Genomic DNA, 144179 nt, shown 5'->3' with positions numbered 1-144179 from the left:
CCCCAAAGCATTGTGGCTGTTGGTGGATCCTGCCTACTGGTCCCATGTAGATTTGAGATCCCTGCTGAGTTTGATGCTGACTTGAAAAACTGCACACCCACTGGGCTTTGGAAAAAAAATCAAATTTGGGGAAATATAGTATTGAGCTCAGCCAAAACAGATGCCCAAAACATCATTAAGGGAGAGATGGTGGGAAATCTGTTGAACAAGAACTGCACCACCATTTTCAACAGTTTCCCTGCAGGATATGATGACACATATTTCTTCAGGCTGGAATGTGCTGGAACAAATCGCCTCAAGTATACTTTCTCCTCAGGAGTAAATATCAGTCATGCAGGTACACTGAATTTGACCTTACCTAAGAGATTTATGATTTCCAATTAAACAAACATTGAGGGCTAAACATTCTAACAAAAGGACTACATTGAACTCTTGTGAATACTAACAGCAAACACAGGTTTAAATGCTTAACATCAGGGCCGGCTCTAGCCCTAAGCGAGATTTGGTTGAGGGGCCCCCTCACCAAGCAGTTCTACACATTGTTGCCATGGGGCAAAGAGCAAGTTTAGCAATTTTATAACTAATCTTGCCATAACCTATGCAATGCTAATGATATCTGAGTTAGAGTGACTAACAAAATCAATGGGGGCCCCCTGGAGGTCAGGTCCACTGAGCACCTGCTTGCTCGGCTAAGATTACTACAATTTTAGATAATTGGCTAGACTAACTTACCAATCTAAAAAATTGTTAGCTGAGATGGCTAATTGAGTGATTGTCAGTGACTGACAAAACAAGAGAAAAACTGCTAATGCACAACCAAATTTCAACCTTGCACATTGTGTATTCTACTATTCTAACTCTCAACAGTAAGTTGAGACCCTGACTGAGTTCCTAATTATATTGCTTATGCCTGGAGCCGGCCCTACTTAACATGAAAAAAAAAGTGATGTTCTAAGCAGAGTTGGTTTCAACCTGGTTGCCCCATACAGTATGCCATTGGGCTATATCCAGGCCTCTTTCTGTCTTGTTATTGATTCTATATCTCTCTCTCTCCCACATATCTTTATTACCCCCAGACACCCCACCCAAACCCCAACTAACCCCTATGGGCAACATCACAGTGGGGGAGCGGGTTAGACTGAGCTGCTCTGCCCCCGCCCCCTGCCCTACGTTGCCGCCCTCTCTGACCTGGACCTCTGGGCTAGGTGGCATTGTTGAGAGCCAGCTACAGGAGGGTTTAGATGGGCTCATGACCATGACCTCCACCCTGACCTTTACTGCCTCCCTCCCCCATCACGGGATGATGATCAAATGTTCTGCCTGCTACACACTGCAGCCAGGGGCCACCACAAAGACGACTCAGGGGAACCTGACCTTCAATGTTCTGTGTGAGAGACCACAATCATATGACCATACTGCAACCATATGACCTCAATTATAAACAGTGGCGTAGTTATACAATGAAACGAAGGAATCTCCTTATTAATTGATCGATAATTGATACTGTTAAGTGCTAAACACTATCAAAGAGCACAGGGCATAAAAAACAAACTGGTTAAACATGAATTAGCAGGTAATAAGCAGCCAGTTAGCTATTCATACCTATGCAATGATTCTTCCCATCCTCATACACTGTATGCGTATCTTCTCAATAGTGCTTTCTAGATCATGTTCTCAATACTATGGCAACCTTCCAGCTCACTTGTGAGACTTCAAAATGACACTAATCATCATAATTTATTTTCTGTTTTCTCTCATTCACATCAATACATTCTATTTCTATCATTCGCACATTCGTTGACACTCACATGACGAACGTTCCCATGTGGGAATTGGTCTTTAATCTTACGGATCAAAATGAGCTCACGTACCTCACAGGAAGTTGATTTAACTGTGTGGATTCTGTCTTCCAGATCCGCCTAAAAACACTGTAGCCCTGTCCAGCCCATCTGGGCCTGTGCCCGAGGGGAGGGCAGTGACCCTGACCTGCCAGAGTGATGCCAACCCACCGGTGGAGCGCTACTCCTGGTACAAAGACATCAGTGGGCAGGTGATCTGGAAGGCCAATGGGCAGACACTGGTCCTCCTGGTCAGTAAGGCAGACAGCGGGCTGTACCTCTGTGAGGCCCACAACCAGAAGGGATCACAGAGGTCAAAGGTCATGCCTCTGGAGTTCGAAAGTAAGTAATTTTGTTCACTTTATGACTAATGCACTACATTTGACCTAATAGTGTACTATATGAAATAGGGTGCCATTTAATTTGTTGAAAAGTGCTGTTGTTGAAAAGTGAACATTGTATCTATATTTTAAATGGTTAACACTCAAGGCAAATGGACAACAAATGAATAGTCAACTTTAAAAAGCCATGTTCTATTCCCATTGTTTTCAGCTGGCCAATGTTCCATGATGGCCCCCTACATCATCTGTGGAGTGATTGTGTTGCTCTATGTTCTGACCGTCACCGTGGATGTGTATAAATACAAAAGGTATCATTATTTACATGTTCATGCCCATCGAGTTTAGGAATACATTTATAGAAAACATTTATAGAAGGACTGTTCCGATCCTCTTTGTTCTAACCCAAGTTCCCCCTTTTTCCTTCCCTAAGTCTGTCCAGAAGACTGAAAGTAAGAGGGACATTTTCATTTTCAGAATATTCTGTTTAACAGAGCAATTTTAAGGCATTGGCAGTAGATGACGCAGTTTGATACTCAGAGTTTGATATGATACAGAGGCAAAGTGTTTCTACGTCAAAGATTCTACGTCAAAGATTCTACGTCAAAGCGTTGACAATTCTTAGTTTGACTATTACACATGTTGAATCTTTGACCAAATTCACTGTGGTTTTGTATAAAACGTGCAACACTAATGCTCCTATTTCAAATGACATTTGATATAGTATTGATACCTCTGATACTGATAGTCTGTTGGAGAAGATATAACTTCTCCATTTAAATACAATTATTTCTCCTCAATATTCCAGCAGCAGCTACAGCTGTCAGAGAAAGGAGACAACACATACACTAACCTAACGATCGCCAGCATCAGCGCTGACTATGACCAACTCCAGGTAATTATAATGAACAATTTCAAATATAAACTCACAACAACATACAATGTTGTAGTTTGTAGGTATTTAAGCTAACTGTTTTATGTGTGAGTATTAATTTGCATGAAGTAAAGTCAAACATCATCAGTGTGCATGTGTGTGCACGCGTGTGTGTGTGTCCATTTACAATGTGTTCCTCTGACAGATGACCAGGGCTGCCCCAGGTGAAAGAGCAGCTCCTTGAAACCACATGGCAAAACAGATCCAGATTTGACCTTTGCATTTTACCTTTGTTGTATGGAAAATGCAAATATCTTTTCATTTTTCTTTCTTTCATATTGTATATTTAGATCGCAAAATACATTATATTATATATTTTAACCTGAATGTCATCACCTCTGCTAGTGTATTTTATCCTGAAAGAGTTCAAAATGACCCAGAGGCGACGTGCAACAGATCTTTTTTAAAGGGGGCACTGATGGCCAAATTGGATGTCTTTGGATTGATATGTAAAATAAACCATATCTTCTGTATTTTCAGTGTACAAATGGATAAACTGAGGAGGTGCCTGCCCCCAGTTTCAATTCTTACACCTCAATGTGTAAGAATATATATCTGGATTAATGCAATGGTTTATGCACTGATATATGTATTTCCTAGCACAAACCATGAAAAACAGCCCCAGACAATTATTGCTCCCGGACGTTTCCACTTCACAATAACTGACCGGGGCAGCTCTAGCAGGGCAGAAATTCGACAAACTGACTTGTTGGAAAGGTGCCACGTTGAAAGTCACTGAGCTCTTCAGTACAGGCCATTCTGCTTCCAATGTTTGTCTATGGAGATTGCATGGCAGTGTGCACGATTTTATACACCTGTCAGCAACAGGTGTGGCTGAAATAGCCGAATCCACTAATTTGAAGGGGTGTCCACATACTTTTGGCCATAGTACTAAAGTGTAGTACTAAATTGTAGTTTAATGTTTTTGGTTTGTGCTTCAGCATCATCAGTGTATTTCTGTCTTCTTCTCTGTATATTATGTTAAACCATGCAGGGGGTTGTGGGTTGTGTCAGTCAGGATTATAATGGGGATAATCAGTCGAATAAATCTCTTAATGCCATTCTACCGTGTTTTCTCTCTTGAAATTCCACACATTCCATTGGCTCCATCAATGAACAGGAAAGAAAGTAGAGGATCGGGTGGGCGGTGGAGGGGAAATGACAAAGCGGGGTGTGATCTGACATCACTTTTCTGCCCCCCCCCCCCCCCCCCCCCCCCCACGTTCTCTGAAGGTTACAAAGTTGGGAACACACACACACACTGGATTATACAATTAAATATGAACAATTGACACAATTATATAATTTCAGTTATCAATTTGTTTTATAAAACTGGTTCGGAAAAATCTGCAATCTGATTGGCACACACACCTTTACATCCTCGGACCGAGGCCCGAACTCAGCGGTCCTCACTGCAGGAACTTCATCCACACTCTCATCAGGTTCCATCTCTGAGCTACTGGAACACATATCCCTCTTTTTGCACTTGATGCCAACCTTCCTCGCCACACTGCTTCCCTCTACACTCAACTTCTTCTCAACAGTCATCACTGCACCTGCCACCACATCTAATTCATCCTCAATCTTGTCACTCTCAATTTCCTCAAATTCTTCCAAAAGTTCTGCAAAATCCCTCATTCTATATTCCCTCATAACCATTTCCACTGTTCTCCTTTTTTTCTCGTCCATCATCTTCTCCTTCACCAGATCTTTCAGAAGGCCTGTGGAATCCCCCACTAACTTTCTTCCTTATTTCCTTTTCCGCCATCTTCTCCAATCGCTCCCGTTCTCCAAAACATTTCTCCCTGTGCAACCTCTCCAACGCCATCTGCCATCTTGACAACAGCTCAAGGTGTCACATGACCGTTTGTCTTGTAAATTAATTGTAAAGGAGAGTTCAAAATGGGGTCCTCTGTAGCTCAGCTGGTAGAGCATGGCGCTTGTAACGCCAAGGTAGTGGGTTCGATCCCCGGCACCACCCATACACAAAAATGTATGCACGCATGACTGTAAGTCGCTTTGGATAAAAGCGTCTGCTAAATGGCATATTATTATTATTATTTAAAAAAAAAAATTGGGGGGGGGGGGGGGGGAATAAAAAACAACTGAACAAAAATATAAATGCAATATGCAACAATTTCAACTATTTTACTGAGTTACATTTCATATGAGGAAATCAGTCAATTAAAATAAATTCATTAGGCCCTAATCTATGGATTTCACATGACTGGGCATGGGCACAGACACATGGGAGCCAGGCCCAGCCAATCAGAATTAGTTTTTCCCCACAAAGGGCTTTATTACAGACAGAAATACTCCTCAGTTTCATCAGCTTTCCGGGTGGCTGGTCTCAGACGATCCCGCAGGGGAAGAATATAGATGTGGAGGTCCTGGGCTAGCGTGGTTACACGTGGTCTGTGGTTGTGAGACCGGTTGGTTGTACTGCCAAATTCTCAAAAACGACGTTGGAGGCTTATGGTGAAGAAATTAACATTAAATTCTCTGACAACAGCTCTGATGGACATTCCTGTAGTCAGCATGCCAATTGCACACTCCCTCAAAACTTGAGACATCTGTGGCATTGTGTTGTGTGACAAAACTGCATATTTTAGAGCAGCCTTTTATTGTCCCCAGCACAAGGTGCACCTGTGTAATGATCATGCTGTTTAATCAGCTCCTTGATATGCCACACCTGTCAGGTGGATGGATTATCTTGGCAGATGAGAAATGCTCACTAACAGGGATGTAAACAAATGTGTGCACAAAATTGGAGAGAAATAAGCTTTTTGTACATATGGAACATTTCTGGGATCTTTTATTTCAGCTCATGAAACATGGGACCAACACTTGTTGCGTTTATATTTTTGTTCAGTATAGTTAGCTATTTACAAAATGATGTGCACTCACCTCCACACACAATTTCCCTTAGCTATGCAACGTTCCCAGAACATTTTTTCTTCCAAGATCCAAACGGGAACCACAGGAGGACATTAAGTAAAAGTTTTAATTCACTAAAAAATTACGTTATTTTACAAGGTTATTTGAACGTTCTCAGAACAATGTGTTTCTATCTTACCAAAATAGCAACATTCTCTAAAGGTTCTCCTTTGGTTCTTAGAAAAATGTCTTTACCACAACGTTCCCAGAACGTTCTGTGAAAGTTATTTTTCTAAGAACTGAAGGAGAACCTTTAGAGAACGTTACAGGAACGTTCTGTGCTAGCTGGACCCCTCCCTGCCCCCCATTTCCCACCAGGGAGGAAGTGACAGATCTTTGATGACATCATGGCGCACTCATCTCCTTTGTCTGCTCTGTCTGAGTCTCTTTGCATATGTGTCCATCCATGAAACAACAACAGGCAGAATGCTAGCGGGGAGATCTGACAGTACCTGCTACAGAGAGGGTTGGGTGGGGTGTGTGTCGGGTGCAGAGTGGGGACATAGGGTCAGTGCCACTTACTCACTAAAGGAGGATGAATTATATAAAACTCAGATAAAAAGGAATCACCACTTAGCAACCATTTCAAACATCAAACATATCTGATAAATATTAGTTTTGAATCATCTCTTTTAGATGAGTCTCATTGCAACTTACGGAGTGGGACAGTTTTTTTACAAACCAGTATGGCAACCCCCTAGGGGTCTTTATACTGGTTGGGGTCTTTTATAGGGGCCCTACCAGAACTGAACCAGTATAAAGAACCCAACCAACCAGAATAAAAAAAACAACCAGTATAAAGAACCCAACCAACAAGTGTAAAGAACCCAACCAGAATAAAAAACCCAACCAGTATAAAGAACCCAACCAGTTTAAAGACCCCAACCAACCAGTGTAAAGAACCCAACCAGTACAAAGAAACCAACTGGTATAAAGAACCCATGCAGTACCCAACTAATGAACCCAATCAGCATAAAGAACCCAACCAGTATAAAGAACCCAACCGGTATGATGGAAAACAAAGAAAGAAAGTGAACAGCCATGTTTTGGGAGGGGGAGAGGGAGAGAGGGGGCTTGCGGGGGAGGTATTCTATGAATGGAGAGGGTGACTCAGGTGATGTGTCATCGTACACATTCTATAAAAGAGAACGTTTGGATTTGTGAACTCATTTAGGGGGATGAAAGATTGGGGCTGCTGACAGTTTATTTACAACTTTTGGATTTTGGGGTGACAATGAAATGTAAGTATTTCTGATACTACACTATTGACTGGGGATGTAATGTGTCTATGTGTATGTGTGTGGGTGTGTGTGTGTGTGGGGGGGGGGGGGGGGGGGGGGTGTATACATTTTGCAACCTGCCAACAATGGTGCAAATGACAAATTAAAGGTATAATTCTGGTATTTTGCATATTTAGATATTTGTTTCCTTACCTTGAAAGCAGTCTATGGACAAGGAGTGACTTCAATCCACACTAGCACTTTTGGACCAATTCCTCATGTAAATCAATCTCCACCGTTTAGCACCAAAATGTTTGAAACAAAAATAGTCAAAATAGTTTGAAACCAACACAATCAATTTAAGAGATGATTTGGGCAAACAAAGTGGAAACAAATAAACAAATAACTAAATATATAAAACCACCGACTAGTCAACTAGTCACGCTGCATCGTTGGCTCATAAGCAAGCGTTTCATGGTAAAGTCTACCAGTTGTATTCGGTGCATGTGACAAATAAAATATGAATCAGCTGTACAGTATAAAAACTGGGTCAGGAATAGCTTTTTGACAGTGCAAAAGTGACATACATTTTTCAAAGAAATGACTGCACAGGAAATGGTTACCTCTAAGGTAACTCTCTTTAACGCTATGGCTAAATTCAATAAATGTAACATATGAATATAAGTAGAGTATGTTGTTTCTAGTGTTCAAAGTATAATTGATTTTTGTCTGCTTCAGACTGTGGGGGTTGGGGGGGGGGGGGGGGGGTTCTAATCTAACATATGGATAATTTAGCAATTTCATAAAAATTCTTAGGACCCCTTTAGTTTTTAAGTTTTTTACAATTATTTGATAAAATATTGAATTGGCCTTTACTACTATAGCCCATAGAAACGCATTGAATAACACATTTATAAATGGCAAAAATAGACTACAAAATAATCATAAGGAATAAGGTTTTGAAGTGTCTGTCCTGATATAAGAAAGCTGAGGGGAAAAAATGTACTTTCTTTTATTATGCCAATTAGATTGACTCACATGTGCGTCAATAGACTCTTAAAGATGAATCAGGTAATGAAATAACAAATACATTTTTCTATTAAATGAAATGACTGCACAGGAAATGGTGACCTCCTTATAAATTGGCTAAGTTGACATTAGTAAGTTGTCCTGTTTCCCTGTTTCTCAAGCATTGATTAGTTGAATCAGATTTGTTAGTAATGCCCCCCCCCCCAGGTATGCTTTGAATAACATTGCCTGTGTGGTATAGGGGTAAATTTACTAATGGTTAAAGAAGCCCTTTGATAATGGCTTATAAGAATTGTATAGGGGATCTATATGCTACTGTATTATTCTACTGGCAATGTACTGGTCATCAACATGTAGTTCAGACAGATTCCATCTCACTCCTGGTAAAATGTCTACCACAACATATTCAGCATTCTTGATCAATGACTTGGCTTGAACTGCAATACCTTGTTTAGTTCTGGTTGGTGATTTATATGAAGGGTTGGTTACAGTCTGCGGGCTAGGAAAACAGTTGACATCAATGCTTGTAATTTCATGATTTGATAGCATCAAATGAATCACTAGGCTACTGTACAGACTCAGAGCCATAATGCTTGCTAGGAATAACCACATAGTCTAGAAAAGGTTATTTGAAGTTGTCGGCTTGATGAGTCAATGATGAAACAGTGGGACTCCATGCTGATTGGAGGACCCCTTTTTCAAACGCAACCTCTTTTTCAAATGGAAGCTATCATGTGTATGTATTTCCCGCTCATGGTAGCATATGGCATCTCATGATAAAGGCATGTTGCACCAAAGTGAAGGGGGGAGTGGCCAAGTTAAAATAAATATCTGTTTCCATAATGGCTTCTTGCTCTCTGGGAAGACAAAAACCTGTAAGGTGGTAAACGATCAGCGTGTCCACTCACTCTAATGTAGGCCTACCATGTGGTCTGGTACCAGGCTATTGAATCACCACTTAGCAATTGTTTAATAATGTTGCATGGCATTGTAAACGGTGACAATTTAACCTATTGTTCAAAACAAACCTATATTGAGACGTTGATGAATGCTGTGATCTTGAATGTAACCCTGATCCAATGATTTCTTATCTCTGCAGTGTGCCTGGACTCCACACAGTCTATCCTCCTGTTGCTGCTATTGGCCCAGCTGCTTGTCCTTTCATGGTCACGCCCCACCATCAAGTGCCCCCTCTGTGCCCATCTGACAATGATGGTCCAGCAAATGAGAAGCCTGCAGATGCTGACAAGTAATCTACAGGTGAGTGAGTTGACCATAGTTTAGTAGGCACAGCACAGTTATTGCTAGTCAACATACTCTCAATCTGTGACCATCCAATATAACTCTTATCTATGTCCTCTTAATTTAGAGTGAAAGGGATTTCAGCGGTATAGAGCTTATGGAGTACAACCTAGACTCTCTTCCAGAGATGGAGCACACCGCAAATCACCTCAGTTCACTAAAGGTATGTATCAGTCTTCTCAAGTCCAGTCCTTATTGCATGCTTTTATCTGTCTCTCTCTAAATAACTACAGTGCCTTCAGAAAGTATTCACATCCCTTGACTTTTTCCACATTTTGTTGTGTTACTAAGTGGGATTAAAATGGATTTAATTGTCATTTTTTTTGTCAATGATCGACACAAAATACTCTGCAATGTCTAAGTGGAAGATTTTTATTTTTTTATTTTTTATGGAAAATAAAACACTAATATATTTTGATTAGATAAGTATTCAACCCCCTGAGTCCCCCTGTTAGAATCACCTTTGGCAGCGATTACAGCTGTGAGTCTTTCTGGTTAAGTCTCTAAGAGCTATGCAAACCTGGATTGTACCATATTTGCCCATTATTCTTTAAAAAATTATTCAAGCTCTGTCAAGTTGGTTAATGATCATTGTTAGACAGCCATTTTCAAGTCTTGCCATAGATTTTCAAGCCAATTTCAAGTCAAAACGGTAACTAGGCCACTCAGGAACATTCAATGTTGTCTTGGTAAGCAACTTTAGTATATATTTGGCCTTGCCTTTCAAGTTGTTGGACTGCTGAAAGGTGAATTTGTCTCCCAGTGTCTGTTGGAAAGCAGACTGAACCAGGTTTTCCTCTAGGACTTTGCCTGGGCTTAGCTCTATTCCTTTTCTTTTTATCCTAAAAAACTCCCTAGTCCTTGCTGATGACAAGCATACCCATAACACGATGCAGCCTCCACCATTATTGAAAATATGAAGAGTGGTACTCAGTAATGTGTTGTGTTGGATTTGCTCCAAACATAATGCTTTGTATTCAGGACAAAAAAGTTAATTTCTTTGCCACATTTTTTGCAGTATTACTTTAGTGCCTTGTTGCAAACAGGATGCATGTTCTGGAATATTTGTATTCCTTACAGACTTCCTTCTTTTCACTCAGTCATTTAGGTTAGTATTGTGGAGTAACTACAATGTTGTTGATCCATCCTCAGTTTTCTGCTATAACAGCCATTTAACTCTGGAACTGGTTTAGAATGGGAAGAAATTAAGAAAATGTACGCACTCACTACTGTAAATCGCTCTGCATAAGAGCGTCTGCTAAATGACTAAAATGTAAATGTAAAATGTTTAAAATCACCATTGGACTCATGGTGAAATCCCTGAGCGGTTTCCTTCCTCTACGTTAACTGAGTTAGGAAAGACGGCTGTATCTTTGTAGAGACTGGGTGTATTGATACACCATCCAAAGTGTAATTAATAACTTCACCATGCTCAAAGGGATATTCAATGTATGCTTTTTTTTTGCCAATAGGTGTCCTTATTTGCGAGGCATTGTAAAACCTCCCAGGTCTTTGTCATTGAATCTGTGCTTGAGATTCACTGCTCGACTGAGAGACCTTACAGATAATTGTATGTGTGGGGTACAGAGATGGGGTAGTCATTAACAAATCATGTTAAACACCATTATTGCACATTGAGTTAGCCCATACAACTTATTATCTGACTTGCTAAGAACATTTTTACTGCTGAAGTTATTTAGACCAGCCATAACACAGGGGTTTAATACCAATGTCTCAAGACATTTCAGCTTTTAATTTTGAATTAATTTCAAAACATTTCCTTTACCGCAATTGTAAATGTCCCTCAGTCAAGTATTGAATTTCAAGCACAGATTCAACTGCAAAGACCAGGGAGCTTTTCGAAAGCCTCATAAAGAAGGGCAGTGATTGGTAGATGGGTAACAATAACAAATCAGACATTGAATATATCTTTAAGCATGGTCAAGTTAATAATTATGCTGAGGTTGATGTATTAAACCACCTAGACACATCAAATATGCAGTTTTCCTTCTGAACTGAGCTGCAGGACAGGAAGGAAACTGCTTAGGGATGTCACCATGATTCCATTGATCAACAACATTTTAGTGACTCCACAATAATGACGTAAATGACATAGTGAAAAGATCATAGAAAATAACATGCATCTTGTATGCAACAAGGCACTAAATTATTACTGCAAAAAAACACGGTAAAAGAGTAAACTTTTTGGCCTAAATTAAAAGCATTATGTTTGGGGCAAATCCAACACAAATCACTGAGTAACTGCCTCCTTATTTTCAAGCATGGTGGTGGCTGCATCATGGTATGGGTATGCTTGACATCGACAAAGACTGGGGAGTTTTTCAGGATGAAAAGAAACGGGAATTTGAAAAGAATAATGGGCAAATATTGCACAATACAGGTGTGCAAAGCTCTTATGAGACTTGCCCAAGAAGAATCACAGCTGTAATCTATGTCAAAGGTGTTTCTAACATGTTGAATACTTGTGCAACAACTATATTCTAGTTATTTAATTTGTATTCATCTTTGTTTTTTAGTTATAATTTTTCTTCCATTTTGACATTATATAGTATTTCGTGTAGGTTGTTGACAACAAATGACAATTACATACTTTTTAATCCCACTTTGTGAGACAACAAAATGTGAAGAAATCCAAGGTGTCTGAATACTTTTGCAAGGAGCAGTATACAGTACCAGTTATCTGAAAGTGACATAAAGTTCTATAAATGTAGTGACTTAAAGCAACATAAATGTATTCCATAATTCATCACTGCTCAGTTTATTTAATCTATTGTGAGGAATGCTTCAGGGGTGCTTTATAAATTCACCAGGAACACTTTTCAGAAGATTTTTTGACGTTGTACTAAAAATGCGTTTAAAACACAGTGTCAAGTCCCCAGTCTTTGGAATTCACAACTTGTCGCCCTCTCTTCCCTTTTCCAGCTAAACAACTCCCTCTCACAACTTTACACCGATCTCTGCTCCTTTAAACTGCACGTTGACTGGCTGATTGATGTCCGAGTCAATATGAGCCTGCCAGTCTCTCCCAAGACAGTAGAGGTCACTAAAGGCCTGCATAATCTCTCAAGCCTCTGTTCGACTGCACTAAAGCAGGTAGGTAGCGCAATATACTCTGGGTACAGTTCTAGGATCCACTTACGCGCTCAAATTCCTAACCTTATCCATAAGTGAGGGAAAATGTAACCAACCTTAGGTCAGAGTATATGGGCAATGTCATTGTACTCCACTCAGATCAATGTGATACAAAGCTGAAGTGGTACAAAAAGAGCTGACTAATGTCAATGGTAGAAAGCTTAATGTACCCAAGCATCTTAGCTTAGTCACTGTGTGGAAAGAACATCTATATAATATAACAAATATGGAAAAGCTGTTTGGATTTTGATAATTCACTGTGGTATGTTCAGATGTTATATTTGACAGTAACATAAGATTCTTAGTTCGCAACATTCTAACTTTTCCCACACCCTTTCTTCCCCCATTATAGATTGCATGCACACTACCCCAGATTTCCATTCCCTGCTTCCCAACACAACTCACAACCTGGGATGTGGCTCTCCTCTCCTACAAGATTCCTGAACAGTTAAGATTCTACTGTCAATGGTCTACCAGAGTGCTGCTCTTCCTTAGGTCACAGGTTCAGGGCCTTTGACATAAAGTTTCCCGTCATCTAGGTTCCTACTCTGTGCAACAACAAATGCCTTTCTCCAAAGCACTGTTAACTTATTCAATTTAACTAGAGGTTTTACTTTTCTAAGTACGCTTACTTACTGTGAATGCGAATTGTGTTCAACTTGAGTATCTAAGATTCAGCTTACTGTAACATGTCATTCTTTCAAACATAATGCACTCTATAAGGTCAATTGCTTTTTACCTCACCCTTTAGTCTTAGCTCATTTAAATGTTGAAATGCAAATTCTATTTCTTTAATATACAGTCATTTATAATATCCTTATTACAGTGCTGTTACTGAATAATGTGATTGAGTTAGGGTTAACCCTAACCCTAAATCTGAACGAGCCTATGACCCTGTTTTGTATTGTGTTTACTGAATGTACAGTTATTTATTAACCAAGTGTCTCATATCTGAGCCTATTATATTTGTGATGCTGGCATCACATATTTTTATAAAAATACATGATAATATCCATGGGATTTACCCATTTAAAATAAAAGACAGTGATATATGACCATGTTGTCCTGCATTTCTATACACAAACTGACATACTATTTGCGTAACTTAATTGAATGGTATCTACATAATGACTTCACAACACATTTATAATGCTTTCATAGCAGTACTACCGACCCGTAGAACTCACTTTCGTCATCATGAAGTGCTTCGAGAGGCTGGTCAAAGACCATATCACCTCCTCCCTCCTCGACACACTCAACCCACTCCAATTCGTCTACCACCCCAACAGATCCACGGACGACGCAATCGCCCTTGCACTGCACACTGCCCTTACCCACCTGGACAAAAGGAATGTATATGTGAGGATGCTGTTCATCGACTACAGCTCGGCCTTCAATACCATAGTGCCCTCTAAGCTCACTGCAAAACTCACGGCCCTGGGACTGAACTCCTCCCTATGCAACTGGGTCCTGGACTTCCTGACGGGCTGCCCCCAGGTGGTGAAGGTAGGCAACATTATCTCCTTGACACTGATCCTCAACACGGGGGCCCCACAAGGGTGTGTCCTCAGTCCCCTCCTGTATTCCCTGTATACCCATGACTGCGTGGCCTCACACAGTTCCAACTCTAACATCAAGTTCACTGATGACAAAACAGTACTAGGCCTGATTACCAACAACTACGTGACAGTCTACAGGGAGGAGGTAGGCACTCTGACGGTGTGGTGCCAGGTAAACAACCTCTCACTCAACGTCAGCAAAACAAAGGAGCTGATTGTGGACTTCAGGAGAAACCAGGCTGGGCACGCCCCCATCCTCATCAACAGGGCCGCCGTGGAGACGGTCAAAAACGTCAAGTTCCTTGGCGTACACATCTCAGAGCAGCTGAAATGGTCAAATCATGCGGACACCGTGGTGAAGAAGACACGACAACCTCAACCTCTTCAACCTCAGGCCGTCCCCGATGGCCCTCACAGTGTTCTAAGGCTAAGAAGATCATCAGGGACCCCAGCCACCTGAGCCACGGACTGTTCTCCCCGCTTCCATCACTCAGACACGGGCAGTATAGGAGCATCATGGCAAAAACTGAAAGACTGGCCAATAGCTTCTACACCCAGACCATCAGACTGCTGAACAGCCACCACTAACCAGCTACCTACTCCCCCTGTCCCCCCTCCTGCCCCCACCCACAGACCAGCTAACTGCTCCCCCCGCAGTAGTGCTTATGACCTGCTTATGAATGCATTATGTATAGGTTATGATTGTGTTATGAAGTCCTTATGTAGGTACCCTTTAAATGAAGTGCCACCCAGAACTTTGCTACACATGAACATGTAACACTGATGACATATTGCTAACACAGCTAAAGTGACAGTACAGTTGTAAGTTGCGTGGTAATGCTAGTCGCAGAGAAATGTATCCCCCAAGGGGGGCTGGAGGGGTTAGAAAAGATGTTGGGCAGGATAGCTGGTGGTCCGATGGGTGGCGGTGGGGGAGATAGTTAGATAGTTGGCAAGCTGGAGGAAATAGAGTTGGCAGGCACTCAAGATACGAGAGGATCGCACTATAAAGCTGTTTTGGTGTGTGACCCCCTTCAGCTGTTCGGTTTGTCAAATGAGGGGAGAGAGGGAGTTGGAGAGAGAGACAGAAAGAAAGAATGAATGAAAGAAAGAAAGACAGACAGACAGACAGACAGACAGACAGACAGAAAGACAGAAAGACAGAAAGAAAGAGGCACAAAACAAGTGGAAAAGTTGAGGAAAAGAGGTAGTAATTGGAAAGCCTGTGATGGAGTGTGTGCCGCTTGTTAAGCACAGGTCACACACAGATGGTTATCCAAGCACAGGTTTGTCAGAGTGGCATGCCCTCTCTCGCTCCTCTTCAAAGGGGAAATGCTGCAAGCGTGGAGGGAGAGAGATAGAGAGATAGAGAGAGCGAGAGCGAGAGCGAGAGCGAGAGCGAGAGCGAGAGCGAGAGAGAAAGCGAGAGCGAGAGAGAAAGCGAGAGAGAAAGCGAGAGAGAAAGCGAGAGAGAGAGAATGTGTGTGTCCACTATCTATGAGAGAGAGAGTGGAAAAAGAGAGAGTGTCTAGACAAGTGTTTGGATAGACACAGGCGTTAATTTGTTGATTGACAGAAAATATTGACTGGCCTCCACAACAGGCAGGGATACAGATTCACTGCAACCTGTCTGTGAGGAACATCACAATATCACTGTGAAAGGGACTGAAGTCAACCACAGAGCCAAAATGACAGTAAGTAAGCCATCCTCTCACCCCATTTTCCTCTGAAACCAAGAAAGAATTAGGAGCAATGTGTTTCTTTCAGCCAAGATTCATCAAGGTTTAGGTAGACATTGATAGAAGTTTTCTAAGATGCTGACTTGTTCTGAAATGGATTTAATCCAGTTTTACTTCATACATTTCTTCTAAATGTATTAATAAAAAGTACTATTTTATTGCACTGTTATATAAGGGGGGGGGGGGTAACACTTTATAATAATTTTCATGCATAAGCCATTGTAAATGCTTATACATGTTTTTAAATGCTTTATTAAATGATTATAAATGCTATAAAAGCTTATGAATTGGAATCCTTGTAATGCGTATGAATGCTTATAAATGTTTTTAAATAATGAAATACCTATTTATTAACAGTTTACTAATGCTTGTTCATGATAGGTTTTATAAAGCATTTACCCGTTATATTGATTCATATTCATATCAATCCAGACTGTTTATGCTTACACTGTTGATACAGAATGTTCCACTATTGTAATCCATATTGAGTAGTAGACAGAAGTGGGGTACAGGACAGGACAAGTTTAATCCCAAACCACACGACTCTCTTTCACCCAACACAAAGCTACAATAACAATAATAATAACAAGCCATTTAGCAGACGCTTTTATCCAAAGCGACTTACAGTCATGTGTGCATACATAACCAAGGTGTTAAGTCCATGTCCCTACAGGCTATTCAGGTAATGCCGTGTTGGCAGGGGTCTGTGCTGGGTTTACCCCTGTGGAGCTAGCTATGCCACAGAGACATATATATCCTTGGTTGGATATCCATGGCTCTCTATGTACTAATGGGGTGTCTTGGGGTCAATCCGGTCGGCTAATACAGAAAAATCCCACAATCGCCCTCCTGGTGCCAATCAATGGAAAAGACAACAACCAATCAGAATAAATCAAAGGCTTTGTTGAAATGGGAGGTGTCCAAAAACTGTCCATCAAGCTGTTCATTGTGCTATAAAGGGATGTGTTTACATCTGGTTTAGTGCTGCCAAAATCGTCATGACGACAAGCATCATGACAGATATCTGTTATGTTCCCATCTCCGCAGGCTGCCACGAGACTATTGGACGAGATGTGCCATCTCACAGCCCAGTCGCTTACATCACTGGAGACCTCGGACCACTTCCAGGTGGTCAAGATGTTAGGGGAGGGGTCGTACGGGAAGGTCATGTTGGCTGTACATAGAAAAAGAGGTAAACTATGGGTCTGTTTTAATCCTAAACCCAGTTTACCTGGCCTCATATCTCCAGAATTTCTTTCTTTCTTTTGTTCTGATCACTTTTCTCTCTCTTCCTTCCCTCAAGGAACTCCAATGGCCCTGAAGTTCTTTCCTCGTGATTCTACAAATCTCTTTTCCTTTTTGCGAGAGTATAACCTCTCCCTCTCCTTCTGCACCCACCCGTCCCTGACCAAGTCCCTGGGCATTGCCTTCTCCACCCCCTCACATTACGTTTTCGCCCAGCAAGCCAGCCTCTTCGGTGATCTATACGACGTCATTGTCCCTGAGGTATAATATACAGTATGTGTGAAGAACTTCCACTCCCATGAGACATTTGTCAGTATTCTCTTATGAAATTTTGGTAACTAACAGAATGGGAAATGTAGTTCAACTGTGCCTCTCTATGTCTCAGGTGGGTATGGAGGAGGACTGTGTCCAGAGGGTGGTTTCCCAGCTGTGTGGTGCCCTAACGCACCTCCACTCCCTGGGCTTCGTCCACCGTGACGTCAAGCCCGAGAACATCTTCCTGGTCGACGCTGCCTGCCGCTGGGTCAAACTGGGCGACTTTGGCATGGCCAAGGCCACAGGAACCAAGATACCTGGTGTGTGGTACAGCTCTGCTTACTGTACGCCCGAGGCAGAGATAGCGAAGGAGTTGGAGGATAGTAGCCATAATACTGCTTCAAAACCTGATGGAGGAAATGGGTTGGACAACAAGATCAAGAGGGTGTGGGTGTCGGTGGAGGCCAGTACAGACTGCTGGGCCTTGGGGATCCTCATCTACGCCATGCTGACTGGCAGTCTACCCTGGATGCAGACCGCATCCAACGACCGCTCCTACATCAAGTACAAAGAGTGGTTTGACCAGCAGAAAGATCAAGATGGTCAGGACGATGAACGAGACATATGGGGGGAAGGAAAAGACGAGGACATCATGATGAGTTTGGATGAAGACAAGCGGAATCTGAACGAGAGAAAATCCCATCCGGTCGCCCCCCAGTTTACCTGTTTCACCCCACTAGCCTGCTCCCTTTTCCAGGCACTACTCCACCCGCAGCCTGGGCTTCGCGGTAGGCCCAACGATGTGCTGGGCTACCTCGGAGGAGACTGGTTGCAGGAGAAGGAGAAGATACGGTTGGAGGAGGAGAGGAAGAAAATGAGAGGGCGAGAGGTAATCAGGAACGAGAAAGAGAGGGAGGGAAGGGGAGAGGGATAAAGGAGTGGCGACACACGATCATGAACTCACAAACTCAGAGGTGAAAGAGACAATATTTTTGACCTCCCAGAAGACTATACATATCCTCTAATGTGTCACATTGGTGCTTAAAAAGACATTGTACAATATACAGTGCCTTGGGAAAGTATTCAGATCCCTTGACTTTTTACACATTTTGTTACTTTACAACCTTATTCTAAAATGTATTTTTTTTTTTTATCCTCAGCAATCTACACACAATACCCAATAAGGACAAAGCGAAGACAGGTTTTTTGAAAATGTTGCAAATGTATTAAAAATAAAAATAAACAGAAATACCTTTACAAGTATTCAGCCTTTTTGCTACGAGACTCGAAATTGAGCTCAGGTGCATCCTGTTTCCATTGATCATCCTTGAGATGTTTCTACAACTTGATTGGAGTCCACCTGTGGTACATTCAATTGATTAGACATGCTTTGGAAAGGCACACACCTGTCTATATAAGGTCCCACAGTTGACAGCGCATGTCAGAGCAAATGAGCCATGAGGTCGAAGGAATTGTCCGTAGAGCTCCGAGACAGGATTGTATGGAGGCACAGATCTGGGGAAGGGTACCAAAAACATTCTGCAGCATTGAAGGTCCCCAAGAACACAGTGGTCTCCATCATTCTTAAATGGAAGATGTTTGGAACCACCAAGAATCTTTCTAGAGCTGGCCGCCTGGCCAAACTGAGCAATCGGGAGAGAAGGGCCTTGGTCAGGGAGGTGACCAAGAACCTGATGGTCACTCTGACAGAGCTCTAGAGTTACTCTGTGGAGATGGAAGTAACTTCCAGAAGGACAACAATCTCTGCAGCACTCCACCAATCAGTACTTTATGGTAGAGTGGCCAGACGGAAGCCACTCCTCAGTAAAAGGCACATGACAGCCCACTTGGAGTTTGCCAAAAGGCACCTAAAAACACTCAGACCATGAGAAACAAGATTATCTGGTCTGATGAAACCAAGATTGAACTATTTGGCCTGAATGCCAAGCGTCACGTCTGGAGGAATCCTGGCACCATCCCTACGGTGAAGCATGGTGGTGGCAGCATCATGCTGTGGGGATGTTTTTCAGCGGCAGGGACTGGGAGACTAGTCAGGATCGAGGAAAAGATGAACGGAGCAAAGTAGAGAGAGATCCTTCATGAAAACCTGCTCCAGAGCACTCAGGACCTCAGACTGGGGCGAAGGTTCACCTTCCAACAGGACAATGACCCTAAGCACACAGCCAAAACAATGCAGGAGTGGCTTCGGGACAAGTCTCTGAATGTCCTTGAGTGGCCCAGCCAGAGCCCGGACTTGAACCCGATCGAACATCTCTGGGGAGACCTGAAAATTGCTGTGCAGCAACGCTCCCCGTCCAACCTGACAGAACTTGAGAGGATCTGCAAAGAATAATCTGAGAAACTCCCCAAATACAGGTGTGCCAAGCTTGTAGCGACATACTCAAGAAGACTCAATGCTGTAATCGCTGCCAAAGGTGCTTCAACAAAGTACTGAGTAAAGGGTCTAAATACTTATGTAAATGTGATATTTCCGTTTTTTTAGTTTTTTATACATTAGCAAAAGATTATAAAAACCTGTTTTTGCTTTGTCATTATGGGGTATTGTGTGTAGATTGATGAGGGGGAAAAAACTATTTAATCAATTTTAGAATACGGCTGGAACGTAACAAAATGTGGAAAAAGTCAAGGGGTCTGAACACTTTCCGAAGGCACTGTATAATACCACTACAGTTGCACTTATTGTAAGATAAAGAGCCATCAAGTCATTGTTGATACTGGATAGCATTTGGGGATAGACACAGCTGCAATTGGCTACTATAGGGACTTTTAATTAGCATTTTGATGTGTTCAATCTAGTAAATTCTAAGTGTGACTTGATGATGGTGTTTCTGCATTCTAAATAAATAAGGTAAACATCATCTGTATGTCTTAGAATTTATTTGAGTCTAATAAACATTTTATTATGAGTTACCATTTGGATTAAAGTCATAAATTCAAAGTTTTCCTGGACCTATCTCTCTAGATTGCTCTGATATTTACACATTTTAAAGTCTTCTGCATTTGTATTGATTCTATAGTAGGTTATCTAGCTACTCTACTGTCTTACGTTAACCAGGAAAATTGACAAGATTTCAGATTTAAAAAAATAATTGGACTTGGAAAGTAGAATAACAACTGAAACTGCAAGCACAAAAAACTGTTGAATCAACGTTGTTTCCATGTCACTTCAACAAAAAATGTAATGTGATGACATTGAATCAATGTGGAAAACTGATTGGATTTGCAAAAAGTCATCAACGTAAGGGAATTCAGTCTTTTTCACCGAACTTTTAACCTAAATCCAATGACATGGTGAAATGTTTTGTTGGTTTTACGTTGAAGTCACGTTAACTCAACCAAATGTAAATCCAAACAAGACGTTGAACTGATGTCTGTTCCTAGTGGGACATGACTATCACTCCATAATGTGAACCGCATGCACTAGGCAGTTGGCCTTCAACAAGTAGCCATACTCCTTGCCATAGAAGGACCTGGTATGAAGATACAACATAAATCTGCTTGTCTGCACAACAGGGTGCTCCCCAAAAAATCCCATAATAATGCACGATGTCAGCAGAATGTCATTGTCCCCATTGCAAATGTACGGAAATATGGAGGCCATTTTATGTATTTGGACCATTTCACTCCACAAGAGGACACAGTGACTGTCATTCACTTATCCTGACAAACAAGATCCAGGGAAGATTGGAAAAAAATGGCTGATTTATTATTACACATTTTAATTGTGGTGTGCGAGTAACTGAACACTATTTAATTACCATAATATGACACCCTGGCATGCATAGGCCTACATACAAACACACGCCCTCACATGCAGACACAAACACACAGAGTACCAAACACACACAGAGCGATCTTCCCAGGGTGCCACCACAGACATATTTAAAAATAGACCAGCCATGACGACCCATCATCATCCCCTGTCTACCCCAACCCCCTGTTCTGCCCCTTTCTCACATGTGGGCCTACAAAGTCCTCAAACAGTTCACACACAGCATTCACTTAACCCCTCACGCACACATTCAGTCAACATGATCACAAACAATGGATGAATTCCTTGAACAGACCACACATGAACACGTGGTCCTGTCAGGTCTCTTTCTCATAACATCAATGCACATACGTGAACAATAAACACACCATGTGCATATATCACACTAACTCCATGTACAATAAGTCTGTAAATAAAATAGTTATTCTTTAGGACTATTGTAATATATTTGTTTACGACCCTAAATGGATCAGTTCTGCAGACTATGGTCGGCTAGTGAATTTATTAGCTTGAATATATTTGCTCTCCGACACTCAGAACTTCTTGGAAATGACAACTAGGTCAGTGGCTAGATATCTACAGTATGTTGAACCATTACCCAGTGCCCAGTCAAATAAAAACATTATAGAACCGTAACTCAACCAATACAAGACAACTGGAAAAGTTGTGGTTGTGTCAATCTCACCTATACGATTTGAGCCAATTTCTTCTATCTCTTTGGTAACAATTTACATTACAACCTGGTCTCATAGACGTAAATCTGGGACACTCAAAATAGTATGATATGTTACGTTTGGTATGGTTACAGAAGACAATATTTACCACTTTCTCCAATTAGAAACAAACAGTACAAGAATTCAACATCTATGGGTTTGAGTAATATTGACCCATAGACTACATTAGATCCCAAAGACCACCAGCCGGTCCTTACAAACAACTGATTCCATGTTGAGTGCTGGGCGACAACACCTGATCCCCTTGTAAAACACGGAGGTTGAAGCCCCCAATGCAAGATACAGTAGTTGTCCTAAATCACCACAGTGCAACCCAGCTGGGTAAACTTACATGGAAAATTAATGCTGTGTAGGTCACACTACAATGGGTTGTCATTTGCGTAATATCAAAGCGCAAAAACCCTGGTGTTATGAGCTAAACCAGGGGCAGACAATGGCGGCAGAAAAGGGGCACTAGCCAGTAATAAATGTATATGGATGGATAAAATACAGTTATCATCTGCCAGGCTAACAACACCAGGTTATAACCCACATGGCCAAAACTCGTTAAACTCGTTAATTATGGCTCGTTAACGGCTGGACAGTTTAACTAGGGTATTACACATGAGAAGGAGAGGGGCTGGGTTGGAGGGGGGTGAGAAGGATCGCTGCACAGCTCCAATAAATTATTACAACCGCGGCTCACTCCTGACATTTCACCTGATATGAGTCATTAATGGTGTGTGCTTGTATAAGTATGCCAAAGTTTGTGTGTGAGAGTGAGAGAGGAGGGCAAGGGTGGGGGTGGGGGGTGGGAGGGGGGGGGGGGGGGGGGGGGGGCAAGAAAGATCGAGAGAAATGCAAGAAAGTACATTTTAGGTATATTTAAAATGTATTTTCTCATGGCCAAAACATCAGATCCCATGCTAACTAAATTCAAACCGACATTTTAGGTATATTTAAAATGTATTTTCTCATGGCCACAACATCAGATCCCATGCTAACTAAATTCAAACCGATCTGTCTCGTGTATTTTGGCTCAGAGTTTCATTGATAGATATGTATTAAATGTTGACATACAATTTTAAAAGACACATAAGTCGCCAGTCTCTGATGGTTAAGTTAATATTAGCATCCAGTAGCCACAAGCCTGTTAATGGACCTAGCACAAGACTAGTGCAGTCAGGCACTCCGTGGTCTGATACCTGAACCTGCACACTGCCTTCGATCAGACCTGTGTTTGTGAGGCAACTTAAAAAATGATGGATGTAGGATATGAGAGCATTGGAATCAGAAATAGAATCTCATGTGCTTGTATAAAAATGTCAAAACTCTCAAATATCATTTGAAATACATGGTAAAGGATAACATGACACAACATAATAAAGTGACTTAGCAAAAATGCTATGCAGTCACGTCCTCCTGAAAGGGATACTTTTATAATATGAGTTGGATTGAAGTGTTTGAAAGGTGTTTCAGAGATATTTTCAGAATTAACGAGGCTCTATAGTAATACTGAAAATACCTAAATCAAATACCTAAAGCGAAATACAGCACATTTATCCAAAAACTGTTTTTCGGAATCGATTGCAACCTAGGTAAGTGGAAACATTGTGTTAAATTGTGTTTTGAGAGCAACATCCCTTCCTATGCCAGAACTAACCACTGCCATCAACCACTAATATTAGCATTTTCTAATGTAGGTCAATGTATGTCCCCTAGATAGCGTGTTTCAAATATCATGTCCAAATAATCTCTGAAAGGGATTGTGTAGTTCAAATGAAGTTTATTTTGGATGATTTTGGCATGAAATTTAAAGCATTCTAATGGGGGACATTTACTTACATGGGTTTTGGTTAGAAAATACAAATATTAGCAGTTGGTGGCAGTGGTTAGTTGAACATAACTAAAGTGTGGATTGCAGTATTTTCTTGTGCATACAGACAGTGGACTAAGGAAACAAATATGCTAATTTCCAATTTGGTTGAATTATCCCTTGAATGTGAAGAATTGATGGATATCTGACACTGAGCTTGGTCCAGACCCTCTTGGTATTTTCACAGTATGTCATCTTAAAGCATTGACAGACTAATAGCATTACAAGTCTCATTCCTCAGAACTATGAGTACATGTGTATGAGTCACGTGTTGCCAATTGATCAGTTGAACGATATCCTGGGACGGATGGAGACAGATGGTGGAATGGAGAGCGATAGATGAGGCTCAGTGGAAGTCATTGACACTGTACCTCCTGTCCTTTTTCCATCTCTCTCATTACTCTCGCTATCCATCCATCTCTTTCTATCGTTTTCTCTGTCAGCAATGCTAAAAGCGACCAGCCACGAAGAGATCATGCACTGACCCCCTGTTCCCCACCTCTCTCTTTCATTCTTCCTTCTCGTCTGTCTGGGTCATGTCAACAGCAACCAGTCATGGAGTCACGCTAACCCCCCCCCCCCCCCCCCCCACATCTTCATTTACTTCCAGCCTCTGCCTGGCTTGTGTCACAGTCTTATTAATCTGTCTGTCCACTGTGTTCTTTGCGTGATGTTCCCTGTACCCATGTCCCCCTGACCCTGTTGTGTCAACTTGGTATTTGTGACGAATGTGTCAGGTCTATTAAAAGGTCCAATGCAGCTGTTTTATCTCAATATCAAATCATTTTTGGGTAACAATTAATAAAATAAAATAGATTTTTATTTACTTGTATTTATTCAGGGGAACCCAATTGAGACCAGTGTCTCATTTACAACGGGGCCCTGAGGACAAAATTACATCAATAAAAATATTAAAAACTACCAGACAGCTATAAATACATTACATCAGGTTATTATATTACAAATTATAATAATATATTGAAACAATTGCACACTTCAGTAAACTCATTTAACAACAGAGTTTTAAACTGCCTTATCGGCACTAGGGAATCCAGGTGAAATTTGTTTTGTAAGGTGCATAAAACTAAAGGCAGATTTACCAAACTTTGTGGAGACAAGCGGGACCTCAAGAGTTAACCAAACCTGCAAACGGGTTTGGTATCTCATATTTTTATATTTCAACAGGGAAGTGAGGTATTTTGGAAGCTTGTGGAGCAGAGCTTTGTAAACAAGAAGGGAGTAATGAAGTGATCTACGGGACTTTAGTGGGGTCCAGCCGACCTTCTGATACAGGATGCAGTGATGAGTATTAAAACTGTGATAAAGCGAAGGGCGCTATGGTAGATGGCATCCAAAGGTTTAAGAGTAGTGGCTGCTGCATTCTGGTAAATGGAGTCACCATAGTCAAGAACTAGCAGGAAAGTTGACTGTACAATCTGCTTGCTTCCTGCTGTTCGTGGAGAGGTAAGAAATGTTTCTAAAAAAGAAGCCCACCTTAAATCTTAGCTTTTTAACTAGCTCATCTGTATTTGTTTTAACGTTAGATCTTTATCAATCCAAACGGCCAGATGAGTGCATATTTAGAATAGAGTGAGAAGTTAAAAAACTTCTTAGCTGGGAGTTGGTCAAAATCTTTCAAAATCTTAGGCATAACACCAGTAACAATTGTCAGGTAAAAATTACAGGTTAAAGGTTCAACAACGAGTGGGGGAGAGAGCTGTAGTAAGAAGAGGTCAAGTGAATCATCCCCTGTGGACTTCTTTACATCGATCTTTAGCAAGGCATAGACATTACATCATAGACATCAAATGGTTGAAATGAAAATAAAGTATGTGAGTCTGCCTCATTCTCTGCAATCTGTTCTGAGGTGACTAAAGGACCCCCTCTAGTGGAATGAGATACATTTTCATAGACTATCCTTTCAAACAGATGGCCAGCTGAAATGGTAATTTAAAGCACTACAAATTTCAATTTTGTCTAGTATGGGACCAGAGGCAGTTAAAACCTGCCGGGGCAACGAGGGGGTGGAGTTTTGTTTAAAAGATTTGACCACTTTCCAGAAGTTTGCTGGATTACCACCACTCTCTGATACACAATTCAAGAAATATGTTGATTTTGCTTTTCTTTGAGATAGACATCTATTTCTCAAATGTCTGAAGGACAATAATAGCTTCTTAGCAAAGAGCAATTTCTCAAGCAAGTATTTTCAAGGACTGTCTGGAAGTGGTTTGAGTGGGGAACTGAAAATGAGCTGTTATTGGCATTGAGGTTTGGAACTCTTTCTTATTGGTCTATTAACTAATTTACCACATGGTGATGTCACCATGGAGGGCCAAAACTCTCTCCCACCAAAACAGTGTGGAAATATATATATAAAACCCAGAAAAGTCATGTTGACTACACTGGGCCTTTAACTTCTCAACCTCTCCTGCTTTAGATAATGTCAGGTAGTCTTATGTGGGTATCGGCCTGTGTTTACCTTCATGTCCCGTGTACATGGAGGCTGTGGTGGCAGGTCAAAAGCAGAGCATGTACAAAGCAGTTCAAAGTGGCTCTGTGGTGGTCAGCGTTGGGCTGTCCCCCTAGTGGTAAAGGTTGAGAGTTACACAAACTATTTGACACTTTTTCTCTGTCAATGGATATAAGAATGTAAACGTACAACTTCAAATATTAATATCCCCATTTTTGGAATGTCTTTTGTATTTTGGGAAGCCATGTTTTCTAACACCTTTGACATACATACCTTGAAGGCAAAAAACACCCTTTGTCTACATTCTCATGAAATAATAACAAAGTACAAATCTAACTTTCAAACGTCATATTGAGATTAAAACATGACAAACTAAAAACCTAATTACTTTCGTTTTTTACTCTCATAAAGCTTCATTAACATCTAACCTTTTCTACCATGCATCATCCATAAGATGCACAAAGACACACGACTCCCTTTGAAGGTCTTTATTGCCACTTTCACATGTCATGATGAGTAATGACAACCCAAGGCAATAAATCATAAGTACGCATCCAGTGACATTACAGTAACCGTGGAATGACAGAGCCATGTGAAACCATGTTCTGGGCAGTGGATGCTGCTGTGGAGAAAACAGCTCCTAATAATGTCTGGAGCTGCACGAATGGAATGGCACAAAACACATGGAAACGATGTGTTTGATGTTGTTGATACCTTTCCACTGATTCTGCTCCAGCCATTACCAAGTGCCCATCCTCCCCAATTAAGGTGCCACTAACCATCTGTGGTTCTGGGGAAGGTAAACAAACACTATTGACATGAGGCGACTTAGTATTTCAATCCCAGCAACATCCAACAGCACATCCTCCACAACAACAGTTGTAGTTGTTACACAATCATCATATTACACTATGTTAGACAATCATCATATTTCACAGCCTGGTTGCCAGATTGGTTTTTGCATTGGCTATTGATAAAGGAGTAGGCAGACACAGATCTGGCATCCCAGGCTACTTATTTCATAATCAAACAAATGAAACATTGAATGGCACTTTTGCGCATATAATTAGTTTTATACCGATTTACTTGTCATTCTTTTCATTACAAGTATGCATTTTCACCCATTCTCATCCAATGTACACTACTACATCACAACTCCCTACCTACAAATGGACTGTAGAGTGCTGTGTCATGTCCTCAGCATCAAAGTAAACACAGGCAGTCAGTACAATGGAAACAGATATGTTCATCAATATGAGCCCTATTTCGTTTATCCCCCTTATCCCAAAAATAGCCTATAGTTTGCATGCAATCATAAGGAATATCGTAGATTCCCTCCAGCCAATGCATACACCAATCCAATGCTTTTAAGTGAACAATTGCACACTGAGGAGAATGGGGGAGAAACGGAATTGAGCTACTGTCTGAGCAATTACAATTCATTACTACAAATCATTTCCCCTATTATGATCAGAAGAAAACCATATGGGAAAGGATGTCTCCCTATGGGTTCCCCTATCTAAATCAAGCATGCCGTGATGATTAGGTGAACATTAACAAGAGGGCGCTGTTGCCGGGTAAAAAGCAGTACTGTAAAATTGCTGCTACTCTTGTGATAACAGGAAATTGAAGATCTTATCATCATAGCCCATAGGCGGTATTGAAGACCTCCTACCATAAAACTCAATTGACCAAATACTGAACATTTGCATACATTTGCATTATTATCCCAAATATGACTTTTTTTTAATTTAATTTATTTTTTACTTTGGGAGGAGATTATAGCCTACATTCATTTATAGTTTTGATAAAGACTTTCGACAAGTGCATGGTGTTCTTTGTCTCTTGGACAGTTTGCTGTTGTATTGTAGCGACAGAGGGAGGAGGTGCCTTCAGCGATGGAGTCAAATGAAAAATGCGATGACGTGGACTCAAAACTGTCCCCAATTCGGAGTGTGCTGTTGTCGTGATGTTGGAGGGAGAGAACTGAAGATAAAGAGACGATTTTTACAGGCTGATTGACTCATAGCAATACCGGTGTTACAGTACATCAAGCATGTATATCAGTATATCATAGCATAACAAGAAAAAGGGCTAAAATAAGCTCCGTCACAGACAGTTCTAACAAGTTACCTTGCAGGAGAGGAGAAGTCTCCCCAAAGATCAGTGCTGGGGTTGGATGATTGGACCACAGTGTTGGAGTTACTATTGTCCAGATCTAGCAAACAGCCTACAGAGAGAAAGAGAGAAACTTGTGTGTTCAATGTTAACTGTTCATTTGTGATTGTTTATTTCACTTGCTTTGTCAATGTTAACATATGTTTCCCATGCCAATTAAGCCCCTTTGAATTGAATTGAGAGAATGAGAGAGAGAGAGAGAGAGAGAATAAACAATCAAAGCTACCAAATAAAAGCTTTATTTAGCTATAGAGAAAAGTTTATCAAGGCTTTATTGAGAGTTTTAACTGCTGTACCCATCACTGAGCCTCCTGTTTGAGGCACTGTGTTGTGATTGGAGAAGGTAGAGGAAGGAGGAGGAGCTATCTTTCCTTTCGGTGGTGGCGGTAGAAGACCAAACCCACCTGCCCCCTGTGGGCGTGGCTTACCCCTTTTTTTGCCTTGCTGGAAGAGAGAAAGATTGATAGAGAAAACATTTCAATTGGAATGCTGAAGAAACATTGGGTGTTGGGGAAAAATCTAATGGCCAATCCCAAACAGACCCCAGGGGCATGGGCTATGATTTTGTAATAACATTTCTATAAGAATTATCTAGTTTAATTGTGCCAGGTCTTTACCCCAATATTAAGGGTGATGGTTTGTCCTTCTTTAAATCCCAAGTCCAGCTTTGGTCCCGAAGCTGCCCCCTGAGGGTTTTTGCTGATCTCATTCTCTTGTTTCACCCACCTGTCACACACACACACACACACACACAAACACACACAATATCAACTTAATATGCACTGACACTGGAAAAAGCAATGTCACATCAGTTGTTTTGGAAACTGCAATATCTGGAACAAGCTTACTCAATGACACTTAGTTTTGGCTGGCAGTTTATGCTGCAGACAGACCAAAGTAGGTGTGTTTGTTATTAGTGGGAACTGGTGAAGCACCCGTGTTTGAGTGCCTTAACAGTCACACTGTTCCTGGTGTGACCCCTTCCATCACTTACTTAAAGTGGTCCTGCAAAGACACGTTGAAGTCAAAAGAGTCCCCTCTGTCCCCGAATCCAACACCAATGAACGCACTGCGGCCTGCGAGAGTAGGTTGACATAGCTGTATGAGTGCATTGGCATGTCAGTGTATTGTGAGTTGACATTTAAGGAGAGCTGACAAATTCTATTGGGACCCGAGACAGGATGTTGACATAGACTGATGAAAGTACTATAACCTGCTAAAGGAAGCTGACATAACACTATATGACCAGTGTAAAAGTCTGAAAGCTATGGACATACAGGGAGGGGCTTTCACTCATATATACACACCATTGCCATCCTGTATTCGCAGGACAAAGTAGCGACTGGAGTCGCTTACGGTTTCAACTGCGATGCCGGGATACTCTGTGACAGGGGCCTGGGCGAACAGCTCCCCTGCAGGATGGGAGGAGAAAAACACATATCATCATAATAATAAACCACATAGATAAGCTGTATAAATTCATTTTACTGGCTACATTGAAAGGGTCCTTGATGAGCAATGCTGGGACAAAGGGGCACCTGTGCAACACACACACACAGTTTCATGACTCTCTCACCTGAGACTTTGTCTTCCAGTTTGATGTAGGCCACTTTCCCCTTGGCCGTGATCCGCATGCGCCCTGACCAATCGGGCACATCCAGCTTCCAGTCTGCTGCCCTACAGGAAATACCCAGGTCAGAAGTAGCCAATAATATAATAATGATAATAATAATAATATGCCATTTCGCAGACGCTTTTATCCAAAGCGACTTACAGTCATGTGTGCATACATTTTTACGTATGGGTGGTCCCGGGGATCGAACCCACTACCCTGGCGTTACAAGCGCCATGCTCTACCAATTGAGCTACAGAGCTACAGAGGACCAGAAAGTACAGCAAAACAGAAAGTACATCATAAGGTTAGTAAACAGTGCCTATTTAAACTGTTCACAGACCAGCTTTTGTAACAAATAGTACTGTATAATATGGAGATAATCTGAATTGACCCAATTGTCTTGTTCTTATAATGCCTGAAGGCTGTCTTAAGACTATTATTAAGATCACAAACCCCAATTAATAACACATCAGCTAATATATGGTCTTAGAGAATCTCAATTAAAACCATTTAGCCTACAGTTAACTGGGCCACACACATATAGGCCAGACTGAAAACAGTAATCTGATTAAACTACTTTTATTTCCCCCTGGCAGCTGGCACTGCTTGTTTCAGCTGTCGTTAATAGACAATGGTTTCATTATTTGAGCAATTCTGTAATACATGTTACTATCATAATAACACTGGCGTAGAATGATCGGTAGCCTTGGCCAGTATTATACGCCAAAGGACATAGGGCAATTTATCACTTATAACATTTTCTGTCAATGCATTATGCCAATACATTTTCTGGGTAAACTATGCTGATGAACAACACACGCAAATAGACATATCATGCCATTCACTGTCGATTCATCCGTACTGATAGTGCCAGCTTTGCGAGTGTAACATCAATATTGCCAATAGGGCAGAATAATGAATGACTCATAGGCCTAAACAAAACAAATATTGGACACACATCGACCGCTGTAAACATCCTCTGAGCGAACATAGATATAGGCACACGCACACACATTACGCAGCACTATGACCACAGATAGAACCACCCGCACCGCGCTTTTTGTCCAACACCCCCAAAACGGGCCAACCCCTTGCATTTACCTGTATCCACGATTTGTAGCCCTCGGTGGTATGCGATAAACATTGATGTCGGGTTTAACGCATAGGATCGACTCATATTCGCCTTCGGTCGCCATTTATGTAAATTGTATTGATGACGTGTGGCGTATTTATCGGTCCTTTCGGTTTTTGCGAGTGGCCTATACACTCACAAGCCACGAGACGGCGATGATGTGACGGGGATTCCAGAGCAGAGTTTGTACAGTCTTGGTCAAAAGTTTTGAGAATGACCCAAATACTAATTTTCACAAAGTCTGCTGCCTCAGTTTTGATGATGGCATTTTGCATATACTCCAGAATGTCATGAAGAGTGATCAGATGAATTGAAAATAATTGCAAAGTCCCTCTTTGCCATGAAAATGAACTTAATCCCCAAAAAACATTTCCACTGCATTTCAGCCCTGCCACAAAAGGACCAGCTGCCATCATGTCAGTGATTCTCTCATTAACACAGGTGATAGTGTTGACGAGGACAAGGCTGGAGATCACTCTGTCATGCTGATTGAGTTAGAATAACAGACTGGAAGCTTTAAAAGGAGGGTGGTGCTTGAAATCATTGTTCTTCCTCTGTTAACCATGGTTACTTGCAAGGAAACATGTGCCGTCATCATTGCTTTGTACAAAAAGGGCTTCACAGGCAAGGATATTGCTGCTAGTAAGATTGCACCTAAATCAACCATTTATCGGATCATCAAGAACTTCAAGGAGAGAGGTTCAATTGTTGTGAAGAAGGCGTCAGGGCGCCCAAGAAAGTCCAGGAAGCGCCAGGACCGTCTCCTAAAGTTGATTCAACTGCGGGATCGGGGCACCACCAGTGCAGAGCTTGCTCAGGAATGGCAGCAGGCAGGTGTGAGTGCATCTGCACGTACAGTGAGGCAAAGACTTTTGGAGGATGGCCTGGTGTCAAGAAGGGCAGCAAAGAAGACACTTCTCTCCAGGAAAAACATCAGGGACATACTGATATTCTGCAAAAGGTACAGGGATTAGACTGCTGAGGACTGGGGTAAAGTCATTTTCTCTGATGAATCCCCTTTCCGATTGTTTGGGACATCCGGAAAACACCTTGTCCGGAGAACACAAGGTGAGCGCTACCATCAGTCCTGTGTCATGCCAACAGTAAAGCATCCTGAGACCATTCATGTGTGGGGTTGCTTCTCAGCCAAGGGAGTGGGCTCACTCACAATTTTGCCTAAGAACACAGCCATGAGTAAAGAATGGTACCAACACATCCTCCGAGAGCAACTTCTCCCAACCATCCAAGAACAGTTTGGTGACGACCAATGCCTTTTCCAGCATGATGGAGCACCTTGCCATAAGGAAAAAGTGATAACTAAGTGACTTGGGGAACAAAACATCGACATTTTGGGTCCATTTACATTTTTACATTTTAGTCATTTAGCAGACGCTCTTATCCAGAGCGACTTACAGTTAGTGAGTGCATACATTTTCATACTGGTCCATGGCCAGGAAACTCCCCAGACCTTAATCCCATTGAGAACTTGTGGTCAATCCTCGAGGCGGGTGGACAAACAAAAACCCACAAATTCTGACAAACTCCAAGCATTGATTATGCAAGAATGGGCTGCCATCAGTCAGGATGTGGCCCAGAAGTTAATTGACAGCATGCCAGGGCGGATTGCAAAGGTCTTGAAAAAGAAGGGTCAACACTGCAAATATTGACTCTTTGCATAAACTTAATGTAATTGTCAATAAAAGCCTTTGACACTTATGGAATGCTTGTAATTATACTTCAGTATACCATAGTAACATCTGACAAAAAATATCTCATAACACTGAAGCAGCGAACTTTGTGAAGACCAATACTTGTGTCATTCTCAAAACTTTTGACCACGACTGTACTCCAGGATGCATTGACCCTGAGCACATCCCCCAATGTTACAAGGCAGCATACCCCTTCCAATAATATCTATAGTATACTTAGATGTGTAACTCTAGATGGCATTGGTAACCAAGGCAAACAGCTGTTTATGTATACGTTTGAGACCCCGAAAATGCTCTGTAAACACATAGCCTACCTTATGAGAAACAGGCAAGACTGCTCCCAAGAATAAGCAGTTAATTTGTTGAAAAACAAAGAAACAAACAGAGTCCTTTGTTTCCCTCTTAATAAAGACACTGTTACATTTTTACTGTTACATAATTTTATTGACAACAATGTAGCCTAACATCCACGTGATTATTAAGTAGGGGGAGTGGTCTTTTAGACAGGTCAGGTGCGGATTGCAGAAGGAAGCAGAAATTGTAGTTCTTTGCAGATCTCTGAAAGCATCTGGAAGGTTCGTATTCCTTTGAAATACATGCAGAATCATATGAATAAATGGGTGCTCAATGGAAGTATGTTATTTTAAAGGTGTCAGTTGTCCTTAGAAGTAGACCAAAGCTATATTTTCAAAGCTGTCATCAGACGGCTGTCATTGATAACTAACTGCTAAAGCTTGCTTGAAAACAACATTCGACAGCCATGAAGATGCACTGACGTTGGCTAGCTACGGTCGCTGTCCATGGTGCTGAATCGTGATGCAGCTAGTAGCTGGATTTGTACTGTATATCGCAACTAGCGTTCTTGACAAGACGAAAATGGCCAAATAACATGCCAAATCGACAATAGCCTACTCAGGTGCATAGCTAATCCGTAGCACTGCAGAGCCTCGATTTATCGCCATAGCATTGGCATTGCAGGATGCTAGCTAGCTAGCCACAGAGCTAGCTTAGCTTTTTGCTAACATGAATGGTGTTGATTTGGTCGCAATCATGACGAGGTCTAGTTTCTAGGCTGCCTTCGGCATTTTCTGTTTGGCATTTACATTAGAAAAAGACAAACAATTTGTTGCCCAATGGCATGCCAATGTGAAGTAGCTTCTTCACTAGCCTAGCTATGTCATTGCTTTGCTCCCTTTTAGGATAATTTTTCCAGATCTGTGTGTGCTGGGACCCAATGTCATTGTGGAGAGAGAGACTAACAGAATGAGCATCCAGTGAGCCAGTGAGACCAGATCGAAAGATAGACTCACTTCTTTGACATCACCCACAATCAGTTTTATTTCAATAGGTAAGGAGATGTAGCTATAAGCAGCCTGATTTGGGCTAAGTGCCAAGCAGCTTCTCCTGTGTTGATACCTGCCATTATGTGAGGCGAGACAGAAGCATAATTAATATACGAGTGAAAGCTCAGTGTGTTTCCGTTGACTGTGTGTGTGTGTGTGTACATGCTCTTACTAGTCTTTATACTCACTAGGTCCTTGTGGTTTGAGACACCCCATTAGACATCATGACATCCTCTATGCTACGCCGACAATTGAAGAACCTCGTTCAGAACTTCTCTGAGGCTGAGGTCAAGGTAAAGGAGATGATTTACTTTACCCCCTCACCCATCTTGTCTTTGACCCCTCTCCTTTTCCCCCTTTCCTTTTCCCTTCACTCTCACTCACTCCTTCTCCTGTTCCCTCTTTTCTTGCTCTCTGTCCTGTGTTCTCTTTTTTCTCTCTTGATTTGTCTCATCTTCCCCTCACTCTCTGCCACTCTACATGCTTCCCTTCATCTTGACTCTATCCCCGTCTTTCTCCCCTTCTTGATGTTGTACCCAGGTTGGACAATTTTACCTTGCAATTTTACACCGGCCCGGTGTGGGTTCAGGCTTTTGTGCCAGCCAATTAGTTGCACAACTGATTTAACTGATCACAGTCTTGGATCAAGGCTTTCATTTAGTAGAATCAAGCTAGTACTGCTTGGCTGGGGCAAAAGCCCGCATCCACACTGGCCCTTGCAGGGTAAGATTGGTCACCCCTGCTGTTCAGTTGACACAGTCAGCATTCCAAACACCGTTGCAGCATCCTTCTAAAATAAGACACACTGTCTGTAGCAGAGCATGAGTCAGTACTCCATCTGATACCTCTTTCTGTAATACGAGTGACTCTATCACCAGTATTTCCCCTACAATTATATACAGTAGTACAAGTTTGGTGCCAGAAGGCGTGGATGCTTTGGGAGCCTTTGTTCTCCGTCTGGAAAGTAAGCCGTGTTAACACTGCTGTATGTCTGTCAGGTGAGGGAGGCCACCTCCAACGACCCATGGGGCCCCTCCAGCTCGCAGATGGCCGACATCTCGGACCTCACTTACAATGTGGTGGCCTGCAATGAGATCATGACCATGCTGTGGAAACGGCTCAAAGACGACAAGAACTGGAGGCACATCTACAAGGTGAGGCCAAAGGGAAATAATCACGAATATATTTATAGTTCTAAAGATTTAGATAGATTGTGTATAAAATAATCTATACAGATGTACATCTACTCATCATAAGATCAAAGTTGTTCTTACTGTATGGATCAGTGGCTGTATGCATTCTTTATTCTGAAACTTTATTATAGTTGATGAGCGAGCACAAGTTGCTTGAATAGCCTGCTGAACAGCTCAGTTCATCAACCAGTGCTGGATGGAACAATACCTCTCTCGTTTTCCATCACATCAAATCATTTATCTGGTCTTTGGGGGAACAATACCTCTCTCTTATTCCGTTATAAAGTTAAGTTAGTGGTATCACTCACTCGAGTGTGGGTACCTTTCAGAGATGTCAGTGTCGATATCAAGCCTTTTGTATATGAATGGTGCTTTTTTATTTCTGTTTAGTCCATGCTTCCTGTACTATTATTTTCTGTTATTCAGGTTGGTTGGTGGTTTTTTAAAGAGGTTTGTAAAACTGTAGCCCATACAGTGCATTCGGAAAGTATTCGGACCTCTTGACTTTATCCACATTTTGGTATTTTACAGCCTTATTCTAAAATTGAATACATTGTTTCTTTTCCTCATCAATCTACACACAATACCCCATAATGACAAAGCAAAAACAGGTTTTTAGAAATGTTTGCAAATGTATTAAAAATAAAAAACTGAAATAACACATTTTACATAAGTATTCAGACCCTTTACTCCAGGGTTCCCCAACTGGCGTCCCTGGTTTTATTTGGTTTTATTTTGTTTCATTGTAGGACAAAAGACTGTAAAAACAGCAGGAAATCAGCTCCAAGTGATTTCAATTTAAGAAATCTGTTCCCAAGTATTCCCACGCATAACACGTGATTGTATACAAATGTAAGCAAGGTTTGAAATGATTGTTTTATGCTGACATTATACTGTATCTGTTTGGGCTTCTTGCGGTCAATTTGCAGTCTATAAATTATTTGTAATTGTGTTCCGGCCCCCTCACCATCCGCTCAAGAACAAATCGGCCCGCGGCTGTATCTAGTTGATGATCCCTGCTTTACTCAGTACTTTGTTGAAGCACCTTTGGTAGCGATTACAGCCTCGAGTCTTCTTGGGTATGACGCTACAAGCTTGGCACACCTGTATTTGGGGAGTTTCTCCCATTCTTCTCTGCAGATCCTCTCAAGCTCTATCAGGTTGGATGGGGAGCATCGCTGCACAACTATTTTCAGGTATCTCCAGAGATGTTCGATCTAAAGGACATTCAGAGACTTGTCTTGGCTGTGTGCTTAGGGTCGTTGTCCTTTTGGAAGGTGAACCTTCGCCCCAGTCTGAGGTCCTAAGCGCTCTGGAGCAGGTTTTCATCAAGGATTTCTCTGTACTTTGCTCTGTTCATCTTTCCCTCGATCCTGACTAGTCTCCCAGTCCCTGCCGCTGAAAAACATCCCCACAGCATCATGATGCTGCCACCACCATGCTTCACCGTAGGGATGGTGCCAGGTTTCCTCCAGATGTTACGCTTGGCATTCAGGCCAAATAGTTCATTCTTGGTTTCATCAGACCAGAGAATCTTGTTTCTCATGGTCTGAGAGTCCTTTAGGTGCCTCTTGGCAAACTCCAAGCGGGCTGTCATGTGCCTTTTACTGGGGAGTGACTTCCATCTGGCCACACTACTATAAAGGCCTGATTGGTGGAGTGCTGCAGAGATGGTTGTCCTTCTGGAAGGTTCTCCCATCTCCACAGAGGAACTCTGGAGCTCTGTCAGAGTGACCATCAGGTTCTTGGTCACCTCCCTGACCAAGGCCCTTCTCCCCCGATTGCTCAGTTTGGCCGGGCGGCCAGCTCTAGGAAGAGTCTTGGTGGTTCCAAACTTCTTCCATTTAAGTATGATAGATGCCACTGTGTTCCTTCAATGCGACAGACATTTTTTGGTAACCCTCCCCAGATCTGTGCCTCGACACAATCCTGTCTCGGAGCTCTACGGACAATTCCTTCGACCTCATGGCTTGGTTTTTGCTCTGACATGCACTGTCAACTGTGGACCTTATATAGACATTTACCACAGGTGGACTCCAATGAAAGTGTAGAAACTTCTCAAGGATGATCAATGGAAACAGGATGTACCTGAGCTCAATTTCGAGTCTCGTAGCAAAGGGTCTGAAAATTTATGTAAATAAGGTATTTCAGTTTTTTATTTGTAATAAATTAGCAAACATTTAATTATGGGTTATTGTAGATTGATGAGGAAATGTTTTTAGTTAATCCGTTTTAGAATAAGGCTGTAACGTAACAGAATGTGGAAAAAGGGAAGGGGTCTGAATACTTTCTGAATGCACTGTATATTTTAAAAACCATTATTCCTCTTACTGTGAAAAGATTATCTTTATATTATTTGACACTTTCTTCTTCGTGTTGTTTCTATTGCCACAAATCAAAAATACAAATAAATGTCCTCCACAGGATTTACAGTGGGGAAAAAAAGTATTTAGTCAGCCACCAATTGTGCAAGTTCTCCCACTTAAAAAGATGAGAGAGGCCTGTAATTTTCATCATAGGTACACGTCAACTATGACAGACAAAATGAGAGAAAAAATTCCAGAAAATCACATTGTAGGATTTGTAATGAATTTATTTGCAAATTATGGTGGAAAATAAGTATTTGGTCACCTACAAACAAGCAAGATTTCTGGCTCTCACAGACCTCTAACTTCTTCTTTAAGAGGCTCCTCTGTCCTCCACTCGTTACCTGTATTAATGGCACCTGTTTGAACTTGTTATCAGTATAAAAGACACCTGTCCACAACCTCAAACAGTCACACTCCAAACTCCACTATGGCCAAGACCAAAGAGCTGTCAAAGGACACCAGAAACAAAATTGTAGACCTGCACCAGGCTGGGAAGACTGAATCTGCAATAGGTAAGCAGCTTGGTTTGAAGAAATCAACTGTGGGAGCAATTATTAGGAAATGGAAGACATACAAGACCACTGATAATCTCCCTCGATCTGGGGCTCCACGCAAGATCTCACCCCGTGGGGTCAAAATGATCACAAGAACGGTGAGCAAAAATCCCAGAACCACACGGGGGGACCTAGTGAATGACCTGCAGAGAGCTGGGACCAAAGTAACAAAGCCTACCATCAGTAACACACTACGCCGCCAGGGACTCAAATCCTGCAGTGCCAGACGTGTCCCCCTGCTTAAGCCAGTACATGTCCAGGCCCGTCTGAAGTTTGCTAGAGTGCATTTGGATGATCCAGAAGAGGATTGGGAGAATGTCATATGGTCAGATGAAACCAAAATAGAACTTTTTGGTAAAAACTCAACTCGTCGTGTTTGGAGGACAAAGAATGCTGAGTTGCATCCAAAGAACACCATACCTACTGTGAAGCATGGGGGTGGAAATATCATGCTTTGGGGCTGTTTTTCTGCAAAGGGACCAGGACGACTGATCCGTGTAAAGGAAAGAATGAATGGGGCCATGTATCGTGAGATTTTGAGTGAAAACCTCCTTCCATCAGCAAGGGCATTGAAGATAAAACGTGGCTGGGTCTTTCAGCATGACAATGATCCCAAACACACCGCCCGGGCAACGAAGGAGTGGCTTCGTAAGAAGCATTTCAAGGTCCTGGAGTGGCCTAGCCAGTCTCCAGATCTCAACCCCATAGAAAATCTTTGGAGGGAGTTGAAAGTCCGTGTTGCCCAGCGAGAGCCCCAAAACATCACTGCTCTAGAGGAGATCTGCATGGAGGAATGGGCCAAAATACCAGCAACAGTGTGTGAAAACCTTGTGAAGACTTACAGAAAACGTTTGACCTGTGTCATTGCCAACAAAGGGTATATAACAAAGTATTGAGAAACTTTTGTTATTGACCAAATACTTATTTTCCACCATAATTTGCAAATAAATTCATAAAAAATCCTACAATGTGATTTTCTGGATTTCTTTTCTCAATTTGTCTGTCATAGTTGACGTGTACCTATGATGAAAATTACAGGCCTCTCTCATCTTTTTAAGTGGGAGAACTTGCACAATTGGTGGCTGACTAAATACTTTTTTTCCCCACTGTTTATTGGCATGGAAAATATATACAGTATGTATGGTAATCTTTCTCAACTTTTACAATCTGCTTGTAATTTCATAACAACCCTCCCATCTTCACCATATTTTTCTGGCATACTTTGGATTTCACTATGGTGTCATCTTAACTTTTTATGAATTATGTATTTGTCTGCTGATCATTGCTCCATGCAGTGATTAAGTTGCAGAGTGTTTTTAAGGAGCAGGTGATGCTCATCTGGATCCCCCATTTTGTTTTTCTCCCATCCCCCAACTGCAGTCATTGACTCTGCTGGAGAACCTATTAAAGACAGGCTCAGACCGCGTTCTGAATACAATGAAGGACAACATCTACATTGTGAAAGCGCTAACAGAGTTCCGTTTCCAGGACAAGGATGGGAAAGATCAGGTACTAAATGCATGTTTGTCCCACCAACTCCTCTGATATGCAGGAACCATCTCCAAAGTACTATCTTTGAAGCCTCCCCACTTGAGAAGTTCACTGTGAGCTAATTTACGTATGAATAATTAACATTAGCATAACTGTATGATTAGTACATTCAGAAAATCTCCAGTGAAAGGGCTTTGTAGAACAGGAATAGGCTTAAACTGGGCCGGGAAACCAGTCCAATAAGTCATTGAGGCTTGAGATATCTGGCTGTACTAACAACTAAGCTAACACATTGCTTTGCTTTGCCATGCATACACTGATCACTTGAGCTTTACCTTGCTAATTCTTCACAGTTACATTTAGGGAGCACCATGCTTCAGAGAGAGAGAGCTGCCTAGCAGTACTAATGATGTCTGCTTATGCTATCCTTCACAGGGGGTGAACGTGAGGGAGAAGGCCAAGGTAGTACTGGTTCTTATGGAGGACGACGATAAACTAAAGGAAGAGCGAGAGTTTGCACTCAAGACCAGAGACAAGATCTCAAAGAACGCCACTGGTGAGCATTAGAGAGAACACCAAACATTTGAGAGACTTTTAAAAATGTCATTTGACCATTTCCCTTAAAACATTATTGGAAAATCCCCACAGTAAAGAATAAGCCATTTCCTGAATTGAAAACTGAATTGACCCCAACTCTGCTTGCCATAATAATGTATCTCATCATGCTATACCATATCTTATCGTGCTCTTTCCACAGCCTCCTCAGACAGCCCCAACGACCCCAAGGACCCCAACTACAAGCCAGTGTATGTCCCAGGAGCCACCGGGCTCCCCTCCCTGGCCAACATCCCGTCTGTGGCTGACCTTGCAGCCAGCTTTGAGGCCAAGAAGCAAGAAAAACTGAGACTAGAGGCCCAGAAAAAAGAGGAGGAACGAAGGGTAAGTATTACACCTCAATAGTCCGATTTCTCCCTTTTATTTAGACTTTCAAAGGCGCCTTCAGTAAATGATTGTACCCTTAGGACATTTTGGATCATCTACCAAATATCATGTCTGGCATCATGATTGGCCAATCTCTTATGTAATTGCAGTCAAAGATGACCAAGGAAGAGCTTGAATGGGAGGATGCCGCCAAAGCAGGAAAGCCTAAGGTTGTTGACGCATTTGGCGGGGCAGATGAACCATCAGAGGAGGATGCATGGGGTGCAGCAGCCAAAGCACCCGCTCCTGATCCTTGGGGGGGTGCATCTAAAGCTCCATCCGAGGATGCATGGGGTGGATCATCCAAAGCTCCATCCGAGGATGCATGGGGCGGATCATCCAAAGCTCCATCCGAGGATGCATGGGGCGGATCATCCAAAGCTCCATCCGAGGATGCATGGGGTGCACCATCTAATGCTACAACAGAAGAAGCAGATCCTTTTGCGGCGCCAGCCAGAGCCCCAACAGATGGTTCAGATCCTTTTGCGGCTCCAAAAGATGGTTCCGATCCATTTTCGGCACCATCCAATGTACCATCTAAAGTTGAAGCTGATCCGTTTGGGGCACCAAAAGATGATCCTTTTTCAGCACCATCCAATACGCTAAAAGGTGGTTCTGATCTGTTTGGGCCACCAAAAGATGATCCATTTTCATCACCATCCAATAAACCAAAAGGTGGTTCTGATCTGTTTAGGGCACCAAAAGATGATCCATTTTCAGCACCATCCAATACACCAAAAGATGGAGCCGATCCGTTTGGGTCACCAAAAGAGGATCCATTTTCGGCACCATCCAATATGCCAAAAGATTGTTCAGATCTCTTTGGGGCACCAAAAGACGATTCCGGTCATTTTGGTGCCCCATTGAATGTCCCAACGAAGGGTGATGATCCTTTTAGGGCACCAGCCGGCCCACCAACCGAGGCTTCAGACGCGTGGGGTGCTCCATCCAAACCAGTGTCCGAAAAGAAGGCTGATCCCTGGGGAGATGAGGGGACCACAGCTGCCTCTCCCCCCACAGATCCATTTGACGATGGCTCGAAGGCTGATGATGACGCATGGGGACCAACAGGTAAGCAGTGATAGTTATAATCTTGTGACATCATCACATTTGCTCTTAATTCAGATTTTTGACTCAATCCTTAGGTTAAATACATGATAGAAAATGTATATACGGTCATTTTAAGATGTAGAGCACAATTTCGATATTCAACATTTTCGTTGGAGTTCCCCTTTAAATCGGTTTAACCCCACCGCCTTTACTCCAGCATCGACCCCGCCCACCGCCAGTGACCCTTGGGGTGCACCCGCAGCTCCCACAGACACAGCATCCACAGACGACCCTTGGGGAGATGGAGGGGCTTCCACCACTGCAGACGCTATGAACTCTGACCCATGGGGAGCTCCATGTAATGGCACAGGTAATGTAGTAATGTATGCTTCCTCAAGGCTGTTGCCTCCAAGCTCTGAGGAAGGCGTCTGACACGCCTCAATGTAAGCCTGTCTGTTTGTCCCGTCAATAAACCTTAAACATCTTTGCATGCAGACATCTGAGTGTTCCTTTTTCTTTTTCTGGGATAGTCGGCAATTGAAGTGCCCTGGGGTAAGATGTTTTTTTGGATTCCTAAGTCCCTTTGTTGAGCACCGTATTCCATTTTTTCAGTCAAGTTGGGCTAAAGAGCGTCAGGGTACGCTCACAGATTCCAGTAATGTGTTTGTTTGTGTGTTAGCACTCCACCTGTCTTCCCTCTATGTCTGTGTCTCCAACACTATACTTAACACATCCTCGTCTTCATATATCTTCATGATATACAATAATATTGTAATATCGTGATAATGTTGTAATATTGCACAGGCCTAATTTCCTCTCTCTCTACAGACAATGGAGCCACAGTGGACGAAGACAACAAATCGCCAGCTTCATTCCTTGGTGCCGGAGATTCGCTCGTGGACGTGGACTCACTCCTCTCCCCCAAACCCAAACAACCCCCCCTCGCCAAGTAATAAAGTAAGGACGGGTAAACAAAAGAGAGACCAGACCGTGAGAGAGATAGACAGAGAGAACCAGAGAGTGAATATGAGAAGTATATTTATCCGTTCATTTAAAGCAGTGTTTGTGATTCAGTGTTTTGACTAGACCTTCCTCCCCCTATAGTGCATAACTGTTGTGTGGGTCAGCATCGGTAGTTGTAGCCATGCATAGAATTTAGAGATGTAACCTTTTCACTCGTCTCTCTGTTCTACACTCTCTCTTGGAATGCTCTGTACTGTATATCCCTCCTCCTTCCTTTGCCCCATTTATTTAGCTTTTCCTAATTTCCCAGGCGTTCTACAAGGCCCAGGCATGGCTGGCCCTATGGGCAGAGTCACATCCATTGCTGGGGTGTCTCGTACTACAATCCCTCCAAACTCCAGCCTTTTTGGTTCCACCCCTATGTCCTAAGGTGTTACCCGCCCCAGGTTTGGGTCCCCCAACCCCCTGCTGGGGCCTCATTTATCCCAACTATCATCCCATTCCCTGGGAATGCCTCATCCTGGCATGGCTATGCCTGCAATGGGACCTCAGATGGCACCCCCCTGTTTTGGAGCTGGGATGGTACAACCCAATTATCTGGGAGGGATTCATGCAGGACACTCTGCAGTGGCCCACTTGGGAGCTTCCACTCCTCCAATTGGAAGGGGGGTCCCTTTGCAGCCACACATGGTTTTGGACACCGGGATGGGAGAGCCTCCTCAACGGAACAACAATCCTTTCCTTTTTTGAAAAGCTACAACCTGTCCAGCTCCCCTTCCTCAACCCCAATATCTACAATGGTTAATATAATGTACATGTCCAATTTAAGTGTATGTAAGAAATGAAACAAGACAACATATAAGTATTTCAAAATTATTTTTCTTGGAAAAACATTCAATTTTGGTTGATTCGATGTTCATTTAGGTTCTTTCAAGAGTGGGAAGCTGAGAGGGGGCCATAGGAGTTAGTTCCATTTAGTCCTTGTGTGATTTTGTTCTTGTGCTGTTCTTTTTCAATTAGACTGGTTATTATCAATGCTCTCCTTCTCTATGTTTGACTCATAAGGCTCTGAGAAAGGTGGATGGAGGGTTAAGAAGACCTGATTAATCATTACAGTAGCCTACAATGGAACATGTACCCATAAAGAACAGAATGGAAGTAGAGCCGCTATCAGGAGGTGTGTGTGTGTGTGTGTGTGTGTGTGTGTGTGTGTGTGTGTGTGTGTGTGTGTGTGTGTGTGTGTGTGTGTGTGTGTGTGTGTGTGTGTGTGTGTGTGTGTGTGTGTGTGTGAAGATGAGGTGAGATCCTTGAGCAAAAGTAACCATAGCACAACAGTAACTTTGTAGTGATTTTTTAAAAGTATGATTATATTTATTTATTCATTTACTTATTAGCCTATTTACTGTATTTATTAATTATATTATTTGCTTATTTCTTGAACACTTGCCCTCCAACAGATACTTTCGAAACAAACTAGAGCCATATTCAAATTCACTCATATCACATTACTGACAGCAAGCATCAAAGTTGTCATTGTCCTGTGGGTTTCTTGAGTTGAACAGTGTTGGAAACGGTCATATCCAATTGGATAGAACCCTAATCATCCACATTATCATCCAATAACCAATAGTGGCTTTATTTCCCTTTTATCATTTTATACACATTTATGTCTACTGGGTGGCAGGTAGCTTAGTGGGTAAGAGCGTTGTGCCAGTAACTGAAAGGTCGCTGGTTCTAATCCCCGAGCTGACTAGGTGAAAAATCTGTCTGTGCCCTTAAGCAAGGCACTTAACCCTAATTGCTCTGGATAAGAGTGTCTGCTAAATGACTAAAATGTACTCATTTACCTATGTTCAGGAACGAACACATTGTATACAAATCAAAGCTGAATTTATCACATCCCTTTTTTCTGTCCTGTGTATGTTGTTGAAAGGCTTTTTGTCAAATATTTGTATTGAAAGACAGCATTCCATGCATACAGTATTGTTATGTTTATCTATTCAGTGAGTTTTCATCATCAGGCCTATGAATCCTATGGGATGCATGTCATATTATTATTCTGTATTTTGCATTTTGTCTTTGGCCTCAAACAAAACAGTTGAAATACAACAAGACAGTGCACAAAATGTGAAGCGAAATGAAAAATGGACTGGAAGTCACAACATTAATTTATCTGAATCGTAGTTTAAAAGGATTAGTATTGTTACGATAGTACATTTTGTCGTAGCTACTATTATAATTTAATTTTGTATGATAAATACTTTTTTATTTATGTCAAGGCTGTGGTGTAAACTGTGACAGTACACATTTGAGAAATAAAATTATTCAATACTTGAGATCTCAGATCTGACTACCATATGGACAAATTCTCTCTTTTTGTTGGCATTTCTTATTTTAGGTGTCTATATCAATGCCTGTTATCTCTTTGAATGAGGCACATTGTCTATGCTCACTCAACATGTGTCTCAATCAACATCATAGTGATGGTCCCTATTACAAATGGCCACATGAGGGCTGGTGAAACATCGGTCACTACAGTCACTCCAGATCAGTGTTATATCTCCCTTTTTTAGTTTGCACATACATGCATGTGCACCACTATACTAAAACCAAATGTCAATAATTTTTCATTCAGGTGCTCACTTCACTCTTTCAACTCCTCTCCAAAATCGTGATGATTCAAACTAATTTGTGGACATAATTTGAGGAACAGCTGTTTGACGGGGAGTGAATCTAAACGGAGTGGTGATTGCTTGGTCGAAGGAAAATTGGGTGGATCAGAGCTGATGAGTGTACTACATAACTTGAACCCTCCAAATGACCGGATGAAAGTGAGGCTCGGCGCGCATACTGTACATTATCTAATTCCACTCCTCATTCTGAGTATGGAATGACCTTTGGAAAGAGGGGCGGTGACTCATCATCCGGGTCAAAATGGGGATTCCCCGGAGACAAACAGATACATAGTATAGTACAACACATGACCCTTAATCAATATGTAGGGAACTACAACGTAGGATCATGGATTTGCCTAAAGTGGAGCGTAAGAAAGGGTGGGAGAGAGAGAGGGAGAGAGAATGTGACGATGAATGGATAGATATAGGGAGCAAAGGGAGAGACAGTAACAGATGGGTTTGTGAGGATTAAGTGAAATCTGGGTGGGTTTGTGATAGAAACTCACCCAAGAAATGCAGGATAGTGAGGGAGAGAGAGGGAGAAAAGGTGAAGAAAGTTAATCTGGTAGAGAGGACGGTGTGTAGAGGGTCGATGTCTCTGAAGGGCTTGTATGGTATGTTTTTTTGCTTCTTTAATTTCAGTGTCATTTTTGAGCTTCATTCATTCACAAACATCCGTTCGGTAACTTTAATGCATGTATAGTACAACCGTATGAGTGGACAAGGACTCAATGGAAAGCCCAGCGATATGCAGCGCATAGAGAAAATACAACTGGTATGGCAATTTGAACTCATATCTAGGAAATGAAACTGCGTGTGCAATTGTGTGGCTGTGTCATATTTAATCATATTGCTGGACAATGGGGATAGGATATTTTATTTGGTTTACCCCTTAAATGGATGCGGTTCCTCGACTGCCGCAAATATTTTCCGGTTTCGAGTGTAGAATTTTTTTTTTTATATATATATATTTTTAAAGAGTGCCGGAGTAGCTGGAGTTTATGTATGATACTCTTAGGAAGGAGAGATTGATTGACAGTTTGAAACCAACATTTTGTTGAAATGCTTAAAGATTTAAATAATTAGAAAATTGAAGCGCTTGTAATTTAATATTTTTTGGGAAATTTACAAAGTTTGAAGGATATTCCAAATGTTGGAATATTTTGGTATTATGCTGGGATAAATTAAATACCTGAGTCTGATTAGCTCCTGGTCTTACTGTAATGAGGAATCATCGCAGTCATTATTTTGCGCCGCAATTGACACACCAATCTGACAACACAGCATTACTCTCTTAGAAAAAAGGCTTCCAAAAAGGTTATTTGGCTGTCGTCTTTTTGATTACATTTGTATATTTTAGTCATTTAGCATAAGATCTTATCCATAGTCCAGGGTCCTACATGGAACCCAAAAAGGTTATTCAAAGGGGTTCTCCTATGGGCAGTGGTGTAAAGTACTTACGTAAAAATACTTCAAAGTACTACTTAAGGAGTTTTTTGGGGTTATCTGTACTTTACTTTACTATTTATGTTTTTGACAACTTTTACTTTTACTTCACTACATTCCTAAAGAAAATTATGTAATTTTTACTCCAAACATTTTCCCTGACACCCAAATGTACTCGTTACATTTTGAATGCTTAGCAGGACAGGAAAATGGTCCAATTCACGCACTTATCAAGAGAACACCTGGTCATCCCTACTGCCTCTGATCTGGCGGACTCACTAAACACAAATGCATCATTTGTAAATTATGTCTGAGCGTTGGAGTGTGCCCCAGGATATCTGTACATTTTTAAAGAATGGAAATGGTGCCATCTACTTTGCTTAAAATAAGGAATTTGAAATTATTTTTACTTTTACTTTTGATACTTATGTATATTTAGAACCAAATACTTTTAGACTTTTACTCAAGAAGTATTTTACTGGGAGACTTTAACTTTTATTGAGTAACTTTCTATTAAGGTATCTATACTTTTACTGAAGTATCACACTTGGGTACTTTTTCCACCAATGCCTACGAGGACAGCCGAATAACCATTTTAGGTTCTAGATATCACCTTTTTTTCTAAGAGTGTATAGTGGTAATGTATGCAGATAGTCTGATGCAGATGTTGCCAGATTAAATAAAAATACACAAACATTACATCTGTGATTCTGCTATCTTTGTCAGATTGCTATTTTACATAAAGACCATAACAACATAGATGGATTGATATTTCAATGATTATTCTCTAAAGCAGGGTTCCCCAAGTTTTCTGAGCAAAAAAAATAATAATAAAAAAAAATAAAGAATATATATATACTACCAGTCAAAAGTTTGGACACAGCTACTCATTCAAGGTTTTTTTACATTGTAGAATAATAGTGAAGACATCAAAACTATGAAATAACATATATGGAATCATGTAGTAACCAAAAAAGTGTTAAACATATCAAAATATATTTTATATTTGAGATTCTTCAAATAGCCACCCTTTGCCTTGATGACAGCTTTGCACACTCTTTTTTGCATTCTCTCAACCAGCTTCATGAGGTAGTCACCTGGAATGCATTTCAATTAACAAGTGTGCCTTGTTAAAAGTTCATTTGTGGAATTTCTTTCCTTCTTAATGCGTTTGAGCCAATCAATTGTGTTGTGACAAGGTAGGGGTGGTATACAGAAGATAGCCCTATTTGGTAAAATACCAAGTCCATATTATGTCAAGAACAGCTCAAATAAGCAAAGCGAAATGACAGTCCATCATTACTTTAAGACATGACGGTCAGTCAATACGGAACATTTCAAGAACTTTGAAAGTTTCTTCAAGTGCATTTGCAAAATCCATCAAGCGCTATGATGAAACTGGCTCTCATGAGGACCACCACAGGAATGGAAGACCTGGAGTCAGCTCTGCTGCAGAGGATAAGTTCATTAGAGTTACCAGCCTCAGAAATTGCAGCCCAAATAAATGCTTCAGAGTTCAAGTCACAGACACATCTCAACATCAACTGTTCAGAGGGGACTGTGTGAATCAGAAATTGATGCTCGAATTGCTGCAAAGAAACCACTACTAAAGGACACCAATAAGAAGAAGAGACCTGCTTGGGTCAAAAACACGAGCAATGGACATTAAACCGGTGGAAATGTGTCCTTTGGTCTGGAGTCCAAATTGGAGATTTTTGGTTCCAACTGCTGTGTCTTTGTGAGACGCGATGTGGGTGAACGGATGATCTCCGCATGTGTAGTTCCCACCGTAAAAAATAGAGGAGGAGGTGTTATTGTGTGGGGGTGTTTTGCTGGTGACACTGATTTATTTAGAATTCAAGGCACACTTAACCAGCATGGCTACCACAGCATTCTGCAGCGATACGCCATCCCATCTGGTTTGGGCTCAACAGGACAATGACCCAACACACCTCCAGGCTGTGTAAGGGCTATTTTACCAAGAAGGAGAGTGATTGAGTGCTGCATCAGATAACCTGGCCTCCACAATCCCCCGACCTCAACCCAATTGAGATGGTTTGTGATGAGTCGGACGGCAGAGTGAAGGAAAAGCAGCCAACAAGTGCTAAGCGTATGTGGGAACTCCTTCAAGACTGTTGCAAAAGCATTCCAGGTGAAGCTGGTTGAGAGAATGCCAAGAGTGTGCAAAGCTGTCATCAAGGCAAAGGTTGGCTATTTGAAGAATCTCAAATATAAAATATATTTAGATATGTTTAACACTTTTTTGGTTACTACATGATTCCATATGTGTTATTTCATAGTTTTGATGTCTTCACTATTATTCTACAATGTAGAAAATAGTAAAAATAAAGAAAAACCCTTGAATGAGTAGGTGTGTCCAAACTTTTGACTGGTACTGTATATACTTTTTGGTTTCGTTGTAGGACATAAAAGACTGTAAAAACACCAGGAAATCAGCTCCAAGTGATTTTCATTTAAGAAATCTGTTCCTAAGTATTCCCACGCATAATAGAGAGACACGTGATTGTAAACAAATGTCAGCAAGGTTTGAAAATATTTTTTTTTTGCAAACATTATACTGTATCTGTTTGGGCTTCTTGTGGTGAATTTGCAGTCTACACATGATTTGTAATTGTGTTCCAGCCCCCCGACAATCCGCTCAAGAACAAATCGGCCCGCGGCTGAATCTAGTTGATGATTCTTGCTCTAAAGTATCCAAAAATCAATCGTGGAAACGAGACAGACATCAGAGGTGCGTTCAGTTCGCTTGAACGTTTGCTATGTTGCTGAACGGTTTTATACTGAACAACACATTTCCCCAAAACGTCCTTGAACAGAGTTTGAGGTATGTTTGCTCCCGTTTGGTGGGTGTGGCGAGGTGTGGCTTGAAGCAATGTGTGACGTATTTAAAGGGCAGTGGTCATGCTGACAGCGTTCCCCAACTCACAACCCAACCCCTCCCTGTTTTTAAACTAGGTCGTTCAGTACAGCACCGTTTATGTTCAATTGAATGATCCAGAATGTAAAAACGTACTGAACGCAGCCCAGACCAGTACACTAAACCATCCGTATAGCATGATGATGATGATGAGTGTGATGATGCGGAAGATTGTGATTATGAAGTTTGTGACAATGATAAAGATTGTGACGATGATATGATGATGACAATGATGACGATGATAGGACGACGATCGTGTGGATGATTGTGATTGTGATGATGCAAAATATTGTGATGATGATGCTAAAGATTGTTGTGACGATGTTGATGATGACGATGATGATCGTCATCGTTGATGATAATGGTCTGTTTACGAAGTCCACATAGTCCAATGTATACAGTGGGGAGAACAAGTATTTGATACACTGCCGATTTTGCAGGTATTCCTACTTACAAAGCATGTAGAGGTCTGTAATTTTTATCATAGGTACACTTCAACCACGAGAGACGGAATCTAAAACAAAAATCCAGAAAATCACATTGTATGATTTTTAAGTAATTCATTTGCATTCTATTGCATGACATAAGTATTTGATCACCTACCAACCAGTAACATTTCCGGCTCTCACAGACCTGTTCGTTTTTCTTTAAGAAGCCCTCCTGTTCTCCACTCATTACCTGTATTAACTGCACCTGTTTGAACTCGTTACCTGTATAAAAGACACCTGTCCACACACTCAATCAAACAGACTCCAACCTCTCCACAATGGCCAAGACCAGAGAGCTGTGCAAGGACATCAGGGATACAATTGTAGACCTGCACAAGGCTGGGATGGGCTACAGGACAATAGGCAAGAAGCTTGGTGAGAAGGCAACAACTGTTGGCGCAATTATTAGAAAATTGAAGAAATTCAAGATGACGGTCAATCACCCTCTGTCTGGGGCTCCATTCAAGATCTCACCTCGTGGGGCATCAATGATCATGAGGAAGGTGAGGGATCAGCCCAGAACTACACGACAGGACCTGGTCAATGACCTGAAGAGAGCTGGGACCACAGTTTCAAAGAAAACCAATAGTAACACACTACGCCGTCATGGATTAAAATCCTGCAACGCACGCAAGGTCCCCCTGCTCAAGCCAGCGCATGTCCAGGCCCGTCTGAAGTTTGCCAATGACCATCTGGATGATCCAGAGGAGGAATGGGAGAAGGTCATGTGGTCTGATGAGACAAAAATATAGCTTTTTGGTCTAAACTCCACTCGCCGTGTTTGGAGGAAGAAGATGGATGAGTACAACCCCAAGAACACCATCCCAACCGTGAAGCATGGAGGTGGAAACATCATTCTTTGGGGATGCTTTTCTGCAAAGGGGTCAGGACGACTGCACCGTATTGAGGGGAGGATGGATGGGGCCATGTATCGCGAGATCTTGGCCAACAATCTCCTTCCCTCAGTAAGAGCATTGAAGATGGGTCGTGGTTGGGTCTTCCAGCATGACAACGACCCAAAACACACAGCCAGAGAAACTAAGGAGTGGCTCCGTAAGAAGCATCTCAAGGTCCTGGAGTGGCCTAGCCAGTCTCCAGACCTGAACCCAATAGAAAATCTTTGGAGGGAGCTGAAAGTCTGTATTGCCCAGCGACAGCCCCGAAACCTGAAGGATCTGGAGAAGGTCTGTATGGAGGAGTGGGCCAAAATCCCTGCTGCAGTGTGTGCAAACCTGGTCAAGACCTACAGGAAACGTATGATCTCTGTATTTGCAAACAAAGGTTTCTGTACCAAATATTAAGTTCTGCTTTTCTGATGTATCAAATACTTATGTCATGCAATAAAATGCTGGGCCAATTGTGCGCCGCCCCCATGGGTCTCCCGGTCGCGGGACAGAGCCTCCATCATTTCTACATGTTAACACACATAATATATTTTATGCAATGTCTATGTAATGTCTTAATATGTCCTTATTTTTCTATTGCCCATTCTTAACAAGTAAAGTACAAACAACATTAAACAATGAAATTGGGAGAAGCTCCTTCCCTCAGTAAGAGCATTGAAGATGGGTCGTGGCTGGGTCTTCCAGCATGACAATGACCCGAAACACACAGCCAGGGCAACTAAGGAGTGACTCCGTTACAAGCATCTCAAGGTCCTGGAGTGGCCTAGCCAGTCTCCAGACCTGAACCCAATAGAAAATCTTTGGATGGAGCTGAAAGTCCGTATTGCCCTGAAAACTGAAGGATCTGGAGAAGGTCTGTATGGAGGAGTGGGCCAAAATCCCTGCTGCAGTGTGTGCAAACCTGGTCAAGACCTACAGGAAACGTATGATCTCTGTAATTGCAAACAAAGGTTTCTGTACCAAATATTAAGTTCTGCTTTTCTGATGTATCAAATATTTATGTCATGCAATAAAATGCAAATTAATTACTTAAAAATCATACAATGTGATTTTCTGGATTTTTGTTTTAGATTCCGTCTCTCACAGTTGAAGTGTACCTATGATAAAAATTACAGACCTCTACACGCTTTGTAAGTAGGAAAACCTGCAAAATCGGCAGTGTATCAAATACTTGTTCTCCCCACTGTATACAATATGTAATCTCAAACTTTGCTGACTATATGGATTCCATTGTCTAAACCTATTGCCATGTAATATGAAATGTTTCTACATAAAGGAGATTACATCAAGAACAGTGATTTCTGACAAATATTACTGTAGATTGTTGCCCCTTAATTACTCCTTCCGATACTAATCCAAGTGATTTGTCTTGCTCTATAGGTGGTTGGACAGACGTTACGAGCGTGGGATTAAACAGATTTACCTAGTACAGGGAGATTAACACAGATTAATGAGGATTACGGGTCAACTGTGAGATAGATTGAGAGATTGGACTAATCATTAAATCAAATCATAATCTTCCTAAGAAAGCCAGGAAGAACTGAATGTTTCCTGAGAAAAAGAAAGAAGACAGGAGAAAAGGATTAGTGGTTGTATAAAACGTGGTAAAATTGAAGCGTTTATCTTCCAGGACACAACTGTATACCTGTAAACACATGCCAAATCCATGTCATGATACTGGAAACATGGGATGTAGCATACGGACGAAACATTTAAAATGTAAGAGAAATTAATTTATTATATATTTTCTTCCCAAATCTAAAGCTGAAAAGCTGTTTGTCTGATTGCCTCAGTTCAATGACTGCTTTGATTTGCAAATTAATCATCACAAGTCATTATTGAGGGACCACATCTGGATCAGCGTGTAAAGGGTGGAGGAATATCGAAAGGGCTAGTTGAAGAAGAGAGTGACAGAGGCTAGCCCTCATCCAATCCATCGGTCTCGGCCAGTAAATCCTCTAAATTCATTTTACTCTGCTCCATTTCCCCCCGACCCCGTGTTGTTGTTGTTGTTGTTTCTTCTTCTTCTTCTTCTTCTTCTTCTTCTTCTTCTTCTTCTTCTTCTTCTTCTTCTTCTTCTTCTTCTTCTTCTTCTTCTTCTTCTTCTTCTTCTTCTTCTTCTTCTTCTTCTTCTTCTTCTTCTTCTTCTTCTTCTTCTTCTTCTTCTTCTTCTTCTTCTTCTTCTTCTTCTTCTTCTTCTTCTTCTTCACTCCCATTTCTCTACATCGCTCCATTCCATTTCCCTCATTCTGCCTTGTCATTGAGTCTGCCCACAGTTGCCTCCTCATCATTGTCACTGCCCTCACTCTAGCTGATCTCTCGTCAGTCCTCTGTCATCCCTGTACCCATCCTCTAACCAGCCCCATCACCCTGTTTCACCATCATTCGTCTCAAACTCCTCTTGAGACACCCTATCTCTCGCTTCTTCTTTCCCCCGACCTGTCTCCCACCTCTCTGTCTGTCCATCGGAGGGCCACTATTTCTCCTAGAAGTGGCCTTCGCCCCACACCCATAAGCCACCATGCTGGAGAACATGTCACGATGCAAACGCTCCCTGCTCTCCCTATCCCTGACCTCGCTGGCCCTGGCACTGTCCATCCTGGCATTCTGTACCTCGTACTGGTGCGAGGGGACCCACAAGGTTGCCAAGCCCCTCTGCCTCTCCCCGGTCAAGTTGAAGAACTGCGGGCAGAACAACAGCCAGCCATACACCACAGGTAGGGAAATTATTCACCTATTCATCTGTGCAAGAACGAATGTGGAGCTCGGTACCTAAATAATGATTTGTTTCCCTCGCTCTGTACTTGTGGACTCAACCATGTTGAACCAACACCTGAACATGAATCCTGACACTGATAATTCTTGCTGTTTAGATTTGTCAGGGGAACCCTAAACCCCTTGACATAAAGTCCACCTTTCCCTTTTTTGCAATCCTTCTCTGAACAATCTACTGTATATCAACAGAAAGCACACAGAGCTCTGTTGACATAGTCTAATGTATGTCATCTCAAACTTTGTTGAATATTGTTGTCTAAGCCTATTGCCATGTAATATGCAATTTTCTACATAAGGGAGATTGTCAAAAACAGAGATTTCAGACAGATTTTGCTGTAGATTGTTGCCCATTCATTCCATTGACACGAGGGGGCGGTTTATGGACTCATGGGGACTTTTGACCTCTGTCCCTGAAGAATATTAAATTATGGTCTTGTTATGCCTTTGAAGAACATGGTTGAAAGATGTGTGTTTCTGGAGTTTATTGTAGAAAAACATTACAGTAATACGGTATGTAGACTAGAAGCATATATATCTTGCCTAAAACTGTCCAACCGTTCCTGTCCCAATTACCCTCTTACCCTCTCTTTTCCTCAGAGAGTCCCACTCTGGACCCTAAGAAGCCGTCAAACAACATCACCTTGTCGGAAAAGGAAGAGCAGGCGAGGCTTCAGAAAAAGGCCCTTGCCAATGCAGTGCACTACATCTGGGAGACAGGCGAGGATAAGTACATGCTACGCTACTTCCACACAGGTTTCTGGTTGTCCTGCGAGGCACACAACGAGGGTGAGTATTGGGTAACAAGGCCGAAACATTGGGTCTTTATCCAGGCCATTGTTTGAATAAGCTTGAACTTTATAGAAAGGGGGGTTAAGTAGCCTTCATCCCAAGAACCTAATGATGCTTGGTTCTTGTACTGTAAGATCCAATCTCCTCAATGAATGTACTTGCTATGACTGTGATATGTGATATGTGGTTGTCTCACCTAGCTATAATGAATGAATGCACTAAGTAAGTCGCTCTGGATAAGAGCATCTCCTAAATGACTAAAATGTAAATGTAAATGAATCCCTAGCCTTAGCTAGTAATTGCTTGACACAGAGAACTTAATTGGAACAGTGAATAAAACAGGAGACAGCTCTTGTTTTAGGCTGTTGATCTACAGAACCTTGATTGAGTCCAATCTTACAATAGAGTCGGACCTAGGACTTTGCCTTGTGGAACCCCAATAATGACTGGACACTAGTAATTAGAATGCACTATAATGTCGATACATATATCAGCAATTGCCATTGTGTCTTTGAATGTGGCTGTTTTGCTGTTCCACTGTCAATCTATCTCTGCAAGACTGGTTGCTTTAACACCGTACGCATCCACTGATCTGGGATAGTCCCTAATCAACCGAGGCTATTTAGAAGTAAATTATCACAAGCGGGTGCACTGTTAATAATTTAATCATCTTTAATGTTGACAATGTATACTCAAGAGTCAGTGAAGGCAAACTCAAAGGAATTTCTTCCAATGTCGCCTTAGGACTAATTTGCTAAATCACTGTAGAGAGGGGAGAGTTAGAGCTCTTGTCTTGAGCCTAGATAGAGAACATCTGGTGGATTTCTCCCTCTTCTCAATGTGGCTTATTCTACTTTAGAAAGTGTCCCCTTCCGATTGCCCATGCCAATTTTAAGATCTCACAACAGACACTCAAGGGATCTAAAATTAAATCAGTATGTAAATCTTCTTGACAAGGCCCTAAAAGATACAGTACATGTGAATATACTGACTTAAGTTTTATTTGTTGCTAATCACATTATATTTGTCTTACAGAGGAGAAGTGCCGGAGCTTCATTGAATTGACTCCAGGGGAGACACAAGGTTTGTGCTCATTGAAAGTACATATAGGTGATGCTAATACGTCACCATTAAATTGCGGGTCGTCAAGTCAAATAAGCACTGTATGCCAACTTTTTCTCTCTCTACCTCTCTCCAATCTTAATTGTCCCATTTTCTCTCTTTCTATCGCTCTCTTCCTCAATCTATCGCTCTCTCTCTCTGACAGGGGTGCTATGGCTGTCAGTAGTATCAGAGTTTGCGTACATAGGCCTTTTGGCCATGGGCTTTCTCCTCATGTGGGTGGAGGTGCTGTGTCTCTGTGCCCGTAAGGAGATGTACGCTCTCAAGATCAATGCCTTTGCCGCTATATGCACTGTCCTTTCAGGTGAGACAGCCATGACTAACAGAACTTTCTCTTATCACCAATGTTAACAAGGTAAAGCATTGATTATTCGATGTTGGTCAAATAAATAAGGAGATTGTCCGCAAATAAATCACCCTTTCTCACTCTTCCTCCCCCTCTCTCTCACAGGTCTGATGGGGATGGTGGCTCATATGATGTACACCACAGTGTTCCAGATGACTGTGAGCATTGGGCCAAAAGATTGGAGACCACAGACCTGGGACTACGGCTGGTCATTTGTGTAAGTATCCCTTTAGGCATAGTTCACCCAAATTACAAAATTGCTTATTTGTTCCCTTACCCTGAAAGCAGTCTTTGGAAATGGAGATACTACAATCCATGATTTGGTTTGTTTACCTAGGCACTGTCTCCAACCGTTAACTTAAGCATTTTCTAACCACAATCCAATGGAAAACAGTGGAGTCTGGAATTATTGGATCCCTTTATAAAGATGAGCAAAAAACCCTGTATAAAATTAATAATACAATACTGAGCTATATTGTATGCACATTTTTTTTTTTTTAGAATTGTATTATTTTAAACAAATACAATTTCTCAGAGAAAGAGATTGTGTTTATCAACTAGTACAAATCTCAAAAAGATAGGGGTCAAAATGATTGGATCCCATGTTTTCAATACTCCAGCATCCTCTCCTTGCAAGGATAATGACACTGAGAATTGTTCTAAAATGTTTTATGAGATTGGAGAACACATTGGGAAAGATCTTAGACCATTCCGCAATACAGAATCTTTCCAATTCCTTGATATCCTTAGTCTGTGCTTATGGACTGCCTTCTTCAATTCAAACCACAGGTTTTCAATGGGATTCAAATCCAGAGACAGAGATGGCCATTGCAAAATGTTGATGTTGTGGTCAATTAACAATTTCTTTGTGGATTTTGATGTGTGCGTGGCCAAAGACCTCTATGTTGGTGTCATTTGACCATTGCACCAGTTCCAATCCAAGTGCTAATGCCATATAGCAAACTCCAGGCGGTGTTATGGTCAGATGACATGAAAATAGAGCTCTTTGGCCATGCACACCAACGGTGGGTTTGGCCTTCGAAAGAACAATGCCTATGCAGAAAATACCTAATCCCTACTGTATAATAAGTATCAGGACATTTTAGCCAAAAACCTGGTTGCCTCTGCCAGGAGGCTGAAACTTGGCAACAAGTGAATCTTCCAGCAAGACAATAATCCTAAACACACGTCAAAATCCACAAATAAATAGTTAATTGATCACAAAATCAATATTTTGCAATGGCCATCTCAGTCTCAGGACTTGAACCCCATCGAAAACCAGTGGTTTGAATTGAAGAGGGCAGTCCATAAGAGCAGACTAAGGATGTCAAGGATCTGGAAATATTTTGTATGGAGGAATGGTTTAAGATCCCTCCCAATGTGTTCTCTAATTTCATAAAACATTTTAGAGAAAGACTCAGGGACCTTATCCTCGCAAGGAGAGGGTGCTGGAGTATTGAAAACAGGGGATCCAATAATTGTCTTTTTGAGATTTTTTTGTATTACTGGTTAAACAAAATCTATTTTTTTCAATTGTATTAGTATAAAATAATATAATACAAAAAAAAATGGAGCATACAATATAGCACAGTATTTGTATTGTTTATTTTATACAGAGTTTTTTGCTCATCTTTATCAAGGGATCCATTAATTCCAGACCCCACTGTATGTACCCGATATCAGCATTGTTTAAAACTTCTAGGCCATATTTACAGCCTATTCATAACCAATGATTACCATCCTTTCTCTCTCTTACCCCCAGTCTGGCCTGGATCTCCTTCAGCTGCTGCATGGCGGCGGCTGTCTTCACCCTCAACTCCTACACCAAGACACTGATAAAGATGAAGCACCGCGCCCGCGTTCGTCTGGAGGAGGCCCGGGCGGCCATCCATGCACCCTCGTACGACGAGGTGTTGCAGGCGGTCGGGGGCGTCTGCTCAGTCAGCAGCCTGCTCCAGCACTGCCAGCAGGGGGCGTTGATCGACCCCACGTGTGAGGGAAGGTGGCCGCCGGTGGGCCCCGGCCCAGGGGTTCCAGACCACAGAGGGCTGGTGATGATGGCTGGTGGCTGTGGGACAGAGGGGTGCGAGGACTGCGAGAGGGAGATGGATGAGATTGAGGAAGCCCTGGTTAGGGAAGAGAGGGGGGAGATGGAGGGAGAGGACTGTGAGAGGTTCTGAGGGAAGGGAGGAGGAGGGGTTAAAAATAGGTTCTAGCCCTCTGAAACGTATTTTTGTCTTTAATTTTGTACATGTTTTGGATTGAACTGTGAAATGGACTGTGCTTGATTTCAGTCATTGCAGTGATGATTATTTCAGTACCTCAACCCCTGAATTAAATCTGAGTAGATAAAGCTCTGTAAAACCACACACAGAGAGTGACATGGATTGTCTGGGTAGAGATCAATAGAGACAATCGCTAAGAAATGCCTGGCATTGGCCACATTTAACATATATATTATATATCATTTTTATTCTATTGTATTGATGGTAGCCCGGTTATTACTATCCTGATATTGATAGTAACTGTGGTGACATTGTGAATAAAAGTGGTTAAAAAAGTGAAACTGTCTCATTTACATTTTACATTTACGTCATTTAGCAGACGCTCTTATCCAGAGCGACTTACAAATTGGTGCATTCACCTTATAGCCAGTGGGATAACCACTTTACAATATGTTATTTTTTTTTATTATTTTTTTTATTTCTTTGGGGTGGGGTAAGGGGGGGTAGAAGGATTACTTTATCCTATCACAGGTATTCCTTAAAGAGGTGGGGTTTCAAGTGTCTCAGGAAGGTGGTGAGTGACTCAGCTGTCCTGGCGTCGTGAGGGAGCTTGTTCCACCATTGGGGTGCCAGAGCAGCGAACAGTTTTGACTGGGCTGAGCGGGAACTGTGCTTCCGCAGAGGTAGGGGGGCCAGCAGGCCAGAGGTGGATGAACGCAATGCCCTCGTTTGGGTGTAGGGACTGATCAGAGCCTGAAGGTACGGAGGTGCCGTTCCCCTCACAGCTCCGTAGGCAAGCACCATGGTCTTGTAACAGATGCGAGCTTCAACTGGAAGCCAGTGGAGTGTGCGGAGGAGCGGGGTGACGTGAGAGAACTTGGGAAGGTTGAACACCAGACGGGCTGCGGCATTCTGGATGAGTTGTAGGGGTTTAATGGCACAGGCAGGGAGCCCAGCCAACACCGAGTTGCAGTAATCCAGACGGGAGATGACAAGTGCCTGGATTAGGACTTGTGCCGCTTCCTGTGTAAGGCAGGGTCGTACTCTCCGAATGTTGTAGAGCATGAACCTACAGGATCGGGTCACCGCCTTGATGTTAGCGGAGAACGACAGGGTGTTGTCCAGGGTCACGCCAAGGCTCTTTGCACTCTGGGAGGAGGACACAACAGAGTTGTCAACCGTGATGGCGAGATCATGGAACGGGCAGTCCTTCCCCGGGAGGAAGAGCAGCTCCGTCTTGCCGAGGTTCAGCTTGAGGTGGTGATCCATCATCCACACTGATATGTCTGCCAGACATGCAGAGATGCGATTCGCCACCTGGTTATCAGAAGGGGGAAAGGAGAAGATTAGTTGTGTGTCGTCTGCGTAGCAATGATAGGAGAGGCCATGTGAGGATATGACAGAGCCAAGTCACTTGGTGTATAGCGAGAATAGGAGAGGGCCTAGAACTGAGCCCTGGGGGACACCAGTGGTGAGAGCACGTGGTGCAGAGACAGATTCTCGCCACGCCACTTGGTAGGAGCGACCGGTCAGGTAGGACGCAATCCAAGAGTGAGCCGCGCCGGAGATGCCCAATTCGGAGAGGGTGGAGAGGAGGATCTGATGGTTCACAGTATCAAAGGCAGCAGACAGGTCTAGAAGGACAAGAGCAGAGGAGAGAGAGTTAGCTTTAGCAGTGCGGAGAGCCTCCGTGACACCGAGAAGAGCAATCTCAGTTGAATGACCAGTCTTGAAACCTGACTGGTTTGGATCAAGAAGGTCATTCTGAGAGAGATAGCAAGAGAGTTGGCTAAAGACGGCACGCTCAAGAGTTTTGGAGAGAAAAGAAAGAAGGGATACTGGTCTGTAGTTGTTGACATCAGTGTTGGTTTTTTGAGAAGGGGTGCAACTCTCGCTCTCTTGAAGACGGAAGGGACATAGCCAGCGGTCAAGGATGAGTTGATGAGCGAGGTGAGGTAAGGGAGAAGGTCACCGGAGATGGTCTGGAGAAGAGAGGAGGGGATAGGGTCAAGCGGGCAGGTTGTTGGGCGGCCGGCCGTCACAAATCGCAAGATTTCATCTGGAGAGAGAGGGGAAAAAGAAGTCAGAGCATAGGGTAGGGCAGTGTGAGCAGGACCAGCAGTGTCATTTGACTTAACAAACGAGGATCAGATGTCGTCAACCTTCTTTTCAAAGTGGTTGACGAAGTCATCCACAGAGAGGGAGGAGGGGGGGGAGGGGGAGGAGGATTCAGCAGGGAGGAGAAGGTGGCAAAGAGCTTCCTAGTGTTAGAGGCAGATGCTTGGAATTTAGAGTGGTAGAAAGTGGCTTTAGTAGCAGAAACAGATGAAGAAAATGTAGAGAGGAGGGAGTGAAAAGATGCCAGGTCCGCAGGGAGTCTAGTTTTCCTCCATTTCCGCTCGGCTGCCCGGAGCCCTGTTCTGTGAGCTCGCAATGAGTCGTCAAGCCACGGAGCAGGAGGGGAGGACCGAGTCTGCCGGGAGGATAGGGGACATAGAGAGTCAAAGGATGCAGAAAGGGAGGAGAGGAGGGTTGAGGAGGCAGAATCAGGAGATTGGAGGGAGAAGAATTGAGCAGAGGGAAGAGATGATAGGATGGAAGAGGAGAGAGTAGCGGCAGAGAGAGAGCGAAGGTTGCGACGGCGCATTACCATCTGAGTAGGGGCAGAGTGAGTAGTGTTGAAGGAGAGCGAGAAAGAAAAGGATACAAAGTAGTGGTCGGAGACTTGGAGGGGAGTTGCAGTGAGATTAGTAGAAGAACAGCATCTAGTAAAGATGAGGTCAAGCGTATTGCCTGCCTTTTGAGTAGGGGGGGACGGTGAGAGGGTGAGGTCAAAAGAGGAGAGGAGTGGAAAGGAGGCAGAGAGAAATTCTAAGAAATTCTAAGTAACCCAATTCTAAGTAACTCATGTCAGTTACTTAGAATTGGGATTTTCTCTCAGTCTCTGTTATCATGTCATGTCAGTTCTAATTAAACTGGACGAATCCTGGGCATTGTCTGTTGGGACAACTGTCTCATTATCACCGGTTGATGTCCAGAAATAGATGATGAAATTATCTTGTAGTTAAACGGAGAGTGATGCAAATATTACATAAAAATACAGGGAGCTTTGGAGGTTAACATTTACATTTACGTCATTTAGCAGACGCTCTTATCCAGAGCGACTTACAGGAGCAATTAGGGTTAAGTGCCTTGCTTAAGGGCACATCGACAGATTTTTCACCTAGTCGGCTCGGGGATTAGAACCAGCGACCTTTCGGTTACTGGCACAACGCTCTTACCCACTAAGCTACCTGCCACCCCCCAGATGCTTTCAAATGCTGGACAGAAGATTATGTCAATAATCTCCCCAGTCAGAGGAACAAGGGCAAAGAGCAAGGGAGAGAGAGAGGGGGAGGAGCTAGGGAAGGATGGGATTGATGGGTGTGACCGTCATCTCTATAAGTCTGTAGGGTTATTCAGATGTACACTATATATACAAAAGTATGTGGACACCCCTTCAAATGAGTGGATTCGGCTATTTCAGTCACACCCATTGCTGACAGGTGTATAAAATCGAGCACTCAGCCATGCAATCTCCATAGAGGCAGTAGAACGGCCTTACTGAAGAGCTCAGTGACTTTCAACGTGGCACCTTCATAGGATGCCACCTTTCAAACAAGTCAGTTCGACACATTTCTGCCCAGCTAGAGCTTCCCCGGTTAACTGTAAGTGCTGTTATTGTGAAGTGGAAACATCTAGGCTCACCAACGGCTCAGCAGCGAAGTGGTAGGCCACACAAGCTCACAGAACGGGACCGCCGAATGCTGAAGCGCGTAGCACGTACAAAATCATCTGTCCTCGGTTGCAACACTCACTACCGAGCTCCAAACTTCCTCTGGCAGCAACGTCAGCACAATAACTGTTTGTCGGGAGCTTCATGAAATTAGTTTCCATGGCCGAGCAGCCACACACAAGCCTAAGATCACCATGCGCAATGCCAAGCGTCGTCTGGAGTGGTGTAAAGCTCGCTGCCATTTGACTCTGGAGCAGTGGAAACGTGTTCTCTGAAGTGATGAATCACGCTTCACAATCTGGCAGTCCGACGGACAAATCTGGGTTTGGCAGATGCCAGGAGAACGCTACCTGCCCCAATGCATAGTGTCAACCGTAAAGTTTGGTGGAGGAGGAATAATGGTCTGGGGTTGTTTTTCATGGTTCGGGCTAGGCCACTTCGTTCCAGTGAAGGGAAATCTTAACGCTACAGCATACAATGACGTTCTAGACGATTCTGTGCTTCCAACTTTGTGGCAACAGTTTGGGGAAGGCCCTTTCCTGTTTCAGCATGACAATGCCCCAGTGCACAAAGCGAGGTCCATACAGAAATGGTTTGTCGAGATCAGTGTGGAAGAACTTGACTGGCCTGCACAGAGCCCTGACCTCTCCTATTTGGCATATCTTCAATTTAAGCCTACTAGAAAGTGTGTGCCCTCAGGCCTGGAGGGAAGCAAAAGTTATTCCCCTACCTAAGAATAGTAAAGCCCCCTTAACTGGCTCAAATAGCTGTCCAATCAGCCTGTTACCAACCCATAGTAAACCTTTTGAAAAAATTGTGTTTGACCAGATAAAATGCTATTTTACAGTAAGCAATGTGATTTTCTGGATTTTTTTTCTCATTTTGTCTGTCATAGTTGACGTGTACCTATGATGAAAATTACAGGCCTCTCTCATCTTTTTAAGTGGGAGAACTTGTACAATTGGTGGCTGACTAAATACTTTTTTTCCCCACTGTATATATATATATATATATATATATATATATATATATATATATATATATATACATACATACACATACATACATATAAATACATATACATACATATATATACACATATCCTTTTAAAAAATATATTCCTCTTTATTACTTTCCAACCCCACCACCCCTTCCCCAATTGGAGTAAACTAGTGAACAACAATGCTTAGGCCTCTACTTCCAGCTTATACATACTATTTACATTTTATGGACACAGTCAATTTTACAATAATTATATTTTGTTTGTTTTTACTCCTGAACTTCCTCTACCCTCAACCTCTCCGATCATTTTCATGATGTCCATCCGGTTTGCTTCTATATGCCATATCTTTCCAACTGTGCTCCCTCACAAAAGCTCTCAACCTATAAACTATATACTTATTATGGACACAGTATGCTCTACGTTAGTTATCCTGTTGTTGTTAGTTGTTATTAGTCCCATCCTTCAACTCCATTCAACACCTCCCATCTATCTCTTAACACCATCCATATTGGATTTCTATTTGCCATATATTTTTTAACTGCACTGTGATGTTTCACAAAACTTCTGAACCCTTCTATTCTTATTGTTTCTACAGATTGTACATTTTTAAAAAAAAATTGTTGGCTAAAAGTATTATTATATTATTGATCGATTGACAATGACTTTTCAGATCACCCAGTAGTGCTATCTGTAGGGTTAGCTCCAGGTACATTTTGCAGTCCTTCAGCCATTCCTGGACCTGTGTCCAAAAACAAGCAACAAATGGACAGTACCAAAACAAATGATCTAATGATTCTGTCTCTTCGCAGCAAAATCTGCAGAGCTGGGAAGATTGTATCCCCCATATAAATAACATTCTATTGGTAGCAAGAATTTTGTATAATAATTTAAATTGAAAAATTCTAAGTTTTGAATCCGGCGTCGTTTTGCATATCAGTTCATAAACACTATGCCATGGAATCGGTACGTCAAAAATCTCTTCCCAACTATTTTGCAATCTATATGGGATGGCTGTCAATCCTTTGGTCCTTAAATTAAACTGGTATACTTTTTTATTTATCACAATTTTCTTTAACCAATTATGTTCTTTAATTTCAGGGCCAACAGACAAGCTCCTTACTTTTCCCCCTTTCACTTTCCTCTTCCATTTTTGCGGTAATGCTGCAATTATTTGGTTGTAATTTTGGGTAGAGCAGACATTTCCATATGTTTTTATTAGCTGCATGTGTGACATAACTCCACCAGTCCTACCTATGATATCATTTACAAAGATTATACCTTTTTTAAACATTGTTTAAAAAAATAATGTTTTTTTATCAAGTAGTATATTTGAGTTTAACCACAATATTTGTTGCATTATTTGTTCTGTCGTTTCTGGAGTATTAAATTGAAATTGCAACCAACTTTCTATGGCTTGTTTTAGAAATAGTGATATTTGGGAGATGATTTCCCTTTCAAATAACTGAAAGTGAGAGGTTGTAATCTGAATAAAGGGGAAAAGGCCATTCTTGAACATTGGGTGAGACAATCTTACTAATTTGCTAGAGAACCAGTTCGGATTTAAGTATAACTTCTGTATGACTGAAGCTTTAGTGATAGGTCTAATGCTTTAATATTTAATAATTTCTGGTAAACTACATGGTAATGTAACATTTTAATTTTTTTTGTGATCCAATATGTAATATAGTACATTTATCCTCTATGAGACTGTGGAGGGATTCAAGTTGTGGATTTAAAAGAACACATGAATCATCAGCGTACAATGACACCTTTGTTTTTAAGCCCTGGATTTCTAATCCCTTGATATTATTGTTGGATCTGATTTTAATAGCTAACATTTCAATGGTCATAATAAATAGATATGCCGATAGTGGACAACCTTGTTTCACTCCTCTTGACAGTTTAAAACTTTCTGAGAAATAGCCATTATTTACTATTTTACACCTATTTTATAAGAGATTCTCCAAAATTGAAATGCTCCAGGCATTTATATATAAACTCCAGTCGTACTTTATCAAATGCCTTTTCAAAGTCTGCTATGAATAGCAGGCCTGGTTTTCCAGATTTTTCAGTGTTCTATTGTTTCCAGTACTTGCCTTATATTATCTCCAATGTATCGTCCATGTAAAAAACCTGTCTGATTAGAATGAATAATGTCCGACAATACCTTTTTAATTCTATGCGCTATACATTTTGCTAGAATTTTTGCATCACAACACGGAAGTGTAAGGGGCCTCCAATTTTTTTAATGGACTGGATCTTTATGTTTTACACTTGTATCCTGTTTCAGTAATAATGAACTCAGACCTTCTTCTTGAGCGTTTGATAATCTACCATTTACATAGGAGTGGTTAAAACATGATAATAACGGTCCTCTGAGTATATCAAAAAAGGTTTGGTATACCTCGACTGGTATGCCATCCAACCCTGGAGTTTTCCCTGACTTAAAGTCTTTAATTGCATCCAGAAGTTCCTCCTCTGTAATTTCACCTTCACATGAGTCTTTCTGTATGGCTGTTACTTTTACATTATCAATAGAAAAAAAATCCCTACAATTAGCTTCAGTTAGAGGAGATGGAGGCGACAAAAACATATGCTTAAAGTACTTTGCTTCCTCCTTCAAACTATAATTTGGTGAATCATGGGTGACTCCGTCATTTGTAACCAGTTTCAGTAAATTATTTTTGGTAGCATTTCTATGTTGAAGATTAAAAAACGAAACCCCTCTTAACAGCTCTCAAAACTCTTCAGCCTTTCTCAAAACATTCTGAAGCTAAATATCAAGTCCAAGTGATATAGATTTATTTTGTGGATTTTATATATTTTTTCTTCAAACAATACAACCCAAAACATGCACATACAAAAGACAACATACAGACGCACACAAACATCAACAACATCTGTTTTCACTCCTATCTCCAGTGCCTGCACTACTCTCCGACACGTCCTCAAATTGCACCATTTTGTTCCACTCTGTTGCCTAGGCTCTTTCAATATTTAGTTAATGAAGCATATGATTTTTCCATTGTCTTAACAATGGAGGATTGGTTGATTTCCAGTTTGAGTATATGTTTTTTCAAGATAATTGATAAGAAGAGCATCGTCCAACCCATCGGTTACATTGTTATACTTCTGACAGACAACTTTCAAAATGTGTGCAATACCAGTATACATTATACACTGAGTGTACAAAACATTATGAACACCTGCTCTTTCCATGACATAGACTGACTAGGTGAATCCAGGTGAAAGCTATGATCCCTTATTGATGTCACTTGTTAAATCCACTTCAATTAGTGTAGATGAAGGGGAGGAGACAGGTTAAAGAAGGATTTTTAAGCCTTGAGACAACTGAGACATGGATTGTGTATGCGTGCCATTCAGAGGGTGAAGGGGCAAGACAAAAGATTTAAGTGCCTTTGAACGGGATATGGTAGTAGGTGCCAGGCGCACCGGTTGTGTCAAGAACTGCAACGCTGCTGGGTTTTTCAAGTTCAACAGTTTCTGTGTGTATCAAGAATGGTCCACCACCCAAAGGCCATCCAGCCAACTTGACACAACTGTGGGAAGCATTGGAGTCAACATGGGCCAGCATCCCTGTGGAACACTTTCAACACCTTGTATAGTCCATACCCTGACGAATTGAGGCTGTTCTGAAGGCAAAAGGGGGGGAGGGTGCAACTCAATATCAGGAAGGTGTTCTTAATGTTTTGTATACTCAGCATATAGTATAAAGTCTACACTTCAATATATGGCAATTGCACAATAATTTATGTACATCATAACATAAGTCAGTGACACACATACGGGGTTGCAGCGATGGGACAAGACTAACTACCAATTAGATATCACGAAATTTGGGTAAAAAATACAAGAAAGTGAAATCACATTAAACAATACTTTTTTTTTCTCACCATTGTCTTTTCTCAAAGAATGTCCAGAGTTTGTTGGCCCTCTTCTCTGGTGTGTTCTCGTCGTTGGGCAGCTCAGCCTGTTATCCTTAGGAATTAGCTTGAAAATAGCCTGTTGGACACACAAGGGGCATCGTTTAGGATCAGCAAAATATCAGGGAGGGACTAAATATGGTATACCGTAAATTTGCTTCAATCACTGAACACAACCAGCACTTATTAGAGACAGGCCTCTATTTGAGCCAGGTGTCTATTTCCTTAATGCACACAGCTTTTGCTCAAAACAATTTTGAATAGACTACCACACTGTTTATTGAGACCAGGATGACCAGTACAAACATTATAATAACAAATCCATCGCAGATCAGACTTGCAACGACTAGACTGCCTATCATACACCCCCATTTCGCGCTTCAACACCATGGAGAGCGATTCCGGTGATGTAGTGTTTTCTGTTTGGTGGTGCGATGGCTAGCACCAATGACAGAATTTTGTACAAATGTTTTTAATGCACATGACCGTGGGAATATCAGAGCTGTATCCATGGTAATCTCATAAATAATTAATTTAGACCTGGCATTTATTTGAAACAGGTGTTTATTTGCTGAAATGTGTGCTGATGCCAGGCTATTAAAAGTGACAGGCGGCTATTTGAGACTCAGTGTTTAATTGAAGTTTTACGGTTTGTCACTTTCATCAGTTATTCTGTAACATGGGAGATTTACAGACAAACAAAAGCAAATCTTGCGAACTATGCCAAAAACCATGAAACCATTTTATCCACATTCACTTTTGGAATTACGCTCAATACAAGCGGCTTGTTGTTGTAAAGTGTTTGTGAAAGGATGTCATGGACATTCTCTCACCCTATATAAACACCAGAGAACATGAGAACATACCCTTAGAACACCCCAATCCTGTTCTTTTTAATCTTCTCACAAAACTTTATCCCAGGCCTGATTAAGTTTATATGGGAACATTTTAAAAGAGAGATTACTGTGGAACATTGATGGATGTACTATGAAACGATCAAATTATAATCTTTATAGGTATAAAGAAAATGTATCGCTCCGGAGCGTTGTCAAAAACACACACTGCATTCTTTCCTAAAACAATGTAAATGTCTGAAATAATCATATACCATTCACATGAAAATTTAAAATATTTGCATTCAGTGAAATATGTTGGTTTTGAGGGATTTCAAATGTTAGTATCTACCATTTATAAATATGCTTCCCATCTGAACCTTAGTTTTGATTAAATCGCATTGTGTTCCCATGTCTTGTAAGCAATCAAAATAACATTTTGGAGAGAAGTATGGTGGTACAAAAACCAAATGTCAGCGTTTCAACTGTAAACATGGAGCTTAAAGAAGATTAGAGCCTAAGGACTGGTGCGAACTGACAAAGCAGCAGCTTGTTCTCATTAACAGTTCACACAGACTCCGTTTCTTTAGAAGGACATTTGCTTTATATATATATATATATATAAACTACTACTAACCCCAGCAAAATACATTGTGGCGTTTGCCATTGGTCACATTTACATGGCAAAGCACTGACTGTTCAGATATTGGTTGGCAATATTGTGTACTTCACCATTATCACTACATGGTGGGACACTCACTATCATTCGAAGAGCCATATAAGAAATGGTAGGTTTAAAAAAACATTTACATTTGAGTTAAAACATTATTAACGATTTTAGTATTCAACCTCCTTTGCATGTTTGAACAAATTACACATTTACTTTCAGACAGCCATGGGAGATAATCGCACAGTGACTGCCACGTACATTTTGACCTGCAGCCCAGGACACACAGAGATGAGTCTTTAAGTTTGAGACACTGTTTATCCCTCCCTCCCTCCCTCCCTCCCTCCCTAATTTCCTCCCTCCCTCCTACACCCTTTCAGTTTAACCTCAGTACTAGGTCATGTTAAATTGTTTACCGCTCATTAATTCAGGCCACCCTCAGTATACAACTGGTTACCTAAGTGATGTAGAGCTGACTAAGGGTCCAGTTAATCAGTGCCAGAATGAATCTGCACCACAGGGACATTGACACTATCACTGAGGCAAAATAATTCACACCTGCCTCCAGGTCACTATAGTGCTCCTTGAGACTCCATAGCAGAAGTGAGGCACCCAAGCAATGAATTGTGAGATATTGGGGTTTCCACTATCTTTTTCAAATATAAAGTCAAGATTTTTTTGATTGAACATTCAATTTTATGGTTTAGTTTGCTCATGTTGTAAAGTGTTTAATTATCCTATGGTTGAGAACCCTTGATATAAGCATCGGCCATTTCTGGGTAAAAGGTTTGTGTGTAGAAATGTCAGAGGATCTGTTCAGGGGGTGTATTACATTTTTTTTTTCTTCTTTTTTCATACTGGCTCCCCGTGGGAAACGAACCCACAACCCTGGCGTTGCAAGCGCCATGCTCTACCAACTGAGCTACACGGGACTACAGATCTTAGAAGCTAAAACAGAGCTTGAGGCTTATCCCTCCTCCATACTGCCTGAGACCCTAACAACAGCCCCTCCCCCATCTCTGTCAATCACCAAGTAGCTCAACAACGAGTCGGACACGAAGGATTTACTTCAGACACCGGACAAGGCCCAAATCCCTCTCATTCGCATGAAGAAAAGACAGAGATATAGGGGACGTAGGTCGGGTGCCTTGTAAGGATCCGACGGCGAGTGGGTAATCCGCCTCGACCAATCGTCCTATTAGCCAACGTGCAGTCATTGGATAATAAACTGCATTTCACGGTAATGTCTACACCTGTTGTATTCGGCGCATGTGGCAAATAAAATTTGATTTGATTTGATTTGATCAAGACTATCCTACCAACGGGACATTAAAACCTGTAATATCTTATGTTTCACAGAGTCGTGGCTGAACGACGACATGGATAACATACAGCTGGCTGGGTTTTCCGTGCATCGACAAGATAGAAAAGCTGCCTCCGGTAAGACAAGGGGTGGGGGTCTGTGTCCATTTGTCAATAACAGCTGATGCATGAAATCTAATATTAAGGAAGTCTCGAGGTTTTGCTCTCCTGAGGTAGAGTATCTCATGATAAGCTGTAGAACACACTATTTACCAAGAGTATTTTCATCTATATTTTTCGTAGCTGTCTATTTACCACCACAAACCGATGCTGGCACTAAGACCGCACTCAACGAGCTGTATAAGGCCATAAGCAAACAAGAAAATGCTCATCCAGAGGCGGCGCTCCTAGTGGCCGGGGACTTTAATGCAGGGAAACTTTACCTCATTTCTACCAGCATGTTACATGTGCAATCAGAGATAAAAAAAACTCTAGACCACCTTGACTCCACACACAGAGACATGTACAAAGCTCTCCCTCGCCCTCCATTTGGCAAATCTGACCATAACTCTATCCTCCTGATTCCTGCTTACAATCAAAAATTAAAGCAGGAAGTACCAGTGACTCGCTCAATACAGAAATGGTCAGATGACGCAGATGCTAAGCTACAGAACTGTTTTGCTAGCACAAACTGGAATATGTTCCGTAATTCTTCCGATGGCATTGAGGAGTACACCACATCAGTCACTGGCTTCATCAATAAGTGCATCGATGACGTCGTCCCCACTGTAACTGTGCGTACATACCCCAACCAGAAGCCATGGATTACAAGCAACATCTGCATTGAGCTAAAGGGTAGAACTGCCGCTTTCAAGGAGCGGGACTCAAACCTGGACGCTTATAAGAAATCCTGCTATGCCCTTCGACGAACCATCAAACCAGGCAACGCATCAATACAGGACTAAGATTGAATCCTACTACACCGGCTCCGATGCTCGTATGAAGTGGCAGGGCTTGCAAACTATTACAGACTACAAAGGGAAGCACAGCCGCGAGCTGCCCAGTGACACGAGCCTACCAGATGAGCTAAATGACTTCTATGCTCGCTTTGAGGCTAGCAACACTGAAGCATGTATGAGAGCACCAGCTGTTCCGGACGACTGTGTGATCATGCTGTCCGTAGCCAATGTGAGTAAGACCTTTAAACAGGTCAACATTCACAAGGCCGCAGGGCCAGATGGATGACCAGGACGTGTACTCCGAGCATGCACAGTCCCCTCCTGTACTCCCTGTTCACTCATGACTGCATGGTCAAGCACGACTCCAACACCATCATTAAGTTTGCCGACGACACAACAGTGGTAGGCCTGATCACCGACAACGACGAGACAGCCTATAGGGAGGAGGTCAGAGACCTGGAAGTGTGGTGCCAGGATAACAACCTCTCCCTCAACCTGATCAAGACAAAGGAGATGATCGTGGACTACATGAAAAGGATGGCTGAGCACGCCCCCCCACCCCCATTTTTTACGGTGCTGCTACTCTCTGTTTATTATCTATGCATAGTCACTTTACCTCTACCTACATGTACATATTACCTCTATTACCTCGACTAACCTGTGCCCGCGCACATTGACTCTGTACCAGTACCCCAGTATATAGCCTAGTTACTGTTATTTTATTGTTGCTCTTTAATTATTTGTTATTTTTCTATTTTCTATTTTTATTTATTTATTTTTTACTTCAGTTTATTTTAGAAAATACTTTAACACTTATTTTTCTTAAAACTGCATTGTTGGTTAAGGGCTTGTAAGTAAGCGTTTCACTGTAAGGTCTACACCTGTTGTATTCGGCGCATGTGACAAATAAAACTTGATTTGAAGTAGTACAACCATATGACACTTGGTGACCAGAATCAACCTCACACAGCCTTAACCCCCTCAATGCCAATACAGAGGGCTAATTTAAGGCTAGTTTGGATTTAGATGACAAGCATCAGTCAATAGCATTAGTTTCTAACATACATGCCATCTCTATCTACCCATCCGTTCCCCGCTTCCCTTCCCCCCACTCGCGCTGCAGATCTCGGTCACTTCCGACTTGGTGATGTATCCGTCTTGTCCACGTCGAACAGCGAGAAGGTCCACTCCAGCTTCCTGGTTGTCTTGCCCGTGGACGTCAGGTGCAGTGCGATGATGTACTTCTTGAAGTCCAGAGTGCCGTCATCGTTGGTGTCGAAAGAGCAGAAGACATGCTGCGCGTACATATGGGCATTGCTCTCGGGGAGGAAGAAGAAGCTGTAGGTGACCTCGAACTCCTTGGGCGTGATACATCCTGTGGGACACAACTTCTGGAAGTTGTTTTACCAATGGGTGATCTCCGTCTCTGTGAACTTGGTGCTGAGCTTCAGGTCTTCCAGGATCTCTTTGGAGAAGGCGCTGTTCTTGCCGTTCCCCATGTTATGTTTTCAGGTGAAAGAAATAGACCAGTTATGACCATTATAGGGCAAATGTATATCAACACGGACTGTGATGTGGAAACAAGACATAAATAGATGTCTATCTTACCTGTGTGAGTGACTCAGAGAAGACGAGTCAAGATTAAAGTGATACTCATATGGTCAGCGGAGAGAAAAGTGGGATTGAGAAAAGTGGGATTCTGTAACACCTGCCGGCTGGGCTAAGTCAATTATACAGGATTTTTAAGGCGCTGAGCCACAAACACACCCAAATGAACTTCTTACATTTTTTAAGTCATTTTGGCAGAAGCTCTTATTTTTCATACTGCCCCCCCTGGGAATCGAACCCACAACCCTGGCGTTGCAAACGCCATGCTCTACCAACTGAGCTACATCCCTGCCGGCCATTCCCTCCCCTACCCTGGACGACGCTGGGCCAATTGTGCGCCGCCCCCATGGGTCTCCCGGTCGCGGGACAGAGCCTCCATCATTTCTACATGTTAACACACATAATATATTTTATGCAATGTCTATGTAATGTCTTAATATGTCCTTATTTTTCTATTGCCCATTCTTAACAAGTAAAGTACAAACAACATTAAACAATGACATTATTTTAAACCTATTGCCATATCATTTTATCCACATAGACTGCTGTGTAGGTATTGTCTGTAGCTTTACCTTCAACACCATCACTAAGACTAGTCCATTATCAACACTTGAGTTGAATAAGAAAACAACAACAATGGTCTTACAGATATTAGCTGTTTTTACAGATATCAGCTGAGATTAGTGTATAGGGGCCATGTAACCATTTCTCAACACATTTTTGGCAGTTCCTAGATTGCCAACTGTAGGTCCGTCTTTTAGGTTTGGGTGCTTTAGTCAGTTGGGATCCCACTTAAGTAGAGGGTTTGGTCAAACATGTTCAACTATGTACTGTAATATAGAAAACATGCTCACTGTTTCGTTGTTGCCAGATGTGGTCATTTAATAAACCATCAAGCTTTATTCAAATCACCTTCAAGGTAAATTACCATGTTAGCTTTATTAAATCACCATGTTTGGGAGCAGCATAACAGTGAGCAAAGATTCCTTTGTTGATGTAGATCCTCTTTTTGTCGAACTCCTTTTACTATTTAAGATGTTCATAAACCCCCTCTTTCCATCGTGTATACTTAACCACTATCGAGACAGAGACAGAATAGTAAAGGGTGGTCTCAAAACACAAAGGTAACCTATTCTTCTCCAGTAATTAGAAAGGGCTAAACCTTTAGTTTCTTGGGTCTTACAGAACTAAGACGAGTTAGTGATGATTGGCCCCTCTGTCTTTGGTCCAGGGCACTTAAGTGCGCTTACCTGAACCATGACCCATAAGCCGTAGCCCACCACACTCCTTCCCTCAGTAAGAGCATTGAAGATGGGTCGTGGCTGGGTCTTCCAGCATGACAATGACCCGAAACACACAGCCAGGGCAACTAAGGAGTGACTCCGTAAGAAGCATCTCAAGGTCCTGGAGTGGCCTAGCCAGTCTCCAGACCTGAACCCTATCGAAAATCTTTGGATGGAGCTGAAAGTCCGTATTGCCCCGAAAACTGAAGGATCTGGAGAAGGTCTGTATGGAGGAGTGGGCCAAAATCCCTGCTGCAGTATGTGCAAACCTGGTCAAGACCTACAGGAAACGTATGATCTCTGTAATTGCAAACAAAGGTTTCTGTACCAAATATTAAGTTCTGCTTTTCTGATGTATCAAATATTTATGTCATGCAATAAAATGCTAATTAATTACTTAAAAATCATACAATGTGATTTTCTGGATTTTTGTTTTAGATTCCATCTCTCACAGTTGAAGTGTACCTATGATAAAAATGACAGACCTCTACATGCTTTGTAAGTAGGAAAACCTGCAAAATCGGCAGTGTATCAAATACTTGTTCTCCCCACTGTACCTAAGTATAATGAACAAGAAAATGAATAGTTATTTATGGTTGTTTATCAAAGTTAGCTGGCTAACTCATTGATCCTGCTTTGTAGTATAGCCCTCTGGAGGGGCCAAGTTTTTATTGACTTGGTTAACACGTTTTCTCCTTCTCCCTTTTCCTTACCCCACCTGTAATGCTTAGTGTTATTGGTTAATTGACAGGCACAATGTTAATTTGACACCCACAGTCAGCGTATTATAGGGACCCAACACTGTGAAGGGGTTTTCGTTTATCAACACTGAAAAAGATGGGCCTATGTACTGATTTTAACACTGTGTATTGAATCTTAGCCAGAAAGGCTGTGTTTACTCAGGCATCCCAATGCCGATCTTTTGCCCAATTATTGCCAAAATATCATAATTGGGTTGCCTGTTTAAATGCAGCCAAAGTGTGTTTGAATCTAAATTAATAAAAATTATTTTGTGTTTTAAATGAATACAAACATTCTTACAGCAAAAGAGGTATGTATTTTAGACCGTAGTATAATACCGGTTACCAATTTTCGGTGAGCGCTTCTGGTGCAGTTTTAGGGGGTTAATTTCCTTGCTCAAGGGCACACCAATCAGAGAAACCATTGAGGATACTGATTATATGTCTATTTTTTGTCTATGTGCTTGTTTGTTATACAGTGCATTCGGAAAGTATTCAGAGCCCTTCACTTTTTCCATATTTTGTTACATTACAGCCTTATTCTAAAATTGATTAAATATATATGTTTTTCCTCATCAATCTACACACAATACCCCATAATGACAAAGCGAAAACAGGTTTTTAGACATTTTTGCAAATGTATTAAAAATAAAAACCAGAAATACGTTTTCAGACCCTTTGCTATGAGACTCGAAATTGAGCTCAGGTGCATCCTGTTTCCATTGATCATCCTTGAGATGTTTTTACAACTTGATTGGAGTACACCTGTGGTAAATTCAATTGATTGGACATGATTTTGAAAAGGCACACACCTGTCTATATAAGGTCCCACAGTTGAATGCATATCAGAGCAAAAACCAAGCCATGAGGTTGAAGGAATTGTCCGTAGAGCTCCAAGACAGGATTGTGTCGAGGCACAGATCTGGGGAAGGGTACCAAAAAATGTCTGCAGCATTGAAGGTCCCCAAGAACACAGTGCCCTCCATCATTCTTAAATGGAAGAAGTTTGGAACCACCAAGACTCTTCCTAGAGCTGGCCACCCTGCCAAACTGAGCAATCGGGGGAGAAGGGCCTTGGTCATGGAGGTGACCAAGAACCTGATGGTCACTCTGACAGAGCTCCAGAGATTCCTCTGTGGAGATGGGAGAACCTTCCAGAAGGACAACCATCTCTGCAGCACTCCACCAATCAGGCCTTTATGGTAGTGTGGCCAGATGGAAGTCACTCCTCAACAAAAAGGCACATGACAGCCCGCTTGGAGTTTGCCAAAAGGCACCTAAAGACTCTCAGACCATGAGAAACAAGATTCTCTTGTCTGATGAAACCAAGATTAAACACTTTGGCCTGAATGCCAAGCATCACGTCTGGAGGAAACCTGGCACCATCCCTACGGTGAAACATGGTGGTGGCAGCATCAAGCTGTGGTCATCAGGATTGAGGGAAAGATGAATGGAGCACAGTACAGAGAGATCCTTGATGAATACCTGCTCCAGAGCATTCAGGACCTCAGACTGGGGTGAAAGTTAATCTTCCAACAGGACAATGACCCTAAGCACACAGCCAAGACAACGCAGGAGTGGCTTCGGGACAAGTCTCTGAATGTCCTTGAGTGGCCCAGCCAGAGCCCGGACTTGGGAGAAACTCCCCAAATACAGGTGTCCCAAGCTTGTAGCGTCATACCCAAGACGACTCGAGGAAGTAATCGCTGCCAAAGGTGCTTCAACAAAGTAAAGGGTCTGAATACATATGTAAATGTAATATACAGTACCAGTCAAAAGTTTGGACACACCTACTCATTCAAGGGTTTTTCTTTATTTTTACAATTTTCTACATTGTAGAATAATAGTGAAGACATCAAAACGATGAAATAACACATATGGAATCATGTAGTAAGTTAAACAAATCAAAATATGTTATATTTGAGATTCTTCAAAGTAGCCAACTTTTGGCTTGATGACAGCTTTGCACACTTGGCATTCTCTCAACAAGCTTCACCTGGAATGCTTTACCAACAGTCTTGAAGGAGTTCCCACAAATACTGAGCACTTGTTGACTGATTTTCTTTCACTCTGCGTTTCAACTCATCCCAAACCATCTCAATTGGAGGCCAGGTCATCTGATGCAGCACTCCATCACTCTCCTTCTTGGTAAAATAGCCCTTTCACAGCCTGGAGGTGTGTTGGGACATTGTCCCACTAAGCCCAAACCAAATGGGATGGCGTATCGCTGCAGAATGCTGTGGTAGCCATGCTGGATAAGTGTGCCTTGCATTCTAAATAAATCACAGTGTCACCAGCAAAGCACCCCCACACCATAACACCTCCTCCTCCATTCTACACATGCAGAGATCATCCGTTCACCCACACCGCGTCTCACAAAGACACGCCGGTTGGAACCAAAAATCTCATATTTGGACTCCAGACCAAAGGACACATTTCCACCTGTCTAATGTCCATTGCTCATCTTTCTTGGCCCAAGCAGGTCTCTTCTTCTTATTGGTGTCCTTTAGTAGTGGTTTCATTGCAGCAATTCAACCATGAAGGCCTGAACCGTTGATGTTGAGATGTGTCCGTTACTTGAACTCTGTGAAGTATTTATTTATAATATAATAATATGCCATTTAGCAGACGCTTCTATCCAAAGCGACTTACAGTCATGCATGCATAATTTTTTTGTGTATGGGTGGTCCCGGGGATCGAACCCACTACTTTGGCGTTACAAGCGCCGTGCTCTACCAGCTGAGCTACAGAGGACCCCGGGCTGCTATCTGAGGTGCAGTTAACTCTAATGAACTTATCCTCTGCAGCAGAGGTAACTCCGGGTCTTCCTTTCCTGTAGCGGTCCTCATGAGAGCCAATTTCATCATAGCGCTTGATGGTTTTTGCGACCACACTTGAATAAACATTAAAAGTTATTGTAATTTTCCATATTCACTGACCTTCATATCTTAAAGTAATGATGGACTGTTGTTTCTCTTTGCTTATTTGAGCTGTTCTTGCCATAATATGGACTTGGTCTTTTACCAAATAGGGCTATCTTCTGTATACCACCCCTACCTTGTCACAACAAAACTGATTGGCTCAAACACATTAAGAAGGAAAGAAATTCCACAAATGTACTTTTAAGAAGGCACACCTGTTAATTGAAATGCATTCCAGGTGACTACCTCATGAATCTGGTTGAGAGAATGCCAAGAGTGTACAAAGCTGTCATCCAGGCAAAGGGTGGCTATTTGAAGAATCTCAAATATAAAATATATTTTGATATGTTTAACACTTTTTTGGTTACTACATGATTCCATATGTGTTATTTCATAGTTTTGATGTCTTCACTATTATTCTACAATGTAGAAATAGTAAAAAATAAAGAAAAACCCTGGAATGAGTAGGTGTGTCCAAACTTTTGACTGGTACTGTGTACATATATTTCTAAAAACCAGTTTTTGCTTTGTCATTATGGGGTATTGTGTGTAGATTGATAAGGAAAAAAAACGATTTAATCAATTTTAGAATAAGGCTGTAAGGTAACAAAATGTAGAATACATTCCAAATGCACTGTGTGTGTGAAGCACCACTATAGCACCTATAGAATTGTCCTAAGGGGGGAAATAAAGTTGTTTGAATTTAATTTAATTGATGCCAGGTACTGAAATACCTTAACTTTGATTTAATTTTCTCAACCACACCAAGAGAGACCTCTGGATAGACTGGCGCCAAGACGTGTTTGTTAACATCAGTCCCCCAATTAACCTGTGAATTAAATCAAACTACTTAAAGGTTCAGATGGCCAGAACACCCATTGACAGAGGCATAGCTCCGGATCCCCTTAAAGCAGGATGGTATAGTGACACTCTTCAGCTATAATCTTGTCCTCACATTCCACTTTGTCCACACACACCGTATCCATTGTGATCTCCCTGGCCTGACACACATTCACCCCCACTTGTTTTGTCCATCTATTCCTATTTTAAAGAGGGGTTTGTCCCCTGGGCTAGAAATTTACTTTGCACAGAGCCCCTGGTTATTGGATTGTGTTTCGACAGCCCCCTCAACTCTCTGAGCCAGTAAAGCTGCTGCCCCAAGACCGAATACAGTCTAACCTTCGCTCTAAATTAAGGTTTAGGCCTAGTGGGTGGCGGGCCGGCCGTGCTATTGAAGGAATCTTTTGATTGACGGCGAGACAGAGGGAGGAGAGGCTAAAGTGATGGTTTATGCCAGGACGGAGCAGTGCCAAAGCGATCTAATGGCCACGCCATCCATCCGTCTGTTTGTCAAAGATACATGCCATGGTAAATATAGTGAGGAGTATGAAAAGAGCTGGCGATTAGATCACAACAATGGAACATGGAACAAACAGGCCAGGCTATATAGGCAGGGCAACTCCGGTCCTGGCGGACCTCAGACTGTGCAGGCTTTTGTTCCAGCTCCTTTGTTTTTGCCCAGCTCTTAAAAACCGGATTAGACTAATCATGATCTTCATTTAAGGCCATGATTAAATTGAAGACCATCATTAATTAATTAAATCAGGTGTTGATGCTGAACTGGAACAAAACTCTGCACACACTGTGGCTGGCCCTCTTACACCAGAGTTGCCCTCTTATAGACCACAAGTCAAAAAAAGCTATACATTTGGCAGGACAAATCTATTTTCTCTTCTTCCAGGAGAGCCCATTTTCTCTCCCCTGCCTTCCATGAAGCTTAAGTACTAAATACTTATTGCCAGGTTTACAGGATATGAGTTTATTGACGGTATCCTCTGAATAAGGCAGCATTAAACATTTGCTCTTATTGGCATATTGAATTGTGGTCATACACAGCACCTACAAACAAGAGTACAATTATGAATATCTATCTACACATAGTAGTAGGCATAGTAGTCACCATACATACTTGCATTGGTGTGTCTCTACGATGGAATATGCATTGAGTGCATGTAGGTTCTTAAGTGCGTTTAAATGTATGCTGTGTGATTTGTGGCTTAGTGGTTAAGAGCGTTGTGTCAGTAACCGAAAGGTTGCTGGTTCTAATCCCCGAGCCGACTAGGTGAAAAATCTGTCGATGTGCCCTTGAGCAAGGCACTTAACCCTAATTGCTTCTGTAAGTCGCTCTGGATAAGAGCGTCTGCTAAATGACTAAAATGTAAAATGTAAATTTGGTTGAATAAGAGTGTCAGTCCAAACAGGTCTACTGGTACATAATGCACATACTCTCCTTGTGGGGACCTGAGAATAAATGAGTTTGTCTCCATCTACAGTTCACTGTAGGAACTGTCCCAAGATAAGAGGGAATGGTCAGAGAGACTGAAAATACTGCAACTGCTGGAAGTGTGCCTACTAGAAATGTAAAACGCAATGGATCACAGTTATTACACTGCAGGGTTGCAGTTTGTGACAAGCAATTAATATTTCACTACCATCAAAATGATTTACATTACTAGTACACCTATAAACCTTTCCAAAATTGAAAGAGCCCCGAAGAGGCTGTTCAAGCAAGGAAACATTTATTTGCAAAATACCTATATGAAAAAGATTGACTGTAAGACCACACAAGAGATTTCAAATCACATCCACTAATAGCATCCATGTAACAGATGAGCAATTGCATTATTAAAGAAATGTTTGGACATTAATCGTTTGTAATATACAGGGGACATTACACGTTAGGTGAGTGCATTCGACTGCTTGGCATGAAACAGTGCTATTATTACCCATCAAACATTAATACTGATGGACTCAAGTCTCAGAAGAAAATGTAAAATACTGCACTAGAACAAGAACTATTGAAGTGGTTCAATGTGAGGGGAGATTGGGGGTAATTGATCCATGTCTGGCATCCACCCACCAATGTGTAGACAGAAAGCCTATTGAAAGAAGAGGCAGAGAGAGCGAGAGGTTACAGATCAATTGCATGTAATTATTTTATATGCTGCAGAGTAGATGCATCACAATTAGCATGTCTTGGCATGTATTTCTTTTATTTAACCTTTATTTTAACAGGGAGTCATGCTGTCTCTTTCACAGCTGAGCCCTATACTGTATGTATCATTTAGAATATGTTTGGGTCTATAAACCATTATTCAAGTTCCGATAAGTAACTTACCTGCTTTTATGGACAGCCACTGCCCTAAGGTCCCCTGGTGCGATGGATATGCATCTTGCGGCTGAGGGTGCGGGCCAGTCGGTCCACGGTGGTGCCAATGTGGCCCAGCTCTTTGCTGGAGGCAAGGCCGTCAATGTTGCCGCTGTACCACAGCACCCAGCCCCCTAGAGACATGAGCACGAACAGTGCCCCTGTGTACACCAGGAGATCCCCAAAGTCCCTGCCTTTGATATCCAGAGGGACAAATACTCCCACCAGCAAGGCGGCGCCACCCAGAAAGTCCATCAAAACAGCAAAGGCCAGGGCCAGTTTACAGTGGGACAGGCCGTCACAGAGCCCCATGGTCACACCTGAGAGAGCGAGGGAATCAGAAATCTTGGTAACATAAGTGCAGCAAATATGAATATGATATGCTAGGGAATATGAAAGGCTAAATATAATCTAATCTACATGAGTGGGAAATAAAAGTGGTTGGTATTAGGTTCCAAAAGTTTGTATGGTATAAACAGGAATCCACTAGACAAAAACTGTTTTAATCAACGTTGTTTCCACTTAATTTCAACCAAAATATTATATGTAATGACGTTGAATCAACTTGGAAAACTGTTTAGATTTGCAAAAAGTCATCAAAGTAAGGACATTTCGTATTTTTTTCACCCAACTTTTAACCTAAATCCAATGAAAGGGTGCAATTGTTGGTTGATTTCACGTTGAATTGTCGTTAGTTGACAACTCAACCAAATGTAAATCAAAACTGTGCCCAGTGGGAAGGCACTATTTTATAATATCTGAATAGCCTAAATAATTACATTTTCACTCCAAAGCAACACAAAGAAAATAGTAAGGCAGAATACATTGTTAAACAGGCTTTTGATAGTCGGTAGACTGAAGTTTAGTTGCGCTTTGTCATGTTCTACACTTTTGTTTTTAATTTACCCAGGTGACACTGATGTCGACTGGTGTTGGCACCGTTTAATGTCGTTATTTATTAGAACAAATAATTGTCTACCTGGCCAAATTGTGTATTCTTCCGGAATTGTATTGTATTCTTCTTCTTCTTCAGTGGGGTTTATCGGCGGTTGGCATTTCCGTAATTGTCGAATTCGAACCCACCTTTTCCCTTTTTTTGTGTTTTCTCAACGACAACTTTACCCCCTCCCACAATCTCACCTGAGCCCCTCCCACAAACAGTATCCAAAAATAGTATGAAATGGTTATCATTGGTAGGCTATAAGATGCAAATGCAATAGTTTATGTAGGTTATTTGCAGACACGATTAAGTAGGTATAAGATTGGTTTCACTGTAATTATTATACATTCTCATTAGCCATCAAATAAGTATTTCAAAGAGGAAGTCCGAAGCGTTACAGCGCCTACGCAGTAATTTACGCACGTGCGCTCGAGTAGAAAAGCTGTCGAATTCACCCCATTTCACCTGATGGGAAGTGGATGGTTATTAACTTGCTTATTAACTTGCGGCTCTTTTGAAGAACGAGGTAACAACTAATGCAAACCATTCGCTGACCTTTCATGCTAAAACATAAGTTGTTTTTACCTGTATTCTTAGTGCATTCATCATTGATTAGCTACATTTCAGCTTTGTGCAACCAATTTCGGAGCAGGTGTACTTACGAGATAGTTCCCACTTATATGGCTAAATCGCATTGGGGGTACGTTAATTGTTTTACAGCTAGTGACATCACCATCACCGTCTCGTGTTTTAACACTTTTCTTACAACGTATGATCCACGATGGTGCTTATTATAATGTTACAATGTTGCCATATGTATTACAGATTTGCAGAACAACACTCAACCCAAGAAGGATGACTGATCCTCGGACAAACACGAGGAATGCAACCGGTACTTTCATTTGTCTTCCTCCTCCGAATAGGCTGTTGTTATTTTACAAAATTACTGCATTTACTTTGGAAATGTTTAAAAGCAGGGTTAGCTTACTCTCAAGGGACTTCCATTTAAATAGTTTATTTATCAAATTACAATTTTTTATTGCGTGTCACTCATGTGTCACTACCATTGACTGTGGTCCCTAAAGGTCTGTATAATGTTGTGGATGAATATGAAGTCTCCTTCCCCTTTGAGGAGAACCTGGACCGGTCTGCCTATCTGAACCAGAGTGAGCAGATTTTGGAAGGTACATTTGGGCACCAGTCACACCATTTTACCTGTCTCTCATACAGAATACTAGCAAGTTAAGCAACCCCTTATAAATGTGTTCTCCTATCATGGCAATATCAGATAGTTCAGGGCTACTCAAACCCGAACAACGTGATCTACAGTTTATTGATTGTCATTAATTGGATATAAATTCCATTCACCTGGAGGGTGGAGGTAATTAAACTACCATCCCTTATTAATAGGGCCCTGCATAATCACCTCTTGATACCTTAATCAACTCAATTAATCATGTAATTATGGTGTCATAAGTCAGGTGGTCAATAACTTCTCAGGGCCTAACCATGAGGTATGACCAATGCCTCAAATAGTCAAATAATGAACTGCACTAATCCCCCTTCCAGAGTCTGCTTCCGAAATGCCTCCGCACTACAGCCCGTTCATGCTGATCACCAACCTGCGCACCCACCTGTGTGTATCCCTGGAGAAGAATTCGTGGCTGCAGAAGCGCATCGAGGACCTGGAGGAGGAACGCAACTTCCTGCGCTGCCAGCTGGAACGCTTTGTCTCATCCATGAGGACCCCGGAGAGCAACCGTAAATACTTTTTTTTGGGGGGGAGCACTTTTCTACTGACTTCCCACTGGGCACAGATGTCAATTCAACATCTATTCCAGGTTGGTTCAACGTCATTTAGTTGAACAACGTGGAAACAACGTTGATTCAACCGGTGTGTGCCCAGTGGGTTAGTACTTGACTGTACTGCTTCAATTGAAGCACTGTTTCTTGAACCTCAACTTGTTGCCTCAAAATTATCTAGTCACACATTCTAGTTAGTGCACTGTTTGGGAACATAATACAAGTGAATACACAACTATATAGGCTGATACATGGAGAGAGGTGAAATGGGACTCCATTAAAAATCTATTATCCTCTCCCCTCTTTATTAGATTTTTATCCTGAATCCCAGCACACTAGTCTGAACTACACTACTCTGAAACCTCCACCAGAGAGAGCTCCAAGCCCTCCTCCTTCACCAATGACCACCAGGTCTGGAATGCTACGGAAACACGTCCAGAGCCAACCTCACACATGTAGCAGCAGAGTACCTGGTGAGAGGGAAGCAGAATAGATTTAGGGTGGGATGGCTTTTTAGGAGTGGGAGAATCATACAGCTTAAGCTAGGCTTTAGTGTCAACTGTCATCTAGTGTCTTGAAGTGTATGTGGATACATTTTCTCACTCCCCCCCCCCCCCCCCCCTTCTCCCCAGTAAAACAGGAGGTGCGTGTGATCGAAGAAGATAAGTACTTTGAGGAAGATGGTTATATGGAGGAAGAGGAAGTGGAAGAGGAAGACGATTCATCGGACGAGAAGATGTCCAAGAAAAAGGGATCCAAGAATGGTGGGGAGCCAAGAATGAAAATGAGACGGGTTTTCCGGATCACTCGGGGCAAGGAAAGACAAAGAGGTAACCAAGTCATAGTTTATTGCTCTGTTATTTCCTATGCCCAGTGCATTTGTCAGCTGCGTCATAATATTCAATTGTATGTTGTAAAAAATTGTTTCCTTGTTATCACACTTTTGGGGGAAATTCCTATCAACTGCTAACAAAATGGCTCCTCTCTCCTTCAGTGAAAGACCCTGACGGTGTGCTCCATCGGTACCAGAAGATCCTCCTCACCTACCAGCGCCTGAGGAGCATGTCCAAGGCCTTCCAGATCCACCGGGTGGACCGCAACACTATGGCCTCCACCTCCCCCATCGCCGAGATGCTGCTGATAGCCCCAGAGAAGGTGGCCGAGGTGGGCGAGTTTGAGTCTTCCAAGGAGAAGCTCCTGGACTACGCCCGCCGCTGCTACAAGGCCCTGGACGAGCCCATGCACGCCAAAGTGGCAGCCATGAAGAAGAACCACCTGCTTCTGCCCATCTCCTACAGGTTCAGAAACTAATGGAGGGTCCTTTCCTCCTATAAGTTTAGACATGAAGGGAAGGTAGACTGAAAAGTTATTGAACTTCATGGGGAGTCACTTACCAAAGGCTATAAGGCTTCGGTAAGAGCCATTTGGCTCTAGCTTCAGAATAGTTTTGTATTATTATTTTTTTTTTTACCTCTGTGCTTGAAATATCTTATTCATTGTCCCAAGTGGAAATTGTGGTTGAATAATTTTCTGACTGGCTAATTGCAGGATTACTGCATTGGGGGCACCGAGAGGAGTATTTTTTTTTTTTTTGAGAGAGAGATATCTGTTCTCCCATAAATTGTTTGCAAGGAAGGAGAGATGGAATTTGTGTAAGAAAGGTTTGTAGTCTGTCACTGTATTAACTAAATGCCACACACTGGATAATTTTGTGATGTAGCCTATTACAGCAGTTACTTAGAAAAATAGTGTTGGCTCCATCCTGAGTCATCCACTGGTTAGACATGCTGTTTATGGTAATTGGATTAAGTTTTTAGTCTTTGACTCATGGCTATCTATCTTTCATTCAGTCAGATGGCGCAGCAGAATGATGATCTGCGGTGTGAGTTGCTGCATGATTCATGAATGGTAGAAGCACTGACATATTGCAGACACTGTATTCCTTCCTTTGAGAGCCCTACTAGTTTTTGTAGATGACTGCCATTCAGATAAATATTTTCTACAAGTTTGCGGAGTCCAAATGAATGGAAAATGTGAAGAATTTGAGCATACATCAAATGTGTTTTTGATGGTAAAGAAAGTTAATGGACAGGCACACCATTCTGAGCCGTGGGTTTAAAGAAACTCCACCTGTACATGTATTTATTTGTTTTCATTGTTGAACCATTTGTTAATACCTGATCCACAGCTACAATATTTGTTGTTTATTAATTTATGTATTATTTATTAAAATTTTCTTTACACATTTCGATAGTATATTGAGGTCAGTGAAAGCAGTGTAACCCATCTGCTGTACAATAAAAAAAAAAAACATTGTTTGCGCAAAATGCAGTTGTGTTCTGTCTTCCTAGATATTACATTTATCAGAAATGTGCCTGTCTTTATAACTGGCCTCTGAACAATGTTCCAGAATTCCTCTGCTCAGCACACACTAGATCAGTATTATTCCATTCCGACAGAGGGCGTCCTTCTAATTTCCTGTGTCCAGTCTTGATTCGAACAAGCTGTGTTTATTTGTAGCCTTGGTAGCTAAGCTAACAAGATAGGTTATTAAATCTAGGTCCAAAATGTCGGATTTTGATGAATTCGAGAGACTGTTGACTGAAAATAAGAAAGGTGAGTTGTTGCACATTCATCCTACAGTAATAGTTAATTTTACTTGCTAGCTCCTAGAGATTATTATAGCTAGCATACCGGTAGCTCGTTGTCACTACGTTGCCGTTAGCTAGCTGCTTGCACACTAGGCCTATGATTTGTTTACCAAAACAAAATGACACAGACAGACTCACATGCTTGCACGTCTGCTCGCAATGTACAACAAATGGAACTGAACGCTAGCTATCACAGAATCTGCCTTGATTATTATTATTTTTTTTACATTGGGACCTTTCCATGACTTTTGCTGCTATTAACTGCACCACGCTCACCATCAGTTAGCTTATATAAAGGGTACTGTACCAGGACACATTTATGCAATGTAGAATCAGGGAATAGTGTTACAGATATGCCTACAGATGTGCTTTCTCTGTATGTTGATAGAGTGAATGGCAATTGCCTTTGAACTCCTCTAACGTTAGCTATAACAGGAGGAGAAGTATATACTTGTGCTTATGACTGTTTTTTAAAAGGTTTTCTCTCCTGCTGCAACTAAGGGATCCTGTGACTTTGTCACTGTGACTCTCCTCTGCTCGCCTCCTCTTCCTCCCTCTTTCCCCCTTCAGAGCGGGACAAGGAGAATTGGCACGGGAGGCGCACCCCGTCCCGCAGTCTCAGCCGAGAGAGGAAGAAGAGGAGCAGGGAAAGGAGGAAGAGCAGGGAAAGCCGCAGCGACAGCAAGGACCGTCGTCGACACAGGCGCAGGTGGATACTGTATTTGAAATTAGATGCACTTCCATTTTGTTTGAATAGTTGTCTGCTTTGTGGATCATTGACTAGTTTAAACTATTTTACGCAATAGTAAACGGAATACCCTTGTTTTAACTGTCATTTCAGCACACCGACTCAAAAACAATCCCAAGAGACTGTTGTGAGGTACAGTGTTACAGCAGACAGTGACGTGCATGACACCGTCAAAGTTTAACTGCTAATTATGAGTCAGCTGTCCATCTGTTGGTTAAGTAATGTACTTGGTGGTTGTTGAGTATGCTAATGTTAGAATGGCTTCTTAATAAAAAGGTCAAGGTAAGGGGAGACGACTTGGATCTATAATTGTCATAAAGGCTTGCTTTGAAATCAGGGCTTATATTATGGTTAATGTCTGATGTTTAAACCGTATACAAATGGGAGCATGTAGATGCCAGGTAGATATAATTCTAAGAGGAATGTGTTATAATTATCAATCCAAAATGTTTTTTTTAAATACCCCATTGATTCCCATACTTTTGTGCTATTCATTGACCTCTGTCCACACAGTCTCTGCATTGCAAGGCTATATGTCCATATCCTGTCCCCTCCTGTCTCTCTCCTGCAGTCGCTCTCTAGCTCTGTACAGAGAGAAGAAGAAGAAAGTGAGGAAGTACTGGGATGTCCCGGCACCAGGCTTCGAGCATATCACCCCCCTACAGTACAAGGCTATGCAGGGTCAGTTTGTCAGTACTCACTATAATAGTGTCACATCACAGTCCGTATTATGCTTGCTCAAAAGCAAAGGCTGTTGATGCGATATTGTATGAAGGTATTAAACTCAGTCCCTTTCTCACATCATACATATACATACAGTGGGGAAAAAATATATTTAGTCAGCCACCAATTGTGCAAGTTCTCCCACTTAAAAAGACGAGAGGCCTGTAATTTTCATCATAGGTACACGTCAACTATGACAGACAAATTGAGAAATTTCTTTCCAGAAAATCACATTGTAGGATTTTTAATGAATTTATTTGCAAATTATGGTGGAAAATAAGTATTTGGTCACCTACAAACAAGCAAGATTTCTGGCTCTCACAGACCTGTAACTTCTTTTTTAAGAGGCTCCTCTGTCCTCCACTCGTTACCTGTATTAATGGCACCTGTTTGAACTTGTTATCAGTATAAAAGACACTTGTCCACAACCTCAAACAGTCACACTCCAAACTTCACTATGGCCAAGACCAAAGAGCTGTCAAAGGACACCAGAAACAAAATTGTAGACCTGCACCAGGCTGGGAAGACTGAATCTGCAATAGGTAAGCAGCTTGGTTTGAAGAAATCAACTGTGGGAGCAATTATTAGGAAATGGAAGACATACTAGACCACTGATAATCTCCCTCGATCTGGGGCTCCACACAAGATCTCACCCCGTGGGGTCAAAATGATCACAAGAACGGTGAGCAAAAATCCTAGAACCACACGGGGGGACCTAGTGAATGACCTGCAGAGAGCTGGGACCAAAGTAACAAAGCCTACCATCAGTAACACACTACGCCGCCAGGGACTCAAATCCTGCAGTGCCAGACGTGTCCCCCTGCTTAAGCCAGTACATGTCCAGGCCCGTCTGAAGTTTGCTAGAGTGCATTTGGATGATCCAGAAGAGGATTGGGAGAATGTCAGATGAAACCAAAATATAACTTTTTGGTAAAAACTCAACTCGTCGTGTTTGGAGGACAAAGAATGCTGAGTTGCATCCAAAGAACACCATACCTACTGTGAAGCATGGGGGTGGAAGCATCATGCTTTGGGGCTGTTTTTCTGCAAAGGGACCAGGACGACTGATCTGTGTAAAGGAAAGAATGAATGGGGCCATGTATCGTGAGATTTTGAGTGAAAACCTCCTTCCATCAGCAAGGGCATTGAAGATGAAACGTGGCTGGGTCTTTCAGCATGACAATGATCCCAAACACACCGCCCGGGCAACGAAGGAGTGGCTTCGTAAGAAGCATTTCAAGGTCCTGGAGTGGCCTAGCCAGTCTCCAGATCTCAACCCCATAGAAAATCTTTGGAGGGAGTTGAAAGTCCGTGTTGCCCAGCGACAGCCCCAAAACATCACTGCTCTAGAGGAGATCTGCATGGAGGAATGGGCCAAAATACCAGCAACTGTGTGTGAAAACCTTGTGAAGACTTACAGAAAACGTTTGACCTGTGTCATTGCCAACAAAGCGTATATAACAAAGTATTGAGAAACTTTTGTTATTGACCAAATACTTATTTTCCACCATAATTTGCAAATAAATTCATAAAAAATCCTACAATGTGATTTTCAGGATTTTTTTCTCCTAATTTTGTCTGTTATAGTTGACGTGTACCTATGATGAAAATTACAGGCCTCTCTCATCTTTTTAAGTGGGAGAACTTGCACAATTGGTGGCTGACTAAATACTTTTTTCCCCCACTGCAAATATATAGTCATGCGTACAAAACTGAGTGTACAAAACATTAGGAACACCTTCTTAATATTGCGTTGCTCCCCCCTCTCCCCCTCGAATGTCCTTTGGGTGGTGGACCATTCTTGATACACACGGGAAACTGTTGAGCTTGAAAAGCACACTAGCGTTGCAGTTCTTGACACAAACCGGTGCACCTGGCACCTACTACCATACCCCGTTCAAAGGCACTTTTTCTTTTGTCTTGCCCATTCACCCTCTAAATGGCACACATACACAATCCATGTCTCAGGGCTTAAAAAGTATTCTTTAATCTGTCTCCTCCCCTTCATCTACACTGATTGACGTGGCTCTAACAAGTGACATCAATAAGGAATCATAGCTTTCATCTGGATTCACCTGGTCAGTCTATATCATAGAAAGAGCAGGTAGTCAGTATTTCTTCTCCGTTGGACTCATATCTAATGTTCCTCTCTCAGCTGCTGGCCAGATCCCAGCCACGGCCCTGCTGCCCACCATGATAACCCCAGAGGGGCTGGCCTCCACCCCCACCTCTGTACCCGTAGTGGGCAGCCAAATGACCAGGCAGGCCAGGAGGCTTTACGTAGGCAACATACCGTTTGGCATCACAGAGGTAGGTAATGGGGAGCTGCTACCCTTTCCACACCGCTGAGCAGAGCCAAGCTGAGCATTACTGCACTGGCCTGGTTAAGCATTCACCATAGTTGCAGGACAGTACGGTTCGGGTTGGCATGATGGTGTGAAAAGGGTATATAATTCACATGAAGCAGACTGACGTTTTTTTCCAATCTTTACTAATGACTTGCCACTGGCTCTGAGTAAAGCCTGTGTGTCTATGTATGCTGATGACTCAACACTATACACATCAGCTACCACAGCAAGTGAAATCACTGCAACAGTTGACAAAGAGCTGCAGTGTGCCCTAATGAACACGACACAGATTTATCAATTTCAGATCCAGTTACAGTACCTATGATTGGGTGAATAATATATGCAATGCATCCAATCTAATGTAGCTGAACAAAAATATAAACGCAACATGTAAAGTCTTGGTCCCATGTTTCATGAGCTGAAATAAAATTTCCTCAACATTTTCCATACCCACAAAAGCTTATTTCTCTCAAATGTTGTGCACAAATTTGTTTACATCCCTGTTAGTGAGCATTTCTCCTTTGTCACGATAATCCATCCACTTGACAGGTGTGGCCTACCAAGAAGCTGATTATGATCATTACACAGGTGCACCTTGTGCTGGGGACAATAAAAGGCCACTCTAAAATGTGCAGTTTTGTCACACAACACAACGCCACAGATGTCTCAAGTTTTGAGGGAGCGTGCAATTGGCATGCTGACAGCAGGAATGTCCACCAGAGCTGTTGCCAGAGAATTTAATGTTCATTTCTCTACCATAAGCCGCCTCCAACGTCTTTTTAGGAAATTTGGCAGTTATGAGATCCTGAGGCCCATTGTTGTGCCATTCATCCGGCGCCATTACCTCATGTTTCAGCATGATAATGCACGGCCCTATGTTGCAAAGATCTGTACACAATTCCTGGAAGTTGAAAATGTCCCAGTTCTTCCATGGCCTGCATACTCACCAGACATGTCACCGATTGAGCATGTTTGGGATGCTCTTGATCAACGTGTACGACAGCGTGCTCCAGTTCCCGCCAATATCCAGCAAGTTCGCACATCCATTGAAGAGGAGTGGGGCAACATTCCACAAGCCACAATCAACAGCCTGATCAACTCTATGCGAAGGAGACGTGTCGCGTTGCATGAGGCAAATGGTGGTTTTCTGATCCACGCCCCTACTTTTTTTAAAGGTACAGTGAGGGAAAAAAGTATTTGATCCCCTGCTGATTTTGTACATTTGCCCACTGACAAAGAAATTATCAGTCTATAATTTTAATGGTAGATTTATTTGAACAGTGAGAGACAGAATAACTACAAAAAAATCCATGTCAAACATTTTATAAATTGATTTGCATTTTAATGAGGGAAATAAGTATTTGACCCCTCTGCAAAACATGACTTAGTACTTGGTGGCAAAACCCTTGTTGGCAATCACAGAGGTCAGACGTTTCTTGTAGTTGGCCACCAGGTTTGCACACATCTCAGGAGGGATTTTGTCCCACTCCTCTTTGCAGATCTTCTCCAAGTCATGAAGGTTTCGAGGCTGACGTTTGGCAACTCGAACCTTCAGCTCCCTCCACAGATTTTCTATGGGATTAAGGTCTGGAGACTGGCTAGGCCACTCCAGGACCTTAATGTGCTTCTTCTTGAGCCACTCCTTTGTTGCCTTGGCCATGTGTTTTGGGTCATTGTCATGCTGTAATACCCATCCACGACCCATTTTCAATGCCCTGGCTGAGGGAAGGAGGTTCTCACCCAAGATTTGACGGTACATGGCCCCGTCCATCGTCCCTTTGATGCGGTGAAGTTGTCCTGTCCCCTTAGCAGAAAAACACCCCCAAAGCATAATGTTTCCACCTCCATGTTTGACGGTGGGGATGGTGTTCTTGGGGTCATAGGCAGCATTCCTCCTCCTCCAAACACGGCGAGTTGAGTTGATGCCAAAGAGCTCCATTTTGGTCTCATCTGACCACAACACTTTCACCCAGTTCTCCTCTGAATCATTCAGATGTTCATTGGCAAACTTCAGACGTGCATGTATATGTGCTTTCTTGAGCAGGGGGACCTTGCGGGTGCTGCAGGATTTCAGTCCTTCACGGCGTAGTGTGTTACCAATTGTTTTCTTGGTGACTATGGACCCAGCTGCCTTGAGATCATTGACAAGATCCTCCCGTGTAGTTCTGGGCTGATTCCTCACCGTTCTCATGATCATTGCAACTCCACGAGGTGAGATCTTGCATGGAGCCCCAGGCCGAGGGAGATTGACAGTTATTTTGTGTTTCTTCCATTTGCGAATAATCGCACCAACTGTTGTCACCTTCTCACCAAGCTGCTTGGCAATGGTCTTGTAGCCCATTCCAGCCTTGTGTAGGTCTACAATCTTGTCCCTGACATCCTTGGAGAGCTCTTTGGTCTTGGCCATGGTGGAGAGTTTGGAATCTGATTGATTGATTGCTTCTGTGGACAGGTGTCTTTTATACAGGTAACAAACTGAGATTAGGAGCACTCCCTTTAAGAGTGTGCTCCTAATCTCAGCTCGTTACCTGTATAAAAGACACCTGGGAGCCAGAAATCTTTCTGATTGAGAGGGGGTCAAATACTTATTTCCCTCATTAAAATGCAAATCAATTTATAACATTTTTGACATGCGTTTTTCTGGATTTTTTTGTTGTTATTCTGTCTCACTGTTCAAATAAACCTACCATTAAAATTATAGACTGATAATTTCTTTGTCAGTGGGCAAACATACAAAATCAGCAGGGGATCAAATACTTTTTTCCCTCACTGTATCTGTGACCAACAAATGCATGTTGTATTCCTAGTCATGTGAAATCCATAGATAAGGGCCTAATGAATTTATTTCAATTAGCTGATTTCCTTAAATGAACTGCAACTCTGTAAAATCTTTGAAATTGTTGCATGTTGTGTTTATATTTTTGTTCAGTGTAGCTGATTGGACATGAGGCCTAAGATACAGTTAAAGACTAACGCATCAACCCTATGAGATATGGTTAAAAATAACTCTGTGCATTTCATCATCACTACTGTGTCATAGAATCAGCCTGGTCGAGAGCCTTCTACATACTTCTGCCTTCCCCACTGCAAAATGTTTAAGTGATTGTGCATGTTGTGTCAATAGGAGGCAATGATGGATTTCTTCAACGCCCAGATGCGCCTCGGCGGACTCACCCAGGCCCCTGGCAACCCTGTTCTAGCTGTGCAGATAAACCAGGACAAGAACTTTGCCTTCCTCGAGGTGTGTGCTCAAGTAAAATGTATTTAATATAAAAATGAAATAGCATAAAATACATGTAGATCATGGATGGCAGTTATTAGCTAACTTGCATTGCCCGCTAACAGTTGCCGTCCTGAGTACTGAAGTATCGTTGAGTTCTGCATGCTTCTACAATAGCACGTCATAATGTTGACCTTCTCTCTACCTGTTCCTCTTCCAGTTCCGCTCGGTGGACGAGACGACCCAGGCCATGGCCTTTGACGGCATCATCTTCCAGGGTCAGAGCCTGAAGATCAGACGGCCTCACGACTACCAGCCCCTGCCCGGCATGAGTGAGAGCCCCTGTGTCTATGTACCAGGTGGGTCTTTCCATAGGAAATCAATGGATTCTTGACCCAGTTGAATCCTCTGATTTCAGTTAAAATGTTCTTAACCCTATTTCCCACTGTTGCATTGATTAGGAGTGGTTTCGACCGTGGTGCCAGACTCAGCCCACAAACTCTTCATCGGTGGCTTGCCAAATTATCTTAATGATGATCAGGTCAGTCCTTTCTAACTTATTGATGTCCTTCTTTCTAAGTCTATAGCATGATCAATACATTTTATACTACTGTTTATTTTTGTCAATCGTCAAGGTTGAGAATAATTTGTTTTAGTTCAGACAATGTTACTGGTAGAGCAATCTATCCCTTCATATTATTTTGTTCATTGTTTGTGTTTTCCTGTCTTCGTCCCACTAGGTAAAAGAGCTATTGACCTCCTTTGGCCCTCTGAAGGCCTTCAACCTGGTCAAAGACAGCGCCACAGGCCTCTCCAAGGGCTACGCCTTCTGTGAATATGTGGACGTCAATTTGAACGACCAGGTCAGTGTCAGATATTGCACCTGTATTTCTGTATGCAATATGTTTCTTGTTATAGACTTGAGGTTAACATAAGGTCATAGACTCTTGGGCTGCATGTCAATAGTACAAAGTGTCTACCCTGTCTGTCTTCTTTCATCCACACTGATCTGATATACCTGCCCAGGTGAAAGCCAACCTCATAGTAGTCTTCTTCCATATTGCTTTCACCCATCCAGCCTTTGCAGATCAGTGCTGTTGTAGGAAAGGAGATGTGGATAGGAAGCACATTTTGACTATTGAGACGCATCCCTCTGTTCTACCTCTGTTTACTGTCTCAGGCAATTGCAGGGTTGAATGGGATGCAGCTGGGGGACAAGAAGCTCCTGGTACAGAGAGCCAGTGTTGGGGCCAAGAACGCAGCTCTGGTGAGTACCAGAGATGATAGACTACAAGTAGAGGCACACTTTACAACTGGGTGCTGTTCAAAAGGAGCAAACAGGAGAAAACGTTTCGAAATGGAAGACAGAATGAGGATTTTTTTAAATATATTTTTGGGTAAGTTAGGAGCTAACTATCCCCTCTTTTTCTAAATGTTCTCTCACGTTTTGTGCCTTACTGCAGGGGTTCCCAAATTTTCACTCCGGCCCCCCTTCCAGCATTGGGGAACATCCTGCGTCCTCTCTGCACACGAGCGCCACATCTATTTCTATGGGCACAAGCACTGTTCATAACACAAACTAATAACAAACACCCCTCTTGTTGGCTGAGACAACATTTTGAAGGTTTAAAGCTTATTTCCTGCAATTCTATACATTTTGCCATGCCTAATGGCTATTAAAAAAACCTAGCTAAAAAATGTTAGCTGACATGGGCTAGTTGATCTGAAGTTATAAATAGCTCTCTAAGGCAGGGTTTGCCAAACTCGGTCCTAGGGCCCCCCATGGGTGCACATTTTGGTTTTTGCCCTAGCATTACACAGCTGATTCAAATAAACAACTCATCATCAAGCTTTGATTATTTAATCAGCTGTGTAGTGCTAGGGCAAAAAACAAAACTTGCATCCAGGGGGGGGCCCCAGGAACAAGTTTGGGAAACCTTGCTTTAAGGCAGGGTTCTTCAATTCCGGTCCTGGAGGGCCGAAACACTTGTTTTTTATTTCTACCTGGTAGGTAATTGCACTCACCTGGTGTCCCAGGTCTGAATTAGCCCCTGATTAGAAGGAGAGGATGAAAAACAGAGGTGTTTCGGCCCTCCAGGACCAGAATTGAAGAACCCTGCTTTAAGGTATGCAATGACTGACATGACAAGAGGAAAACTGATGATTCACTACCCAATTTCAAAATTGCACCTTGTGCATTCTACTATTACAATTTTCAAGAGTAAGTTGAAAGCACTGAGATTTTTTAAATATATATTGTGGCAGATCAGACAGAGTATGATTAGCTCGGTTTCAAGGGTGTTTATTAATACAATAATCAAAAGAAAAGGTCTCCCCCATGAGATCCTCTCCAGGATACCGTCTCCAACTACACGGAAGTTACCTTACTTCCCCCAGTCCTCTCTCATGTGCTGCCCTTCTGGCAGCTTTATGGGCGTTGCACAGCTGGTGAGCAATCTGCCCTTAATTACTCACCAGCTCCCAATCAGCCCCAATTAGTCTTGTCCGGGGAGCCAGTCGAGACCTGGCACGTCCAGCAGATGGAGCCACCGCCTCGTGATGTATACTCCATCTGTTACCAGGCCTCGATGAGTCTCCCCCTGGTGGCTGACCTGCTGTACGCCCCCCCCCCCCCCCTTAGCTCTGTCGGGAAGGGGATGGTCATCAGTGCAACGTCTGTCTCCCTTCTCGATAGGGCATCCGCGTTTCCATGCTTCGCCCCTGACCTGTGCACAACAGAGAAAGAGAAGCGTTGAAGGGACAAGAACCACCTGGTGACCCGATTGTTTGTGTCTTTTCCCCTGGCCATCCAGACCAGGGGAGCATGGTCCGTGACAAGGGTGAAGTGGGTACCTAACAGGTAATACTTGAGTGTCTAGCGCCCACTTCACCGCCAGACACTATTTCTCAACAATTGAATCTTTTTTTATCTCTGTATCAGCTTTCGGCTGATGTACATGATGGGGTGCTCCTCCCCATCGTGTATCTGGGACAGAAGGCCCCTAGTCCCGTATATAATGCATCTGTCTGGACCACCATCGGCACCTGGAAATCGGGCGTTACGAGAATCGGATGGGAGCACAGCGCTTCCTTCAGGTGGCTGAACACCGCTTCTGTCTCGTCCGTCCATTTCACTGTTTTCGGGAGGCGGGCCCTGGTTAGATCGGTGAGGGGGGAAGCTATAGCCGCAAAGTTGGGGATAAACCGGCTATAGTATCCTGCCAGTCCCAGGAAGGACGTGACCTGTGTCTTGGTGCGTGGAACGGGCCAGTCACGTACCGCGTGAACCTTCCTCTCCTGGGGCTTGACGTTCCCCTGTCCGATCAAATACCCCTGGTACTCCACCTCCTCGAACACTGGCTTGCATTTCTTGGGGTTTGCGGTCAACCCGGCTTGTCTGAGCGCGTCCAGCACCGCCTGGAGGCGCGTCAGGTGCTCCTCTCAACCTTGGCTGTGGATGATGATATCATCCAGATAGGCTGCTGCGTACTGCTGGTGGGGGTTGAAGCACTCTGTTCATCAGTCGCTGGAATGTGGGCGGGGCTCCGTGGAGACCGAACGGGAGCACCCGGTACTGGTACAGACCATCTGGTGTCGAGAACGCCGTCTTCTCCCGGGAGGAGGCTGCCAATGGTATCTGCCAATATCCTTTGGTCAGGTCAAGGGTGCTGATGTACTGGGCCTTTCCCAACCGGTCGATTAGCTCGTCCACCCTCGGCATGGGGTAGGCGTCGAATATGCTTATGTCGTTCACACATCGGAAATCATTACAGAAGCGGAGGCTACCGTCCGGTTTGGGCACCAACACGATGGGGCTGCACCAGGCACTGTGGGACTCTTCAACGACCCCCATCCTCAGCATAGCCTCCACTTCTTGTTTCACAGCCTTCCGTCGGGCCTCCGGAATTCGATACGGCCTCTTTCTTACCGTTTCCCCGGGCCAGGTACGGATGTGGTGTTCAATGAGTGTCGTGCGGCCCGGTTTCTCTGAGAACACCGCCGTGTTCCGATCGACAAGCTCACGGAGCTCTTGCTTCTGGGCCGGGCGAGGTCCTCACTGCTCAGGACCACCACTGGTACCGTTGGCGTCCTGGGTCCCGACCATAACACGGCCAAGGCTGTCCTCTCGTGCCACTTCTTCAACAGGTTCACGTGGTAAATCTGTTGAGATTTCCGTCTACCCGGTTGCCGTACGTGGCAGTTGACAGGTCCCAGTTTCTCGACCACCTCGTATGGTCCGTGCCATGTTGCCAGGAACTTACTTTCGGCCGTGGGGATCAACACCAACACCCTGTCTCCCACCTGGAATTCTCGGGACTGGGCTCCCTGATTGTAGACCTGGGCGCGTTGGGCCTTCTCCATATGTTCCCTCACTACTGGCCATATGGCTGTCATCCGCTCCCGCACGTCTCCACTTGCTCTACTACGCTGCGTAAGGGGGTCGGTTGGGCTTCCCACACCTCCTTGGCGAGGTCCAGTAGGCCACGTGGCCTCCTCCCGTAGAGGAGTTCAAACGGGGAAAACCCAGTGGAGGATTGGGTACTTCTCGGATTGAAAACATTAGGTGGGGTAGCAGCTGGTCCCAGTTCTTCCCGTCCTGCTCGATGACCTTCCGCAGCATCTGTTTGAGCGTTTTGTTAAAGCGCTTGACGAGCCCATCCGTCTGCGGGTGAAAAACAGAGGTCCGGATCTGCTTGATCTGCATGAGGGCACACAACTCTTTCATGAGGCGGGACATAAACTCTGTACCTTGGTCTGTCAGGATCTCGTTCGGGATGCCCACCCGGCTAAAGAGGTGGAACAGCTCCCGGGCGATTCCCTTGGATACCGCCGCCCGTAGGGGAATGGCCTCGGGATACCAGGTGGCATAGTCTACTATTACCAAGATGTACCTGTGTCCTCGTGCAGTCTTTACCAGGGGTCCCACTATGTCCATGGCGATGCGTTCAAAGGGCACCCCGATGATCGGCAGTGGGACCAGAGGGTTTCGGAAGTGTGCTTTCGGGCAATGAGTTGACACTCCGGGCAGCTGCGACAGTAGTCTTCTACAGCCCTCCTCATCCCGGGCCAGTGGAACCGGGCGGCAACCCGTTCCCGGGTCTTCGCCATTCCCAGGTGCGCCCCCAACAGGTGAGGTGGGCCAGCTGAAGAACAGTTCCTACGTACCATTGGGGCAGCAACAATACCTCTCGAAGTTCCCCCTGTTGGCGCAACACCTGATACAAAAGGTTATTCTTAATTTGGAAATGGGTGTATCGCCAGTCACTCACCCCCTGTCCATCCACCGCTATCACTTGGGCTGCGGAAGCTTTCAAATTCGGATCCTCCCACTGGGCCGTCCCGAATTGTCCCCTCAGTTGGCCCCCAACGGGGGTCTCAACTGGCCCCTCGAAATCGAAGGGGGAGACTGGGCTCCTCCTCCAGTGGTTCCCCACGGGGTTCGGGTTCCGGCTCCCCCTCTGAGAGTCAGGTTGGTTAACCGGTGGGGTCCTGGCCACACAGGCGAGGGGTCTAATAGAGTGTGCAAAGCTGTCATCAAGGCAAAGGGTGGCTATTTGAAGAATCTCAAATATAAAATATATTTTGATATGTTTAACACTTTTTTGGTTACTACATGATTCCATATGTGTTATTTCATAGTTTTGATGTCTTCACTACTATTCTACAATGTATAAAAAAATAAGAAAAATAAGAAAAACCCTTGAATGAGTAGCTGTGTCCAAACTTTTGACTTGTAGTGTATATACAGTGGGGAAAAAAGTATTTAGTCAGCCACCAATTGTGCAAGTTCTCCCACTTAATAAGATGAGAGAGGCCTGTAATTTTCATCATAGGTACATGTCAACTATGACAGACAAAATGAGGGAAAGAAATCCAGAAAATCACATTGTAGGATTTTTAATGAATTTATTTGCAAATGATGGTGGAAAATAAGTATTTGGTCAATAACAAAAGTTTCTCAATACTTTGTTATATACCCTTTGTTGGCAATGACACAGGTCAAACATTTTCCGTAAGTCTTCACAAGGTTTTCACACACTGTTGCTGGTATTTTGACCCATTCCTCCATGCAGATCTCCTCTAGAGCAGTGATGTTTTGGGGCTGTCGCTGGGCAACACGGACTTTCAACTCCCTCCAAAGATTTTCTATGGGGTTGAGATCTGGAGACTGGCTAGGCCACTCCAGGACCTTGAAATGCTTCTTACGAAGCCACTCCTTCGTTGCCCGGGCGGTGTGTTTGGGATCATTGTCATGCTGAAAGACCCAGCCACGTTTCATCTTCAATGCCCTTGCTGATGGAAGGAGGTTTTCACTCAAAATCTCACGATACATGGCCCCATTCATTCTTTCCTTTACACGGATCAGTCGTCCTGGTCCCTTTGCAGAAAAACAGCCCCAAAGCATGATGTTTCCACCCCCATGCTTCACAGTAGGTATGGTGTTCTTTGGATGCAACTCAGCAGTCTTTGTCCTCCAAACACAACGAGTTGAGTTTTTACCAAAAAGTTATATTTTGGTTTCATCTGACCATATGACATTCTCCCAATCCTCTTCTGGATCATCCAAATGCACTCTAGCAAACTTCAGACGGGCCTGGACATGTACTGGCTTAAGCAGGGGGACACGTCTGGCACTGCAGGATTTGAGTCCCTGGCGGCGTAGTGTGTTACTGATGGTAGGCTTTGTTACTTTGGTCCCAGCTCTCTGCAGGTCATTCACTAGGTCCCCCCGTGTGGTTCTGGGATTTTTGCTCACCGTTCTTGTGATCATTTTGACCCCACGGGGTGAGATCTTGCGTGGAGCCCCAGATCGAGGGAGATTATCAGTGGTCTTGTATGTCTTCCATTTCCTAATAATTGCTCCCACTGTTGATTTCTTCAAACCAAGCTGCTTACCTATTGCAGATTCAGTCTTCCCAGCCTGGTGCAGGTCTACAATTTTGTTTCTGGTGTCCTTTGACAGCTCTTTAGTCTTGGCCATAGTGGAGTTTGGAGTGTGACTGTTTGAGGTTGTGGACAGGTGTCTTTTATACTGATAACAAGTTCAAACAGGTGCCATTAATACAGGTAACGAGTGGAGGACAGAGGAGCCTCTTAAAGAAGAAGTTACAGGTCTGTGAGAGCCAGAAATCTTGCTTGTTTGTAGGTGACCAAATACTTATTTTCCACCATCATTTGCAAATAAATTCATTAAAAATCCTACAATGTGATTTTCTGGAGAAAAAAAATCTCAATTTGTCTGTCATAGTTGACGTGTACCTATGATGAAAATTACAGGCCTCTCATCTGGGAGAACATGCACAATTGGTGGCTGACTAAATACTTTTTTCCCCCACTGTGTGTATATATAATATATATATATATATATATATATATATATATATATATATATTATTTATTTTACAGGGGGGAGAGCAAGTATTTGATACACTGCCGATTTTGCAGGTTTTCCTACTTACAAAGCATGTAGAGGTCTGTAATTTTTATCATAGGTACACTTCAACTGTGAGAGACGGAATCTAAAACAAAAATCCAGAAAATCACATTGTATGATTTTTAAGTAATTAATTTGCATTTTATTGCATGACATAAGTATTTGATCACCTACCAACCAGTAAGAATTCCGGCTCTCACAGACCTGTTAGTTTTTCTTTAAGAAGCCCTCCTGTTCTCCACTCATTAACTGCACCTGTTTGAACTCGTTACCTGTATAAAAGACACCTGTCCACACACTCAATCAAACAGACTCCAACCTCTCCACAATGGCCAAGACCAGAGAGCTGTGTAAGGACATCAGGGTTAAATTGTAGACCTGCACAAGGCTGGGATGGGCTACAGGACAATAGGCAAGCAGCTTGGTGAGAAGGCAACAACTGTTGGCGCAATTATTAGAAAATGGAAGAAGTTCAAGATGATGGTCAATCACCCTCGGTCTGGGGCTCCATGCAAGATCTCACCTCGTGGGGCATCAATGATCATGAGGAAGGTGAGGGATCAGCCCAGAACTACACGGCAGGACCTGGTCAATGACCTGAAGAGAGCTGGGACCACAGTCTCAAAGAAAACCATAAGTAACACACTACGCCGTCATGGATTAAAATCCTGCAGCGCACGCCATGTCCCCCTGCTCAAGCCAGCGCATGTCCAGGCCCGTCTGAAGTTTGCCAATGACCATCTGGTTGATCCAGAGGAGGAATGGGAGAAGGTCATGTGGTCTGATGAGACATAAATAGAGCTTTTTGGTCTAAACTCTACTCGCCGTGTTTGGAGGAAGAAGCAGGATGAGTACAACCCCAAGAACACCATCCCAACCGTGAAGCATGGAGGTGGAAACATCATTCTTTGGGGATGCTTTTCTGCAAAGGGGACAGGACGACTGCACCGTATTGAGGGGAGGATGGATGGGGCCATGTATCGTGAGATCTTGGCCTACAACCTCCTTCCCTCAGTAAGAGCATTGAAGATGGGTCGTGGCTGGGTCTTCCAGCATGACAACGACCCGAAACACACAGCCAGGGCTACTAAGGAGTGGCTCCGTAAGAAGCATCTCAGGGTCCTGGAGTGGCCTAGCCAGTCTCCAGACCTGAACCCAATAGAAAATCTTTGGAGGGAGCTGAAAGTCCGTATTGCCCAGCGACAGCCCCGAAACCTGAAGGATCTGGAGAAGGTCTGTATGGAGGAGTGGGCCAAAATCCCTGCTGCAGTGTGTGCAAACCTGGTCAAGACCTACAGGAAACGTATGATCTCTGTATTTGCAAACAAAGGTTTCTGTACCAAATGTTAAGTTCTGCTTTTCTGATGTATCAAATACTTATGTCATGCAATAAAATGCAGATTAATTACTTAAAAATCATACAATGTGATTTTCTGGATTTTTGTTTTAGATTCCGTCTCTCACAGTTGAAGTGTACCTATGATCATTTTACATTTACATTTTAGTCATTTAGCAGACGCTCTTATCCAGAGCGACTTACAGGAGCAATTAGGGTTAAGTGCCTTGCTCAAGGGCACATTAACGTCATTTAGCAGACGCTCTTAGCCAGAGCGACTCACAAATTGGTGCGTTCACCCTATAGCCAGTGGGATAACCACTTTACAATTGGGGGGGGGGGGGGGGGTAGAAGGATTCCTTTATCCTATCCCAGGTATTCCTTAAAGAGGTGGGGTTTCAAATGTCTCCGGAAGGTGGTGAGTGACTCCGCTGTCCTGGCGTCGTGAGGGAGCTTGTTCCACCATTGGGGTGCCAGAGCAGCGAACAGTTTTGACTGGGCTGAGCGGGAACTATGCTTCCGCAGAGGAAGGGGAGCCAGCAGGCCAGAGGTGGATGAGCGCAATACCCTCGTTTGGGTGTAGGGACTGATCAGAGCCTGAAGGTACAGAGGTGCCGTTCCCCTCACTGCTCCATAGGCAAGCACCATGGTCTTGTAGCGGATGCGAGCTTCAACTGGAAGCCAGTGGAGTGTGCGGAGGAGGGGGGTGACGTGAGAGAACTTGGGAAGGTTGAACACCAGACGGGCTGCGGCATTCTGGATGAGTTGTAGGGGTTTAATGGCACAGGCAGGGAGGCCAGCCAACAGCGAGTTGCAGTAGTCCAGACGGGAGATGACAAGCGCCTGGACCAGGACCTGTGCCGCTTCCTGTGTAAGGCAGGGTCGTACTCTCCGAATGTTGTAGAGCATGAACCTGCAGGAGCGGGTCACCGCCTTGATGTTGGCGGAGAACGACAGGGTGTTGTCCAGGGTCACGCCTAGGCTCTTCGCACTCTGGAAAGAGGACACAGCGGAGTTGTCAACCGTGATGGCGAGATCATGGAACGGGCAGTCCTTCCCCGGGAGGAAGAGCAGCTCCGTCTTGCCAGGGTTCAGCTTGAGGTGGTGATCCGTCATCCATACTGATATGTCTGCCAGACATGCAGAGATGCGATTCGCCACCTGGTTATCAGAAGGGGGAAAGGAGAAGATTAGTTGTGTATCGTCAGCGTAGCAATGATAGGAGAGACCATGTGAGGATATGACAGAGCCAAGTGACTTGGTGTATAGGGAGAAAAGGAGAGGGCCTAGAACTGAGCCTTGGGGGACACCAGTGGTGAGAGCACGTGGTGCGGAGACAGCTTCTCGCCACGCCACTTGGTAGGAGCGACCGGTCAGGTAGGACGCAATCCAGGAGTGAGCCGCGCCGGAGATGCCCAGCTCGGAGAGGGTGGAGAGGAGGATCTGATGGTTCACAGTATCAAAGGCAGCAGACAGGTCTAGAAGGACAAGAGCAGAGGAGAGAGAGTTAGCTTTAGCAGTGCGGAGAGTCTCCGTGACACAGAGAAGAGCAGTCTCAGTTGAATGACCAGTCCTGAAACCTGATTGGTTTGGATCAAGAAGGTCATTCTGAGAGAGATAGCAAGAGAGTTGGCTAAAGACGGCACGCTCAATAGTTTTGGAAAGAAAAGAAAGAAGGGATACTGGTCTGTAGTTGTTGACATCAGTGGGGTCGAGTGTTGGTTTTTTGAGAAGGGGAGTAACTCTCGCTCTCTTGAAGACGGAAGGGACATGGCCAGCGGTCAAGGATGAGTTGATCAGCGAGGTGAGGTAGGGGAGAAGGTCACCGGAGATGGTCTGGAGAAGGGAGGAGGGGATGGGGTCAAGCGGGCAGGTTGTTGGGCGGCCTGCAGTCACAAGTCGCAGGATTTTATCTGGAGAGAGAGGGGAGAAAGAAGTCAAAGCATAGGGTAGGGCAGTGTGAGCAGGACCAGCAGTGTCATTAGACTTAACAAAATGATAAAAATTACAGACCTCTACATGCTTTGTAAGTAGGAAAACCTGCAAAATCGGCAGTGTATCAAATACTTGTTCTCCCCACTATATATATATATATATATATATATATATATATATATATATATATATATATATATATATATATTATGTTATTTTTTTCTTCTGTGTTTTTACAACCTAAACATTGTAAAACGTTTTCTAAATGAACCCATGCTCTTTCAACCTTCCCAATCACCAACACCTCTCCCCACCCCCACCAGACGGGTATGAACCAGACCCCGGTGACCCTCCAGGTGCCAGGCCTGATACCCACCTCCATGGCCTCGCTGGGTGGCCTGCCCACTGAGGTGCTCTGCCTGATGAACATGGTGGCTGTGGAGGAGCTGCTGGATGACGAGGAGTACGAGGAGATCGTGGAGGACGTCCGGGATGAGTGCGGCAAGTACGGCCAGGTGAAGAGCATTGAGATCCCCCGGCCTGTGGATGGCCTGGAGGTCCCAGGCACTGGGAAGGTGAGGAGAGCAAGGGGAGGGGTACCTGGGTGTTAGGATGGGATGGGAGGGGAGGGGATGAGATATGTCATGATGCATGGGGGTGTTTGTTGCAGTGATTTGAGAAGAGTTCGTGTTGTGTGTACAGTTTTAAAGTGAATCCGTTCAGTTCAGATTAAATGATTGAATTCCCTAGCCTCCCGAGTGGCGCAGCGGTCTAAGGCACTGAATCGCATTGTTGCAGCAATCACTACAGCCTGGAGTACGATCCCAGGCTGTGTCATTACCGGCCGTGACCGGGAGTCCCATAGGGCGTCGCACAATTGGCCCAGCGTCGTCCGGGTTAGGAGAGGGTTTGGCCGGGGGGTCTTTACTTGGCTCATCGCGCTGTAGCGACTCCTTGTGGCGTACCGGGCGCCTGCAGGTTGACTGCGTCATCAGTTGAACGGTGTTTCCTCCGACACATTGGTGCAGCTGGCTTCCGGGTTAAGCGAGCGGGTGTTAAGAAGCGTGGTTAGGCGGGTCATGTTTCGGAGGACGCATGACTCGACCTTCGCCTCTCCCGAGACCGTTGGGGATTTGCAGCGATGAGACAAGATCGTAATCACGAAATTGGGGAGAAAAAGGGTTGCTGTAGAATTGCATTTAACATGGTTGTCTGGTTCCATACAGAATGGCTATTCACCTACTCTCCTATCCTTTCTCTCCCTCTCTCAGATCTTTGTGGAGTTCATGACCCTGTTTGACTCCCAGAAGGCCATGCAGGCGCTGACAGGCAGGAAGTTTGCCAACAGGGTGGTGGTGACCAAGTACTGTGACCCAGACGCTTACCACCGCCGAGACTTCTGGTAGACCTGAGAACCAGAGAGTGGGAGAGAAGCAGAGTTTTATGTAATAATATTTATGAGCATCACAACACTCCCAACTTTTTGCATTTAAAAAAAGTGGCGTAGAAAGTTTGAATTTAGCTACTAGAGAGGCAGACTGGATGACTTGTTACAAAGATTATTCCTATATTGTATTATAAGAATGGGAAGTACATTTTGTACAGCAAAGTGGATAATATTGATTTATATGGAGTATTTATTAATTAATTAATTCATCACTTTGATATGAGTAACAGAGGCCTATTGAAGTTCATTAAAGGCCACTTATCATTGTAAAATCAGCAGAATTGGTCAAATTATGACTTTTCTACTATGAATCAAGTTCAATCACGATTTTAACCATTTTATTTTGTCCATGCCTGAGCCTCAGGTGCCAGGTGTTTTGTTATGTTCTAGCTCCCCCACCCATCTTCAGAACATCAACGCCACTTATTGTGAAGTCAGCACTGACTCATGTCTGAGGGGACCTTCAAGTACTGTAAGTGTCTTTGTGTACGTTTAACTTAGCATCACCACCCTCTTTTGATAACAAAACGTCTGAAAATGATGGAATGTGACTTTCTCAGTGGGCAACCGCCATTCCACAGAAAACAATGAGACCTCCAAAATGGCAACTTCTACTCGTTGATCATCCAGTGTGCATTGCTATGGAGACCTTAAAGGCCAGTATATTAACAGGAAGTACCTGCTGAACCAGGCCAGATCCAGAGCCTGTAATAGAAGGCTCTCAACGAGGCTGATGCTATGACACAGTGGTAATGATGAAATGTATATATATTAACCATCTCTCATAGGGTTGTATGCGTTAGTTTTTAACTGTATCTTAGGCCCTATGTCCAATCAGCTACATTAGATTGGATGCACTGCATATATTATTCACCAAATCAGAGGTAATGTAACTGGATAAATCTGGGTCGTGTTCATTAGGGCATACCATAGCAAAATGTGTTGCGACTGAAAAAAATTAATGTGTATTTCTTATTGGACAAGTTCAGGTAGTTCAGATCCCTCCCCGTTTCCTTCAGTTTGGTGCCTAATGAACACGACCCTGAACTCTCTCCCTACACAGCTTCTCTCTCTCTCTCTCTCTTTTCTCTTCTCTCTCTCTTCAGAGTTATCAATGCCCTGCCCCGACCCTTGGTTGGTTTTGTAAAACAACATTGACATACAATGTTATTAATTTCACTGTAAAATCATATCTGCAGTTTTTTGTATTACGTTTTTATATGTTAACTTATAAGTTCCTATTTAACCCACTTGATATTTTCACTCTCATGGCTTTGCCTCAAAGTGATATATCTTTACGACCCAAAAAAGGCGTGTGGATATGCATGTGTGAGGCTTTCTGGTGGATGACATGAATTCAGGTTCATGACAGACGATAAAATAGAAAATTGAAGATAATGTAGATAATTTGCAGGCGTGGGTGGGTTCCATTAAAACGATGTGAAGAGTTCAATTACATGCCCCTTTCTTCCACTTCTACTCCTCTTTCCGATTCAATTGTTTCGATTTTCTCTTTACAACAAGGACCACACTTGGAAGAACCTGTCTGCTATTATTTTCCTTTCTATTCCCTTCTCCAAGACTTTCCGTTGCTTCGAATTTCATAATGGACATTTCTTTTGACAGGTTTTGCGTTCCAAATGCTGTAGTCTCCTGAGGATCTTTAGATGATTTGCATTACCAAAGCTTCTCCACATCTGAGATTGTTTGTTGTTTTCCTAAACAGGTTGAAAGATTATGTAAGAGAATGGCTTTGTCTCTGTCCATATACTGTCAACAGGTTAGCAGGTGAGAATTTTTGCGGAACGTCACTTCCCTCTACATTGTAAGGTTGTATTTTTTTGTTTACAGAAGATCTGAGTGATCTCATTAAAACAGATTGAATGTACTATGATGTCTGTCTGATCTGTTTAATGTCTACAGGACATTGAATCAGAATTTGAGTGTGCATGTGGCTCGTCCTTGGTATTTTATGGAGCCAACTATCTGAGATCTGCTCCAAGGCGGAATATTTTTGATGGTGGATGGAAAAGGTGTCATAGAACAGTGTTCAGAGACTCCATATAAAACCAATGTGTATCTAGATGCATGTAATCTCCAAGCTAAAGTTATTGCTGAATTTCTATTACTAGTTCCCAAATGGGCAAAGGCTTGAATCGGTCAGTCTTTAATTTCATAGTGCCACCCAGTGGGGTTGGAAAAAAAGACAATGCCAGCCCAGAGTTCTATTCAGTGAACAACACTGAACAAAAATATAAACGTAACATGTATAGTGTTGGTCCCATGTTTCATGAGTTGAAATAAAAGATCCCAGAAATGTTTCATACGCTCATAAAGGTGCACCATGTGCTGGGGACAACAGGTTCACCTTGTGCTGGGGACAATAAAAGGCCACTCTAAAATGTGTAGTTTTGTCACACAACACAATGCCATAGATGTCTCAAGTTTTGAGGGAGCGCGCAATTGACATGCTGACTGCAGGAATGTCCACCAGAGCTGCTGCCAGAGAATTGAATGTTAATTTCTCTACCATAAGCCACCTCTAAAGTAATATATATAGAGAATTTGGCAGTACGTCCAACTGGCTTCACAACCGCAGACCACGTGTATGGCATCGTGTGGGTGAGCTGTTTGCTGATGTCAGCGTTGTGAACCGAGTGCCCCATGGTGGCGGTGGGGTTATGGTATGGGCAGGCATAAGCTACGGACAACGAACGCAATTGCATTTTATCTATGGTAATTTGAATGCACAGAGATACCGTGACGAGATCCTGAGGCCCATTGTCGTGCCATTCATTCGCCGCTATCACCTCATGTTTCAGCATGATAATGCACGGCCCCATGTCGCAAGAATCTGTACACAATTCCTGGAAGCTGAAAATATCCCAGTTCTTCCATGGTCTGCATACTCACCAGACATGTCAACCATTGAGCATGTTTGGGATGCTATGGATCGACATGTACGACAGCTTGTTCCAGTTCCCGCCAATATCCAGCAAGTTTGCACAGCCATTGAAGAGGAGTGGGACAACATTCCACAGGCCACAATCAACAGCCTGATCAACTTTATGTGAAGGAGATGTGTCGTGCTGCATGAGGCAAATGGTGGTCACACCAGATACTGACTGGTTTTCTGATCCTTTTTTTAAGGTATCTGTGACCAAAAGATGCATATCTGTATTTCCAGTAATGTGAAATCTATAGATTAGGGCATAATTAATTTATTTCAATTGACTGATTTCCTTATATGAACTGTAACTAAGTAAAATCTTAGAAATTGTTGCATGTTGCGTTAAATTTTTGTTCAGTATATATATTGTAATTTTGCTTTAGACTGATGCAACATATTTTTCAGTCAAATGTAAGCCATTTGATTAATGAAAGACAGCATTGAATTATTTCATATTGCACAGCAATTAATAATCTACTATTACAGCTCATATTATCAATAGATTTTCTGTCAACTCAGTTTACTATCATGTTGTTTTCTGGCCAGTGTCAGTGGTTAAGCACAGGGACAGAAACATAGTTCTGAGAACTCATGTTTACCTTTCACCTTTCAAACTTAACCAATCATAGTGTGACTTGTGCGGAAGTGGTAAACCTGTCCCTCCAGACTCCAGAGTGACAGGTATTCTTAGCCAGTGGAAGGCATAGAATGAGGGTGAGGATCGAATCGCTTGCAAGGGAGGCGGGTCTCCAGTCCATCAGGGCAACAGCAGAGGAGGGGTTCCTGGTAGCCATCTTGGATGTGCGGAGTGATTGTTTGGCGAAAACAATTAATATAATTTAGAAAAATAGCGTGAGGTCTTCGGAAAATACGATTTAAAAGAGTGGGGTCAACTAAGAAAAGAAAAGCTAAATCGGAAAATCCAGGTAAATAAATGGTACGCTAAAACAGAACAAGTTATGTGCCATTTTCTTCTCCCTTCCAATTTGTGTCTCACACTAATATCTTAGCTGGTGGTTATCCACTAGCTGGCTATCAGCTACAGAGCCAAATTGACATGGGCTCGCCTGATATGTTTTCCAAGGAAATGCATACGTTTTGCAATAATGCACGGCAATTCTGTAGCCGACAAGTTCTTGTTACTCATTTGTTGAAGTGGTATCTTGTTTGCTTATCTCTGACAAATAGAAACAGCTTATAAAGTCATTAGCTATGTTACTTGTAAACATTTAATGTTTCTTTATTAATGCTCACTTTTTTATTAGCGATCGTTGCCCCCAAGCCAGATGTGGAGACTAGTCTAGCTCGCTTGTTGGATCTGTTGAGAAAGACTAGTGTCGGTAACATTTGGTAAATACACGCTCAAAACTCACTGGCTGATGTGATGGTAAAATGTCCTTATCGAACGGTGGTTGCGCCGAGTTACGTGGACGTGTAAAATTGTCGCAAAAAAGTATCAAGTGATGCTCAGCAAAGTAACCTGCCTTGTGCGTTACATTGTTGAACTCACGTGAACTGTCTGAATGTCAAGTATCCAGACGTCACACACTGGCTACAATGTTTCAGGTTTTCATATAGCTAGTCTAGCTAGCTACATCAGTTAGCTGCAATCTACTGCGACTTGTGATATTTACTCTTGTATTATGGTATTGATTGACAGAAAAAAATACTTGAGTTAACGTTTTAGTTAACATTTCCTCAAGAAACATGGTCAATGTTTATTTATTGTGAGACATCGAGTTTTTAAAGCATTTCTAAATTTAAAACTACAGGCTAGTACTGTACAGTACGTTAAATATCAATGTTTCTGTGATGCCCCCCTTGAAAAGTCACTTTCCCAGTTCTTGGAATGGTCAGAAATGCCTTGTTAAATGACCCATGTCTAAACCCAATTACATGCACCATTCTACCAGGAATTGACTGACTGTGTGTGAGACGTCAAGAAGTCACTGTCAACTGTGGTCTATCCACTACTCTTTAATAACTATAAGACACTTTATGATACTATGCTGGAGGCATCACCATTACATTGTAATTTAGAGAGTTGAGTATGTCTCGCTCAAAATGCTTTTTAATGCTTTAATTAAACTAACTTGAGATGGAAGTGGAATACTGTACCATTAGAAATGTATTAAAACTTTGTTCTGCATGCTGGCAGTTTTGAAGTGGTAGCCTAATGTGAAAACCATGTACCTGCACCGTGCATGCTCTCACGATAGTGACCGTACGTACATACCCCAACCAGAAGCCATGGATTACAGGAAACATCCGCACTGAGCTAAAGGGTAGAGCTGCCGCTTTCAAGGAACGGGACTCTAACCCGGACGCTTATAAGAAATCCCGCTATGACCTCCGACGAACCATCAAACAGGCAAAGAGTCAATACAGGTCTAAGATTGAATCATACTACACTGGCTCTGACGCTCGTCGGATGTGGCAGGGCTTGAAAACTATTACAGACTACAAAGGGAAGCACAGCCGCGAGCTGCCCAGTGACACAAGCCTACCAGACGAGCTAAACCACTTCTATGCTCGCTTCGAGGCAAGCAACACTGAAGCATGCATGAGAGCACCAGCTGTTCCGGACGACTATGTGATCACGCTCTCCGTAGCCGATGTGAGTAAGACTTTTAAGCAGGTCAACATTCACAAGGCCGCAGGGCCAGACGGATTACCAGGACGTGTACTCCGAGCATGTGCTGACCAACTGGCAAGTGTCTTCACTGACATTTTCAACATGTCCCTGACTGAGTCTGTAATACCAACATGTTTCAAGCAGACCACCATAGTCCCCGTGCCCAAGAACTCTAAGATAACCTGCCTAAATGACTACCGACCCGTGGCACTGACGTCTGTAGCCATGAAGTGCTTTGAAAGACTGGTCATGGCTCACATCAACAGCATAATCCCAGAAACCCTAGACCCACTCCAATTTGCATACCGCCCCAACAGATCCACAGATGATGCAATCTCTATCGCACTCCACACTGCCCTTTCCCACCTGGACAAGAGGAACACCTACGTGAGAATGCTATTCATTGACTACAGCTCAGCATTCAACACCATAGTGCCCTCAAAGCTCATCACTAAGCTAAGGATCCTGGGACTAAACACCTCCCTCTGCAACTGGATCCTGGACTTCCTGACGGGCCGCCCCCAGGTGGTAAGGGTAGGTAACAACACATCTGCCACACTGATCCTCAACACGGGGGCCCCTCAGGGGTGCGTGCTCAGTCCCCTCCTGTACTCTCTGTTCACCCATGACTGCATGGCCAGGCACGACTCCAACACCATCATTAAGTTTGCCGACGACACAACAGTGGTAGGCCTGATCACCGACAACGATGAGACAGCCTATAGGGAGGAGGTCAGAGATCTGGCCGTGTGGTGCCAGGACAACAACCTCTCCCTCAACGTGACCAAGACAAAGGAGATGATTGTGGACTACAGGAAAAAAAAGAGGACTGAGCACGCCCCCATTCTCATCGACGGGGCTGTAGTGGAACAGGTTGAGAGCTTCAAGTTCCTTGGTGTCCACATCACCAACGAACTATCATGGTCCAAACACACCAAGACAGTCGTGAAGAGGGCACGACAAAGCCTATTCCCCCTCAGGAGACTAAAAAGATTTGGCATGGGTCCTCAGATCCTCAAAAAATTCTACAGCTGCACCATCGAGAGCATCCTGACTGGTTGCATCACCGCCTGGTATGGCAACTGCTTGGCCTCTGACCGCAAGGCACTACAGAGGGTAGTGCGTACGGCCCAGTACATCACAGGGGCAAAGCTCCCTGCCATCCAGGACCTCTATACCAGGCGGTGTCAGAGGAAGGCCCTCAAAATTGTCAAAGACTCCAGTCACCCTAGTCATAGACTGTTCTCTCTGCTACCGCACGGCAAGCGGTACCGGAGTGCCAAGTCTAGGTCCAAAAGACTTCTCAACAGCTTCTACCCCCAAGCCATAAGACTCCTGAACAGCTAATCATGGCTACCCGGACTATTTGCACTGCCCCCCCACCCCATACTTTTTACGCTGCTGCTACTCTGTTAAGTATTTATGCATAGTCACTTTAACTCTACCCACATGTACATATTACCTCAACTACCTCAACTAGCCGGTGCCCCCGCACATTAACTATGCAACGGTACCCCCCTGTATATATAGCCTCCCTACTGTCACTTTATTCTATTGTATATATAGCCTCCCTACTGTCACTTTATTTTTACTTCTGCTCTTTTTTTCTCAACACTTTTTTGTTGTTGTTTTATTCTTACTTTTTTGTTTAAAATAAATGCACTGTTGGTTAAGGGCTGTAAGTAAGCATTTCACTGTAATGTCTGCACCTGTTGTATTCGGCGCATGTGACCAATAAAATTTGATTTGATTTGATACATATTCATCACATTGAGCTATGAGAAACATTCTCCCTAGGTGGAAAGCTGGGTTGTATTCATTAGTCAGCAAGCTGTAGAAAGCGGACTGAAACAGGCAGCGACTACCTGAACTTGTCCAATAGCAAACACTAGTTTTCATTTTCTGTTGCTAAACGTTTTGCTTTGATGTACCTGTGCCGTAATGAATACAACCCAGGATTTCACACTGCTAACTTCACTGAACTTGGCTGCCAAGCTACAATGCAATGAAAAAGTAATGTAGCGTAAAAGGGTTGCCAGAGATTACTGTTATCACACCTCTCAATAAGACTGTTCTTTTTCTCTACAGTGAAAGAAGGCATGAAGACAGCATCCTAGTCAACAGTCATGGCTGATAAAAGGAAACTTCAAGGTGAGGTTATCAAATGGTCGACCTGATGGTACCCCTGCCAATGATCCACAACTGAGTCCATCACTGTATTCCCTCCCTTTTCTCTATAAAGCATGTCTATCCAACAGATGAAATTTCACTTTTAATTTCTTTATCCATTCATGATGTAGAGATTGTCGAATTGTCCTGCACGGATGTGATCGCAATAAGAGAAGTGCTGCACTGTATTACTGAAAAGTGTTGTGATGCCAAAAATAAGAAGCCAGAAGCAACATTTAGGAGCAAGGCTGCATAAGGCCAAAGTCAGACTTAGTCTGCAGAGACAACCTTCTTAAATTAAGACTAAATACCGCACCCCTTTGCCAGTGCCCGTGGCGTTGCATTTTTAAACATGTTTGCAGTGACACATTTAGGTTTTACTGCATGTATCTTTGATAAGGCTGCCAGCCACAGTTGTAAAAGCAGTGCTGCTTATGGGGAGAGGGAGAGCTCCGCATTTGGACTTTACATTATTCATCCTGATGTGATGCGTGTTGAAGGATTTTTTAAAGCCACGGTTCTCTTTCCCAAACCTCCCTGTTATTCTATGCCCTTCCCCAGGTGAAATAGATCGATGTTTGAAAAAAGTAACGGAAGGCGTGGAACAGTTTGAAGACATTTGGCAAAAGGTAACATGCAGGGAGGGTGGTGGATCATACAGTCTGAATTCAAAATGGATCAAATGTATTTTTTTTCTCACCCATCTACACACAGTACCCCATAATGGCAAAGTGAAAACATGTTTTTTTGCAAATGTATTGAAAATGAAATACAGAAATATCTAATTTACATAAGTATTCACACGCCTTAGTCAATACTTTGTAGAACCACCATTGTCAGCGATTACAGCTGTGAGTCTTTCTGGGTAAGTCTCTTAAGAGCTTTCCACACCTGGATTGTGCAACATTTGCCCATTATTCTTTTTCAAAATTCTTCAAGTGCTGTCAAATCGGTTGTTAAAATCAAATAAAATTGTATTTGTCACATACAAATATTGCAGGTGTAGCGAAATGCTTGTGCTTCTAGCTCCGACAGTGCAGTAATATCTAACAAGTAATATCTAACAATTTCATAACATATACCCAATACACATAAATCTAAGTAAGGAATGGAATTTAAGAATATATACATATATGGACAAGCAATGACAGAGCGGCATGGACTAAGATACAGTAGAATATTATAGAATACAGTATATACATATGAGATGAGTAGTGCAAGATATGTAAACATTATTAAAGTGACTAGTGTTCAATTTCTTAAAGTGGCCAGTGATTTCAATAGGCAGCAGCAGCCATCTACCAATAGGTGCCCTAATTTGCGAGGCATTGGAAAACCTCTGAGGTTTGTGGATGAATCTGTGCTTGAAATTCACTATTTGACTGAGGGATCTTACAGATAATTTTATGTGTGGGATACAGAGATGAGGTAGTCAGAAATCTTGTTAAACACTATTATTGCACATAGTAAGTCCATGCAACTTGTTGTGACTTGTTAATTTTGACTCCTGAACTTATTTAGGCTTGCCATAACAAAGGGGTTGAATACTTATTGACTCAAGACATTTAAGCTTTTCATTTTTTATGAATTTGTAAAAAATTATGGGGTATTGTGTGTAGGCCAATTTAATCCTTTTTAAATTCAGGCTGTAACACAACAAAATGTGGAAAAAGGGGTGTGAATACTTTCTGAAGGCACTGTATGTAGGTTAAGTGCTACCACCCCAACACTTTGGTTGTTGGAACGTTTTGTGCTGACTTTAGAAAGGTCCACCAAATTATTAAACGTTTAACATCCGTTGTATATGCAGGGGTCTTAAATACAGCATCACGCTTTGTTTGTTGTGGTTGTAGCCTTTGCTTTTCACGGCCGTGGGGATAGAAAGGAAACCTATTGTTAGTGTGTTCTGTACAGCAAAAGAAGAACACGGTTTAAAGCCACACTCCTGAGTTTGTGTTTCGGCCCAATGGCACTTGGTTTGGTGTAAAGTTGCGGGATGATGAAACTGGAGGGAATGTAGGCTAATCACTCAAATCCAGAGGCTGAGCTATGGTTGCTAGGGCTGACAGTCCATGACACACTAGTTTTAGACATATTTTGAAGCTATAGGCTACATTATTTACTTTGTTTACAAAGACTATACAAAACATGTTTGGGGAAAGATACTGATTGTCTGTTGTGTCTACTCTGTATGACTGTACTCCTCCAAACCACAGCTTCACAATGCAGCCAACGCTAACCAGAAGGAGAAGTATGAAGCAGACCTCAAGAAAGAGATTAAAAAACTACAGGTGGGAAACAGACAACCCTATGACTCTTAACTGTTATGTGGCTTGAGGGCACATGGTTTTGGGATGTTCCTCAAATGTTTGTTTACTAGTGTTATATAGTTAAGCCTAACCCCAGGTGTGTGTGTGTACGTGCGTGCTTGAGGGAATATATGTGTTGATGATTAAATATGAGGGTCAGCTATCCTTAAAACCAAGTGAAAGTATCTGTGTTCGCACTCTGTGTTTGTTTTTGAACATATTCATGTGTTACCATGTGGACCAAACTTAACACAAGCCAAGCTTGCTTACGTGTGTGCGTGTGTCAACCTACTTGACTTCAGGGCAAGCCACTGCATGCTTTCACTAAGAGAACTTATCTCTTTCTTTCTCGATTTGTTCTTCTCCTCCTTCATCCCCCAGCGTCTTCGAGACCAGATCAAGACGTGGGTGGCCTCCAACGAGATTAAAGACAAAAGGCAGCTAGTGGAGAATCGCAAACTCATTGAGACGGTGAGTGTGTGGAACACGTTCATTAGCCGCGTACTGACGAAACCCTTGGTATAAACACCTGTGTTTAGCAGGGCTTACAAAGCCACATAGTGCACTGAGGTTATTCAGACAGCTTCAACGACAGCACCTGCTAACACAATGACATGGATGTGTCATCTTAGCCTCTGTATCTTAATAGGGTTTTTATCTAGGGTCTATCTAAGTGTGAGCATCTGTGTGGTTTTGGTTGACCTGAAATGTGGTGCTACTAAGCCAAAAATACATGGGGTGATGGTGAAAAAGATACTTGGATAGCAAGACTCTTGATGCGACTTTTGTATTGTGGTGATTGGCCAATACAAATTCAGACACAAACAATGGTGACTTTTGATATTACCTTTTGTGTGTATTCATGTCAAAGCCATGTTATCAGATCTCTGTTAGCAGTAAGGTTTATATCAGGTGTAGGCAACTAGATTCAGCCGCAGGCAAATGGTCTGTGGGCTGGAACATAATTATAATAATTTGTACACTGCAAATTGACCACAACTAAGCCCAAAAATATTTTATTTGAAAATAACTATTTCATACCTTGATGACGTTAAGACATGATGACATTTATTAAATTTTTTTGTGGGAATATAGATTTCGTAAATGAAACATTTTTGCTTTGGGGGCCAAATAAAAATCGAACCCGGGTCTGTAGTGACGCTTCAAGCACTGCGATGCAGTGCCTTAGACCGCTGTGCCACTCGGGAGGTGTCCCTGATCTGTACTACGCAGAAAAGCATAATTATGGATATTCTCCTCATGTTTCACACGTTTGGACATCGCAGCACAGTACAGTACAATGCTCATTTGGACGACGCATATTACTACCCTTACTGTGGCAGCTGACTTCTAGGGCAGTGCATTGAAACAGCAGCACAGAGCTGTTGTGAAGGAAGTTGTCAAGTTGAGTTTGTGTTTATACAGGACCTCCGGCACCCACCGTCAACCAATCATGACAATGCAGAGCTATACGGAGCCCTCCACATTGTTACAAAATGTGGGAGCTCAAAATGGTATGGAGCTCAATTTGGCCTCTGCATGCCTCCGGAGGCTCCATTTTTGGATCAAGCATAAATTGGCTTTTAGGCTCTGCTGCGTGTGGAAGTCAGAGGTTGTGGAGCCTCTACTGAGATCACCTAGTGGAGTGTAGCCAGCATTACTGGTCCAGAAAGCACACACAGGTGTCAAAACTTAGTAATCACTGGCCTGATTGGGAGTTCTGTACACCTGCCGCAGTCATCCTGAAGCGTTATATTGGAGGATGGCTTTAATTGGTGAGGACTCTGTGTCAGTCTCCACCAACAGTGCCCAGCAGGCACATGTTCAGTAGGCCTGAAACGGTGAGGTATTATCTGAACTTGACCAATTAAAAAAATGCTCCCTTTTCATTTTCCATTGAATAACATTTTGAAACGTTTTGCAATGGTGGATCCTAATGCCCTAACACGACCCTGCTTTGATTGCCAACTAGTCCAATGCTTTGACATGAGCAGTTGGAAACGTCAGCTTTCACAAGCCAAACGTTTTTTGGTCAAAGAGAACCTGTAGTGATTTATAAACCAATTCCTGCTGTCTCCCCCTTTAGCAAATGGAGCGGTTCAAGGTCGTGGAGCGAGAGACCAAGACAAAGGCGTACTCGAAAGAGGGGCTGGGCCTGGCACAGAAGGTGGACCCGGCCCAAAGGGAGAAAGAGGAGGTCGGCAATTGGCTAACGGTGAGCGCTACTTTTGATTGAAAACTTTTACCCCAAAGGGAATTTGTTTCACACAACATGAACACATTTCTATTGGCAATAATGTGGTCTGATGACATGACAATAATGACTTAGGGATTTCATCATGCATGCTAGGCCTATTCATTGCAGTGCACTGTGTTTTCAAAGTAGATTGGAAAAAATGTGCAGTATCATACATTTTATTCCATGGCAAAAATGAAAACACGAAGCAGATGGAACTCTTTGGTCCTTTAAAAACCTGCTGTATGTAAAATATTGTGTGCTTTTCCAATATTAGGGCTGTTTTCTAAATTTAAATCTGCTTTGTGTTTTGTTTCCTTGCCACGATACTAACGTGTATTGCGATACTGGTATCGTCCCAGCCCTAATAGTTTCACCTATGAAACAGGTTATTATGCAGTGTGGTCCATACAGACGTGTGGTTGTGGTATGATTATGACTGTTGTGTCGGTGTAAATCACGAATGACCTCTGTATCTCTCTCCTGTCGCCAATCAGAATACAATAGACACACTGAACATGCAGGTGGACCAGTTTGAGAGCGAAGTGGAGTCCCTCTCAGTCCAGACTCGCAAGAAGAAGGGAGACAAAGAGGTCAGTAGTCCTTTTGTTATCGACCTTCCTCTCCTCCACCTCTCCCTGTTTCCTTCCGTACTTCCTGAATCTTTTCTCTTTTAGATGCGGTCATTCTAACTCTAAATTAATCTCTCATCCTATGTCTCTTTATTTTCTCGGCCCGCTGCATTACCCAATGCACCTAATGTCAAGTAGGTACCATCTACTTTACCATCTGTTTTCCACTTCCATGCCTCTACACATACATACATATATATATAGTACATTGAGATTGTTAGCCCAAACATACACTTTGAGTTTTAAGCATAAACTTACACACGCGTTTCGTCTCTGCTATAGAAACAGGACCGCATCGAAGAGCTGAAACGCTTCATCGAGAAGCACCGGTACCACATCCGAATGCTGGAGACGATCTTGCGCATGCTGGACAACGACACCTTGCCCGTGGACTCCATCCGCAAGATCAAGGACGACGTGGAGTACTACATGGACTCGTCGCAAGACCCCGACTTTGAGGAGAACGAGTTCCTCTACGACGACCTGGATCTGGAGGAACTCCGTAAGTGCTGCTTCATCGTGGTGTTGTCGCGATACTCAGTATCACGCTACTGATACGACAAAGTATCATGACAAGGAAACATAACATGAAGCAGACTGAATTTCCTGAGGAAACCGTCCTGATGTTGGAAACAGTCACCCAAAGTCACATTTGTTTATTTTCCACACTATAGCACACATTATTTTACCTCAAGCCGGTTCTTAAAGAACCATGGAGTATCGGAAGTATCAATACTGTGTCGAGACATCACTACTTGTGTGTTTATTCCTGAATATGCGTTTGTACTGCATGTCTTAGACCGCATGTGGAGTATGTATAGTCTCAAATGGATGATGGCAACAAATTAGGGGGTAGATCAGCTTTAATATTGGAGATAGATTGTGGCTTCCAGCAATGTAATTGTCTGCATAGCTTGGTTATTACAATACTGTACATTCTATCATTTCTGTTCCTGCTGTCTCTGTATAACTGCCCACTTAACTTTTTCCATATGCAACTTTTTGTTTTTATGTAGCTACCTCTCCCTCTGTCTCCCCCCATCCATCTCTTGTCTCTCTAGCCGGGTCGCTGGTGGCCACGTCCCCACCGGGCCAATCGCTCCTGGACGACGACATCTTCCATCAGATCTCCAGCGGCACGCCTACCTCCACCACTTCCTCCTCGCCCATCCCTCCCTCGCCTGCCACTTACACTACGGTGAGGAAACCCTCCGCTGGTTCTGGCTGCTTCTCACTCTACAGTCTCCATTGTATCCCCTACTTGCTCTCCCATTCTTTAGAACCACCCACTCTCATTCTGTACTGTTACAGTATAGTAATTAGGTCTTGTGAATGTTGAATGCTCCTGGGTTGGAGTGGGTGCTCGGTGGTCCCTCGCTCTCAGATCAGAGGGTTTGGAGCAACGAGGATGAAAGCGAGAGGATTATGATGTTGACGTTTGATTGAAGTTTGTATTGAGCCTCAATGTGAACGGCACTTGAATTAATTTTGGTACAAAACATAGGGTTTGCACGCGACGCATGTTTTGTGTTGAATTAGAACAGATTGACATGGCTCGGTGCTTATTGGAGGTCTTTTGTTTTTTCCCCCAGGAGAACTCTGAAGATGACAAGAAAAGGGGACGTTCGACCGACAGTGAAGTCGGTCAGGTAAGATGACTTACAATGTTAACAGTGCTGTGTATGCGTCACTTGCATTGATTTGGGTCTATGGTCTTTAAACATTTTGCAACTTTCCATCTATACATTCTCAGCTGTGCTGCACCAGGAGTGGTTTTGAAGTAATGTATTTTATTCCATTTCAGTCGCCTGTCAAGAACGGCAACCCCTCTTCGTCGTTATCCTCCTCGTCCTCCTCCTCGTCCTCCTCTTCATCCTCTGCCTCCTCGGGAGCCTCCTCATCCTTGCTGGCCTCTATGGCGACCATCGCCGGGGGTGGCATGCCTATCACTGGGGGCAACAACAACAGCCTCCTGGGCAACATGGGGGGTCTCCTCTCCAACTCTGGCAGCTACAGCAACGCTACCCAGCAGCATCACCAAACCCAGCAGGCCAGAAACTCGGTCATCTCCTCCAACGCCCCCTCCAACTCGTCGAACAACATCCTCCTCCCCAGCCCCTCCGCCTCCTCACCCGCATCCTCTAGCACAACCCTCCCCCCACTCACGCCCAACACCCAGCTGCAGGCTCCGTCAAGGCCTTTGCCGTCCTCCAGCTTGGGGCTTGGGTTGGGCTTGGGCCTTGGTAAAGGCGGCATTACAGGGTCACCGGCCGTCAGCCAGATGTCGGGTCTTGGCTTGTCGGGGATGCCGGCATCCCTAAACACCATGGCCGGGCTCCTGGCGGGCTCCACTTCGGCCCCCTACGCCACGGCAGCAGCAGGCTCCGGAACCATCGGAAGCCCTCTAGCAGGGAAAATCGTCAACGTCAGCAGTAGCAGCCTTAACTCCAGCACAGTGGGACCGGTGGGCGGGAACACCGTCGGCGACAGATCCACGGGCCTGTTGGGCTCTGCACCCAGTGCAATTGGTGTCAGCGGTGGGATCCTCAGCCTAAGCAGCCTTGGCTCAGGGCAGTCGGCGGTCCAGGGCCCTTCCCTGGTGGCCCCCAGTCCCATAGGAGGCCTGGCCCCTGGAAGCAGCCTGGGAGCCATAGGAAGCATTGGAGGGAACTCTGGTTCAGGCGCGCCAAGCAGCAGTGTGGGCATGGGAGGAGGCAGCGCAGCGATCGCAAGGCCGCCCAGTGGACAGAAGCAGAATGGTAGCACTAGTAAGCTTGAATTACTATCCGCTTATATTGTGTGTTGTTGATGGGTTTTATCCATCCATGCCATTATTTGGTTTGTTCCATAGTAGTTGTTCAACCCAGCATTGGGTTGTACAGATTATAAGGTAGAGCAAACCAAATGTATATCATTTCTGTGTATTATCAGAGTTCCGTTTGTTTGTAAGCCTCCCTCTCGATGTCCCAGGTTACAGTGCTGTAGTAGCAGACAGCACACCCGATTCCGCCCTCAACAATACCAGCCAATTACAAAGCAGCCAACCCTCGTCTTTGACCTGCACCACCAATCAGCCGTGAGTCAAATATAATAAAAATGTCCTATAGTATCTTGGATTGTGAACCTCACTGTACAAAGTGTATGGTCAGAATTAGTCAAACTCACTTAAAAAGCACATCAACCAATGTCTCTCCTCTCTCCCACCTTCCCAGTAAAGACAGTGGCCCCAGCCTCTTAGGGTCCATGACTCTTCCCACCAGCTCTCCCTCGTCTTCCTACAGCGAGAGTAAACCTTCAGGCGGCAGTATGCTCAACGGGCCACTCTCCTACACACAGACCTCTGAAAGCATGAAGGTGAGAAACACAAGTAGCTTCATGTAATAATTGCCCTGGCCTTAGACATAGCTCTAGGATCAACCCCAAATACTAACCTGAGCCATTACGGGGAGAACTTCTTGGGACTGAACCGAAGCCAGATTTCCTGATCTCTCACCCAGTTGGTTTAACCTCTTTCCTCTCCTTCAGCCCCAGGAGCCTCTGAGCACTCTAAAGTCTATGGCAGAACGAGCGGCACTGGGCTTAGGAATGGAGGGAGAGATGCCCCCTCTGCACCTCACCACAGGTGAGCAACCGACTGGACGTAAAGGCTCAATTGGGCCATGGGGATCAGTCTTGGAATGAGACCAGTTTGTATTTGTTAGGGATGCCCATTAGCTGCTGCCTTCCTGGGGTCCAACAAAAGGAAGGCAGTTACAGTGGGCGAAAAAAGTATTGTCAGCCACCAATTGTGCAAGTTCTCCCACTTAGAGAGAGAGGCCTGTAATTTTCATCATAGGTACACGTCAACTATGACAGACAAATTGAGAAAAAAAAATCCTGGAAATCACATTTGTAGGATTTTTTATGAATTTATTTGCAAATTATGGTGGAAAATAAGTATTTGGTCACCTACAAACAAGCAAGATTTCTGGCTCCCACAGACCTGTAACTTCTTCTTTAAGAGGCTCCTCTGTCCTCCACTCGTTACCTGTATTAATGGCACCTGTTTGAACTTGTTATCAGTATAAAAGACAACTGTCCACAACCTCAAACAGTCACACTCCAAACTCCACTATGGCCAAGACCAAAGAGCTGTCAAAGGACACCAGAAACAAAATTGTAGACCTGCACCAGGCTGGGAAGACTGAATCTGCAATAGGTAAGCAGCTTGGTTTGAAGAAATCAACTGTGGGAGCAATTATTAGGAAATGGAAGACATACAAGACCACTGATAATCTCCCTCGATCTGGGGCTCCACGCAAGATCTCACCCTGTGGGGTCAAAATGATCACAAGAACGGTGAGCAAAAATCCCAGAACCACACGGGGGGACCTAGTGAATGACCTGCAGAGAGCTGGGACCAAAGTAACAAAGCCTACCATCAGTAACACACTACGCCGCCAGGGACTCAAATCCTGCAGTGCCAGACGTGTCCCCCTGCTTAAGCCAGTACATGTCCAGGCCCGTCTGAAGTTAGCTAGAGTGCATTTGGATGATCCGGAAGAGGATTGGGAGAATGTCAGATGAAACCAAAATATAACTTTTTGGTAAAAACTCAACTCGTCGTGTTTGGAGGACAAAGAATGCTGAGTTGCATCCAAAGAACACCATACCTACTGTGAAGCATGGGGGTGGAAACATCATGCTTTGGGGCTGTTTTTCTGCAAAGGGACCAGGACGACTGATCCGTGTAAAGGAAAGAATGAATGGGGCCATGTATCGTGAGATTTTGAGTGAAAACCTCCTTCCATCAGCAAGGGCATTGAAGATGAAACGTGGCTGGGTCTTTCAGCATGACAATGATCCCAAACACACCGCCCGGGCAACGAAGGAGTGGCTTCGTAAGAAGCATTTCAAGGTCCTGGAGTGGCCTAGCCAGTCTCCAGATCTCAACCCCATAGAAAATCTTTGGAGGGAGTTGACAGTCCGTGTTGCCCAGCGACAGCCCCAAAACATCACTGCTCTAGAGGAGATCTGCATGGAGGAATGGGCCAAAATACCAGCAACAGTGTGTGAAAACCTTGTGAAGACTTACAGAAAACGTTTGACCTGTGTCATTGCCAACAAAAGGTGTATAACAAAGTATTGAGAAACTTTTGTTATTGACCAAATACTTATTTTCCACCATAATTTGCAAATAAATTCATAAAAAATCCTACAATGTGATTTTCTGGATTTTTTTCTTCTCATTTTGTCTGTCATAGTTGACGTGTATCTGTGATGAAAATTACAGGCCTCTCATCTTTTTAAGTGGGAGAACTTGCACAATTGGTGGCTGACTAAATACTTTTCTCCCCCACTGTATATGCAGTGTTGTTGGGGGGGGGAGCTTTCACACCAGACCCTCCTTTTTTCTAACTCTATCTTGTCTCTCTGTGGCTTCAGACATTTTCCCCAGCACTACATTGCCTCCGGGGCCTCCCTCGGCCCCCCAGCAGCCCTCGCTCTCGGAGGTCAGCATCCCCCCATCGCTGGGCGTGTGCCCGCTCGGGCCTGTGCCCCTGTCCAAAGACCAGCTGTACCAGCAGGCCATGCAGGAGTCGGCCTGGACACACATGCCCCACCCCTCCGACTCTGAGAGGATCAGGTATGAACAAAGCCGCAATCTAAAGCCACAAATGGTCTCCGGGGTTGAATCTCAAAAGTCTTCTCACTTCCCTCTCACATTTTGGCAAAGAGCGAGGACATGAGGTATCAAGGAAAATAGTTTTGAGATTCACCCCAGGTCTCCATTTGGGATTTCTTTATAATTTCTGTGCACTGTTGCTTTTGACACTAAAGGTGTGTAGAAATTTTTTTTCTTCCAGGATTACGCAATGTATTAATCCCCTATTGTGACTGTTTTGGTCCTCCAGGCAGTACCTGATGAGGAACCCATGCCCCACCCTGCCTTTCCACCACCAGGTGCCGCCCCCCCACTCCGACTCTGTAGAGTTCTACCAGAGACTTTCCACAGAGACACTGTTCTTCATCTTCTACTACCTAGAGGTGTGCGTGCGTTTGACAAAACAAGCTTTATTGTGTGACTGAGACGCTGATCATTTCCATGGTTTTACTTTTGATGAGGAAGATGGCGGTCTGCATTGTTTCAATCTTCAGGCCAAGCCATGTCATGTTTTGGATATGATTGTGCATTTAATAGTAACAGATTCCCTTCTGCGTTATTTCCACAGGGCACTAAGGCCCAGTATCTGGCAGCCAAGGCCTTGAAGAAGCAGTCGTGGCGATTCCACACCAAGTACATGATGTGGTTCCAGAGGCACGAGGAGCCCAAGACCATCACAGATGAGTTTGAGCAGGTGAATTCGGCACCCCTCCACACACAGCAGACTCCTTGGACTGCAACCTGGGTCGTGTTCATTGGACACCAAATGGAAGAAAACGGATTGAAACAGGGAGAGATTACCTTGACTTGTCCAATAATAAACGCTTACTTTCATTTTTCGTTGCAAAACGTTTTAAAATGTTATCCATTGCATGCTCCATTAAAATAATGTTTCTGTAGATTAACCCATATTGGAAGATTTGTCAAATGTATTTTTTTTTTTGGGGGGGGGGTTTGTCTGTTACATTTGTGATTTATTTACTTTTGCTCTGGCCACTGACATTACTGTGCTTTTTCCAATGTCTTTTAAAGGGGACGTACATTTACTTTGACTATGAGAAGTGGGGCCAGCGGAAGAAGGAAGGATTCACGTTTGAGTACAGGTACCTTGAAGACCGAGACCTCCAGTGACATAAGGCAGAGGAGGAGAATAAAAGAAGGGTGGACTACTGTCAACATTCCTGGATTGAACTCAACACACTGGGAAGAGGGACGGATGCAGACGCCAGACTGAGCCAGTCTTAGCAGAGCGTAATGCATTTGGAGCTCCTCTCTCTTTGCCCTGCGAAGCCACACTCACTTCAGTGATCAAACCCTCCCTCTTTTCCCATCAGGCTGTTTTGATTTAGATTGAAGCTTTTAATCTCTTACCTGAACTGGATCCCCTTTTTTTCCCATATAATGTTTGGTTGATAACGCACTCTGTATTATTTTTTTCTTTTCTTTTTTAAACTCACCTACCACTCATTTGAGAGAACCAAAGATGATTGGTCGAATCTGTTTTAATTCCCAGCAGTATAGCAGTTCAATTAAAAATGGTGACAAGGCACAGCGAGAGGCCAATCAAATGAGCACTTGGGGGATGGTGGGTCAGAGGGGGGCGGATCCAAAGCCTAAAGCATTTCACAGCAGTCAGAGGCCATCGCTGGGTTGTACACAAGCTAAAGACTAGAGGGGGTGAAGGTAGCACTTCCATGTTACAATAAGGGCTTATTGGAGTGACTCCATGGTTTTTAACCCTAATGAATGCTCTCTTCATGGTCACCAGCCCCACCCTAATGTTAAACTAATAGCTGCCTCTTGGGTACACCCAGCATTGACCAGACTGCCATAAAGACTGCTATAATAAAATATGGTAACCCAGCCCTCCTCCATTCATTCCTATCCCAAGTTACAACATTACGTTTATATTGCTGTGGTCACCAGCAACAGACACCACACCAGCACTGAAGCGTCTCGTCTGTAGAGTATGTTTACAGGTGTTTTAACCCGAGAGGTGGGCTTTAACAATAAAACTTGACCGCCCAAGTAATAACAATTCATTTTTTTTGTTCCCGCCACTTTGATAATAATGTACAAATCAGTTGTGATTGTACTTCCAAATTCACTTCAACCACCAGGTAGATATTTCCTTTTCTCAGGAAGTGTTTGATGGATCGTTGTGTGAGGAAATATACCAGGTCAGAAGCTCCATTGCAGCACAAAAACCCCACAGAAATCAGACTGACACCGCGGGCAATTTTTTGTCCGCCCTATTAAGGCTTTATATCCCCCTTTAATGCCCATATGTTTCATTTCAGGCTTTAAAAAAATATCCTCCAATGTTTGGAGTGCAATCTTAAGTTTTCGTTTGCCTGTATATGTCATCTCAGAGATGGAAAGCATTTCAATCCTAAAAAGTGTGACCCAGTTTTTTTTTAAGAAAATAACTTGTCGGGGCACCATTCACTGACAAGCCTGCTGTTTTTAATGTTACCTTTACCTATTTGGCAAGCGGAAGGGAAGAGAAGTCATCCAGAGGCGAAATGTGAATCTCTCCCCTCTGAAAGGGTGTTGTATAGACTTTGATTTGATAGACCTTTTTGTTTGTTGTCTTCTAGACAGCATGATCAATGACACTTGCAAAGTGGAGCTGAGAAAATTAAATATGAAGCATAACCATGAATAAAGGATTGTAAAATATTAATAAAATAATTACTTTTCAGAAGCAATGTTGTTTTTTAATCAAATTCATAAACCTTTTGGTGCATCTTAAAGCAGACAGGTATAATGCATAATTACTTGTTATAATAGGACTACAGTAATACAGTTCCTTTTGTCTTACAATACACATTTTTAGGACCACACATAGTTGGTCCAATAGGTGTACTGAATGCTACATGGGATTTACATTTACCACATGCAAATATTACAGGGGCAATCTGTAATTCAAACAATAACAAAGCGCTCTATACGCCACTTTTTGGTCCACAGCTGACGGATGGAGACACAGAAACCATTCTCAAATTCATAGACCGAGCTATAGATGCATGGACTGACCATCCATGAGATGAAATGTATACAGTGAGGGAAAAAAGTATTTGATCCCCTGCTGATTTTGTACGTTTGCCCACTGACAAATAAATTATCAGTGTATAATTTTAATGATAGGTTTATTTGAACAGTGAGAGACAGAATAACAACAAAAAAATCCAGAAAAACGCATGTCAAAAATGTTATAAATTGATTTGCATTTTAATGAGGGAAATAAGTATTTGACCCCCTCTCAATCAGAAAGATTTCTGGCACCCAGGTGTCTTTTATACAGGTAACGAGCTGAGATTAGGAGCACACTCTTAAAGGGAGTGCTCCTAATCTCAGCTTGTTACCTGTATAAAGGACACCTGTCCACAGAAGCAATCAATCAATCAGATTCCAAACTCTCCACCATGGCCAAGACCAAAGTGCTCTCCATGGATGTCAGGGACAAGATTGTAGACCTACACAAGACTGGAATGGGCTACAAGACCATCGCCAAGCAGCTTGGTGAGAAGGTGACAACAGTTGGTGCGATTATTCGCAAATGGAAGAAACACAAAAGAACTGTCAATCTCCCTCGGCCTGGGGCTCCATGCAAGATCTCACCTCGTGGAGTTGCAATGATCATGAGAACAGTGAGGAATCAGCCCAGAACTACACGGGAGGATCTTGTCAATGATCTCAAGGTAGCTGGGATCATAGTCACCAAGAAAACAATTGGTAACACACTACGCCGTGAAGGACTGAAATCCTGCAGCGCCCGCAAGGTCCCCCTGCTCAAGAAAGCACTTATACAGGGCCGTCTGAAGTTTGTCAATGAACATCTGAATGATTCAGAGGAGAACTGGGTGAAAGTGTTGTGGTCAGATGAGACCAAAATCGAGCTCTTTGGCATCCACTCAACTCGCCGTGTTTGGAGGAGGAGGAATGCTGCCTATGACCCCAAGAACACCATCCCCACCATCAAACATGGAGGTGGAAACATTATGCTTTGGGGGTATTTCTCTGCTAAGGGGACAGGACAACTTCACCGCATCAAAGGGACGATGGACGGGGCCATGTACCGTCAAATCTTGGGTGAGAACCTCCTTCCCTCAGCCAGGGCATTGAAAATGGGTCGTGGATGGGTATTCCAGCATGACAATGCCTCAAAACACAAGGCCAAGGCAACAAAGGAGTGGCTCAAGAAGAAGCACATTAAGGTCCTGGAGTGGCCTAGCCAGTCTCTAGACCTTAATCCCATAGAAAATCTGTGGAGGGAGCTGAAGGTTCGAGTTGCCAAACGTCAGCCTCGAAACCTTAATGACTTGGAGAAGATCTGCAAAGAGGAGTGGAACAAAATCCCTCCTGAGATGTGTGCAAACCTGGTGGCCAACTACAAGAAACGTCTGACCTCGGTGATTGCCAATAAGGGTTTTGCCACCAAGTACTAAGTCATGTTTTGCAGAGGGGTCAAATACTTATTTCCCTCATTAAAATGCTAATCAATTTATAACATTTTTGACATGCGTTTTTCTGGATTTTTTTGTTGTTATTCTGTCTCTCACTGTTCAAATAAACCTACCATTAAAATTATAGACTGATCATGTCTTTGTCAGGGGGCAAACGTACAAAAACAGCAGGGGATCAAATACTTTTTTCCCTCACTGTAGTTTTAACCATGTTTTAAGGCTAGTATTCGGAAAGTATTCATACCCCTTCCCTTTTTCCAAAATGTGTTACATTACAGCCTTACTCTAAAATGGATTTAAAGAATAATAATCCTCATCAATCTACACCCAATACCCCATAACGACAAAGCAAAAACAGATTTTTTTAAAGAAATTTTAGCATATTTATTAAAAATAAAAAAGATACCTTATTTACATAAGTATTCAGACTCGTTGCTATGAGACTCGAAATTGAGCTCAGGTGCATCCTGTTTCCATTGATCATCCTTGAGATGTTTCTACAACTTGATTGGAGTCCACCTGTGGTAAAGTCAATTGATTGGACATGATTTGGAAAGGCACACACCTGTCTATATAAGGTCCCAAGGTTGACAGTGCATGTCAGAAAAAAAACCAAGCCATGAGGTCGAAGGAATTGTGGCCTCCGTCATTCTTAAATCGAATAAGTTTGGAATCACCAAGACTCTTCCTAGAGCTGGCCGCCCGGCCAAACTGAGCAATCGGTGGGGAAGGGCCTTGGTCAGGGAGGTGACCAAGAACCCGATGGTCACTGACAGAGCTCCAGAGTTCCTGTGTGGAGATGGGAGAACCTTCCAGAAGGACAACCATCTCTGCAGCACTCCACCAATCAGGCCTTTATGGTAGAGTGGCCAGATGGAAGCCACTCCTCAGTAAAAGGCACATGACAGCCCACTTGGAGTTTGCCAAAAGGTACCTAAGGACTCTCAGACCATGAGAAACAAGATTCTCTGGACTGATGAAACCAAACTCTTTGGCCTGAATGCTGTGGGGATGTTAGTCAGGATTGAGGGAAAGATGAACAGAGCAAAGTACAGAGAGATACTTGATGAAAACCTGCTCCAGAGCACTCAGGACCTCAGACTGGGGCGAAGGTTCACCTTCCAACAGGACAACGACCGTAAGCACAAAGCCAAGACAACACAGGAGTGGCTTCGGGACAAGTCTCTGAATGTCCTTGAGTGGCCCAGCCAGAGCCCGGACTTGAACACGATCGAACATCTCTGGAGAGACCGGAAAATAGTTGTGCAGCGACGCTCCCCATCCAATCTGACAGAGCTTGAGAGGATCTGCAGAGAAGAATGGGAGAAACTCCCCAAATACAGGTGTGCCAAGTTTGGAACGTCATACCCAAGAAGACTCAAGGCTGTAATCGCTGCCAAAGGTGCATCAACAAAGTACTGAGTAAAGGTTGTAAATACTTATGTAAATATGATATTTCCGTTTTTTATTTTTAATCAATTTGCTAAAATGTCTAAACTCGTTTTTTGCTTTGTCATTATGGGGTATTGTGTGTAGATTGATGAGGTTTTTTAAAAATCCATTTTAGAATAAGGCTGTAACGTAACAACATTTGGAAAAAGTCAAGGGGTCTGAATACTTTCCGAATGCACTGTAGTGTTTGTTTACAATTACATTGTTTACAAACGTTGGAGTAAAACAAGCTTGTATTTTGGGTTCTGACAGAGTAGGACAGAACTAAACTCATGAGGCATTTTATAAATTACATTCTTCAATAATCAATGGGTAGATTGTACAAGTACAAATGTAGTAACTGCAGATTGCCACATTAAAGAGCTTGTTGTTACAGGCTTCCTGCAAGTCTTTTCATGCTGCTTATTAGTGCATATGCCATTCATATCCTAGAGTAGTGCAAGTTAAGTGCCTGAGCCTAGCATTAGCACGTAGTGTTCCTAAATCTGGAACAGCAGGTAACTGCTTCTATTGTTACCTCAGTAAACAACCTATCCAATGCAGTGACCTAGTCCTCTCTGTAGAATAGAGTACCCTACTCAAGTTTAAAAAATAAAAATAAACATGCAAAATGCACCAGTCACTTTCATCAAACAGTAGAACTATTCCATGAATATTGCATTGAGTCGTAGAGGGGTAAGCCTTTTTAAGGTGTGACCACGTGTGTATTGCTTATAACATTATAAGGGTGGAATCCATGCATGCTTATGACAAGTCTTTCAATGCATTATAACTGCATCATACCTGCTGGTTTTAAGTCAAATGTTACCACTTCAATCATACAATTTTGTCTGCCCCCTCTCTTTCATTGTGTTTACATTGTTTCATTGAGTGCCTATGTTTTCCTCCCCCTGTCTCTACATACCTTACGATATACGCAGCACAACACAACATACAGTGAGGGAAAAAAGTATTTGATCCCCTGCTGATTTTGTACGTTTGCCCACTGACAAAGAAATGATCAGTGTATAATTTTAATGGTAGGTTTATTTGAACAGTGAGAGACAGAATAACAACAAAAAAATCCAGAAAAACGCATGTCAAAAATGTTATAAATTGATTTGCATTTTAATGAGGGAAATAAGTATTTGACCCCCTCTCAATCAGAAAGATTTCTGGCTCCAATGTGTCTTTTATACAGGTAACGAGCTGAGATGATGAGCACACTCTTAAAGGGAGTGCTCCTAATCTTAGCTTGTTACCTGTATAAAAGACACCTGTCCGCAGAAGCAATCAATCAATCAGATTCCAAACTCTCCACCATGGCCAAGACCAAAGAGCTCTCCAAGGATGTCAGGGACAAGATTGTAGACCTACACAAGGCTGGAATGGGCTACAAGACCATCGCCAAGCAGCTTGGTGAGAAGGTGACAATAGTTGGTGCGATTATTCGCAAATGGAAGAAACACAAAAGACCTGTCAATCTCCCTCAGCCTGGGGCTCCATGCAAGATCTCACCTCGTGGAGTTGCAATGATCATGAGAACGGTGAGGAATCAGCCCAGAACTACACGGGAGGATCTTGTCAATGATCTCAAGGCAGCTGGGACCATAGTCACCAAGAAAACAATTGGTAACACACTATGCTGTGAAGGACTGAAATCCTGCAGCGCCCGCAAGGTCCCCCTGATCAAGAAAGCACATATACAGGCCCGTCTGAAGTTTGCCAATGAACATCTGAATGATTCAGAGGAGAACTGGGTGAAAGTGTTGTGGTCAGATGAGACCAAAATTGAGCTCTTTGGCATCAACTCAACTCGCCGTGTTTGGAGGAGGAGGAATGCTGCCTATGACCCCAAGAACACCATCCCACCGTCAAATATATGGTGTCGAGTGTCGAGTAAAGCTTAAACTATGTAGTTAGATTGTAGTTAGGAATTGTAGGTAGTTATCGTGGGTTATTGTATGTAATTATTGTAGGTCTTGTATTCGGCTGAGCCCGGTGAAGCACGAGGCTAGCTAACCCACTACCTGGACTAGCTAGCGGGTAGCTACTGGTAACTATTAGCAACTGTGGATAGTTGTTTCACGCTTGAGAGTGCCTGTAATTACACCAGCTAGCTGCCTACAATAATTACATACAATAATGCCTACCATTCAGCTGTTTTTCTAACCTCATTGTCTGAAGCGTTAACGTTAGGTAGTAAGTAGCTACTGTGCTCGAAATGTAGCTAGCTTGTTGCTACCTGGATAGCTAACTAAACAATAGCTGGAACGACCTAGCGAACAGACGCGAACTGGCTGAGTCAATTCAGTGGCTAGCTTTGCACTTGGCTAGCTAACAGTAGCTGCTAGGGGTAAGTTAAAACCTACATTTGTGTTTTGTTTTTTACATACTGGTAGCCAGAGTCATTCAAGGGAATTCGGGACATGGGTTAACGTTAGCTTGGCTCTCTCTGTGTGTTCGTGCCGTGGGTGGAGGGGTTTTTTCGTTGGCAGAAAGCAATGGCTAGCTAGTATGCTAACTATTCTAGCTAACTAACAGGCTGAATAAGTTGATGACGGACTCGCTCAAGCTGTCGGGACTAACCCACAACGTTAGACACGGACACGTATGATCTGCTTGGTGTGTTGACACACTGGTGGTTTGTTGTGGCCGGGTATTGGTGCTAAACCATGTTGTTGGAGGCTGGCATGCTAGTTGGCTGTGGCGTCATAGGATTCGGTGCCCTGGACGGTTTTTCACGGAAGAATACTGTACCAAGTTAGCTGAATAAACTAAGTTAGTCTATTCCTAGAAAACATTGAACCGCTGTAGTTTACATAAATTATAGTTTCTGAGGTGGAAGTTGGGAGAGTTATATTTGGGTGTTTCAGTGAAACGTAAGTGAGGGAGGCCCCGCTCTCTCGCTTTCCCAGATGTTTAATTCATTTCATTCCGATCTCCTTTGCATTATTGTAGCCATTTTCTGTAGCCTGTCAACTATGCCTCTGTCTATCCCTGTTCTCTCCTCTCCGCACAGGCTATACAAACGCCTCACACCGCGTGGCTGCTGCCTCTCTAACCTGGTGGTCCCTGCAAGCACGACCCACGTGGAGTTCCAGGTCTCCGGCAGCCTCTGGAACTGCCGTTCTGCAGCCAACAAGGCAGAGTTCATCTCAGCCTATGCTACCCTCCAGTCCCTCGACTTCTTGGCGCTGACGGAAACATGGATTACCACTGAAAACACTGCTACTCCTACTGCTCTCTCCTCGTCTGACCATGTGTTTTCGCTTACCCCGAGAGCATCTGGTCAGCGGGGTGGTGGCACAGGAATTCTCATCTCTCCCAAGTGGACATTCTCTCTTTTTCCCCTGACCCATCTTTCTATCTCCTCATGTGAATTCCATGCTGTCACAGTCACTAGCCCATTCAAGCTTAACATCCTTGTCATTTATCGCCCTCCAGGTTCCCTTGGAGAGTTCATCAATGAGCTTGACGCCTTGATAAGTTCCTTTCCTGAGGATGGCTCACCCCTCACAGTTCTGGGTGACTTTAACCTCCCTACGTCTGCCTTTGACTCATTTCTCTCTGACTCCTTCTTTCCACTCCTCTCCTCTTTTGACCTCACCCTCTCACCGTTCCCCCCTACTCACAAGGCAGGCAATACGCTTGACCTCATCTTTACTAGATGCTGTTCTTCTACTAATCTCACTGCAACTCCCCTCCATGTCTCCGACCACTACTTTGTATCCTTTTCTCTCTCGCTCTCCTCCAACACTACTCACTCTGCCCCTACTCAGATGGTAATGCGCCGTCGCAACCTTCGCTCTCTCTCTCCCGCTACTCTCTCCTCTTCCGTCCTATCATCTCTTCCCTCTGCTCAATCCTTCTCCCTCCAATCTCCTGATTCTGCCTCCTCAACCCTCCTCTCCTCCCTTCCTGCATCCTTTGACTCTCTATGTCCCCTATCCTCCCGGCCGGCTTGGTCCTCCCCTCCTGCTCCGTGGCTTGATGACTCATTGCGAGCTCACAGAACAGGGCTCCGGGCAGCCGAGCGGAAATGGAGGAAAACTAGACTCCCTGCGGACCTGGCATCTTTTCACTCCCTCCTCTCTACATTCTCTTCCTCTGTTTCTGCTGCTAAAGCCACTTTCTACCACTCTAAATTCCAAGCATCTGCCTCTAACCCTAGGAAGCTCTTTGTCACCTTCTCCTCCCTGCTGAATCCCCCCCCCCCCCTCCTCCCTCTCTGTGGATGACTTCGTCAACCATTTTGAGAAGAAGGTTGACGACATCCGATCCTCGTTTGTTAAGTCAAATGACACTGCTGGTCCTGCTCACACTGCCCTACCCTATTTTTTGACTTCTTTCTCCCCTCTCTCTCCAGATGAAATCTTGCGACTTGTGACGGCCGACCGCCCAACAACCTGCCCGCTTGACCCTATCCCCTCCTCTCTTCTCTAGACCATCTCCGGTGACCTTCTCCCTTACCTCACCTCGCTCATCAACTCATCCTTGACCGCTGGATATGTCCCTTCCATCTTCAAGAGAGCGAGAGTTGCACCCCTTCTCAAAAAACCTACACTCGATCCCTTCGATGTCAACAACTACAGACCAGAATCCCTTCTTTCTTTTCTCTCTAAAACTCTTGAGCGTGCCGTCTTTAGCCAACTCTCTTGCTATCTCTCTCAGAATGACCTTCTTGATCCAAACCAGTCAGGTTTCAAGACTGGTCATTCAACTGAGACTGCTCTTCTCTGTGTCACGGAGGCTCTCTGCACTGCTAAATCTAACTCTCTCTACTCTGCTCTTGTCCTTCTAGACCTGTCTGCTGCCTTTGATACTGTGAACCATCAGATCCTCCTCTCCACCCTCTCCGAGTTGGGAATCTCCGGCGCGGCTCACTCTTGGATTGCGTCCTACCTGACCGGTCGCTCCTACCAAGTGGCGTGGCGAGAATCTGTCTCAGCACCACGTGCTCTCACCACTGGTGTCCCCCAGGGCTCAGGTCTAGGCCCTCTCCTATTCTCGCTATACACCAAGTCACTTGGCTCTGTCATATCCTCACATGGCCTCTCCTATCAGTGCTACGCAGATGACACACAACTAATCTTCTCCTTTCCCACTTCTGATAACCAGGTGGCGAATCGCATCTCTGCATGTCTGGCAGACATATCAGTGTGGATGACGGATCACCACCTCAAGCTGAACCTCGGCAAGACGGATCTGCTCTTCCTCCCGGGGAAGGACTGCCCGTTCCATGATCTCGCCATCACGGTTGACACGGAGTTGTGTCCTCCTCCCAGAGTGCAAAGAGCCTTGGCGTGACCCTGGACAACACCCTGTCGTTCTCCGCTAACATCAAGGCGGTGACCCGATCCTGTAGGTTCATGCTCTACAACATTCAGAGAGTACGACCCTGCCTTACACAGGAAGCGGCACAGGTCCTAATCCAGGCACTTGTCATCTCCCGTCTGGATTACTGCAACTCGATGTTGGCTGGGCTCCCCGCCTGTGCCATTAAATCCCTACCACTCATCCAGAATGCCGCAGCCCGTCTGGTGTTCAACCTTCCCAAGTTCTCTCACGTCACCCCGCTCCTCCGCACACTCCACTGGCTTCCAGTTGAAGCTCGCATCTGCTACAAGACCATGGTGCTTGCCTACGGAGCTGTGAGGGGAACGGCACCTCCGTACCTTCAGGCTCTGATCAGTCCCTACACCCAAACGAGGGCATTGCGTTCATCCACCTCTGGCCTGCTGGCCCCCCTACCTCTGTGGAAGCACAGTTCCCGCTCAGCCCAGTCAAAACTGTTCGCTGCTCTGGCACCCCAATGGTGGAACAAGCTCCCTCACGACGCCAGGACAGCGGAGTCACTCACCACCTTCCGGAGACACTTGAAACCCCACCTCTTTAAGGAATACCTGGGATAGGATAAAGTAATCCTTCTACCCCCCCTTACCCCACCCCAAAGAAAGAAGAAAGAAAAAACATATTGTAAAGTGGTTATCCCACTGGCTATAAGGTGAATGCACCAATTTGTAAGTCGCTCTGGATAAGAGCGTCTGCTAAATGACCTAAATGTAAATGTCAAACATGGAGGTGGAAACATTATGCTTTGGGGGTGTTTTTCTGTTAAGGGGACAGGACAACTTCACCGCATCAAAGGGACGATGGACGGGGCCATGTACCGTCAAATCTTGAGTGAGAACCTCCTTCCCTCTGCCAGTGATTGAAAATGGGTCGTGGATGGGTATTCCAGCATGACAATGACCCAAAACACACGGCCAAGGCAACAAAGGAGTGGCTCAAGAAGAAGCACATTAAGGTCCTGGAGTGACCTAGCCAGTCTCCAGACCTTAATCCCATAGAAAATATGTGGAGGGAGCTGAAGGTTCGAGTTGCCAAACGTCAGCCTCGAAACCTTAATGACTTGGAGAAGATCTGCAAAGAGGAGTGGGACAAAATCCCTCCTGAGATGTGTGCAAACCTAGTGGCCAACTACAATAAACATCTGACCTCTGTGATTGCCAACAATGGTTTTGCCACCAAGTACTAAGTCATGTTTTGCAGAGGGGTCAAATACTTATTTCCCTCATTAAAATGCAAATCAATTTATAACATTTTTGACATGCGTATTTCTGGATTTTTTTGTTGTTATTCTGTCTCTCACTGTTCAAATAAACCTACCATTAAAATTATAGACTGATCATGTCTTTGTCAGTGGGCAAACGTACAAAATCAGCAGGGGATCAAATACTTTTTTCCCTGACTGTATGGTCGCTGATGTGTTCAACAACAAGATGGCTGCTGAGGCTCTCGCGGGAGACTGGCCCTGCATACACTACTTGATGACATGATTTAACCTGGTCATAGATTACCGCCTGGAGATGTTTGGGAGCCAGGAGTGCTTGGCCCTGTGTATCTGAAGGTGCTGTGTGTGTGTGTGTGTGTGTGACGCACTCCGACTCCATCCTGTCCAGAGGACACTTTGAGTCATCCTGCTCTGTTGACTGAATAGAGCTCTGGCAGGTCTACTACTGAGAGGCCTGCATAGCGATGGTGACGATGCTTCTCTTTTACCCTCAAGACGCAAGTGGCGAGGAAAGGCTCCTTATGCCTTAACACTCTCCCACGTCACAACTGGGAGCTTGCCGTTATCTCTCTGTCTTCATGTGACCCAGATTTGATCCTTTAATACTAATTTGTTCAATGGTTCATATACTGGATACATCCATATGCTTTGTAGTTACGCCAAAAAAAGATGCATTCTGCATGTTGTATTACTGTGTAATACTTTGAACTGTCACTATTGCAGTCCAATAAAAATAAGAGACATTCCGCAGCAATAGCCCAATCAAATGAGCCCTTGGGGGATGTTGGGAGGGGGTGGGTCCAAAGCCTGAAATGAGTAATAAGTCAGCCATTACTATCTTCCATTACAGTACGCTTTTGACCAACATACTCAGTATTCCAGTATCATTTGGCATAGCCACCATCAATGACTAGCCAAACATGTCTCTTTCTTTGAATCTAAGAGTAACACTACTAAACAACACAAAGTAACAAATTGGCCAAAGTCTACACATTGTCATTGTGAGGTGCAGTCCCTCAACACCGAACACCCTGTCAGCTTCATATGGGTGGGCTTGCCCATTGACTGTGTAAATACCCCTGAGAATTCTCAATTTCCTGTTCAGGGGGGAGCATTTCCTGTGGTTGGTTCACAAGGGTTCTCTTTTAGCCTGTCCTCAAATGGGTATTATGGAGTGAAAAGTGAGTCTCTGGACATTTCAATCAGATGCAATTTGCTAAGCTTTCGGTCAGCAATTACCTTTGTTGTTAAAATGACTATTTCCATATTTGTTAGCCTCTTGGAGACAATATTGATGTTCAGAGTAATCACTGGCGAGAAGTAGTGATTTGGACAGTTCCTTAACCCTGCCTCAAAGAGCCACCATGTGTCATGTTATAGAAGACCCTCTGTGTGGCCCCAGACACCATGCAGTCTTGCAGTGCGCTCCTGTTCTGGTACACTGATCAATATAGCTGCCTCTGTCACATAATAATGCTTCTACCAATGGTGGACTTTATGGTAGCCTTTGATGCATATTCTTTTCTAATCTGCTCTGTTCCGTTCTATTTTATGTAGCCTACAGGGTACTGCATTTTATGTCACTGAGGGAAGGCATGCCTGAGAGATTTTGGAAACAGTTTGTGTGACAAATTGAAGTTATTTGCATATTTCCTTTTTTCTTATGATGATGTCATTTAGTGAATGGGGCAATGACTGGGAAGAAGGAAACAAGCATCTACTAATTTCCATCAAATTAATAATTAGCTGAAATACATGGACATGGTTGTCAAGGCAACTAATGCCACTGCATTATCCTAGACTCTTCCCTCTCCATCTATTCCCCATGAAACGCTGTAAAGCAGTGTCATTTTTCCTAGTGTTTTAGATGTTAAACATTCCAATGTTAATTCCAATGAGCTTTGTTCGGCACATAGAATAGACGAATTGGCCCTTTTGAAGGTGCCTGCGTGTTCGCTCTTGGTGCATGCGTTTAAACTATTCCATTCTATCCCGGGTTGTAAACCAATCGTTCAGCGAGAAAAATATATCATTGGGAATAAAGTGTGTCACCGATTGGTAGATACTTTTGCCCACTTAACAAATAGAAACGTAGACAAGTACCATATTGTCCAATCAATGAATGAGCACTTAGTGTGGCGGACCTTTGTGAAAGCAATCACTTTTTGCGAATTTCATCAACGCGGTGGAACCTCCTTAGCAAAGGGGGAGCGCATTGAGGATTGTAGTCACAGCTAAAAGGAAATAGCAATATGTGATTATCTAAATTATAGCAGAAAATATATTTTCAGACGCGCTCCCTCTTGTTTTTGATTTTACTCTTCTGCGATTTTCTATGTCTATTCAGAGAAAAATTAATTTCATCCTCACCTGGAATTACAATGAAAAATGTAGGCATGGTCAATTATTTTCCGGGAATCACAAAGATCCAACGTTGGTGAATGGACAACTAAGACAACCGGTAAAGCTATCTTTTGAACACTTTAATGAACCAAATCTGATTCATTGTCTTCTGCATAACTTCAAAGCTTGAAAACGGATTTCCACAGTCCCATTCGACTGGATAGATGAACATGACTCTCGCAATTTAGGTTTGAAGTTAATTATTAATTGAGTGCAGATTTTCTCGTATTTTTATAACAATTATTTTTGACCATATGACACATACAATTTGGGTGTAATTTGAAAGAGACGAGCGCATACGCCTGTGAACTCTAATCTATGCGTTTATATTGTGATGTAGCGTAGTGTAGGGCCATTTCTGATCAATTTATATTGGCATTCTTTTATTGACATCAATCTGCAACAATTGATGTGCGGCAATATTTTTTCCTTGTTTAATTTCAAAGAAACATGGTGACGGGCCTGACGGCCGCATCTAAATAAGGATCATCATCGTATTGCCCTTCTGAATACAACCAGCGACACATAGGTAAGACGTTCCTTCATTTTGTTTCTGTTTAATGCTGCAACATTGCCTAATGAAACGTGCACGTGAATAGGTCTCGCTCTGCGCCTCGACCACCATAACATACCCTCCCATTTTGTGTCTGTCTTGTCCGTTTCCCCCATAAATGAAGTCCCCTAGCATCAATATAAAATGGAAGTGTGTGAATTGGCCTATACCACAATGACTGTCATGACTTGTTCCTACGTGAGCAACGCCACATGAATGCAAATGTCGACACACCAACGGTGGCATAATGTTCATGGTCGCTCATGTGCAGAAGCATGTATGGATATGGTTTTGCTTTTACAACATTGTCACATAGTCACCTGTTTGCTGCCCAAAACCTTAGTTGTGGGAGTCTTGTCCATATAACATCTACCACAAATAACCTATAGACTAAGCTCAATGAATGCTACATGATATGGCACATTGAGACACAGCCACAATAGTTCAATAATTGTGCAGTTATACTATACTATGGCATTTCCCAGTATTAAAGGTAATTATCGTTCACTATCAAGGGAGTCAGTAATAGGTCTAAGGTAATTAAGTGCTTCCATAATTCATGATGTCTCGTCTTCGGAGGCCTATGCATGCTGACACCTAATTACAAAGGCACACTGTCCTAGTGCACTGCCGTTTGAACCAGCATGCTTCAGTTCAGAGAGAGATGGAGAGAAAAGGTGGGCTGGGGGATGGAGGGACTGCGGGAGGGATGGATGGAGCAGTGAGGTGGACAAACATCTGACACTGAGCAGCATGGGAGGAGGAGGAGGAGGAGGGCGAGATAGATAGAGAGATCTTTTGGAAAGGAGAAGAGGTGAAGCGAAGCCCATTGTACAATGAAGGGCATTGATAAGACAATAGACGTATAAATATATATGGATATAGAGAGAACAGTGGAGGACAGTGTTGCTCATTCACTTTCTTTCCCTCTCTCGTTCAATGCTGCAGTGCTATTCTGAGAGAGCCTGCTCCAGCCCACTCACTGGCAGAGAGAGAGAGCGGGAGGGAGGGAGGTGGGAGCGAGGGGGGTCGGTGTAGTGCTAATACGCTGTGTGTCAGCGTGTACACTGTCTCTTTAAGACCTGTGCTCGGCAGGGCCAGGCATCAGCAGATGCTCAGGCAGCATACATGTTCGGAATGCTCTGTTCCATATGCACCCGAACAGACTCATAACATCTCACCATTTGTGGCCAGGCTGAGCGGTGTGTCTGTCGAAACGATGTGTTTGCCTAGAAAGCTTCACATTCGAGGAGATCAGCTGTTTTCAGTAGCTTCTTAATTGCTGCATCAAGGAAACATAATGGAAATGGACCCCAGGGCAGTCACTGATTTGAAAGGCACCCTTAACTTTCCAGCACAAGAGACACCACTGTTAGGGCCCCCAACCCAGCTTTGCTTCCTGTTTTCCTCTTCTCATCACAACAGGATACTCCCATTCAGGGCAACCCCCCACTCTGTTCACATCTGTGGCTTCTCCCCTCCTATCTCTCCTCTTGAGGCCTATTTACTATGAGACCTACTCTTCTCCCCTGACACTCGTCTCTCGGTGTCAGAACTAGCCATATGGTGTCTCTCATCATCATGTCCCATCTAGCTGTTTTTGTTGAAGTCAAAGCGTCTATTCTCTCAAAGTTGATGTTAATGTAGTGTGATCTCACATGTCCTTATCTAACAAAGGAATGTATGAGACTATGGTCCTCAGGAGTCTATGATTGTGATATTCAAGGTCTGTTGTGAAAGGATGAGCTTTTCCAAATCGTATTATGTTACAGATTAGTGGACAGTATGATGATTAGAATAAATGAAATTGTTGGTTTTAAATTAATGCAATAATGCAAAATGCATTGTCATTTGTACACCGTGGATATCACATAATATGAATCGATTTAGTCAAACAGAGTGAATGTTTGTACTTGTTAATTACTGCTTATATCAGTTATTAGACAACTGTTTATGTAGGAGTAATCATGCATGCTTGTTCAATGTTGCCATTACTAGTGCTTTTGTATGTCTTGTACCTAACTCCTAGAATAGAAACATGATGGCTAAACTGAGGACTAAGAAAAGGTCATCCATTGATCAGCTTGCTCTCTTCTTCTTATTGCAGTGTCAATTTAGAAAAAAGGAATAAAGAAGTTGAAGAAATTTGAAAAGAACAGAAAGAACCTCAAACCTGGATTACATCATCATTACTGTCTTGGCCAGGTGGAACAACTAGGGGGATGTTCTCCCCTGCTTTTGATCCAGAGGCTGTTTGCTAATTACAACGGGCTTTCTACATCCCTTTCTTTGTTTTCTTTCTTTGGGGGGGGATTTTGGACCTTAATTTGCACAGACTGTTTTTCTTTCTTACCTGTTTTGTTTTCAAGCGAGACCAAAACCAGTGCCAAACAAACTGTGCCAAGGAAAAAGCAAAATATTGACAACAACAAAGCTATCAAAAAGTCCCATTTATCATTCATACCTTATATTTCAGTTAGTGTCATCTTGAGTTCATACAGTGTTCAGATTCAATATCAAAATACAAATTTTTAATTAGTCTCCCTAACACATAAAATACACATTTCAGATCCCTATTACATGAAAATAGCATTGAAGCTCATAGCATACATAAACTCATAACATTATATCAATACAAATGTAGTTAGAACCAAATTGTGGAGAGTTAGCCTAATGCCTGTAGAGAGGTGTTAAACGTACATTCATTGTCCTTCGTCAGTGTTAAAACAATTATTCTGCTTCTAAAATCTTTCAGATTTGGACGAATAGTGCATTATTGGTTCAAAGTGCTTTATAAACTAATCTTTAATGGATGGCCTGCATTTGTTTGTAGTGCATTAGCTGGAACATGGTAAGCAGTGATAACTCACAAACTTACTCGGGCTCTGACAGCTCGGCCCCAGAGCGATCAATCGAACTGGGCTTTGACTGACTGATGGGCAACACAAGTCACATAAACAAGATAAATTCACCTTGCTGCTATTCTATCGCTCATTTGCTTATCCATCGCTCCTCCATTTTTTTCTTATTTTCTGTCAGAATCTCTCCATCATTCTCCCATACAGCACATGTAGGCACACCACATTTAACAATCTGAAAAGCCCCCTTTTTCCTTTTAACCCGAATGATATTCAAACCCTTGTGTTCGTCTTTTCTTCATCTCAAAACATGCAACACAGCCCCTGAGCGTATCGATGTTGTCTTTCAAAAGAGATAAACTTGAACACTTACTAAAGAAACACTTAAGCCATATTACACCAGCCATACGATGACCAAACATTTAGAACTATCATCTCACTATGTTTAAGATTTCTTTGCACCGACAACATCTCATATAGTGACTTTCAAATATAGGTGCGCTCATACATTCAGGGATACAGTGAAGAGCTTATATGATACTAGGATACCATTTCCATTTATTTATTTTTACAAGAAAATAGCTTATAAAGCTATTCATATTAGATTGTTCTACGTTTCTTTTTTAGGTCACAATTACTATGTATCTGTAGTCATCAGCCCAGGTTAGGTTAGGCTGGAAAGTGACCATATCATAGTGTACATTTTCTCCACATATTCTGCATTGAACGAATGAATCCAGACATTTTCATGTCTGTTCTGTGGGCAGAGCCGCGCTGTCCTGCCAGAACCGGGCCCAAGCCCACCTTCGTTCTATTCTGTTGGGCCGAGTTAAACTCAGAGCAGAGACACTCACGCAAGGGGATCAAACGCACATAGATCCTTAGCCCCATTTCGTCCCTCCTTCCCCTCTCACCTTTTCCTAATTCATCAAACAATTTTTGTACTATCTCCGGCTGCCTTTATTCATTTTGTCCATCACTCACTGTGTTATGTCTTAGTTTTCCCTTTCTCACTAAGTTAGGTGTGAATTGTGTGGTCCCAGTCTGCCTCAACTATATATGCTGCTTGGTACATTTCTGCAGTACCCACTTTCACCGGACCTTGTGACAGGCCTTTGTGATTGGTCCTTGTCTCATATTGCAAACCCTGTAGGCTTCCAACCACTGTATTTGAGTGAGAATTTTGAATCCCAAATCTCTCTGAAAAATATTTCCTCAATTTAGTTTATTTGTGAACAAATAGAAAGTTCAGTGCAAAATAAATGTCCCTAGGAAACTAATACTGTTAATAAACTGCCAAATCTGTTCAAGCGCATTTATTGATATGATGAATTAGAGACACCTAAAGCTGCCAGAACAATTGTTTACAATTCACGCAAAGAGCTAGAAATGGGACTTAAAAAAAGTTAAAATAGCTTTTGACTAAAGTTTTACAGAAAGGTTTGCGGGTCAAATACCTACAACAGAAAACTGAAGTGCCAATTCCAAGTGATAATACGAATAAGCATAGATGAAAAGTACTCAAATAAAGTTGACATATAACGCTTAATGTTTACAGAGTACACCTTCCCTTCAAAGAGGATTTGCTAGCTACATTATTCATAACTTTGTGCCATAGGTCAGTTGAGTTCAAAAGACTCAGAAGGGTTCGAAACGTTTACACATTGATTTTGTTTACAAGACAATACTGCCTATCAGAAAGAAAGACAACCCATACTTGCCATTTTGGCGAGGTCTGCACAGTAGAGACCACAAAATTATCAAGAAAGTCCAATAATTTCTCTTACCATTCCATA

General features: G+C 43.1%; 7 protein-coding genes and 3 pseudogenes across 16 annotated transcripts in view; 7 read left to right on the top strand and 3 right to left on the bottom strand.

Annotated features, from left to right (window-relative positions):
• Window positions 1-4127, top strand: part of LOC311132377 (myelin-associated glycoprotein-like) — a 6047-nt gene extending 1920 nt beyond the window's left edge. The window contains exons 3-9 of the mRNA XM_084165633.1: window positions 1-337; window positions 1077-1388; window positions 1914-2180; window positions 2391-2487; window positions 2610-2628; window positions 2985-3071; window positions 3256-4127. The exon at window positions 1-337 is cut by the window's left edge and continues 32 nt beyond it. Of these exons, the coding sequence (XP_084021759.1) occupies window positions 1-337; window positions 1077-1388; window positions 1914-2180; window positions 2391-2487; window positions 2610-2628; window positions 2985-3071; window positions 3256-3294 (1158 nt within the window). The 3' untranslated portion in view covers window positions 3295-4127. The remainder of the gene's footprint in view (window positions 338-1076; window positions 1389-1913; window positions 2181-2390; window positions 2488-2609; window positions 2629-2984; window positions 3072-3255) is intronic.
• A 4360-nt stretch (window positions 4128-8487) lies between these two features.
• On the top strand, window positions 8488-18483 carry LOC311132496 (serine/threonine-protein kinase SBK1-like; the record flags this gene model as incomplete). Its single annotated transcript, XM_084165777.1, has 7 exons — window positions 8488-8503; window positions 9396-9556; window positions 9666-9761; window positions 12542-12712; window positions 17097-17241; window positions 17353-17555; window positions 17680-18483. The coding sequence occupies 7 exons, from the start codon at window positions 8488-8490 to the stop codon at window positions 18481-18483; spliced, it is 1596 nt and encodes a 531-aa protein (XP_084021903.1).
• An 8392-nt stretch (window positions 18484-26875) lies between these two features.
• Window positions 26876-31406, bottom strand: LOC311132379 (adaptin ear-binding coat-associated protein 1-like). Its single transcript, XM_084165635.1, has 8 exons — window positions 31296-31406; window positions 30156-30256; window positions 29887-29991; window positions 29574-29655; window positions 29197-29305; window positions 28876-29023; window positions 28535-28631; window positions 26876-28387 (listed from the first exon to the last, which is right to left on the bottom strand). The coding sequence occupies exons 1-8, from the start codon at window positions 31388-31390 to the stop codon at window positions 28333-28335; spliced, it is 792 nt and encodes a 263-aa protein (XP_084021761.1). The 5' UTR covers window positions 31391-31406; the 3' UTR covers window positions 26876-28332.
• A 3196-nt stretch (window positions 31407-34602) lies between these two features.
• Window positions 34603-43729, top strand: LOC311132495 (annotated as a pseudogene). The gene is made up of 9 exons: window positions 34603-34671; window positions 35377-35532; window positions 39875-40003; window positions 40421-40541; window positions 40743-40924; window positions 41077-42037; window positions 42234-42386; window positions 42845-42973; window positions 43290-43729. The product of its transcript is annotated as an uncharacterized misc_RNA (transcript).
• Window positions 43730-53952: 10223 nt separating this feature from the next.
• Window positions 53953-58643, top strand: LOC311132494 (germ cell-specific gene 1-like protein; the record flags this gene model as incomplete). The annotated part of the gene is made up of 6 exons (XM_084165776.1): window positions 53953-54148; window positions 54804-54992; window positions 56031-56078; window positions 56263-56421; window positions 56569-56680; window positions 58226-58643. 6 exons carry the CDS (start codon window positions 53953-53955, stop codon window positions 58641-58643), a joined length of 1122 nt encoding a protein of 373 aa, XP_084021902.1.
• Window positions 58644-67376: 8733 nt separating this feature from the next.
• LOC311132492 (recoverin-like) lies at window positions 67377-72670 on the bottom strand (annotated as a pseudogene). Its single transcript has 2 exons — window positions 72288-72670; window positions 67377-67489 (listed from the first exon to the last, which is right to left on the bottom strand). The product of its transcript is annotated as a recoverin-like (transcript).
• Window positions 72671-79520: 6850 nt separating this feature from the next.
• On the bottom strand, window positions 79521-82302 carry tmem238a (transmembrane protein 238a). The gene is made up of 3 exons (XM_084164808.1): window positions 81911-82302; window positions 80902-81251; window positions 79521-80662 (listed from the first exon to the last, which is right to left on the bottom strand). Exon 2 carries the CDS (start codon window positions 81241-81243, stop codon window positions 80926-80928), a length of 318 nt encoding a protein of 105 aa, XP_084020934.1. The 5' UTR covers window positions 81244-81251; window positions 81911-82302; the 3' UTR covers window positions 79521-80662; window positions 80902-80925.
• A 129-nt stretch (window positions 82303-82431) lies between these two features.
• LOC311131699 (coiled-coil domain-containing protein 106-like) lies at window positions 82432-85991 on the top strand (annotated as a pseudogene). The gene is made up of 7 exons: window positions 82432-82523; window positions 82697-82763; window positions 82957-83055; window positions 83441-83632; window positions 83986-84147; window positions 84307-84504; window positions 84669-85991. The product of its transcript is annotated as a coiled-coil domain-containing protein 106-like (transcript).
• A 197-nt stretch (window positions 85992-86188) lies between these two features.
• Window positions 86189-107095, top strand: LOC311132117 (splicing factor U2AF 65 kDa subunit-like). The gene is made up of 13 exons (XM_084165320.1): window positions 86189-86290; window positions 86896-87034; window positions 87167-87205; window positions 87645-87754; window positions 89952-90106; window positions 93269-93385; window positions 93585-93723; window positions 93826-93905; window positions 94105-94227; window positions 94545-94631; window positions 104394-104645; window positions 105342-105989; window positions 106078-107095. The coding sequence occupies exons 1-12, from the start codon at window positions 86242-86244 to the stop codon at window positions 105474-105476; spliced, it is 1425 nt and encodes a 474-aa protein (XP_084021446.1). The 5' UTR covers window positions 86189-86241; the 3' UTR covers window positions 105477-105989; window positions 106078-107095.
• Window positions 107096-107239: 144 nt separating this feature from the next.
• Window positions 107240-126799, top strand: LOC311132116 (CCR4-NOT transcription complex subunit 3-like). Of its 7 annotated transcripts, none has more exons than XM_084165314.1 (18): window positions 107240-107305; window positions 113191-113253; window positions 113833-113900; window positions 115488-115562; window positions 115962-116051; window positions 117667-117795; window positions 118314-118409; window positions 118731-118950; window positions 119465-119646; window positions 120041-120097; window positions 120253-121216; window positions 121419-121524; window positions 121661-121802; window positions 121974-122070; window positions 123873-124074; window positions 124343-124475; window positions 124661-124786; window positions 125125-126799. In XM_084165314.1, the coding sequence occupies exons 2-18, from the start codon at window positions 113229-113231 to the stop codon at window positions 125221-125223; spliced, it is 2811 nt and encodes a 936-aa protein (XP_084021440.1). In that variant the 5' UTR covers window positions 107240-107305; window positions 113191-113228; the 3' UTR covers window positions 125224-126799. The 7 variants fall into 7 exon arrangements, with proteins under 7 accessions (XP_084021440.1, XP_084021443.1, XP_084021444.1 ...); XM_084165317.1 differs by lacking the exon at window positions 107240-107305 and adding an exon at window positions 109101-109393 and having other exon boundaries at window positions 119510-119646; XM_084165318.1 differs by lacking the exon at window positions 107240-107305 and adding an exon at window positions 109102-109393 and having other exon boundaries at window positions 118737-118950; window positions 119510-119646.
• The last annotated feature ends 17380 nt before the right edge of the window (window positions 126800-144179 follow it).

This window comes from Coregonus lavaretus, assembly GCF_964263955.1.
Source record: "Coregonus lavaretus genome assembly, chromosome: 7".
Taxonomy (NCBI): domain Eukaryota; kingdom Metazoa; phylum Chordata; class Actinopteri; order Salmoniformes; family Salmonidae; genus Coregonus; species Coregonus lavaretus.
Note: the sequence above shows the minus strand (reverse complement) of the source record. Positions and strands in the feature narration are given on the sequence as shown.

Excerpts from the sequence above, each read along its gene's own strand:
- LOC311132379 (XM_084165635.1), bottom strand. The coding sequence starts at position 31,390 with ATGGCGACCGAAGGCGAATATGAGTCGATCCTATGCGTTAAACCCGAC. Across the intron at positions 29,656-29,886 it reads GCGAATACAGGATGGCAATG|GCCGCAGTGCGTTCATTGGT; the intron begins GTGTGTATATAT and ends CTACTCTCGCAG. Across the intron at positions 29,024-29,196 it reads CCATCACCCTTAATATTGGG|CAAGGCAAAAAAAGGGGTAA; the intron begins GTAAAGACCTGG and ends TCTCTCTTCCAG.
- LOC311132117 (XM_084165320.1), top strand. The coding sequence starts at position 86,242 with ATGTCGGATTTTGATGAATTCGAGAGACTGTTGACTGAAAATAAGAAA. Across the intron at positions 90,107-93,268 it reads TACCGTTTGGCATCACAGAG|GAGGCAATGATGGATTTCTT; the intron begins GTAGGTAATGGG and ends TTGTGTCAATAG. Across the intron at positions 94,228-94,544 it reads ACGTCAATTTGAACGACCAG|GCAATTGCAGGGTTGAATGG; the intron begins GTCAGTGTCAGA and ends TTACTGTCTCAG.
- LOC311132116 (XM_084165314.1), top strand. The coding sequence starts at position 113,229 with ATGGCTGATAAAAGGAAACTTCAAG. Across the intron at positions 121,525-121,660 it reads ACCTGCACCACCAATCAGCC|TAAAGACAGTGGCCCCAGCC; the intron begins GTGAGTCAAATA and ends CCACCTTCCCAG. Across the intron at positions 124,476-124,660 it reads TCATCTTCTACTACCTAGAG|GGCACTAAGGCCCAGTATCT; the intron begins GTGTGCGTGCGT and ends TTATTTCCACAG.
- tmem238a (XM_084164808.1), bottom strand. The coding sequence starts at position 81,243 with ATGGGGCTCTGTGACGGCCTGTCCCACTGTAAACTGGCCCTGGCCTTT.